At 40.6% G+C, this 139323-nt stretch overlaps 15 protein-coding genes, 1 long non-coding RNA gene and 1 other non-coding gene across 35 annotated transcripts; 9 read left to right on the top strand and 8 right to left on the bottom strand.

Annotated features, from left to right (window-relative positions):
• The first annotated feature begins 6002 nt into the window (after positions 1-6002).
• Positions 6003-11877, top strand: LOC115746378 (homeobox protein knotted-1-like 2). The gene is made up of 5 exons (XM_048274929.1): positions 6003-6857; positions 7056-7178; positions 7319-7457; positions 10976-11229; positions 11354-11877. Exons 1-5 carry the CDS (start codon positions 6417-6419, stop codon positions 11555-11557), a joined length of 1161 nt encoding a protein of 386 aa, XP_048130886.1. The 5' UTR covers positions 6003-6416; the 3' UTR covers positions 11558-11877.
• Positions 11878-19708: 7831 nt separating this feature from the next.
• LOC115746254 (endo-1,4-beta-xylanase 1-like) lies at positions 19709-31263 on the bottom strand. 11 transcript variants are annotated; one of them, XM_048273798.1, is made up of 9 exons: positions 24408-25084; positions 24230-24351; positions 24029-24085; positions 23196-23533; positions 22953-23112; positions 22451-22803; positions 22006-22183; positions 21326-21862; positions 19709-21017 (listed from the first exon to the last, which is right to left on the bottom strand). In XM_048273798.1, exons 2-9 carry the CDS (start codon positions 24296-24298, stop codon positions 19902-19904), a joined length of 2808 nt encoding a protein of 935 aa, XP_048129755.1. In that variant the 5' UTR covers positions 24299-24351; positions 24408-25084; the 3' UTR covers positions 19709-19901. The 11 variants fall into 11 exon arrangements, with proteins under 11 accessions (XP_048129755.1, XP_048129754.1, XP_030537815.1 ...); XM_048273797.1 differs by having other exon boundaries at positions 24230-24353; positions 24413-25084; XM_030681955.2 differs by having other exon boundaries at positions 24230-24350; positions 24478-25084.
• A 2398-nt stretch (positions 31264-33661) lies between these two features.
• Positions 33662-34657, top strand: LOC115746255 (EPIDERMAL PATTERNING FACTOR-like protein 2). 2 transcript variants are annotated; one of them, XM_030681960.2, is made up of 2 exons: positions 33662-34266; positions 34354-34657. In XM_030681960.2, exons 1-2 carry the CDS (start codon positions 34132-34134, stop codon positions 34651-34653), a joined length of 435 nt encoding a protein of 144 aa, XP_030537820.1. In that variant the 5' UTR covers positions 33662-34131; the 3' UTR covers positions 34654-34657. The 2 variants fall into 2 exon arrangements, with proteins under 2 accessions (XP_030537820.1, XP_030537821.1); XM_030681961.2 differs by having other exon boundaries at positions 33664-34266; positions 34357-34657.
• A 10316-nt stretch (positions 34658-44973) lies between these two features.
• Positions 44974-61172, top strand: LOC115746338 (50S ribosomal protein 6, chloroplastic). Of its 4 annotated transcripts, none has more exons than XM_030682059.2 (2): positions 44974-45439; positions 46805-47274. In XM_030682059.2, the coding sequence occupies exons 1-2, from the start codon at positions 45127-45129 to the stop codon at positions 46849-46851; spliced, it is 360 nt and encodes a 119-aa protein (XP_030537919.1). In that variant the 5' UTR covers positions 44974-45126; the 3' UTR covers positions 46852-47274. The 4 variants fall into 4 exon arrangements, with proteins under 4 accessions (XP_030537919.1, XP_048129676.1, XP_048129675.1 ...); XM_048273719.1 differs by lacking the exon at positions 46805-47274 and adding an exon at positions 46049-46341; XM_048273718.1 differs by lacking the exon at positions 46805-47274 and adding an exon at positions 61092-61172 and having other exon boundaries at positions 44976-45439.
• On the bottom strand, positions 49204-56402 carry LOC115746337 (ATP-dependent RNA helicase DEAH13-like). The gene is made up of 9 exons (XM_030682058.2): positions 56337-56402; positions 56202-56251; positions 56046-56106; positions 55571-55960; positions 54294-54530; positions 53967-54197; positions 53187-53300; positions 51866-53095; positions 49204-50802 (listed from the first exon to the last, which is right to left on the bottom strand). Exons 1-9 carry the CDS (start codon positions 56400-56402, stop codon positions 49342-49344), a joined length of 3840 nt encoding a protein of 1279 aa, XP_030537918.1. The 3' UTR covers positions 49204-49341.
• On the bottom strand, positions 60897-62503 carry LOC115746283 (transcription factor bHLH87-like). The gene is made up of 4 exons (XM_048273716.1): positions 61776-62503; positions 61415-61663; positions 61252-61317; positions 60897-61145 (listed from the first exon to the last, which is right to left on the bottom strand). The coding sequence occupies exons 1-4, from the start codon at positions 62418-62420 to the stop codon at positions 61023-61025; spliced, it is 1083 nt and encodes a 360-aa protein (XP_048129673.1). The 5' UTR covers positions 62421-62503; the 3' UTR covers positions 60897-61022.
• Positions 62504-72378: 9875 nt separating this feature from the next.
• LOC115746383 (zinc finger protein ZAT10-like) lies at positions 72379-73501 on the top strand. The gene has a single exon (XM_030682127.2). The coding sequence runs from the start codon at positions 72510-72512 to the stop codon at positions 73296-73298; it is 789 nt and encodes a 262-aa protein (XP_030537987.2). The 5' UTR covers positions 72379-72509; the 3' UTR covers positions 73299-73501.
• A 6736-nt stretch (positions 73502-80237) lies between these two features.
• On the top strand, positions 80238-81501 carry LOC115746348 (LOB domain-containing protein 37-like). Its single transcript, XM_030682068.2, has 2 exons — positions 80238-80553; positions 80756-81501. Exons 1-2 carry the CDS (start codon positions 80370-80372, stop codon positions 81235-81237), a joined length of 666 nt encoding a protein of 221 aa, XP_030537928.1. The 5' UTR covers positions 80238-80369; the 3' UTR covers positions 81238-81501.
• A 6773-nt stretch (positions 81502-88274) lies between these two features.
• Positions 88275-89681, bottom strand: LOC115746361. Its single transcript, XM_048274631.1, has 3 exons — positions 89491-89681; positions 88928-88989; positions 88275-88797 (listed from the first exon to the last, which is right to left on the bottom strand). The coding sequence occupies exons 1-3, from the start codon at positions 89564-89566 to the stop codon at positions 88606-88608; spliced, it is 330 nt and encodes a 109-aa protein (XP_048130588.1). The 5' UTR covers positions 89567-89681; the 3' UTR covers positions 88275-88605.
• Positions 89682-90110: 429 nt separating this feature from the next.
• Positions 90111-90183, top strand: TRNAA-CGC. Its single transcript has one exon. It is a non-coding gene; the product is annotated as a tRNA-Ala (tRNA).
• A 3164-nt stretch (positions 90184-93347) lies between these two features.
• On the bottom strand, positions 93348-95504 carry LOC115746330. The gene is made up of 3 exons (XM_048275248.1): positions 95449-95504; positions 95129-95324; positions 93348-93834 (listed from the first exon to the last, which is right to left on the bottom strand). Exons 2-3 carry the CDS (start codon positions 95214-95216, stop codon positions 93653-93655), a joined length of 270 nt encoding a protein of 89 aa, XP_048131205.1. The 5' UTR covers positions 95217-95324; positions 95449-95504; the 3' UTR covers positions 93348-93652.
• Positions 95505-99848: 4344 nt separating this feature from the next.
• LOC115746329 (casein kinase II subunit alpha-2) lies at positions 99849-106253 on the top strand. Of its 2 annotated transcripts, none has more exons than XM_030682053.2 (10): positions 99849-100068; positions 100978-101107; positions 101867-102061; positions 102477-102634; positions 103469-103559; positions 103639-103704; positions 104339-104421; positions 104891-104954; positions 105079-105147; positions 105918-106253. In XM_030682053.2, exons 1-10 carry the CDS (start codon positions 99983-99985, stop codon positions 105975-105977), a joined length of 1002 nt encoding a protein of 333 aa, XP_030537913.1. In that variant the 5' UTR covers positions 99849-99982; the 3' UTR covers positions 105978-106253. The 2 variants fall into 2 exon arrangements, with proteins under 2 accessions (XP_030537913.1, XP_048131204.1); XM_048275247.1 differs by having other exon boundaries at positions 100060-100166.
• A 111-nt stretch (positions 106254-106364) lies between these two features.
• Positions 106365-122501, top strand: LOC115746360 (acyl-CoA-binding domain-containing protein 3). 3 transcript variants are annotated; one of them, XM_048275245.1, is made up of 6 exons: positions 106365-106378; positions 119324-120199; positions 121110-121215; positions 121295-121386; positions 121491-121556; positions 122255-122501. In XM_048275245.1, the coding sequence occupies exons 2-5, from the start codon at positions 119376-119378 to the stop codon at positions 121549-121551; spliced, it is 1083 nt and encodes a 360-aa protein (XP_048131202.1). In that variant the 5' UTR covers positions 106365-106378; positions 119324-119375; the 3' UTR covers positions 121552-121556; positions 122255-122501. The 3 variants fall into 3 exon arrangements, with proteins under 3 accessions (XP_048131202.1, XP_030537946.1, XP_030537947.1); XM_030682086.2 differs by having other exon boundaries at positions 121491-121587; XM_030682087.2 differs by lacking the exon at positions 106365-106378 and having other exon boundaries at positions 119124-120199.
• On the bottom strand, positions 106817-109832 carry LOC115746362 (uncharacterized protein At2g23090-like). The gene is made up of 3 exons (XM_030682089.2): positions 109592-109832; positions 109160-109200; positions 106817-107059 (listed from the first exon to the last, which is right to left on the bottom strand). The coding sequence occupies exons 1-3, from the start codon at positions 109662-109664 to the stop codon at positions 106940-106942; spliced, it is 234 nt and encodes a 77-aa protein (XP_030537949.1). The 5' UTR covers positions 109665-109832; the 3' UTR covers positions 106817-106939.
• Positions 107620-109153, bottom strand: LOC115746363. Its single transcript, XR_004016026.1, has 2 exons — positions 107803-109153; positions 107620-107772 (listed from the first exon to the last, which is right to left on the bottom strand). It is a non-coding gene; the product is annotated as an uncharacterized LOC115746363 (long non-coding RNA).
• Positions 122502-132330: 9829 nt separating the features above from the next.
• On the top strand, positions 132331-136015 carry LOC115746397 (subtilisin-like protease SBT1.7). Of its 2 annotated transcripts, none has more exons than XR_007197506.1 (2): positions 132331-135116; positions 135157-136015. XR_007197506.1 is itself a non-coding variant. In XM_048274474.1 (2 exons), exon 2 carries the CDS (start codon positions 132574-132576, stop codon positions 134869-134871), a length of 2298 nt encoding a protein of 765 aa, XP_048130431.1. In that variant the 5' UTR covers positions 132331-132535; positions 132572-132573; the 3' UTR covers positions 134872-136015. The 2 variants fall into 2 exon arrangements, 1 of the variants encoding a protein (XP_048130431.1); XM_048274474.1 differs by having other exon boundaries at positions 132331-132535; positions 132572-136015.
• Positions 135976-139016, bottom strand: LOC115746398 (protein arginine N-methyltransferase 2). The gene is made up of 3 exons (XM_030682145.2): positions 138675-139016; positions 137045-137437; positions 135976-136781 (listed from the first exon to the last, which is right to left on the bottom strand). The coding sequence occupies exons 1-3, from the start codon at positions 138946-138948 to the stop codon at positions 136468-136470; spliced, it is 981 nt and encodes a 326-aa protein (XP_030538005.1). The 5' UTR covers positions 138949-139016; the 3' UTR covers positions 135976-136467.
• Between the last annotated feature and the right edge of the window lie 307 nt (positions 139017-139323).

Raw genomic sequence — 139323 nt, 5'->3', positions numbered from 1 at the left:
TTTCTTGTATTTGTGTCAATTAAATCCTAAATTTTTTGTTTTTGTGTCAATTGAGTCGATCCGATCAATTTTGGCCATAAATTATTGACATGGTGCTAGTGGCGTTGACATGAAAAAATTTTAATACTAATTTAATATTTTTACTTATTTTTTAAATTTTTTTTTCATTTTTTATTTTTGTCTTCTTTTTCTTTTCTTGCACTTTTTTTTATTGGGGGTTGGCAAGGGTTGCCGACCTTGGGCGAGAGAGTCGCGGCCCCTCATTGTGGCTGGCAACCTCGCATGGGTTGGCATGGGTCGATCGACGACCCTTGCCAACCCCTAAGAAAAAAAATGCAAGAAAAAAAAAAAACTATTTAAAAAAGATTAATAAAATATTAAAAAATGTCCACTTAAACTCTAGTTGTTTTATATAGGACAACATACGTTCATGTTAGCGATTTTCGATCAAAATTGGCCGGATTGACTCAATTGATATGGATGTAAAAGCTTTAGAACTGAATTGATAATAATAAAAGATTTAGGATTGAGTTAACATTAATATACTAGGTTCAGGACTTTTTTTTTTACACTTGTCCCGGCTATGATATGGACACAAACTACATATGCGTTATTCCTCCTGCAAGCAAAAACTAGAAGCGGGTCAGAGTCATGAGGGAACAGTAGACAGGTTTCAGAATTGGCCCTTTTCCTTTTCTTCTTGTCTTTTCACTGTTTAACGTTGAATCTTCGTACCGAACTCGAAAACACAACACACCCCTCCACAACTCAGCTACGGCACCCAACCATATGATGTCGTCTTCGTGGTTCAGTACTTGAGTAGACAGAAATTAGGGGCACCAGTTCAATGGTTCCTACGTTGAAAAAAGTGTGCTAATGTGATGTTTCTTTTTCATTTTTTTTGCCTCTATGGGCTCGGAGCTATCCATATTCAGAGAAGCTTGAAATGCGACAGTGTTTTTTTATATTCGAGGGGAGTAACACGCGAGAAATTCGAACTTGGGATAAAATTAAAAAACCTCATTAACGATACGCGTTACAGAATAAAAAGAGAAGTTCTTACGTGGATTAAAGCTATGTAGAACCGCATGATCATAGTCATCGTCGGATGAATGTCACTTTGGGGTTCACATATTCAATAGCTATAAGAAGAGCAATACCAGCAGAAGTTTAATAGCTGCGTAGTGGATCATACTAAACACGTGATGTTTGACTCGCTTACCGAGTCAGCTGCAGTAAAGTGGTAGATCTATAACACGCTAGGGTAGTACAAAATTGGGAGAAATTGGGAAGTGTTGCATAGGGCAATCTCCATTGTAGACATCGCCAATTAACTCCTTTCAATGTTTGCAAACAAGTTTGGATGAATAGATGATGTCTTTTTTATTGGGGGTCAAAGAATAGATGTTGTTGAAATGTCACATTGTCATTATTATCACTACTCAAAGAATAGCTGGACTTGCATCCTTCCACAATTTGACCTTAGACTACAGAACCGCAGCCCCTGTTTGCTACTCTTCTCCTGCCCATTGTTAAGGAAAAAGTGTCATAAAAAGTCATAAATCTATTGAATTGATGTCATTTAATCCTAAATCTTTTGATATTATTTTGGCTCGATATTGCTGACGTGGACAAAAGATGGCCTACATGGCACAGCTGGTGTTTTTTTCTTTGGTCGGAGCACAGCCAATGTTGACCTGGACATTTTTAACAATATTTTAATAATATTCAATTTTTTATTATTTTTTCCCTCTTTCCTTCGGTGGTTGGTGGTGGCGATAGTCGGCCTCGCCACGGGGATGACGGCGAGACCGACCCTCGCCAAACCCAAGTTAGCCTCGCTGTGTGTCCCTCCCGGTCGCTGACCATTGGGGGAAAGAGGGAAAAAAAGGAAAGAAAAAAATAAGAAAGGAAAAAAAAAAATAATAAAAATTCAAAATTATTAAAAAGTCCGTCGGCACCGGTTGTGCCGTGTAGGCCATCCAACATTTGTGTCAGCAATATCCAATTAAAATTAGTCGAAAGGATAGAATTGGCTCTAGATCAAAAGGTTTATGATTAAATTGTCATAATTAAAATATTTATGACAATTGACATCATTGTAATAATTTTAGGATAATTGACAACATTGTAATAAATTTAGAACTTTTCTGATACTTTCTCCTCATTGTTTACATGGCCCCTACCTCACAATCGCCACCGTTGCTCCCTATCACCGCCTCCGGTGAAGCAGTAGGCGGCCATTATGCGCAATGGCTACAATTTTTGCCACCTGTCTCTATCCTCCTCTGTAGTTCTCGCATTTATCAATCCAAAGTTGTGATCGCATATATGCGAAGCCAGATTCTAGCAACAGCAATGGTGCAATATTCGAGGAGTTTGTTAGAATATTCATTTTTTAAATCATACTTTGTCTAACAACTTAAATTTTTAAAATAAGCAATGGCTCCACTAAATTTCATGTGATATTAAAGTAGGAGATTCTAAATTCAAATATTTACATGCCCCTATGTGTCTCCCCAATGAAATTTTTACATGCTAAATAGTAAGAAAAAAGACAAAACTTATTACACATTCATCTAATAACTTAAATTTTTAGAATAATTGATTGTAGTCCCACAAAATCTCATGTGGTATCAGAGCTGGATATCCTAAATTCAAAATCTTTTCAAGCTCCTATTTGCCTAGGCTAAAGTTCAACCTTTCTTGAGGGAGTATGTTAGAATATTTAGATATAACCAACGTCTTCATACAATAGATTAAAATTTTAGAACAATTAACAATGATTTTGCTATATCTTGTAGGCTAAAGTATATTATAAGTGTCAAAACTTGTGTATAACGCTCACTTTAATGGCAAAACTTTCAAAATGATTACTTAAGTGCCAATTTTTTTTAAAAATGCTGGCTTCACTGCCAACTCCTATTTGAGCTGACATAGACTAGCCGGAGTTAGCACCGAAGTGAGCATTTTTAAAAAAAAATTGGCACTTAAGTGATCGTTTTGAAAATTTTGACATTGAATGGATCTTTTTTAAAAATTTTGACACTTAAGTAATCACTTTTCAAAAAATTTGGCATTTATGTGATCGTTTTAAAAATTTTGGCACTAAAATAAAGGCCATACACAAGTTTTGACACGTATAATGTACTTTAGCCAAATACATTAGCCATATATATATATATATATATGAAAATAAAATAGGTGATTATGACAATGGATTACGGTGGTGTGCTAGGCTAGCGATGGCGGCAGCATGGGGCAGCGTTCCGACGGGCCGCGGTGTGTGTGCTCTATGCAAGGGCGTAGGGGAGGGAGGGAGGGAGGGAGGGAGCGGATGTGGGAGGGCTAAAATTTTCAGGAGTGTAAACGTTTACTTTCTTGAATTGGTTTTGGCTACGCAGATTCGAGTCAGTCACTACAAAATAGTTCACCGTCTTGTCATGCCAGAATAAATGTTTTACGAATAAAAAACCGATGCTCTCGTTGATTGTACCAGCTTGGTTTGCCATTCTTTATTCTTTGTTGTCGACTTGTGTTAGCTAAGCTAGTGTGCCGAATTGAAATACTCACGGCCTTAAATAAATCATTAGGAGAGATAAGACTGACCATCAATCGATTGAACATCCTTAAATTGAGGTTGTATGGGTACGGAGAAATTGTCATTCACATTAACCAACGACTCAGGTGTTGGATTCGAAGAGAGGACGCAATGTCCATGTGCGAAAGTGCCTATATTATTTGTTAATCAGTGTCTTGTGAGTTTAAAATTATCTAGCAATGGTACCGGAGAAAGTTGTTGTAAATGATATTTTAATTGCACAAATTATCCGATATAGAATATTAATTAGGTCAATTTTCACAACAGGAGCCCAGCTTAATGCATAAAGTAAATGCTAAAGTTTATAAAGTAAGCATCAAGCTATAGAGTAGATTATGAATAACGATGATGGAGTAGAATTTCATCGTGGGGCGACACGTGTCATTCGAAGTCTCTACTTTCCCCACGCGACACTCACAAATCACAACAAACAATACAAGCAACATACAATTAAAGCTGTTACTGAAAATCTTGTATTTGGCAACAAAAAAAGAGAAAATACTGAAGATCTTGCATCTCCTTAAGTAGTTACCTGGAAAAATCTTCCACTTTCATGTGTGTTTATAAATAGCTTCACCTCTGAAATCCTCGTACCTTTGTCTTTGCCAAAAACCATCCATGTCCATCAAAATCAACAAGGGTGGCGCATAGCATGTGCAAAAGAACTGGCACAGTTAAAAAATCAGGTTCCTTTTTGTTTCTCCCTTGCATTTTCTTTTTTTTCTTTTCCTTTTTCATGTAATTATCTTGAAAACATACATCTAATGATTCGATAATTCTTCGCAAGACAAAATGCAGTGTGGTACCATACAACAAGATACCATATCATGACTTGATCTCGACATACCATTAGCGAATTTGAATGATGTGATAATTGTTTTTTTTATGAATAACTATGATTTCATGGAGTTATGTCTCTCACACAATAGATATGAATGTCGGTTTCCAATAAAGATGAACACGGTTCTAGGTAGAATTGGGAATTGGAGAACAAGACTGGTTTTAGATTTTAGAGTATGTAGTATAGATTTTGGGTTCCAAAAATTGGAGAATAAGTTCCGACGGGTAACTAAAATATGGAACTTGAAATAAGTCTTTGTGTTTTTGTTGTTTTATGTCTTCGTGTGATCGTGCGGTATTTCATAGCGTCCAATGATTAATGTGTAATCTGGAATTATTAGTTTGAGCTTCTACTTTTGACAATATCCACGATTGAGACTTTTACTTTGTTAATATTTCATATTTTTCGTGTGTCTAAATACGAGTTATGATCGATGGACTGTAACAACAAATTATGGTAATTAGATGTAATGATTTACTATAATTGTTCAATTAAGAATATATGTGAAAATTGGATAAACCCTAGAACCAACATGAAACCCGTGACACGGTAGATTCTAGATGGAATTTGGCTTGACCTTGGAATTGCTTGCTTCTAATTTCCAACACAAAATGGCACCATGATTTGAAATCTAATAATTTGCAGCGATATTGAACTGTGAATGAACTTTGTCCAACATCGAACGATTACATGGAGAAGCATAAATGGAAGGTCCTGAAAGTATGGTCCGATGTCGTTTCTGTAGAGGGTAAACACAGTGAGTGGAATCACATCGTCTTGGAATGTAAAGGCATGACGAAGGTGAACGAGTGCAATATGATAGTTGAAACTTCATGAGATTCGTTAGAATTGAATTCGAGAGTTGAAAAGCTACTCATCCTCGATTCATTTGAGCTTGGGATGACGTGTAATAATGGAAAGTGTGTTGCCCTCTTTAGGTTTCTATGCACCATCTTCCTCTCAATTCTCAATTCAATTCGTCTTAATATCTCCATTTTTGTGTTCATTTTCACATCCATCGCCACCACCAAAGAAGTACGCCTCACGATTCGGGACATGTAAATCACCACTCAGTATTGTTCCATGATTATCGCACTCGTTTTATTTTCTAAAAAGATTTGAAAAGCTAACAGTGTAACAATTAAATAATGCAATATCAACCACAAGTGTTATAAATGATAAAAAAAAATTTAGCAATCATGGCGGGATCTATATCCGATCGATCTTATGCTTAACATTTCACCGTTATACTATCATATTATCATGCTAGCGGGATGTTTTTCCAAAGCCTTCCCGAATTCGATATGGATATTAGTTAAATAATAGAGAGAGAGAGAGAGAGAGAAAAGGAAGAATGGCAAGAAAATCCAGAGTTCCCAGTCGCCTTATCTCTGTTTCTTGGTCATCTGATCTCGAGTCTTTGCCTTTATACAATAATCAAACATTTCTTTTCCCTTGGAAATTTTTCGTCGTCTCTTCCTCGATAGAGCACGTCTTGTCAAAGGCCAGCTAAAAGAAAGATAAAGAAAGACAGAGCCGATGCCCGTTCCGGTTAATTCAGCCTCTTCTCTCTCTTCCCACCTTTCACATTTACCTCTCAGCCCCACCTTGATCGCCTTCTCTCTCTCTCCCTCTCTTCCGTGCGATTTGCAGTGAGCCCTCCAGCTCTCGCTTCTTTAACATGACCACCACCTCCTGGTGCAACTTCACCTCAAGGCCTCCGTGACCTAATTGTATGGGTTTGCTTCTCTTCTCGTAATAATTCCAATCCTAACATGGGGGGATACGCGAGACAAAACCAGACCAGACCCTCCATGGCTTGTCTAGTCCCTTTCCTATCCGTTTTGTGACCCACCTGGGCATCTTCAATTTCTCTCTCTCTCTCTCTCTCTAGGGTTTCCGAAGATAACTGCTCTCCCTCGAAGCTCGCTAGGGTTTTCCATCATAGTCTCATCTTGGGTCGTCGTGTTGGGAATGGAGGAATATGGGCAGATGAACGACAACAGTAGCACTGGGTCGAGAGGGAACAACAGCAGCTTCTTGTACGCGTCGCCTGTTCTTGGGCCGAGCTCCTCTGGCAATAGCAATTACGGGAGGGGAAATAGCAGCAGCAGCCATTTCTATTCCCAGTCCGGTGGCGATCACTGCTTCCAATCCGAAGCGCCGCCGCACCCGGTGGTGAAGACCGAGGTAGCCGCCTCTCACCACGGCCATGCTCGTAAGTTTCATCACTATTCTCTGGTGAGAGACCATCATGACCCCTCAGCTTCTCACCACCACCAGCACCAACACCACCAGCATCAGCAGCTACAAACAGTGAGCGAGAGCTCGCGCGAGGTCGATGCCATGAAGGCCAAGATCATCGCTCACCCTCAGTACTCCAACCTCTTGGAAGCTTACATGGACTGCCAAAAGGTTAATTTCTCTTTCATCTAATTTAATCGAGCTTTTTTTTCTTTTATTGCCCTTATTTTCCGGTTACATGTTATACCTATATAACACAGCATAATGCGAACTGCGTGAAAACGCCTAATTTCTTCCTTTTCCAAAACCATTTCCGATGACCAGAATGTCCATCCTTGGCTTGATTTTCTATTTATTTTGCATTGCTAGGTCGGAGCGCCGCCTGAGGTGGTGGCGAAGCTGTCGGTGGCGCGACAGGAGTTCGAGTCGCGGCAGCGGTCGGCGGTGGCTTCGGCGGACGGGTCGAAGGACCCGGAGCTGGACCAATTCATGGTCACTCTTGTTATTATCTTTTTTCTCTCGTTTTCCAATTATAGCATGTCTGTCGTCATAGTAATTTTCGGCGATAATGAAAGAGGAAGCTATCAAAATTAAGGATAATAAGAATTATAGTGACATGAAACTTTGATCAGGAAGCGTATTACGACATGCTGGTGAAGTACCGGGACGAGCTGACGCGGCCGTTGCAGGAGGCCATGGACTTCATGCGCAGGATCGAAACTCAGCTCAACTCGCTCAGCAACAATGGCCCGGTTCGCGTCTTCAACTCTGGTATATTCTCTCTCTCTCTCTCTCTCTCTCTCGGGTCGTCGTCGTCTTCTTCTTCTTCTTCTCCTCCTCCTCCTCCTCCTCCGCCATCCATTTCCTTTTCTTGCTTTGTTTCTCCATAATTCAAAGGCTAAAAATCTAGGTCATTCCTTGCTCTTCTCCTCCTCCCTCCATTCCTTTTGTTGCTTTGTTTCTCCATAATTGAAAGGCTAAAATCTTAGTCATTTCTTGCTAGGTGTTTGGTAGAGAGAGAGAGAGAGAGAGAGAGAGAGAGAGCAAGGCACTACCTACGAGCCCTATCACGTGTCTATAGTAATCAAGATCCAATTTCCATTAATTTCCCACGAGAAAAGCTCCAAAGCTTTATTAATCCCAGGTTGGCGTGTTGGCACGTGAGCTTAATTTTGGGTTAATACGGTGTCGAGATCTTGGAATTATCCTTGTAAAGATTCAGGCATTACCACCTCGAGATGAATGTGCTGTCATCATTGTTTGTCTTCGCCATTTCCCGGAGCTGTGGGTTTAGCTCTCTGCGACTGGGAACAAAAGGGCAAAGAAAACATCGTTCTTTGTGTTCCAGTGGAACTTGGGAAATTTAAGAAAACTTTGGATGCTGTTCCACTTATTGCTGCACCAGCATCTGTACGGCATTCTGTCAGACTTCTTTAAAATATGTGTCTCTGTGTGTATAAATCGTAGAGCAATACCTTATTATTCTGCCTTCTTTATGTTTTAATTTTCTGGCAATTTATCTACGCATCCAAGGCTAGCTTTCTCTTCTGTATTCATCGCACAGCAATTTTTGTAGAACCATGATTGCCAGTTTGTTGCTCCACACGACGGAAAATTGTTTGCAAAAGACTCAGGGGCTAATGCTCAAGGGAATGACACGCGCATGCTCATTTCTTGATTTGCGAAAATAATGTAAATTGGTGCTTCGACTCCATCCTGTTCATAAGAAAACTGGGTAATCGAGAAAATGTAATCTTCCGCTCCCTTCTTGTCTTCTGCAAATCTCATCTTCTCTGGTAGTTCATGGTAATATTCATTTGAGTTTACCTGACATTTGAGAGGCTAGTTTTGTGATTGGTGCCTGAGTGGATCTGCTTCCACTAGACAAGATTGTTTGAATTGTTTCTGGTAATTTCTTTCTTGGCCTAGGAACTGGCTTCCGTGGCCTGTCTATTTGACATACAAGGACGATAGGCTCTACGGATGCGTTCCTTATTTTAATGTATCGGTGTCCGCACGCCTTGCAATTGGGATATCATATCTTTTTTTTTTTTTTCTTAGTCTAGGAACTGGCTTCCGTGGCCTATCCATTTGATATACAAGGATGACAGGCTCCACGGATGTGTTCCTTATCTTAACGTGTCGGTGTCCGCACGCCCCGCAATTGGGATCTCATATCTTTTTTTCCCCGATGGCGGGAAATACCCCCTATTTGCTTTATGTCCGAGGGATCTCGAGATCTGGACGAGATCTCAGATGAAGCAGTCTAGGAACTTATTATTTGTAGTAGTGAGTTCCAAAATAAGTGGGGCTGTTGCATCTTGTCGGGTGTGCAAAGTAACTCTAGAGAAACAAAATGGGTATTAAAACATTGGTAAAGTGAAGCCAATATGTGGTATACGACCACATTCACATAAACTTTTGTGCACCTGTCTTCGTAGAAACGTTGTGTCTTCATACATTACTCATTGTGCAAATACAAGGTTTAGGTAGATTGGCGATGGTCCCATATACTTTAGATTACCACGACGCACAAAGAGGGAGAGATGGTTGACTTCTTTATCCTTGAAGATGGTCACAAAGTAACTATATGCTGTCAAATCATACTGTCCAAGCCACATGCTCTTCTGAAATTGTATTCTCCGTGTCAATGAGTGTGAGGTGCTTTTAAAAAAATATATTTGGTCCTCTCTTTTTATTTGTATTCTGGAACCGCAGTTGCTAATTATTAGTCATGTTTAACCAGTATCAAATAGTCCCATGAGCTGTTATTGTCATTTGGTGAGCTAAACAGTCTACAATGTGCTTATGTTTATGTGCATTAGTGGAGATAGACAATGTTTGCGGATTGATTGCCATTGGCATAGTTCGTGAAGAGCTATTCTCCCTCGTGGACTAAGATATGTGCTGCCGTAGTTATCAAAATAGTTCTTGTACTAGTCTTCTTCGCTCTGTTGTCCGTGTCTTCTGATCTCTCCAGTAAGTTCGATGGAAATAATCTCCATCATCGTTGTATATAATTAGATTCACTTATAAAGAAATGAAAGGAACCACGTACTTACTTCAAAGGAACAGAATCTGATTATGTCTAGACATGACTTGGGCGATTCATAATATTTCCTAAGAAAGATATCGATGATTCTGAAAGGAACATGATCATCCACCTCACTGGTTTCTTTCTGTACTTCCCCATAGAAAAAATTTCTAATAATAGCGAGTGTAGTTTGTTTTGTGATTACTTCATTCATGGTGGTTTGAAAGCTCGTGTTGCTTTTAAGGTACTTTGATTCGCATTCTTTCTTTTCCTCTTGAGTATTGTTGTACTCTGAAATTGATGCATAGCTTGCTTCATTTAGAAAGAGGTGAAATACTTTGGTCATGAGGACACGTTCATCATGCTAGATATATGTTTTGCGGCCATTGCCACCATTAAAGCAAATTCGTTTGGCTGTGAGGATTATATCTTTTTTTTTTTTTTTTTTTTTTTTTTTTTTTTGGGTTAACAAAGGGTGTTTCTTCTGCTTTTGTTGAAGTCCCTATAATTCTGATTTTCCTCAACTTGATAAGTGTTTGTCGTTCTTTAATACAACTTTGTTTTTAGCATTCGTCTTTGTTTATATTTACAATCCGTATAAAGCAAAGCAAATGCCTTTTCATCTCATGAAAATGTCTCTATAAAGACCCTTGTCACCTCTGTGAGAATGTACGAGAGATAGATAATATGAATCTAACTCTTGGTCACAGCTAGAGTTCTTCACAAATGGTGCATCTTAACTCTTGGTTTAATACAACAATTGTTTATTTGGGTGTGAGCCCTTTCTGGGAAAACACTAGCACCTATAAATAGTTCAGGAATTAAATAGCAGCCATTGAGTGTTTTGGCTGATAGGTAAGTTGATAACATAAAAATGGCACATTGGGTAAGACAATTTTCAAGCTCGTTTTTTATGAGTCCGATTGCATTGTTTAATCACTATGCATATACATCTGCCAATCTTTTTATAGAAATGAAACATCTCTTAGTGCTATTTGTTTGCATTGGATAAGTAGCTAAATTTTTTGTTTCAGCTCAAACTGATCATGATGAAAATCCTGCGTGTATAATAAAATTGCCCATGTGCACCATCATATGGGCTTAAGTTAAGCTGGAGGATCCACTGTCTTTATTTAGGCCCCAAGAAACGGCTAATTATGTTAAGAGTAGCTTTTGATGTCCTTTTCTCATTCGGAAAAAATTCAATTGCTTTTGTTTGATTGTAATGGGTTCCACGCATAAAAATCAATGACAGATGATAAGTGTGAAGGGGTTGGTTCATCGGAAGAGGACCAGGATAACAGTGGCGGTGAAACAGAATTACCTGAGATCGATCCGCGTGCTGAGGATAGAGAACTGAAGAACCATCTGTTAAGGAAGTATAGCGGGTATTTAAGTAGCTTGAAGCAAGAACTCTCCAAGAAGAAGAAGAAAGGCAAACTACCTAAGGAAGCCCGGCAGAAGCTGCTTAGCTGGTGGGAGTTACACTACAAATGGCCATATCCATCGGTACATGCTCTTACTTGACATTTTTCCAAATGTCTCGGCAATTTGTGCCATACAAATTTGTTAGTGTCCAAACTTTTTCATGCATCCACCGTTCATGGTAAAGCTCCTATTCATAACAATACAGGAGACGGAGAAGGTGGCATTGGCTGAATCCACTGGTCTAGACCAGAAACAGATAAACAATTGGTTCATAAATCAAAGGAAACGCCATTGGAAACCTTCCGAAGATATGCAGTTCATGGTGATGGACGGTCTTCATCCGCAAGGCGCTGCACTATACATGGACGGTCACTACATTGGTGATGGTCCGTACCGTTTGGGCCCGTAGGCCGTCAATCCATGCACCATAATTGGATATATAGGTTTGCCAATCTTGCAGGGTCCTCTGGCGGTTGCTTCGCCTTTACGTTATGTGTCTGAGTATAGTGTATGAATTGTTAGTCATGCCACCTGATCCAATCCAGTTACCGAGTGTTGGGTAAAGTCCATGGCAACCCAATGCAAGAAATATTTTTGATGACTAAGGTCATTATTAGGTCATACCTATGTATCCTCTCTATATGTCTTGGTTGTCCTTTGGCACTCGAGCAGGTAGTTTGTGGTTCTGGTGTTTATGTTGATTCAGTATGCAGTATGCTTTTACATGAATGTGCTTTACCTATAGTTAGGATTTTAGCTTACTATGGCGTATGTAGTACTTCTATTGTTGAAGGGAAGCACTTGTGAATGTTTGTGCATTTGGATAAGTCACATAACTGAACCTCTGGTTGTCGTTTGATTAATTGACTTTTGTATGTCAATAAGTACAAGATCATTCAGATGATAAAGGACAGCCAATTCTAGAGACTTTGCCCCAAATTGAGGAATCCGGGTTAGGGTTTCAAAACACTTCTACTTTAGCCCCCATTTGTTAATTTGGAGTTAATAGATGGGTCAAATGAGGCGGTTTTGGCACTACTTTGCTAAATTGATTTTGCCGGAGCCATGTCGGATGATTCTAAAGTTTATACCACATCGGATTTTCCGGTTACACAAATGACCAATGCCAATCAAATGAATAAATTTTTTTCAAATTGGGGCACTCAAGTAATCGAGAAAAAAATATTATAGCATTTAAGTTAGCATCATATGAAAGTTACGATACTTGTTCAGTTTTATATCTCTTTTGTGGATATTGGTTATATTTATAGAGTGAGAAAAAGTTTTAATATTCAAGACATCGATTACTGGTTTCGCAATAGCACTCATACATTATTTGGTACAGGCGGAAGGGAAATTTAATTCCAGCTTTCCTTCCCATTCTTGCATTTGGTGACTTTCTAAAAATTGGGTAGGGCATTCGACGGAATTCCCGTTTCTACGCACAAAGTTAGCTAGCAATATAAGCGGCATATAGAAATTGCAAACGAGATCTAAATCAATAAAATATCATCTTGCTACAAGTGTCGAACCTGTCGAATCTCATTGTAGAGGAGGATATCATCAATGTAAATCTGAGAATTTGCAAGAATTGGTTGAAAGATCCTGCACATAGCTTTTTGGAAGAGGGGAGGAGCAGTTTTGAATCCAAAAGGAACAACTATTACTTTATTCTTTAGCTCTCCTTTTATAGATTAAGTAACTATTAGACACCCCATCTAGCTACAACTTTCTTCTACCACGCCACGTCAGTAGCGCCTAGAGGTGAGCATGAGTCGGGTAGGTAGGGTTCGGACCTAAATTCTGAAACCGACCCTATTATAATTGGTTCCCAATTTTTGGAATCGAGAACCGACCCTGTTTATCCTATAATCTGTTTTGGAATCGATCCTATTTTTCGATCATGTTCCAAGGTCTACCCGAGAACCTATTTTCCTTTTATTTCTTTTTCTGATTTCATTTTTTCCATCAAAGTAATATGAGTATCGATGAAATGATCCAAAGAAAAAGGTGGATAATAAAACTTATTATCCACCAAAAGCAACAATCTCCGATATGAGCAACAAAAATGACAATCCATCAAAAGCAACAATTCAAAATATAATAATAGAAGTTACAATTCACCAAAAGCAATAATAGTCCTACAAAACGCTGAATTAAACAGTGCAATTCTTCCTATCGCACTACCACCAAAATCCGCTAATAATCTCTCCTTTTTGTCTTACAAGTTAAAAGACTCGAAGTCCGCTTTGAAACTTGCAAGGTTGGCAAAAGAAGCGAGTGTTGACACCTAAATTTTGATTTTTCTTAAATTTTCATTTTTCATAAAAAAAAATGAGAATTAACTTTAGTTCTCGCCAAAAATAATTTTCATGCACAACATATTTAATTTTTCTCAAGCATTGCATTAACATTTATCTGGATCAACGGCAGAAAAATGGAGCTTAAATTGACAAGCGGTGGACCCGAGCTTCCATGTAATTTTTAGCAATAATTGGAGGAAATCCTTGAAATTTACAATGCCATTAGGGGGTTACTTTCATTGTCAGTATATAGCCACAAAAAAAATTGAGAGGACGGAAAGAAATATTGCACAGACATAGTTCACCCTATTATTTGAGCAGTATATCTTTTATGAAAGCATGGCACGTTCTTCTTGAGGGCATATGGACTTGCAATATACAAAGAAATAAAAAAAAAAAGAAAAGAGATATCTTCACGTGTCCATGGGCTTGAGCAGAAAGAAAAAAAAAGCCACAAAAGGAAACAAAATCTTCTTTCTTTCTCATTAACCTAGACTCTGTCGCTTATAAAAGAGACCTATGAGCGATTGAAAAGGGGGTCGGCAATATTCTTAAAAAAAAAAGGAGAGCAAACACGAGAGTTGGAGAGAGGCATCTCTTTGGTGGTTTTCATCCTCGCTCAAAAGGTTTCATCCACGGAGTTCGCGGCTACGCACTCAAAAGAGTGTTCCACGAGAGAGTCAAAGAATTCTCTGACATCAACACTTATCTACACAAGTTCCCAGGGGGGGTGGCATTAAGATTAGTCAAATTCATATATGTGAGTCCAAGTGCTGTTTGCTCCTGCTCATTCTCTCCAATTTGTCCACTTGTGCTCGCACATCCATATTCACGAGACTTTTGACGATCTCTCCAAGGAACAACCACGTCGCTCTCTTCATAGGCCTACGCCAACGACCAAGCAGATTTCAATTCATGCTAAAGCGATCGACGAATTCCGACCAACGTCACAATAATCGTTCATCATCCGCGCAAGAGCATTCCCGAGCCTAGCCGCGAAGTGTTGTCGTTCTAAGGAGTCCCAAACTTGTGGTTGTTCCGAGGATTCCCAAGCCGAGCGTGCCTCCTGGCCTAGGCGATCGGTCCAACCTTGGTCGTCAAGATTCGGTAGTTCGAATTAGGAGAGCGAATCTTGGCAAAACAATTTGTTTAAGGTAAATTTCCTACCTTGGACTTTTGAATATTTTATTGCTTATCTTGGAATATATTTGCATATTTTAAACATATTTTGCATATCTTACCCATATTGCATCAAAGTGGATATCTTTTCCAAAATGCGGGTAGATTAGGAAAATTTCCTTTCCTAATCCGCAACTTGTCACATGATCAAGAAAGTCCATCTTTAAGATTATTGATGGAATACTCGATTAGGCAAGGATTTGAGTTCAATCGTTAATCGTAGGGTTACGAATTAAAGATCGACTCAAATATTCGCGAAATATTTCAAAACTTGATTGATATATCCACTTTCTTGATTGACATTGATTGGCATATTCACTTTCCTCATTTGATTTGAATTGCTTGATTGTCATATTTTTTTTTAGAATATACCCGTCGCATGATGTAATCTCAAAAATTCTAAAAAAATTGCATTCATTCACTTTGCATATCTGAAAATTGCATCTTTTAAAAAATAACATCATGTAGATATTGCATATCTAATTTTTTATTTAGGTTAGATTGCATACTAGAATAGAAATTGCATGTTTAAATAGAATCTTATGTTTAAAATGATATATCTTCAATATATTAGGGTTTAGGTCAATGTAAACTCTAAAATATACAAGATAAAAATTGTTTTGACATAGTTCTATTTTAGGAAATTAATTCATCCGAAAATATAAAAAAATCATTCATCCTTGCCATGTCATCCCCGGCACGTTATCCTCGCCACGTCATATTAGGTTGCATTTTAGCTTATATTGCGTATTAGAATTGCATGTCTAGGTTTTAATTAATTTACATGTCACGTAGTTAATTTAATTAAACCACGGTCTCACTTGCATATTAATTTAATTTGCATGTCATCTTGTTTAGTCTTGCATTTAATTCATAACATTGCATTGTATATAGTATAGTTTTTCATGCATTCATAAAAAAAAATCAAAAATAAAAGAACTATCTTGTGTGGCGCATGCTCCCTTGATTATATTGATTTACGGATGTTCATTAATTGATTGCGCACCCACATGTTAACCTTTGTTAGTGACTTAGGTTAAAATCAATTAATGTTGCCTTCTTAAATGATTTTTCATGAAATAAAATGGTACCGAAAGGGCGTTAGAGTAATCTGACGTAATCAAGTCCCCGAACTCTTAATCTACAGTTCGTAGAAATAAAATAGTTCTCCCACTATTTTATTTAGGTTTCTAATCGACCTACCATAAATGATTAGTGGCGGCTCCAAAATTAAAATACATTGCACATTAATCAATTCAATCTCAAGTTGCGATTTGGTATGGACTTGGGAGAGTCCGAGTTAGGTTGGTTAAATAATTAACTCGATAATCCATTAGCCTGGAAATTTTTCTGAATTTTTAGGTCGTGACAGCGAGATAGTTTTTTTTTTTTAATTTAAATAGTAGCTAAAACCGGTTCGGGTGGGTCTTCACCTAGAATCGGAAACCGGATCGGTTTCAACCGGTTTCCAAAAATTGGAACCCGTTCCCTAATCAATTTAAGCGAGAACCGATCCCCGACTCTGTTTTTCGGGTGGTCCGATTCGGGTTCTAGGTAAACTCGGTCCGGTTGCACACCCCTAATAGCGCCAACCGGTCAAATGGACTGCATTAGCAAAATTGCAAAAGGTTTATGACTCAATTGACAAAAAATGAAAAATTTAGGATTGAATTGTCACAATTGCAATAGGTTTAGGATTTTTTTGATAATTTTCACAGCTTTTATCATGCCATCTCATCAATCTACTTCTAATTGTAGCAAATTATATTCTGAGTTTTGGTAGGTTTTGATCATGCCATCTCATCAATCTTTTGAGCGATTTAGTCTGCGATTTTGGCATAAGTCATCTTTGAATGGCATACCTAATTGCTACGAACTGGGTTTTCAATTGAGAAACCTCCAACGGTCATCGAATCTATATGCCAAAAAATGCCTGACCTGCAAGCCTGACTATTTTGCAGGATCAAGACTTTGGTTCCGCTCCCTCTCTTTCGTAGCTTTAACACCTAACGAAATTTGGCTCATATACTTAATTGAGTCGGATCCAAGCTTCTGCGTCATTTAGATACGAGCCTCTACGCACTTAATTGAACTCGTCAAATTCTTGGGTTTAATTTTGTTACCGTCAAAATCTTTTTGGTATATTTTCAACTTCTAAGAGCTGGAATGGAAGAAGGGAAGAGAGGAAGCTAGGTTGACAACTCTGGATTGCGTAGTTTGATAAAAAAAAAATTAACAGGTTTTGTGAAAGAATTTGAAATATAGTTATGAGTGAATATTTGTGCCGTGGGATTCTCCTATATGGCGGCATAGAAAGAATATAGAACATGGGGTACAAGCTCGACAAATGTCTCAACTGTTGGGCTGTGGTTCATACTTCCAATTGACAGGAAATCACGGGAGTCCCATTCTTGTGATTGAGGAATGTAATAAAAAGACGCGATGTGCTAGTTATAGTGGAATCATTTGCTGGACGTAGTGTTACTTTAAGGGTGAATCAAGATAAAATATTATATCTCAACTTCTCTTTCTTGCTTGTACGCCTTATTTCGTTGTGATTGTACGCCGAATCCTAATATCGGCAATGGTTCGAACAAGAGCAAGAACAAACTGAGGTACCACTAACTTTCCAATAGTTTTATCTTTGTTTTTTCATGTGCTTTTCCAATTCGCGCACTTTAAATTCCCGTGTAATTACGTTTCGTTGTACTTCTAATTCCAACCATTTCAATTTCAAGTAATTTTCGTTCCAATGCAGCTTAGTTTTCGTTGCACTTAAATTCATAGACTTCACGCTCAGTCTAGCCCGATCCGTGCGGTTTGTGCTCGAGTCAGTAGTTTTCCAAACGTCTGAAGAGAAGTTCGGACTGCCTTTGGGGCATGCCCATTTTAGCAACAATCTATTAGGGCATGCCGGTAGATCTATTTTCACAAACACAAGGAAAGTTTCAATGTTTAGGACACTCATCACCCACACACTATGTTTGTCATGCAGGAGCTGAATGGAAATTTCGATTCTCATTCCTGTGTCGACGTTTTAAATTGACCTACATTTGAAAAATGGAGGTACTTGATTAGAAAAAAAAGAAAAAGAAAAAGGTTTAGGTACATGATTGTAAAAGGGGTAAAAGTTCAGGTACTTCTGATGTTTTTACCATCATTTGATTCTAATGACCGCAAGCAAGGCTACGATGGTTTGGGCGAGGGCCTGGCGACTCTCGTTGGCCACAGTAAGGGGAAAAAAAGAAAGAAAAAAAAAGGAAAAATGAAGAAAAATGAAAAAATATAATTAAAAAATTGGCCGCGTCCATGATTTATGGGCAAAAATGGCCAAATGAACTCAATTGAAAAAAGGTGCAAAGATTTAGTGCTCAATTGACAAAATTAAAAAAATTTAGCACTGAATTGACAAAAGTGCAATAAGTTTAGGAGTTTTTGAACAGTTTCTCACTTTTGTGGACACATCCAATGAATACTTTCTTGATTATCGGCTCTAAGTGACTATAGTTTAGGCGTTCACATCAACAAAGGTTCGTTGGCTCTTGGCAATGAAATAAGCCCGTCAAGAAGAGATGAGAAGAAGCGGAAAGGAGGAGGCCACGTTCCACATCGTGATAGCAAAGCTAACGTGCTTGTCGCATGCATGTATTACATTCCTTTCGTCATTAAGTTATGTCAAAGGCTAATTTCGTAGTGTATGAGTTCTAAAACCTTAAATCACTTAGGCTTTGTTCGTTTCGCGAAAAACAACTTACTGAAAAATGGTTTTTGGATTTTCCGTTGTTCGGTTCACGAAAAATAAATAAAGTCAAGGAAAACATTTTCCACCCACGGAAAAACGCTGTCAAAAGTGGGGAAGATACTTTTCTTTTTTGGAGAAGAGGAAAACATTTTCCCTCATCTTTCCTCCCTTCACTCCTTCACATTCCTTTTCTTTTTAATTCTTTTTTGTTTTTTTCTTCCTCTGCGGGCCACGGCAATAGCCGGCGAGCTTGAGCCTCACCGGCCTTTCCAAATCCGGCGAGGCTCTCCTCGTCCTTGCCCGATGACCTCGCCCGCGACTAGCCGAAGAAGAAGGGAAAAGAAAAAAAAAGGAAAAAATATATATAAAAATAAAATTTTGATTTTTTAATAAAAAGTCTTCCACCAAAAAAATAAATAAATCAATCAATTTTTTACAAAATAAAAATAAAAGATAAACAAAATAAACTAACAAATAATTAAAAAGAGTGCACTGAGAAAAATCTGATTTTTCATACCTAATGGTGAAAGATATTTTCCAGTTCATTTTCATATTTATTGAACACCACGGAGCCTAATATTAAGGTATTCTTCTTTGTTATTTACATTCAATTTTTAAATATTAAATATATTAGGGTGTGGTTCATACTCTCCAGAGAATTTTATAATTTAAACTCATATCTTTTCATTAGTAGTTTGAACTTGGCCTCATGAATAGTTACTACTATATATACTATTTTTCGCTTGTAATTGAGTAATGTAACGAAAAATGTGATGTGTTAACTATAGTGAAATCCTCTGCTAGACGCAACTCTAGTTTAAACATGAATCATGATAAAATCTCGTGTCTCGATTTCTCGATTTTTCTTTCTTGTTTTACGTTTTACTTTATTGTGATTGTGATTGTACGACGAATCCTAACAATATAAAAGGGTCTTTTTATATTATGATTTGATTGTGACCTATTTGCAAAGGTCTATCAACAACATAAAATCATAGAATGAGAACAACAGTTCAATCCCATGTTCAAAAGATAAGTTGGGAAAAAACACAAGACAAAATTGTTTTTCATTAGATGGACGAAAAGAATAAACTAAAGAGGAAAACAGAAAATAAGTGAAAAGGAGATTGTGGAGAATCTTATGTTCTTTTGAGAAAAACGCAAGGAACAAATTTGCAAAATGAAAAATCGAAAATGACATTAAGTGGTACCGAATAGACAAACCACAAAATGACACGTGGCGAAATGCGGTATAGATATACCACTTCAATGTTTTCAAAGAATTTCAAGGTCCTTTTGATATGGCTACTGGGAATCAGGCCCTTATAAATTCAACTGATCCAAAGGTTCAATCAGATTCTTAGCAAGCAGCAACCATATTATTATCTCGGGCTTTAAGATTACAATATAGACATGAATCAATCCCTTTGCAAACCATGCTATGTACAGTCGTGTCCCCCCCTTACATCATGCAATTTGATCAGGAATTTACCAGATGACAATATTCAGTTGCAGCACTCTCATGTGACTCAAAGACTTATAGACACGACGAGCGGGGACTCGCCCTCATCAACGACAAAGCTCTTCGTAGTCCGTTTAGCAGTGGTAACGATCGTGACGTCGTATGTCCCGTGGAATCCTCTGAACGCAAACTCGCCTTGTTCGTCAACATGTCCATGAGCATGAGACGACCACTCCTTCCTGAGTGCGAGGTATCTCTTGCCGGCTTCATTGACATCCCCCTCCGCGTTGACCAGGTGCGCGTTGTCTCGGCTCATAAACAGCTCCCAGAAGCCCCACAGCATTATCCCATCGACTGCAGCATGTGCAAATGCTTCTCGGAGCATGACTTCCAGATCATCAGCTCGTACGTACTCATTAACAGAGGACACATCGAGCTCAGTGAACCATATCGGAAGGCCGAGAATGCCCAGCTTATCCAAAGCCGAACTAACAATTGGTCCCACTGGACTATCTATATGCCCTTGAATCCCGATTCCGCCAACCGGTGAGCCTTGTTCCTGTAGATCAAGAATCTGTTCTATGTAGCTCTCAGGGCATGACTTGGGATCGCACCCATCTTCCACATGGTAATCATTCACAAACAGTGAGGCAGAAGGATCTAGTCGGTGTGCTGTCTTAAACATATTTGCTCGGATATCTTTTCCCAATCTACCTTGAAAGAATGATCCGTGCAGCATCTCGTTGTTCACATCATAGTGATTGAACTTGCCCTTGTAGCGAGAAAGAAGCCCGTTTAAACGGTTTTGAACAGCGCTCATCAAGTCATTGTTGTTGAGGGATCGGACCCATGACTGAACCATGCTCTCCACTTCCCAAAAGATACAATGGCCTCTGGTTTCTATGCCGTGGTTCTTACACAAGTCAAGCATCTCATCGGCATCCCGGTAGTTAAAGTTTCCCTTTTGAGGCTCCGTCCAGTACCACTTCAATTCATTCCCAAAAACAGCCCAGTTGAAATTCTTTACGAAGAAATCAACAAAATCTTCGTTATCTATGTTTGTTCTGCTTATGCACGAGCCAAACGGAAAACTGTTTTGTGTCTGTTTGACAATCACGGTAGCATCAAGCAAGCTGCTTGAATCCGCACCAGAAAACTTCAAGACAACATCACGCTTACGGAGCTGCCATAGTGAATGAAAGGAAAACACAAAAATTAGAAACCAACGCAAATGACTTTGCGAATCTGTAAGAGCCATTCTATCTAGGGTGAAAAGGAAGAGTGGAAGCATATAACTCCAATCGACAAGTTAATGACACAATTTGGACAATGCAAGCTCGTGGTAAAAAGTAGACTGTCTCTTTGTCAAAAGAGAAATCTATGTCGGTTAAAGTTTGCATTGGGAAATGTCATCAATCCAGTTAAGCCATGACACCCATTGATTAATCATTATACCACAAATCTTGCACTAAAGTTATTCTGGGAAGTTACCTTATCAGTCAGATTTTTCAGATGCTTAAACCTCGCATGTCGATCAACAGGGAATATTTGAACCCCTGCAACCATCAAGTCAACACCTGAAGCAGGACCCTGGATGTAGACCATGACCTTTGATGGTTGCTTTTCGATTCTGAATGAACCACTAAGTTCATGCCATCTGTCATCATTAGCCTCGACTTGTCCACCATTCACCCATTGGTTGTCCACACCAAGTGCAACATTAATATTTTGAGGACCACTTGCACCAGAACCTATCCGTACCCAAGTGGAAACTTGATATGTCAAAAAGAGTTTGAGCTTATCAGTGATCATCTGAGCAGGGCCCATCCAAGTGTCTGTGCGATTTGTCACGAGGATGTAACGGCCACTCAAAGGTTCATGAGGCCCAAGCGAATCTCTTGCCACTGGGGGAAGAATGTGCGGCGAACCAGTTTGAATGTTCAAAGTGCAGCTACCAAGGGGGAACCATCCATTAGTCCCATTGTTTAGGTCACTGTTCTCAATTATATTTACTCCAAAAGCTGGATTCTGCAAAATGAAGAGTGGGGGATGGGTGCTCAAAAATACAGGTTTGATTTCTAGAAAAGCAATTTTTAGAATGTCTAAGGGAATCTTCAGACATTAATGACATGGAGAACATATATCAGTCGAAAAATTCGATAGCTACAAACCTCAATAATTGGTGGAGGAGAAGGAGCAGCTTTTGCTGCATGCCTCACTGTTAAGCTGTTCACAAGAATATCGGTACCCGCAGGTGGACCTTCAATGTAGATAATAACTTTTGACGGGGAACTATTCAAGAGAAACTTCCCCTGCATTTGTGTCCAGTCCTTGTCTGTTGCTTGCACCCTTCAGAGAAATAAAATAGTTGAAGCAATTAAGGGGCATGAAATAAAATCATTGATACAGGATACTAGCAGCTACGGAAAAGAGAATAAAAGATCTTTCTCATGGATGAAAAAAACGAAGGTTTCGCAAGAAATAATTGACCATTTCGGTCCTTTTGGACGCTCTAGGATGAGAGAAGCTTGGCCTACCATTCCATTTTCCTCTGTCCTTGGTATCACTGGCTATAACCATATGAAGAGTATTTGGGTGAGGGGAATTCAAACTTACTTGGCTATGCCTATGTACTGCTCACGGAGATCTGGCATTTGGGTCCACAGTGTGATCTGGACGCCAGTGCTGCTGACATTGTTACCAAATATACGAACCAGTGCAGTGACTTCATAAGCACGTTTTCTTTGCAGCCTTCCAGTAACTTCTTGCTGAATCCCATTCCAGGTCTGGGTCCGTTCTGCTGCAGATGCAAAGTACTTCCCGGACTGTGGAACTATCTTCCCATCAGCCATAGAGTCGTGTAAGAAAATCTTACAACCTCTCCCAGCCCAATTGTTCAATCCATCATCAAATATGGGATTAAGGATGATGTTCTCATCACCAGCAGCTATGCATTCCCTGTCCACTCTCTTTCGCCGCACATAAAGAGGAAACTGTTAACAATTTAAGTTCCATTTTTTATAATTCCGAAGCTATTAAAAGAGGAAAGTTTTTTTTTTTTGGTAAGGGTAAAAGAGGAAAGTTTTTGTTTTCATTTCTCCTTAGAATGCCTAATTACCTCTTTTCCGTTTGCACTTGGACACGTTATCACCACTGATTTTATAAGTAAGTCTATTCCAGGAGAAGGCCCTTCAAGGTAAAAGACAACTTGGTTTGGCATACTTGACAAAGAAAATGAGCCCTCCACCTTGTCCCACCTCTCTTTTGATACAGAAGTTCTGCAGCAGGTCAGTTTGGTTAAATTGTTCACAGCTTTGGTGATTTGAGAAGATGTAGCTACTTATGATGCAAGAAACCTTACATTCCAATGCGCTTATATGTAGTTGCACAATCTTGGTATTCTAGCCTCAGACTTGCCAATACATCAGCAGAGCCTTGAAGAGACCCCGACACTCCAACACAGGCAGAAACAGAATAAGTGGAACCTGGAGAAACCTTGCTTGTGATGTCTTGTTCCAATCCTTGCCAGCATTCTTTTCTATTTGTAACCACAGCATAGGAATCACCCGATTCTCCAGAGACCACCCAGCTTTCACAGCAATTGGGACGCCAAGAATGCATTCCAACAGCGAAATTATGATTCTGTATGATATTTGTCCCTTGACTACTGCTTGAGTTGGCCATGACCTGGTTCAGATACTGCTGGGAGTAATCGATTTCAGAATTTCATAATTCTTAAGCTTAAGCTGCACATTCAAAATATCAACATGCAATGCTGGTTCTCCAAAGTAGGACAAAAAGGGAATGCTCTAACAAATGACTGATCAAGTAACTGACAAAAACAGGAGATAGTATGGGTTATTCTGTTGTCCTACTAACAATGATACTCAATATCAGGGTCCAGGCCAATATGCAGTCTCTCAGCATATTAAAGACTGGCAGTAAGTTTGACTTTGGCAGTTGACGCACTCATAAAGTGATCTATGAGAGAGCACATTGTTTGTTTCTGAATAGATCTGGCCATCCTACCAAATCTACACGAAAGCCATTTGAATTGCATGTATTCCCGTAAAGCGAGATCAAGGAGAACCACCACCGCAAAGCCACAAACAGGCTAAACAAAAACAATAATTTCAGTATGAGATTGCAAGCTAAAATGCTGAGGCTGAACAAAAGGAGGAAGCGAGTACCTACCTCTGAGTTGTCGCTAGCACTTATAGTCTTTCGGTTATCAGCAGTCTCTTTGGATACCTTATAAGTCACAGGGATCAGGAAAAGGAAAAGAGAACGACAATGTCGTTAAACAAAGGCAAAAAAACAAAAACTGAAATAGGATCTCAGTCGACACCACTAACAATACCAGATCTTCAAGAGAAGGACAGGGAGAAGAGCTACCTGATGGCTCCGGTGCTTGGGATGGGTTTGGGCAAGACTTGTGAAGCAGCAGGGACAAACCCTTCTCATTTTATAGACTCTGCAACAAGATGATCAAGTGAAGCATAAGAAAAGAGCGGGACCACCCTATCCGCACAAAAAATTCATTTGGAAGCCCAGAAAAACCCTTCTTTTAATCTGGGCAATCAAGACAGAGAAAACCCATCAATGTCGATCGTGAGTACTGATTCCAGAAGCATTTTGTTTACCTTGTCAAAGATTACGTCGAAAAGCCGCATTCCTCTGCGGTGGGGCTAACGGAGCATCATCTAGAACAAACAGAATTGCTTCTGGGTAAGGGTGACGCTCCATCAATTCTCGGCTCGTTTTTGCTTTGTCTTGCAGATTTGAGTTGTAGCCCAACTTGCGCTTCGGATGCTTGTATTGGAAATGAAGGTTCTCATTCCTTCCGGGATTCAAGACTCCTTAATCTATCCTTGTTTCGAGGTCCCCCTGCTATTTTTTCGTAGTCATCGATTTGAAAGGAAACATAGCTGGTATCCCATCTTTGTGAATTGGGTGAAATCTAATTTTCTCGAGAAGTCGAACATCCAATCAATGTGGTTTAAGTACATTAACTTAGCATTTCTGGGTCGCGATAATTTGCAGGTCATAATTTGCTCGGTTGGAGTCGTGGCTAACGAAAGAGACAGCAGCACCAGCAGTTAGCACCAGAGACTTGCAAGACATCCTGCTCGACGGGCACTGTATTTCTGCAATAAATTTAACATCTCCATTGTCATCTCCAGCTAAAACCTTGCTATCAAATCTGGTAAAGAGCACCTTCAGCCGGCAATCCCAATAGAGAGACCAATTCAATTCATATTCTGCGGTCGGGTGATCAACAAAAGCTTTGCATTAAAACCCCCGAGCCAGCAAACTTGTGCAGTTGTGCAGACCCCCCACAACCCAATCAAGCAAAAGGGTCCACCAGAGGTGGATTGGTCCTGAAAGCCCAGGCCCATAGCCCATGTCGATAGCTCCGGACACGTGGATGGCGAAACCGTGCCGGGAAAAACGAGCTGCCTCCACCCCTGAGAGCGAACATACCTCTGATGGAGTCGGCTGGAGAATTTGGGGCTTCCCTCGCGGACCACCTAAGTTGGTCCGATGAGACGACGGCACTTTTCTGATCATGGAACTCAAAAGCGACGTGGTTGTGAGGAGTGCTGGCGGCCTCAAACCAGCCGGAAGCGGCAGGGGGGATGAAGACGGCGCCACCATTTGATACGTGAACCTGCAAGCTGGTCACTTGCAGTAACCAAGAGAAAAAACGAAACACCTATTAACTGCAACCTGGAGCTTCCCTGAGATGTCCCAAGCGAGACTAAGTTCCAGGTAGCAAAACTCGAAGTCTCTACTTAGAATGTCCCAACAAAGAGGGTGTTACAATTCAAAACAACTCTAGTCTCTCCCTAGGAAGTTCCAAACAAAAGAGCATAACATGACAACATGATATAACCAAAAGTCACACCACATAGAAAATAGGATGAAGTTTATCGAGGGTAGTTTCGTCATTTTATCATAAAACTAAAGTTGTTAGTTTTTGTTGTCCTACATTTTAATTTTTAGATTATAAATATATGAAGAAAATAAATGTATTAAAAAAAGCTAGAAAGAATTTTCACTATTTGGATTTGATTGTATAATATCGCAAAGGTCTATCAACAAAATAAAATCGTATTACAAGAATGGAGGTACAATTTTATCTTCAAAAATATAAAAAGCAAAAGCAAAGATTTAGAATATATTTTCCTAAAATTAATCGTCTATATCACTAATAAAAGTGAATCAACGAAAAATATTTGCATCATCAATGGAAATATTTAGACATAAATGCTATGGATAATAAAAGAAAATTCATTGACTAATTATTTCAAGCGATATAAGCGAGTAAAAAAATGTTTTTCAAAACCATTTATCTTGTGCAAAACAAGCGATAAATAAAAGAGGATATTGTGGAAAATCTTATTGTTTTGAGGAAACAAAACAGGAACAAAATATGAACAGAAACGCCAAATCACAACTCATTTGAACTTTGAAGGGTCAGTAAAGTTCTCAGAAAGCAGCAACCATATCTTATCTTATTGTATTAAAAGTACAATAAAGATGATGATATGAATCGATCCCTTTGCAAAGAATGCTATGTACAGTCAAGTACCCGCTTGCATCCTGCAATTTGGTCAAGAACACCAGAGATGAATGACAATATTCAGTTGCCAACACTCCCATGCTCACGCGAAAGACTTATAGACACGACGAGCGGGGACTCGCCCTTCTCGACGACAATGCTCTTTGTTGTCCGTTTAGAAGTGGCAATGATCTCGACATCGAATGTCCCGTGAAAGCCTCTGAACACGAACTCGCCCTGTTCGTCAACATGTCCGTGAGCATGAGAGGACCACTCTTTCCTGAGGGCGAGGTATCTCTTGCCGGCTTCATTGACATCCCCCTCGGCATTGACCAGGTGGGCATTGTCCCGGAACATCAGCAGCTCCCAGAATCCCCACAGCACTATCCCATCCACTGCAGCATGGGCAAATGCTTCCCGAAGCATGACTTCCAGATCATCAGCTCTTACGTGCTCATTAACAGAGGAAACACCGAGCTCAGTGAACCATATCGGAAGGCCAAGAATGCCCAGCTTATCCAAAGCTGAACTGACGATTGGTCCCACTGGACTATATATATGCCCTTGAATCCCGATTCCGCCAACAGGTGCGCCTCGCTCCTGTAGATCAAGAATCTGTTCTATGTAGCTCTCAGGGGATGATTTTGGATCGCACCCATTTTCCACATTGAAATCATTCACAAATAGTGTGGCAGATGGATCTAGTTGGTGTGCGGTCTTAAACATATTTGCTCGGATATCTTTTCCTAATCTTCCTTGAAAGAATGATCCGTGCAGCATCTCGTTGTTCACATCATAGTGATTGAACTTGCCCTTGTAGCGAGAAAGAAGCCCATTCAAACGGTTTTGAAGTGCGCTCATCAAGTCATTGTCGTTGAGGGATCGGAGCCATGCCTGAACCGCGCTCTCGACTTCCCAAAAGATACAGTGGCCTCTGGTTTCAATGCTGTGGCTCTTACACAAGTGGAGCATCTCATCAGCATCCCGGTAGTTAAAATTTCCCTGTTGTGGCTCTGTCGAGTTCCACTTCAATTCATTCTCGAAAACAGCCCAGTTGAAGTTCTTTATAAAGAAATCAACAAAATCTTCGTTATCTATGTTTGTTCTGCTTATGCAGGAGCCAAATGGAAAACTACTTTGTGTCTGTTTGACGATCACGGTAGCACCAAGCAAGCTGCTTGAATTCACACCAGAAAACTTCAGGACGACATCACGCTTACGGAGCTGCGAGGTAATGAAAGGGAACATGAAAAAATTAGAAACATGTTAATATAGTATTAACTCGGTCATATATCCAAGTAACTCAATCTAAGTAAATTATGAGCTTACTCTGCCATTTCAATAGCAGGGAGCTATTACTCAATGTGAACAGAAGTTATTCCGCGAATTGTATGTCCAATCCTCTCTTATATGTAGGTGATCAATGGCAAGATTTTAAATAACAAGTTCGAAGATATTCTAAGCAGCAAAATTCTAGGAGCCATCATCTTGCTAGGGCATAAAAGAGAGAGTGCAGGCATATCATCAATTTATAGACAACTCAGAAAATTCAGGTGCGTGGGAAAAAAAGAGACCATCTTTTTGTCGAAAGAGAAATCTATGTCGGTTAAAGTCAGCATTGTAAATGTGATCGACCACGACACCAATTCATTAACCATTATACCATCAATCTTGCACTAAAGTTATTCCTGGAACTTACCTTATCAGTCTGCTTTTTCAAATGCTTAAATCTCGCATATCGATCGACAGGGAAAATTTGAAACCCTGAAACCATCAAGTCGACACCCGAAGCAGGACCTTGGATGTAGACCATGACCTTCGAGGGTTGCTTTTCAATTCTGAATGAGCCGCTAAGTTCAAGCCATCTGTCATCATTAGCCTCGACTTGCCCGGCATTGACCCATTGGCTGTCCACAGTAAGTGCAACGCCAATATTTTGAGGACCATTTGCACCAGAATCTATCCGGACCCACGCGGAAACTTGATATGTCAGAAAGAGTTTGAGCTTATTAGTGATCATCTGAGCAGCGCCCATCCAAGTCTGAGTGCGATTTGTCACAAGGATGTAATGGCCACTCAAAGGTTCATGAGGCTCAAGCGATTCTCCTGCCAATGGGGGAAGAATGTGTGGTGAACCAGTTTGAACGCTCAAAGTGCAGTTACCAAGGGGAAGCCACCCATTAGTCCCATCATTTAGGTCACTGTTCTCCAGTATATTTACTCCAAAAGCTGGATTCTGCAATATGAAGAGCGGCAGTCAGGTGCTCAACATACTTGTCTCATTTCTAGAATAAGCAACTTCCAGAATGTCAAAGACAATCTTCAAACATTGATGATATGGAGAAGAAATATCAGCTGGAAACTTCGACGGCTACAAACCTTGATAATTGGTGGAGGAGAAGGAGCAGCTTTCGCCGCATGCTTTACTGTTAAGCTGTCCACAAGAATATCAGTACCCGCAGGTGGACCTTCAATGGAGATGATTACTTTCGACGGGCAACTATTCAAGAGAAACTTCCCCTGCATTTGTGACCAATCCTTATCTGTTGCTTGCACTCTTGAGAGAAATTAAAAAGCGATTTAGGGGCATATGTGAAAAATTATTAGATACAGGATACTAGCAACTATAGAAAAGAGAATAAAACCTCTTTCTAATGACCCAAAAATTGAAGGTGATTGCAAGAAATAATCAACCATGTCCTTCCATCTGGAAACTCTAGGAAGAGAGGAGCTTGGCTTACCATTCCATTTTCCCTTTGTCCTCGGTATCACTTGCTATAAGCACATGAAGTTTCTTTAGGTGAGGGGAATCTAAACTTACTTGCCTAAGCCTAAGTACTGCTCACGGAGATCTGGCATTTGGGTCCACAGTGTGAGCCACACGCCATTGTTGCTTACGTCAGTACCAACTATACGAACCAGTGCAGTGACCTCATAAGCAAGTTTTCTTTCCAGCCTTCCAGTAACTTCTTGCTGAATCCCATTCCAGGTCTGTGTACGCTCTTTTGCAGATGCAAAGTACTTCCCAGACTGTGGAACAATCTTCCCATCTGCCATAGAGTCCTCTAGGACGATCTTGCAACCTCTACCAGCCCAATTGTTCAATCCATCATCAAATACGGGATTGAGGATAATGTTCTCATGATTAGCAGCAATGCATCCCCTGTCCACTCTCTTTTGCAGAACACAAAAAGAAATTATTCAGACAACTGTCAACAGCTTAAAATGTCCCCATCTTCTTCAATTCTGAAGCTATTAATTAGAGGTAATTTTTTTTTCCTTGAAATGTGTCATTACCTCTTTTCCATTTGTGCTTGTACAAGTTATCACCACTGATTTTATAAGTAAGTCTATTCCAGGAGATGGCCCTTCAAGGTAAAAGACAACTCGGTTTGGCAGACTTGATAATGAAAATGTGCCCTCCACCTTGTCCCACCTCTCTTTTGATACAGAAGTTCTGCAGCAGATCAATTTGCTCAAATTGTTCACTGCTTTGGTGATTTGAGAAGACATAGGTACTTATAATGTAAGAAACCTTACATTCCAATGCGCTTATATGTGGTTTCACCATCTTGGTGTTCTAGCCTTAGAGTTGCCAAGACGTCAGCAGAGTCTTGAAGAGACCCCGACACTCCAACACAGGCAGAAACAGAATAAGTGGTACCTGGAGAAACCCTGCTTGTGATGTCTTGTTCCAATCCTTGCCAGCATTCTTTTCTATTAGTAACCACAGCATAGCAATCACCCGAGCCTGCAGAGACCACCCAGCTTTCACAGCAAATGGGGTGCCAAGAACGCATTCCACCAGAGAAATTATGATTCTGTATGATATTACTCCCTTGGCTACCGCTTGAATTGGCCATGACCCGGTTGAGATACTGCCGGGAGTAACCTGTTTGAGGACATCATTACTCTTAAGCTTCAACTACAAATTCAGAACGTTGACATGCAATGCTGGTTTTCCTAAATAGGAGAAAAGGGAACACTTTTAACAAATGTCTGATCAAGTAACCGATCCACGAAGCAATTAGCTGTTCCAGCCCTAGTCTAGGCCATTATTGATGGTCATGCTCATGCCACCTGACCTCATTGTCCACATTTTTCTTGATCTATTGCACAAAATTCGACAAAAATGCGAGACTGTGGATCATCCTATTGTCCTATTAACATTGATATTCAATATCAGTGTCCAGGTCCATAATGCAACAACAAATCTATGAGCTTCTCAGCATGCCATATAGACAGGCAATAAGTTGGAGTTCGACAGTGATAGATCACAGCGCACAGTGCTTACAGTACTCTTCAAGAGGAGAACATACCTGATGACCCCAGTGCTTGGGACGGGCTTCTGGAAAACGAACTTGTGAAGCAGCAGGGACGAACGCTTCTCGTTCTACAGACTCTGCAGCAAGATGCTCAAGTGAAGCATAAGAAAAGAGCGGGATCCACCTGTACACAAAAATTTTCCCTATGAAATCCCAAACATAAAACCCAAAAAAGACCAAAAGACAAGAACCCAGAAAAACCCTTTCTCTTATCTGGGCTTAACCAAGACACAGAAAATTCATCAGAACCGAAAATCCCCTGCACAGATCCTCCATACCTCGATTGTGCATAAATCTTTGTAAATTTGTGCAATCTCTGTTTGTAGTCATATTGATCTGAATGAAAATAAACTTGTCATTCCCCTGGCGAATTGGGTGAGAGGTCAATTTCGACAAGTCAAACACCCAATCAATGTGATTTAAGCATGCTAACCTAAGCCTTTCCGGGTGGCGATAATTAGCAGCTCATAATTCGCAACAGCAATTAGCACCAGAGACTTGGAAGACTGGCAGTGTTTTACTGCAATAAATTTAACCTCTCTATTAACATCACCAGTTAAAACCTTGCCAGCAATCTGGTGAAGAGCACCTTGGGTCAGCTTGTCTATTATCTAAGAAACTAATTTACAAGTGGTGGAATCCAAAAAATTCAAATTGGTTCATTCGTGCCACATTTACCCATTAATGATTTTTGTGTCACAAATAATATTCAGTATACATGTGTCACATTTAGCCTAAACTGGTGTATCTATAACGCATTGGCCCAAAATTAATTTTTGGATAAAAGAAATCTCCAACTAGTACAACCGGATCACATTTACCTCAAACGGACGCATTGCTACCACATTTACCCACAAAAATTTCAAATTTACCACAAATTCGGGTAAATGGGATGCAAGTGAACCCGTTTGGAATTTTGTTTTTTTTTTTTTTTTTGCACATAAATTAGGTTGAGGCCAATGCAACACGGGTGCACAGGTTTGACAGTTTTTGCGACATAAAAGTTAGTTTAGGATAAATATGATATGGATATATCGATTTGGAGTTTTTAGTGGTGTTAGGCTATTAGCCCACCAGAAAACAGGTCCAATGCCCACATACTTCTACGGAAATAAGGATTCAGAAATCTAAGGCAAAGCCTCCAAAGCTTCCACAATTCCCATGGGGTCATCTCCTACAGGACGTATGACGTGTGTAATGCGGGGGAGGAAACTCTCCATGGAAAATAGAATGTTACGTGGGTAACGAACAAGATGCCATTGATCTTGAAAGCCCAGGCCCGTGTACGAACCAAGCCCATGTGGATAGCTCTTCATGGGAATGTCTGCGGACCCCGTTTGACAGTGTCCCTAGAAATCTTGAGGTGCACGACGAGTTCTACACAGGCCACTGGCTGGCTTCTGCCTCGTCTCTACACGGTCAGGAACATTCACTCTCAGTCATTTGTACTCTTTCATTAGACCAGTTTCGTATTTTGGTATATACAGTAACAATTGACATGTGATGCGAAATCAAACTCGGTCGTGCAACACGTAGTTTGCAACCATCGTAATCTCAAAAGAAACCGATGAGACAAACAAAATGGGGAAGTGGAGAGAGAGAAAATCGACTACAAAGGCGAAATCTGTTCGATTCTTCTCATAGCATGGGGAACAGATAGTAGAAGATTAGAGTTCAAGGACCAAACTGAACAAAAATCAAAAGTGCGTGAACTTTTTTTGGTATTAGTCACAGTTACAAAGGTCCATTGCAATGGCATCCTGGCATGATTAAAGGGATCCAAGGGATACTTGTTCCACGAAAACTAACACAAACACGAGAACGAGGGAACAACATCGACTGGCAAAGAGTACGAAAAATTTCATTGTTTTCTTTTTCTTGGGCATTGTCGACAATCATCCTTTATTCTCCATTTCATGGTATATTTATCGATACGTTTAAGGAAGATGATGAAATAGTTGACATTTACGTGACGGGTTTTGTCTTGATTTATTCAGTGATGTAACAAAGACAATAAGATTTTAAAATATTTCAATAATGTAATTTAAATCAATCCAAAATTTAGGAACGTCATTGCATATTGAACAAAAGTTTATAAAATTAATTGAAAAACTCAATTTTTTTTCAAATGACATTGCATATTTGAAACCAAAAAAAAAAAGTTCATGGACTAGAAATGTTATCAACTTTGTTTCTATTCGCTTCACAAAACATATTTACTACCGCGACCGTAAACATGGTGTCTGGCTATGGGCAGGAGGACCATGGGCCATGCCCTGACAGATCTTTTCCATCCTCGTTCATCCCATCTCTCTCGAGAAAAGCAAGAACATGTCACATGAAACCTTGCATCTGATGCCCTTCTTATTACACGACAAAACACGCATTGCCTGATCCTGTTCGTCGCCAAAGCACGACAGCTGTGTTCATCCAGAAACCAAACCAGGGAGGAAAAGACGTTCCAATCCCTTCACCATACACATTCCCACCGAATGATCTAATCTAAAAATGGTAGGAACGACCAGATGAAGTGGGGGTCAGAACAGGAGGTCCAAATTATTATAACGATCATCTCCTTTGAAGAGGGGATAATAGGAGGGACATTAGGACTTCCGCTTGGATTTTAGCATGAATAGGCAGGGTAAAAGGCATAGAGCTCCATCATGTGCAGACTCAGAGAACTTGCAGTTTCCTGGTATTATTGCATTAACCTTCTCAAAGCCCCAAAAAAGAACTCACATAATAAGCCTATGGTCTGAGACACCTAGGCCTAACCCCTAGTACCTTCAACATTGCATCTTTTCTTGGCGTGTTAAAGTGGCAACTACAGCTCAAATTTCGATCCCTCTCCCCAAAAACGCAGGCCACACACATGAACAAATCTTGCAAGACAGCGAAAGCTCCCTTCCCCCCTCCCATCGATCTCTCTCGTGTCATTTGGAGTTCCTCTGTTCTTTTTCTTTTTGAATGTGGATGCTCTTGTCCTCTTTTCTTTTTCCGGCTCCCTTTCAGTTTGATTTGGGGAGATGGGCTCATGGAACGAGGCTTGAGGCTCGTTCCCTTTTCGGGTTGATGTCCTTCTGATGATCTTTGGTTTCTTCTGGGGGCTTTCACTGCTGTACTTCACCTTTTTTCGCTCGTTTCGCTTTCCACGTTCCGTCGCTGATTCAGAGCTGAGGGGCAGAGAGATTGATAAGTCTCTCTGCATGCATGAATTCAGGAGTTGGGCATTCAATCAGTCTTCCTCAAAAAAAGCCTGAGCCAGCTTCCGTAAGATCACCCGTCTTCTCATCCCTTTCCCACATTCTTTTCTATATAATCCAGCCGTTTGCTTAGCCACTCTGCTCCCTCTTTCTCTCTCTCTCTCTCTCTCTCTCTCTCGCTGACCATACTGAGTGTGTAAAACAATGGGGAGGATTCAAGAATGGCTATTTTGCCCCAGGAGTGGGCAAACAATGGCCTTTTTGCTCTTGCTCTTTCTGTGGGGCTCAAGCCAAGTCACCTATGTGGCTCCAGGTAGAGTCATCTCCTCCAAGCTTCCGGTACGTACATAGACGTAATACTTCTTTTCCCCCATGAAGTTCTTTCCCTTGTGATCAGCTCAAGAAAGTGTTCATTCATGACATTAGCAGAGAGGAGAGGACGAACAAGAGAAGGTGATGTTGACGAAGAGCATGAGGTCGCTGATAGGGTCGAGGCCGCCGTTGTGCGAGAGGAAGTGCAGCTCCTGCGGGCACTGCGAGGCCGTGCAAGTCCCTTTTGTTCCCCAGCAAGTTCACGGCCCGAGAAGAGTCAGGAGTGCTCGTAGCCATGTCGCTTCTGCATCCACAAGGGTCGCAGCTGCTTACTATGGGAGAGGCGATGACATCTCCAACTACAAGCCCATGACCTGGAAGTGCAAATGTGGAGACACGCTTTTCAACCCTTGATCTGAAAAAGAAAGAATTCCCCATCTTCATCACACATAGATCAGGATTATTATATTCAATTCTCCCTTTATGTACAACCTTCTTTCTTATTCTCGTTTTTGACTGTTTCCTTCAAATTATTTGTCTTATTATATGGCTTATGTAAAGCTTTTTATCCTTCTCGCGTACAGGTGTTAAAATCTTTTGTTATGAGAAAAGATTGTGAGACTAAGATCTCTCCTACATGTGTTTATGCAAATGCAGAAGTGGTTCCTTTTCTCTTTGGCCTCTTTTGTCGTCTGTGGATATCTACGTTCTTTATTCCTCAGTCATATGACACAAGAAAGAGATAGGTTTTTATCTGATGTAAGAAGGCTGCTCGAGGGGGATGATCTCATAATACTTACATTTAAGAATATTTTCCCGTGTTTAGGTAACTTTTAAATGGTTAAGATGAGTGACAATTCCAAGAGACGGGCGAATTATGAAGATACTGAGCTCTTCTTCTACATCGTGTGGGGGGCTCTTTTCTTGTCAGGCATACGAGTGGACCCTTTTCGTATACTACAAGATTTGTGCATCAGAAAAGCCTGTGGACCTGACTCAGGGCCACACACCTCGAGTGCATCAAAAATACAGATGAAAAGAAGCAAGTGAGAATTTGCACGAGCTGATTATTCCACAGATCATGTTCCTGATTACGAGCGTTAGATACACAATCATGGATGAGTGATGGAGAACGCTTGAATGCAACTCTTTGCATGGCCTTTTGCAGGTTAACAAGACTAAGGCATTAATGAGATTTCCCCTTCACCAGACGATTGGGACGCGAGAAATGGAACAAGAAGGAAAAAAGATGTGCAGGTCGTGCAATTATACTGTGCAGAGTGAAGGGGGAAAGAAGGCAATAAATGCATTGCCCAATAATGGCACTGAGAGGGGGGGGTCAGAGAAGAGAAGACCACCTCCATGGCCTCTCATCAGTCCTGATCGTCAAGGCTGCGAGAGACTGCGATCTGTTACGTCTGCCATTCACTTCGTTCTCTCTCTCTCTTCTCAAATCAAAGTGACTGGAGTTTTCATGGGCAATAACTACTCATGGGGTCACCTCCACCAGCTCGTTGCTACTTTTGGGGTCGCATGTTGGTGTCCATGAACATGAGTTCTTATTCGGCCAGTGAGTATGTTCTGTGTAGATTGTGCCCAGGGTGCAAAATCATCCAATCTCTCCGAATGTATCTTAGGCTGTGATTTCTAGAAATTTTTTGGTGGGTGTTGCAGCAAAATATTCACATTTTTCTGGTGGCCTCACGTCAAAGTTAGTAGACACATTAAGGAAACTGAGGTTCAGAGCAGTCGAGTCGCCGTCCAACGTGCATGGGTTAGCCCAACCTCCTTCTCGTCAAGTGTTTAACAGTACTATGATCTATGAGTAGATCCATCAAACTGGTGGATTGAATCGAATGTCGGTCGGTTTTGTAAATGATCCGATCCAAATGGACATATTAGATCTTTTTATGATCCATTTATTGCAATGCAAATATAGTGACCTATACTATGTTGGGAAAATCGCTTATGATGTTTTAAAGATGACATAATAATCAAAAGTTGCTAATGTGTTTATTGGTTAGTAGAACCAGGTGAAAGATGCACTAGTGTTATGCAAATTGTGTTGAAAAAGAATGTCTAAGGTTATGAGTTGTCTATTAATGGTGAAGATAGCAATAGGCTTAGAGGTGTCCACAAACAGGAGGTACCTAACTAGAAAGGTGAACAAGTCTAGAACGGGAAGATCGATAAAGTTTGGAGATATCTTGGATAGGTAAACATCAAGGTAGAGTCACGATTGCTAATATGCTTGGAAGAACTAGAAAATAGAAGGTTGTATTAGCTTGATATCAGTAGAAGCCAGTTATAATGGCGATATCATCAGCGCACTTCATGGATATCAGCAACGTAAGCTGGATATCAACAAAATACCGAAAGCTAAATACAAGCAAAAGCTTGGCGTAGTCTCAAATCATCACATAACTGAAGAGTTGAATATTATCAAAATTGCTGCATTTGAGCATAGCACTAAAACTACCAACAACAACAATATTTTATCTCATCCCTTGATAACTTATGATTGGGTATGGATACCAATTATGAAGGGATATCATTGATTATTAATCTCAAAATATATTTACGCGAAAGATTCTAGATACACATAACATCTTTGTGGATTGGCAATCATCATGAAGGCAAAATACTTTCCATAGATGAACTACTCTAATTCTAGTAATCAAGATTTGAATGTATGAGCAACCAAATCTTTAGAAACTCTTATTGATTCACTTCAACTGCTAATTGATCTTCTCAACAATTGTCCAAGGAATAGTTTGGAGATTGATCGCCTTGATGATTATCCAATGGGAAGATTGGATATTGAGGAGTATAAAAGAATATCAAGGCGCCGAAGAGGACGAGTGATCAAAAGCTCAAAAATCTAAATTTAGAGAGAGCTTTATACTTTTACGTCGTCTTTTGAGAGTATCAAATCATAAATCTTTCGAAGAGTGTTCGTAGTGTAAGTTTGTGCTTAGGTGTGAGAGAGTGAGATATATCGGATTGAGTATAAGCAGCTAGCTTCGGGGAGAAGTGCTTGGGTATAAATGGCATATTACTACTGTAACTTCAACAAGATTTATAGTGGAATCTAACCAGTAGGCTATTAGTGTAGGAGAGTGAATGTAGGCTTATACCAAGCCAAACCACTATAAAGCTATGTGTGCAAAGTCTTTTATCTCTCTACTCATACTCACTTATTACTTGATAGAGGTGTATGTACCGCTGAATATTATCAAAACATTGATCATATTCACACTCGAATTCCTATTCAACTTGACTTTTTTAATTTGTCATTTCTTTGTCAAGTTTTGTTTTAATCGCCTATTTACCCTCTCTAGATGATACTGCTAGCTAACATCATACTCGACCGATCCATACCCCACTCATGCCAACCTAATCAATATTCCTAAAGTACTTCCATAGTTAATTCAATTTAAGAAAACTCATACTCAAACTAAGATGAGAGTTCGGAGTGAGTGAGTGCGACATCAAGTGAAAGTGAGAGAATGAAGAGAGAGCTATAAAGGTGAGTCGAGCCTAACTAAGTTGTAAACTCGTTTATGACCCATTGATGGCTCATTTTATGCTCATATTATGTTTTAAATCATCCATGACCTATTTATTGATTATAACTAACCCATATATTAACTCGCCCTATCATATATGAGATAAGAAATGAGTTTATGATACTTTGATATGTCTATGTATCAAGGTTTCTTTGTGAAGCACGCTTATAAGGATATTAAAAGGTAATGTTATAAATTTTTAAAAAATATATATTGCTAAAATATTGTAGAAAATTTTTAAAAGAAATTATACTTTTTAACATTTTTATATATTTTTATTTATTCTTTCTTTCTTTATTTTCTTGTTTTTTCTTCTTCCATGTCTCGCAATGGTTGTCGGCAACCACCGGATGATGGCCGGTGATGATCGGGTAGATCTTGATGAGCTTGAGGCTTGCCCGAGCCCCTTGCAAGTTGCTTACATTTGCTATCAAATGAATTTTTGTTCAAAGAAATATAAATTTTATGTTGTTATCAAATGAATTTCTATTCTATGAATATGAATTTTGTGTCGTTATAAAATGCATTTCTTTGCTCATAAAATCTATTTATGACAAGAAATTATTCCCAGGAGCAGAATGGCTATCATTCACTCCTTAGTAACTCATACAATTGTCATTTCTAAGAATGCGCCTTGATTGAATTCACCTTAATCATCAACATTAAAAGTTATTTCCTATAATTCCATATTTCTTGAATTACATAATTGCCCCATTAATGTTTCTTCTTTTAAAGTCCTTAATTTCCGATATTCACTTAATCAAACCATATCAATTTAGTGCTCCTCGTTTGGGCCTGGGTGCCTCTCTACTTTTTGCCCGTTTTTTTCCCCCCCCCTGCACTAGCTTGTTGGCCATGTTTGGCCATCCCCTTGATGTTTTTGCGACCGGTACACGTTAATTTTTTTTTTTTTGGTTTTTTTTCCGGTATATTTTTTGTATCTAGCTTGAAAGACAAACAAAAAAAAAAAAAACCATATCAATTTAATTAAATACCTAAGGCCATTCATTTTTTTAATAAGATATATGAATATTCTATTCATACTATAGACATGCCACATATTTCATGAAATTATCGAAACGGCCTACTTTCAACTAATTATGTAGTTATATCCAAAATTTGACTAATAAGACAAATTGTCTACATTAGACCGTTAATTGCATAACTAACTAAGAACCAGCCAACATAACCATCGTTGATATGTAAACAACCCCCCAAAATTTTCAGTTTAGTTCATAAGACCTCTAACTTTTCGAGATATAGAATAGCCATGTTCTACAATACTTAGATTTGTAACCAAATTTCAATTCCTTTAATTAAATAATAATCACTAACTAATAAAACATTTTAATTAGCAAAATTTCATCTTTCACTAAGGGCTTTCTATGCTGTGAATTCACGATTTTGCACTCGTATTGAACTTACGGTTTTGCACTTGTATTACACAAAAAATACTATTTTGCCCTTTAACATGCACAGTTTCATCTCTAACATGATCCTCTAAGATCAATCAACCATGTCTTTGATTCATGAAATAGTCACGATTACCCGTACATATAGTCTTACCTCATGACGAATTCATATGGCATCAATAAACGTTTTTTCAAATTTCAATAGTATATCAACGAGCAATAACCACGGTGCAAAATCATCTAAAATCACTTATGTATGTATGTATGTATGTATGTATGAAATGGACGAAATGTCAATCAAGTTATTTTGTCCCTCCCATCCACGTCCTTTTGCTCAGAGGTTCCAACAATTATTTGTTGAAAAATGCATCCTTATCTCTCTCTACGAGCTGTAGTATAGACCCGTACAAGAAATGACATGTGGATTCTCTGTATTATAAACAAGTATATCTCTTCATCTCATTACGTGTTAATAAGTTCGAGACTTATAATTATTGATATTCAATCACATTCGAAAGTGGCTATTTTAAGCGTACTAGCTATCGACACGCATTTGAATCTTCAATTCCCCACCATTTATTTACCGATGACTTTATGGAGAAAGTACCAAAAAAGTATTGGGTATCAATTCAATTCTAAATTTTCAATTGAATCAATTTAGTCTTAAAAATTTTATATTGATACCAATTCAGTCAATCTAATCAATTTAGGCCGGAAATCGTTGACGTGAAGGTCGACTGTCTTACATGACGCGGCCAATATTGACGTAAACCCTTTTTAATAAATATTTTTTAAAATATATTTAATTATTATTTTTCAATCTTTTTAAGGCCGACGAGGGTTGCCCGGTGACTCTCGCGAGCCAAAGTGAAAGAAAGAAAAATTAAATAAAAATAATATAAAATAAAATAAAATTTAATTTTTTAAAAAAATTATTAAAAAATATCAACATCAACGATTTCCAACTAAAATTAGCCAGATGAGCTGAATCAGATATCACTACAACATGGTTTGGGACTAAATTATTTCAATTAAAAAGTTTAATATTGATTTGGTATTAATGCAATAAGTTTAAGATTTTTTTGGTACTTTTTCAAGGCCACAGAATGTGTCAAAGCAGGTTCACTACCAACCCTGAATTTCATTCCTGATCGCAAAGCAATCAAAGGCGCATAAGAACAAAATTAAGACAGAAGAATTCTCTAATCGAAACAAGTGGAAATTCAAGCGCCGGCAAGGCAATCGGGTGCTTCTAGGCCTACTCGTACCTAAATTAGGACGGGTCTCTCCCTATTCTTCGTTTGAGACTATCTGCAAAAGGATGTCGGCGCTGACAGCTACGTGTCGATCTTGAATGTTTGAAAACCTCGTCCGATCCCAACTAAACCCACTAATGTCTTCACTCCCTCCTTTCCTGTCTACTTCCCTAGACCAAAACAGCTCATGTAAGCCAAACTTATGCATCGATCATCAGTCATCGTGCTCGCGTATATAAAGCCAAAGAAATGGCTTCTCCATTCATCTAAAACTGTATCTGCATGCAAGCCTATGATTCCACCACGAGTATGTATCGTCATAATCTTTCTTCTCTTTTGCTCTCCTTGATCTGTTGGCATCATGGGGTGAATGATGTTTTCAAACCATAGCAAATGAAACTCCTGTGGATTTTTCAGGTCAGGTTTTCCATCTTGTTGCCTAGAACTTGTTCCAAGCGACGTCAACATTAGGAAAAAGTCAATGGCCGTGTTAAGACAGCTATCCGATAGAAACCTAAGGACCAGGACATTCGATCCGAGACATGTGACTCTTGTATGTCTCCTCCTCCTCCTTGTAATCTACTTTGAGTTGCTTTATGAAGTGCAGCCGTCTTCACTCAAGAACCGTCACCAGGAGATCTCGCCAATCGGGAGAAAGGAATTGCGTCTCCGCGATGCTGGCCAAGCTTCACGGACCGAGAAGATAGAAGAGAAGGAAGAGAGAGCGGGAGGAAAGAGAGGAGAAGTCGACAAGCTCCGAGAAAGCAAGGTCAACGAAGAAGATAGTGAGGCCGGAGATGATGAGAGGGACGTCGTGAGCGATGGGGAGATAGAGGAAGAGGAAGAGTTGGAAGCGATGGATGATTCGGTCCACGAAGAAGAAGAAGAATGGGAGGAGGAAGAGGAAGATAGAGAGCGAGAGAGGGACATGATGGGAAAGCAAATAGATCGTCCAAGTAGCGCCATGGAGGAACATGCTTCAAGTGAAGGAGAAAAGAGCTCTCTCTAAGTCAAGATGATTTGGTTCTCAAGTTTCCGGTTTCCAACTTCTGTTTTTTGATGTGTTTGTCTGACCGTAGTTTCACTTGTATATAGACTTAAAAGACGAGAAAAGGACGGCATCAGTTCGAAAAGTTGTATACGGAGATCACTTTGACGCCAAAAATTTCTAATAGATCACTTTGGTGTCAAATTTTTTGAAAAAGGATCACTTAAATACCAACTTCAAAATACTTCACCGGAAATCCAAAGCATCATTTTTTTAACGTATCAAGCTGACGTGCCTCACTAGAGGTTCAATCAACAATTTTAAAAAAATAATAAAATTAGAAAAAAAATAATTAAAAATCACATAATACAAACTTAATTAATTTTGTGGCAAAAAAATTAATTATTTTAAAAATATAAAAAGCTGAAAATTCAAATTTTTAATTTAAAATAATTTGAAAAATAAACTTACAAAATATAACAAAAAAAAAAAATAAAAAAAACTACAGAACCAGGTGGCAAGGGTGGGTCCTGGTTTGAGGCTAGCGAGAGTTGTGCATGCCCTCGCCGGCTGGATCTGCAGATTTTCATTTTTTTTTCAATTTTAAGGTAATTTTTAAATTTATTTTAAATAGATTTTGTATTTTAATTTTTTTGTTATTTTTTATTTTTAAAAATCTAATTTTATTTTTCAAAATATTTTTTAAATTTTAGAAGTCCTTGTGGACTTATTATTTTTTTTTAAAAAAAATACCACTTAATATTAAAACTTTAATTGAAAATGCCACGTATTACCTTTGGCCGAAATTTCTTGTCAACGGCACTAAAGTGATCTTTTGATCTTCAATTTGGTACTTAAGTGATCCGACAAAAATTTTGACACTAAAGTGATCTCTATTCACAAATTTTGGCACCGATATTGTCCTTTTTCCCTTAAAAGACCTTGTAACTTTCACACTCAAATCTCTTGAACGCAATCACTGAGAGATTAGATCCTAAAATCCTAATCATGATGTTTATGAAAAAAGTGTAAAAAAAGTGCTAAATCTATTGCGGTGGTACCAATTCAGTCCTAAACCTTTTATTGGTACCCATTCGGTCCTAAACATTTTGTACCGGTACCAATTTTGTTCTAAAACTTTTGCATTTATGTTAATTAAGTCAATCCTATCAATTTTGATCGAAAATTCTCTGATGTGGATATCGATTGTCCTATATAGCATGGCTATTGTTGACGTGAATTTTTTAATATTATTATAATTTTTAAATAATTTTTTAATAAATATTTTGGTTTTTTCTTCTTTTTCTTTTCTCTATCATTAAAAAATTATTAAAAGTATTAAAATTATATTATAAAATATTCATGGTAGCCGTGCTATATAGGACAACCGACGTCCACGTTAGCAAATTTTCGATCAAAATTGACCGGATTGACTCAATCAACACAAATGCAAAAAGTTTAGAATGAAATTGATACAAATGTAAAATGATTAAGATTGAATTGGTATCAGTAAAATATTTAGGATTGAGTTGGTATAAATATAATAAGTTTAAGATTTTTTTAATACTTTTTCCCGATGTCCATTGATCCATAATGGCGATTGCGGTTTGAAGATTTGATTTACCCTTTTGCTTAGGGTCTTGAAACCCACATCGTGGTAGCAATTTGAAATTGATATAATTGCATAGTTTTGGCGGTGATCAATATGGTTGTGCTACTCTTTGAGATTGCCAAGGAGTGTCGAGGCAATCGTGGCAGGTAATCCACAAAGGGAAAGATAGAAGTGGTGGCGTGACTATGGATGGAGTTGTGAAATGACATTTTGAACCAAAATATTGGTACATGTTCTACTTTCAACTTTTCAAAAAGGTAAGATCACTGTGTTCATACCACTAAGGAGGTTGGTCCAGTGATTTAGGGTCACTTGTCCGCTGCGAGATCACGAGTTCGATTTACATAGTGTGTATGATAGTATTATTTTGAATTAGCTAGCAACAACCATCTTGAGCTTCAAGTAAAAATACAGAAGGTATGACTTCCCCTTTTGCATTTTTAGGGTACTAAGTTCCATCGGGAATTGGGAGCCTTAGAAAGAATTTTTTAACATTTTGAAAAATGAGTTGAATTTAATCAAAAAAGTACCCAATCAATCCTAAACATATTATTACGGATGTTAATTCAGTTATAATTTTTTTTAATATTGTCAATTTCGCCTGAAATCTTTGCGTGAAATTTCAATGAAGTTCTTATAATCAAATTTTCATTAAAAATCACTAACGTGGTGATCTAGTATCATCGGCCGTCCTACGTGCCACATTGCCACGTTAGCATTTCTTGCTAAAATTGGCAAGAAAGATTATATTGAAATTTCGTGCAAAAATTTAACACTAAACTAGCAAGAGCGGAACATTTAAAATTGAATTGACATTTGTGCAATAAATTTAGGAGTGATTGGACCATTTATCAGTTTAATTAAGTTTGAATTGACAAAACAACTTTGGTCTGACTAGACTTAAACTTGAAAATTGTAACCCAATTAAGCTAAAGCTCGATTAGAAATGTCCGGTCCTGTGGAAGTCGCCGTCCCCCGAGCAATCAAATAAGATATTGAATTCGTCTTGCCAGATCCTTCTGTACAACGTTTTGGCCTTAAAAAAATGTCAATTTGAAAGTTAGCTCTCTTTTTTGGATTTTTCTTGGGTTTGACTCATTGAAAGTTCGCTTACTTTCCCGGATGTTGATTGGATTTGACTCTCACGATTCACACCTCACTTTATGGAAAAATGTACAAATTACAAGAATGGGGGCAAGCTTCGGTACCAAAAAAACCGACAGATCTGATTAAATTAACTCCCCTCACCGAGCAAAGGAAGGAAGGTTGCCTAGTTAATACATTCAAGATAATTAGGTATCTACAAAATACCATCTTAATTCATCCTATTGTCGGCTATAGCATCAGTCCATTCTCAATTTTCAAATATAAGAACATGTACGGTCCTCATTTGTACGTGTAGGTAATGAAATTGTATGATCACTATCAACTCACCTCAAAGGTGTTAAACTAATTGAGTAAAAGCTTGGTCCACTACATAAATACTCTAGGGCATAGCAATTGGCTTCTGATGTTACAAGTAAATGTGATGATACAAAAAATCGATCCCTACATCGATTTAAACACAAGTATCTCGTAGCATTCACGCCTACTTATGTCGGGCATCGAAGTTCGCATGGGGCCATAGGCATCTCGTGCCATCTCCTCCCCTCAAAACTCTCTCTACCACGGAAAACGATTTCCTACTCTTATCGCCACACCCTCAATCTGCGATCTTGCTACCGCCAGGAGAAAGGTGTCGACAATGCCGACCTGAGATGACTCGCCTCGACTGGTTCTAAACAGGGCGACACGGCGGATGGCGGATGTCATGGCAACGGGCCTGGTCTAGCGGTTGCAGCAGGGCATACACGTAACGGGGCGGGCCTAAGGTCCGGCGCAACATCGTTTTATTAAACCGCAGGCTGAACCAAACCGGCCGTCTTGACTCGGTCCAGAAAAAGTAAGAGTACCTGGATAACGTCCCCCAAATTCTATCCTACTCGCTCTCTTCAGTCCCCCTCGTTCCTGCAATTTTCCTTCCGCTGTCAACAAGAAGAAGAAGAGCGAAATGTCCATCTCCGCCATATTCGGGACTCGAGTCCCTGTTGCGCCCTCACCTCCCGCCGGCTCCGCCTCTTCCAAGGCGGCCCCAAGATTCGCCGGCGGTGAGAGCATCAGCGGTGCAGGGATGGTTTCGATTATAGAGTGCTCGTCGAGGCCGCAAAAGAAGGCGACCGCGCACCACATGAAGACGAGGCCCCGCAAGACTCAGGCTTGGGACATTCGGCGCAAGCCCACCGTCTACGCGCCTCTCCCTCCTCTCCCTCCTGACTGGACTCTCGCCTCTAGTGGCGGCAGCGATGACGCAGACGCCGCTTCTGGTACCGCTTCTTCTTCTTCTTCTTCTTCTTCTTCTCCTCCTCCTCCTGCTCAGGCTCCACCCACCAGCTAGTTCGAGCTTGTTATAAAGATGTCGCTTTTTGTTTGTATTCGATATTATGACAGTGGTGTTTAATGTGGTGTTTCGTTATTGGGTACTTCGCTGATATTGTTTTTGAGTCGATCTTTGAAATGCGTACATGCTTGATTGTTTGGTTAGGTGCTTGCGCTGATTAGTCACAACCTGTTTGATGATATTCTCGTTAGAGTGAATCGGGACAAGTGTTGGTTAATGTTTTAAAAATTTTAAGCATCCGTGAAGTTCCTGGCAAGTGATACCTCTTAGACCTGTAGATACGTTTGTTCCATAGGGAGCAGCTAGATAAATTAGCATCATGAGGTCATCATCATAATAGGTTGCAACTTGCCGGGCGGTTAATGATTGTGAAGAGTAACAAGATTTTATGGAATTTAGAGCATCTGAAGCTACCCAAATTGAACCTTGTGTTTTGTGAATAGAGCTTTTCCTTTGTTGCTCTTAATTCATCAGAAAAGATTCTTGTCAGATACTTGACTGACCTGCCATTTCATATGCTCTGCTTGAACACTAGCACCAGCTAATTTTATTCATCCATCCTCTGCGGATGTTGGAACTTGACATTGATCTGCTTCTCGTTCATTATCCAAGTGTGTCTATCTCAGAGGTGTCCTTCCTTAGAAGGCCCCATACAAGAAATCTTGTGAACTAAATTTTCACATTGTTAGGTTTACGCTCTAGGACGAACTTGATTGGGCATGGTTGTTGCTCATTATTTGATAAATGCACTCCTTAGGGAGTGAAACTTTAGGTGTGGGTATCCCATAAACCAAATAAAGGGGAGTATAATAGGTGCTCATGACTAAACTTGTCATTATGTCTTCGACCCAAAAAAACTAAAAAAAACTTAGTCATTACGGTATATAGGGATCTTGCATGAGGACATGCACAAAGAAACTGTCATGTTGTGTTCACATTCTCATGTAATGAAGTTATTTTGGTTTCCGAATGTATACGTATGGAAGCGTATCTAAAGCCCGTAAACCATCTGAAATTACTGTCAAGCAGTCAAATGTTCCTTTTGCATCCTGGAGTTTCTTTGAAATGGGAAAAGGAGAAGAGAAACTCAATCACTCCCAAGGTCATAGTTGAGGAAAAATAATATAGCTCAGATCAAGATCCCATTGTAAGTGAGAGGAGCGTACATCCACAGCTCATCTGAGCTCAAGAACTGAACCGAGACAACAAAAACACATTTAGTTCATGTTTTATGTATTTTCTGAACTATTTGTGTGCTCCAAATTTTGTTTATTCTCAGCTTAATCTGCAGCTGAAATAATTTCACGTAGTGAGCTGCCTCCTCAAGCATTGTGCTGATGTCAACCTGCCACAAAATCCCATAAGTATTGTGTGGTTTGCATAAATTCTTTCAACATCCTGAAAGTACACAGAAGCTACTGAACACTTCATCAGAGATGCTACCTACCTTGGTTCCATTGGGAGCAAGGTTTTGTAGAATTCTCAATCGTTTGTTAATCCTCGCTCTACGTTTCTATGAAATCGGAGGGCAAAGTTTAGAGAAGAATCATATGAATGCAATGAGAAAATGAGCATGGGAAACATTTTTCCAGGAAGACGAACTGATTACCCTTGCATAGAGGCTTTGAGGATCGGTCGCTGAACCCCTAGTAGCTTTAATCTTCCCTACGTTTCCATTTTCAGCAAGTGTTGTCAATGCCTTGAATGTTGGTGTTAGTTCTCCATTGAGCTCTTCAGAATCACTATCCTCTGAACTGCTAGTGCTAGATCCATTTGGTCTAACATTACTTCCATCTCTATCATTGTCATCAGACAGGAGCTTCTTTGGATTCCTCGAACCTTTAATGTTCTTTCTCAGCTGCATATAATAAGATTGTCCATGAGGAATAATAGTACACAGGATATAACCACTTTCATTCATGGAAATCGTCTGAGAAATCAGAATATTGAGACACAAAACTGAAACTTATGTCTGTCGAAGTGCGACGCCTCTTCTTCGTATTCTCTGACACATCGGTGCAAGTAGAATGTCCTGTGGCAGCATGTATGCTGTCGATTCCAAAAGACCTCCTTTTGAGTTGCAATTGCATAAGAGGCGTGCTAACATCTTCTGACTGATTATTACCCAAGCTTCCGCTTCTTTCGCTTTGCATCTTCGTCAAACACGCACCTTCTTCCATCAGAGTTTTACTCAACTCCAACATAAAGGAGTTGCTATTACTATCCGTGTTGAAGGCATCGGAGAATACATCAAAGTAGGGAGAGATTTCATCAGCTTCTGGCACGTGGTTATTGGTCAAATTAAAAAATCAGGGACCATATTGAATATTGGGTTACAGTACATAGATTATATTGATCAAATTAATAGTTTATGGATTACATTGAATATCGAGTCAAAGTTTAAAGATTATTTATGTCATTATCTAGAAATTAAATAAAAAAGAAAAAGAAGAGATTGAAGACGCAGGAAACTGGGAATCAGAAAATGAAAGGAAGATGAGATGGTCATGATCAGGTTGGGAAACTGACGCGCGTGGTAGAGCGCGTGGGGGCTTGCCAATTTTGGATTACAGGGGTTAAAATTGATTGACCATGGCAATGGGTTCGGTTCCGATTCCTGATTTCAAGATCGGAATTGTCTCGAATTGATTTCTAGCTTGTTTGCATCTCTTGCGATGTGAATCACATTCTTCGATAATGATTTACTAATCATGTGATCACGTAATCAAATATGAAAATCATTTGACCTTTATATTTAATTATAAAATTTTGAGTTTTCACCAAATACATAAGAAAGGGTTGGTTACCGGGTAGAGCTGGGAGCCGAAAGTTATAGAATCGACAAACTGGAAGATTGGGTTCCTGTTCCAATCTTTTGAAATCGAGGGCATATATTAGATTCTCCGTGTCAGGTCGGACACTAATCCATCTTATAATCAAGCACTCCTATCACATGTGGTTTTATTCATTTTTAAATGACATGAAGTGTTCATATCTTGTGCTCGAGTGATTTCAACCGCGAAAGATTAAAGCATATTGTTTGCGTGCATCGATTGCGGGATAGGGGATCAAAGTTGCTTTGGCAAAGACACGGGTTAGATTAATTTACCTATTTGACCATGGAAGACAAAAACAGGTCAGCCATCTTACTATAATTTTCATTGAATTTGAACATAATTTCACAGCAACATACATAAAGCTCACTTTCATATAATTTTCTCAAAAATTTCTTGATAATTATCGTGAAAAGTCAAGCCGCAATTAAAATAATGATCAAATTCCTAGAGGGATATATAAGTCATTGCCGCAACAATTATTTTATATCACCAAAATGCAGGCACACGTGTCAAATTATCAAAGTCATTGCGGCGTTTAGTTCCTCTTTGCACTTCACTATTCCCATCGAGAGTCTCCTCTCAGATCCATCCACGTCAGATTTTAACCACTGGAGCGCGGGCCCCGCTCTCCACGTGGGTGCACAACCTACGCTCCTTCTCGCAATCTTGTCCTTTTACCCGTATACACGTGTGCTTCCAACACCCGTCGGGCCCAAAAGCCAATTTTTTTTTTCGACAAAACCAAATGATTTAGATAATATTTTTTAAAAATTAATTTATTATATAGCTACAAAAAAAATTAAATAAAAAACCTATCATCGATAAAAAAAAAAATGCATTTTCACTGGTGAATTAATTCAAGCAATAATCTTAAGTACAATTTCCTATAATTTAAGAATCATCAGATCATATGTACAGGTTAAACCCTCTCAAGATCAATATCACTAGAACAAAATTGTACTCACCCAAGCTCTTCTTTAAGCAGTTTGCTTCATCTTCTCTCACGCTTTGCCCTCTTCGGACACCGTCCCCGATGTTCCGCAAGTACCTCAGACAGCATTTGGGACCAGAGTTCATCAAACTGATGCTGAAAATTTCCCTGAAACCAGTCCGAAACTTCTGAACGCAATTCCATGGGATTCTCCTTCCAGACCTCCCATAGCCTAGCACAACAATCGATCATCCTACTTTTCAAACTAAAAAGAAGATTACCGACCCTTTTTTGGCCCGACGCCTCTGGTCTCAGAATGGTAGCAGGTGGAGCAACCATATGTTTCCTCACAGATTTTAGGCATGGCAAAACTTGACCTTCGAGTAATGCATAGGCAAATACAGCAACACGATGCGTATCATCAAGAATGGGCACACCGTGCAAAGGAAGCTCCCAAAGGTGCGGGCCAAAGGTAGGGACCACCCAACAGAGAACTTGGTCGGCTTTGGGGTCATAATACGACCTAGGGTCTGTGAGAGGTGAGGAAAAACTACACAAAGACTTGGCGTACTTTACGAGCCAGTCTGACTTCACACTCGTTGCTCCATGCATGTATGGCCTCTTGGTATAAAGCAGTTCACTGTACACTAAAAACTCGGGCGCCGAGTTAGAAAGAAAGGACCTACGGTGGAGAAATACAGTTTCTTTAACCATGCTAGCCTGATACCGAACTGCACGAGCTCTTCCATCCCCTTCTGATGAACCTCCTCTAATACGTTTTGCAACTCTATCTGCCCAACCGGCGCAAATAGCTTGGCCCAAGACCTCTTCCTCATTCAATTGCAGAGGGTGCTTATTGGAGGGAACCCTCCAAGCATGTTCTACGTCGTCTAGCGTTCCAAGAGTCCATGAGAATTCAGGGACGAAGTCAATGCTTTGAGCAAAGACCAATTGAAGCAGTTGCTTTCTCAGCTTTGACATCTCCTCCATTGTTTTAAGGTGCAATGAGTTTTCATTGCAGAAAGCAACTCGACTTCTGGAAGATTCAAAACACTGTAGCGCATAAGCAATGGAGAGAGCATCGCTCCATGGATTATGAAACTTCGCACGCGATGCTCGAATAGCTTCTTTAAGTTCCTTTTTCCTTGGTTTTCCTTGATTGTCCATCCTATGGTCCCTGCTTAAAGAAGCAGATTGCTCGAGTTTGCCCAACCCTTCTCCATCCGATTTACTCCCTTCAAGCTGCATGATGAAAGGATTTGGCAAGCTTAAGGCCGCTGCGGCTGCAACTGCATATCCGAGAACTAAGCTTGCCCGAGCATAATTATCAACCGTCTTCATGATTTGTATAACAGTTAGGAGCATCCTAGAATGGTGGGGACTCATTGGATAACAAGCCATGGCTTTCCCTAAGGACGTCAATTTCCCACTACTGTCGAGTGCTTCAAGGGCCTTCAAGCAGCGCTCTGCTTCAAGCAAGGCTGTATGTTCGGGCTGTGTTGGAAATGGAAAATTTGCAACCTGAATAAGCAAAGAATAAAAGCAATTAATCTGAAGCCCGACACTAAATAATCAAAGACTCAGTGGTGAGGTTAAAAAAATAACCATCCAACCGTGTGGGGAATGAAAATTTGCAACCTGAATAAGCAAACAAGGGCGAGCGGTTCCAGACTCCATATAGGTTCCACCTGGAATCTTCCCGTCGGAACGGGTTCCTCAATTTCTCTAGAATCTGAAATCTACCCGTCGGAACGGGTTCCTCAATTTCTCTAGAACCTAGAACCTACCCCACATACTCCGGAACCTGAAACTTACCCTATCACAGGTTCCAGGATAGGTTCCAAGGTCTACTCGAGTTCCACACAGTCTTAATTGAACGATACGATGAATTAACCACCATTTGCTGCTACAATCTACTAATCGCGACTCAAATATAGAAACACGAATAAATCTGAAACATTAATAAAAGTAAAAGCCTCGATCATAAATATCGCCGGAAACAAAAGTTTCGACTAGTAATTTCAGATTACACACTCATCATCGGACGTCATGGAATACCACAGGATCGCACAAAGACATATACCAAGAGAAAATACAAAAACTTGTTTACAAGTTATAGGTTCCGGGTTCGAAACCTACCCGTCGAACAGGTTTCCTAATTTTTAAAACTAGAACCTATCTTGCATACCTTGGAACCCGAAATCAAATAGGTTCTCAACCGTCCGGTTTCAATTCCAAATTCTATCCGAAACCATGCTCACCCCTAATAGCAAAAACTAAAAGCAATCAATCTAAGGTCCGACGCTAAATAATCAAACACAGAGTGGTGAGGTTAAAAAAAAATGACCATCATGTGGATGTAGCAGCTCAAAGAAGCGTGGCCATGAATAGACTATGTACTTAATAAACACAAACATAAATAAAAAGGGCATGCAGCAACACCTTGCAAAGGCAGCTTTATGTAGTGATGTTGCACACGATTAAAGGTGATGCATGGACATTCACAATGCAGAAGCAAACATCATTGTATCTCATCGTGAAAATCAAATTATTATCTAGTAGAGCAGGATTGCATAGGACCTACCTTATCAATACCCATAGATTTCATGAGAAGGACAACCCCGTCAACAGGTATTTTAGATATTTCAGCTACGGAGAAGTCAGAGAATATGTTATTAAAGACTGCAGAAGAATAGAGACGGTAGCAATGACCAGGACCAGTTCTTCCTGCTCTTCCAGCACGCTGGGCAGCTGATGCTTTACTTATCCATTGTATCTGATACATCTCCATCCCATTGGAAGAGTTGTAGCTCTTCACCTTTTCTCTTCCAGTATCAACTACATACTTTATGCCAGGAATAGTTAAAGAAGTTTCAGCGACATTCGTTGCAATAACCACTAGTCGTGCGCCTTCCTTGACCTCCTCGAATACACGGAGCTGTTGTGCTGCAGGAAGCATTGCATAAAGTGGCAAGACATGCATCGGACAAGCATAAGAATCATCATCTGCCCCATTCTTCTCCATACTTGGATCCATCCCATCTGAGTGTCCTCCCACATTGGTTGAGTTTGCCGAGTCTGTCTTGCAGTATGAAGGAATTTTATTAGTCAGAGCTTCAAAAGCAGCTCTTAGTGAAGCAAGTGTTCCCTCCTCCTCGAGAACTTCAGAAAGGCCACCATCTGATGGATTTTTCTTGCCCAACGGATGCCCAGCATCATCATCAATAGTCTCCCAGTCACTATCTAAACCCGAATCCTGGGACACATCTGACTCTTCCTCACTCACATCAAACTGATCTTCCTCATAAGAACTAAACCTGTCAGTTTGCTGGTGCACATGGTTAGTATCAAGCTGGTATGCCTCATCAATTTCTTTTAAATTGACTCCCTCGGTATTGCCTAACTCAGAGACTGCATTGAGATCATTCACTCCAATTTCCTCGGAGGTTTTGTTCATTATCTGTCTTGAAGCTTTGCGAAGCTTCTGACATAAATGCTCAACTTCCCCCTGTCCAGTAACAAAAACAAGTATACCCCCAGGTGGCAGCCTCTTGTTTATTGAAATTACCTTCTTATACGCTTGACCAATATAGCCTAAAATTTCTGTTCTCTTTGAAAAATGTATAGTGACTGGGTATTGCCTAGTAGGAACCTCCAACACTGGAGGAGGATCACGGAATAACCTCTTTCCAGAAACAAAGTCTTCTACTCGCAAGGTGGCACTCATTAACACAAGTTTTAATGGAAAAATCATGCTTTCAGGACTCAGACATTGTCCTAATTGTAACATTTTCTGCTGTTTCTCAAACAGATCCTACAATCAACAAAAAGATTCATTAGCAATCTCTACCAAAGACACAGATATCCTATAGATCAAGAATGAATCATTACAAGACAATTGTCACCTGACGTAATTGTACAATGCGCGATAACATTCCAATAAGTATGTCTGTATTCAAGCTTCTCTCATGAGCCTCATCCAGAACAATGATGGAGTAACGCTTCAACAAAAAGTCATTCTGCACATGAAGTTTGATAAAGAAGTCGATAAAGCAGTATGTCTGTATTCAAGCTTCTCTCATGAGCCTCATCCAGAACAATGATGGAGTAACGCTTCAACAAAAAGTCATTCTGCACATGAAGTTTCATAAAGAAGTCGATAAAGCAGTTGTACAATGTTCTCCACCTAACAAAGCATGCTTGTAAAAGAAGTCATTCTGAGGGGAAACACCAAAAACCACCAGTAGTATGGAAGTATAAATTGGCTGATGCCAGGTTCATATCAACAAAATAATCAAACTTCGGAAGATCTCTGAGGAGTCTCGCAAATGACCAATAGGGCAAGAGACCCAAACCTACTTAATGGGGGGATTTTATTTTTCAGAGACATATCAGATTAAAAAAGAAAAGATTCACCCACTTATAGTCCGCCTTTCATTTCTCCGACTTAAATTCGCTAGGTAATCAATGGCAAAGATGAGCTTCAATTTTCACATCGGCACATGCTTGATCGAAAACAATACAAAGGAACAACTAATTAATACATATGCAGTAGATTATTCCGAAAACCCAGCAAAAAAGAGAGAGAGAGAATCATAAGCTGATACTCAGAAGCAAGTCAAAGATATGATCAATGTGCTACTTCATCATCTTGGATATAGTATGTAGAGTTGACGAAAGCGAACCTGAACTTCTCGCAATAAGATTCCATCAGTCATAAACTTGATGGCACAACCATCTCCAAGTCGTTTATCATACCTAACTTGAAAGCCCACCTCTTTACCCAATTGAAGACCAAGTTCATATGCCACACGCTTTGCAGTAGCAAGGACGGCAACCCGACGTGGTTGCGTTACACCAATTATTCCACTCCGCACAGTAGACTGGTTTGAACCAAATCCCACTTCAAATAAAAACTGAAAACATTGGAGAAGCAAGTGTTGTCAAAATCACTCAAGTCAGTTGCAAAGCACAACATCTTCGCTATAATACAAAGTCAAAGCTTACTTTACCTGTGGAACTTGTGTTGTTTTACCACAGCCTGTTTCTCCGCAGATAATAACAGTGGAATGGTAATTAATAGATTCCATTATCTCCTGCTCCATCATGACTATTGGAAGATCTTTTCTCTTGTCTTCAACTTCCTTTGGCCTCGATACATGCACTATAGTAGGGGTAGTCACTAGCCCACATAACTCTGAAAGGCTTGTCTTGTCAAACTCTGATTTCAAAGTATCCTCTGCCCTATCCTGCCATGCATTCAAATCCCAGAATCCTTATAACCAACGACTGCGAAAAAAGTTACAAGGAGGGAATTCTGCATATTTCATTACCATACATACTCCACAGTAATAAACACTGTAATCTGTGCAAGAGAGAATGCAAATCGAGATTCATCATGTAAAGTATTCATATCACAGGAAAACAAGTGATCTTGGAAAATATCCGGTCAAAACTAACACAAAACTTGTTAGGAAATTATTGAGTCAATGACGAGAGGAAGATTTCAGCGATTAAAACTTTTGCTCACAAAGAGCATGAAGCTGCCAATCTGTTTCTTCACATACTTACGTACCTAGAAGACACTGCATGGTTATTTAGAAAACTTTAAAGGACGAGAAGGACCTGCTCACGTGGCAAGATTACATTAGAGCAAGTGCATATAGCAAGTTAGTAACATGTTCCTGGGAACATTTATCTTAAAAAAGATGCATATGTACATCACTAATCTTGTTGGATTGCTTCTCCAGTAATTCAACGGGGCAAAAGCATATTATGATTGAGAAAGAAAGGACTCTGTAAAACTACTACAGTTCAGGATCCTCTAAGATACCTCTGAATACATTCAATACACAACAAAGCGGACGCGTGCATCCACATACACAAGCCCAAGCACAATTCTACCTACACAAACACCTAACTACACCCATGCACGGCCACCCACACCCACCCATAAACACAGGCCACCTACATGCGAATGCATACAGAAGCACATGCCTATAGGCACACTGGCATGTGCACAATATGCATGGACATGACTGTGTACAGGCAAATGCATGGACAGACGTGCACACTTAAATTCTTAATTTTAACCATATTGGCAATTAGAAATATTTCAAACTCGGTATCCATTCTAAACACCGACAAGTCAGGAAATTATTTTGAATCAGCAAAAGCAACCGGATGCTAGGGACATCTCAACTCAGAAAATTCTATTTCAAAATTAGCATATGCAACCTTAGCCCTCGAAACTCATATGCAGAATTAGCAAAACTAGATTCGAGCATACCAAGCAGCAAGCATTCTCTCTGTCATCATGATTGCAAGTTATGTGTGAGGAAATTTGCATATTTCCACCGCTGAATGCATCACTGTAGGCAGCTTTTCTAACCGGAAGTTGCTCAGTTGATTCCTTACCAGTGTCAAAACTTTTGCTACCAACCAATTCTTGAGAAGAGTCAAAAGGAGCACATCCACTATCTAAACATCTCTTTTGTGCTTTAGTTGGCTCCAAAATACCATTGTTGCCAACATCTTGCTCACAAAATGATTGACAACTGTCTGATGCATGCTCACTCTCACTGGGAGCATTGCCAACATCCCTGCTTCCAAGGGGAGCTCTAAGCCCGGCCTTGGAAAACTGCACAACCTTCAAACGTTTTTCACGCACAGTTTCGGCCTAAAGAGAAAACATGCATCTGGCTAAGCAGTGGCCGACAAATATTTTAGCTAGCAACAAGTGGGTAAAAAATACAACACAATACCCTTCCAATATTCTGCGATGACTGCAGCAGTGAGTATGCAGAATCTGGAATCTTGTGCTTCCTGAAGGAGGAAATTATGGCATAATCAATAAGTAGGCAAAGCCTTTAAGTGTAATCATCAGTCATCCACATTAAAAGCAAATGGCAATTACATACTCCAACGTCTCCATGCTTTTCAATAGAAGCACGGCCTTTTGCTTCTCCTCCTATAACAACATGAAACAAAGAACAAATTCAGTTAACATAATATGATACACGATAAGTAAGCAAAAGATAAGCATCAGAAGTCACCTCCAATTTCTTATTCTTTCTCTTTTGAGACATATTAGGACTGGGCACAGTCTTTGATTTTCCCATGCTGCTGCACAGAAGATTCAACTATTAGAACTCCTTCCATGACATTTCGACACACACAGGGAGGTTTGCCTTGCTGATGTTAGGATGTAATGACCTAACAGCAGATGTTGTGAAGTAATATAATGCTGAGGAAATGGAATGAAGAAAGGTTCTGTTTTGTGCTTGATGGAATTAACACAGAGTTCGAGTTAGCTGGGAAGGGTTTTTGTCCCTCGTGGGGTTGGCAGAGTATACTTATGGGCAGGGATGCTATACTACCATGTGTGAGATGGCAGTAGGAAATGGCAAGAAGATTAACATAAGGGAAGCAAACTTGCTACCTAGAGGAGTTATTGGAGGGCCTGCAAATAGGAAAGGACCAAAGAAAGTGGCTGAACTCATAAATTGAGATATCCCAGCTTGGAAAGAACAGCTCCTTATAAACCTCTTCGATGAGAATACCGCCACCAAAATTCTCACAATTCCACTGGGATCGCAAGAAAGAGAGGACAAAATAGTCTGGACTAAGACTAGAACTGGAGATTACTCTGTGAAGAGTGGCTATAACATAATTAGGGAGATTGGAGAACGGAGCAGTAACGTAACAGCCTCATCCTCTCATCAATATCCTCGCTCTCGCTGGACCAGGATCTGGAAGGCTAATACAAGTCCAAAGATCCAATTTTTATTATGGAGAATGTGTCAGAATGCTTTGCCGACTAAGGAAAATCTATTCAAGCGAGGTATAGTGAAGGAAAGCACCTGCGAGATATGCAAGCAGCAGCCAGAATCAGTAGAACATCTCTTTTCGCTCAGTCCATGGACCCATCAAATTTGGTCGGACCCTGCAACACAGATTCAAGTCTCACCCGTTGGCCTCCGCCAAATTGATGAATGGCTACTAAACTTTAGTCACACCTCAACGAGCTTCGACCTCCTAGCTACTGTACTCCGGCGAATCTGGAAAGGAAGAAACATGAAGCCAAACCCAAAGAATCTCGTTAGTTCAGCCGTGGCTGAAAATCTTCTCTTTATGAACCAGGACAAATCGAAAAAGGAGGAGCGAGCTGATAGGGGTTCCTCACCTCAGATCTGGAAGGGCTGGACCGATGATGCTCTTAAAATCAACATCGATGGGTCATTCTCTGCAGAGTCGTCGATCGGAGCTACTTGCTGCATTTGCCGTAATAAAGTTGGAGAATTGGTAGATGGCTTTGCGAAAGAGGCAAGGGCGAATTCAGCTGAGCAGACAGAGACAATCGCCTAGGTAGAAACCCTAAAAGTTCCTTGGCTCACTAACTGAACAGAAGCTGCTTTTGGTGTCCGTTTGCTTCTGCTTTAAGCTTTTAGCTAATAAGTCCAGCAGTTTTTTTGAAGCAGATCATCATATGTCTAAGATGCAGTGAAGCAACAAGAATGGACCATCTGATTTTCACATTTTTGAGAGCATAAAACTTTTGTCGCATGAGTTTCATTGGCCCACGTGTAAGGCAAATTAAGGGCAGTTGCAATGGCTGAAAAAATAGGCCCTGATACTTTGACATATAGGAATGCTTACCTAAAATCTTAAACTATTTCATTATCTAACTCGTCGGAACTCTTATGGCAGGGATTGCAATCGGAGGCCTGTGACCGGTACTGACCTAAACAGTTTTTAATAATATTCACACATTTATTCAAACTTTTTTTTTCATTTTCTTTTTTTTTTTTCCTTTTTTCCCTCAACCAACCACCGTCAAGCCTCATCCACCGACCTTGAGCAAGGGATGCCTGGACTTGGGATGGTGAGGGTCGTACTCACCGATCTAGCAAAAGGCCGCCCTTGCCTAAGGCTAGTGACCTCCACCAGTCATCGACCAGGTTTGACGATGGCTAGCGGAGGGAAAACGATAAATGAAAAAAATAAAAATAAAAAGTAAAGAAGGAAAATTGAAAAAAATTAAAAATAATCATTAAAAATTATCAACGTCAACTTCGGCTGTGCCACATAGAACGGCCAAAGTCTAAGTTAACAATTTTCGGGCCAAAATTAGCCGGATGAACTCAATTGGCAAAACGTAAAAATATTTAGGATTTAATTGGCAAAACATAAAAAGATTTAGAACTCAATTAGTAAAATTAAAAAGGTTTATGGCTAAATTGACAAGAGTACAATAGGCTTAGAATTGTGACAAAAACATAATAAATTTAGAACTTTATGGACAATTTTTCTTGTACGAACAAGTCTGGTTTTTGGTGATTATGATGTTCGACAAGGAGGGGTTCATGGACACGAAGACATATTCGCCGAGGAATTTTTTTTTTATAAAATTAATTGGGCATATGAAAAGTCCAAACACATAATTATTATGCGAAGCAAGTCAGAAGTGCGGGTGAAAACGGAAGGGAAAATTCATGTTTGCGTCAAAGTTTCCTTCACAAATTCACGTTCGCATTCCCTTTGCGTCAAAACTCAACAAATAAAATGAAAAAAGATGCCATTTCCTTGGCATTTCACACCCCCAATTCGGCTGGGACAGCTTGGCCCGGCAGGAGCCGCATCAAGCCATGCTAATTCGGCTTGGCTTGAGCCGCTTGGAATGAGCCTCCTCTGTCCAGTCGTCGCCGTATCAGCGAGTTCTGGCTAAAATTGCCCGAAAGGTCTACATTGAAATTTCACACAAAGGTTTAGGACTAAATCAGCTAAATCAGCATTAATTTAATTGATTAGACAATTTTCCCAATTTGATTGAGTTTTCTTTTTAAGAAGAAAATTTTCATTTCACTTAAAAAAGAGGTACATAGCTTCAAGAAAAATCAATTAAAAAGCATTCCAATCGAGTGCAAATCTGAAAAATAAATCTAATTTGGTATAACTTGCAATAACTCCCTCCTTCCACAAGGACGGATTATCATAGCATCGTAGTATAATTAGAGGCCAATCACCGAAATTTGCATTATCATTAGTGATGAGCATACACTGAAATATTTCTCCATGGTAATTACAATGCGATGCGTGCCCAGATTTGGCATTCCCAGTACCACCATCCATACATAGACAACAACAATACTAATTAATTGAAAACACACAAATAACGACTTGTAAATCCTAGATCTAAATCTAGATCGGGATAGAAGAGATTCAAAATGTAGATCTAAACTCTAAATCAGGAAAGAATAGCTGCAAAGCGGATACAACTAATCAAAATACTTTCAGATAAACTCACCGTTGAATGCAGTGAGAAAAGAGCTTTAGAGACTTGCAAAGCGCCCCAATGACGTCCACAAAATCACCAAAGAAGTCTGCAGGATTCTTGAAGATGAAGAGAAAGGGAGATAGATAGGGATATAGAGAGGAAGAGGGAAGGAACCTCTGAGGATAATTTCCAAAGAAGGAGGGTTGGAGGTTGGCGGCTGGAGAGAGGAAACCCTAAAAGGTGGGAGGGGTTGGATCGGATTTGTTAATTCAATTGAGTTTGAGTTGATAAAATATATTCTTCTTCTTTTTTCCGGACTCAGCTTAAACTTGTAAATTGTAGCTCAATTAATCCCAAACCCTGTATACACATTTTGGCCTTAAAAAATGTCAAACTGGAAGTTAGCACTCTTTTTCGGATTTTGCTTGGGTTTGACTCGTTGAAAGTCGGCTTGCATTCCGGGATGTGTCGTTCTATGTTATCCAAGTGTGTCTATCTCAGAAGTGTCCTTCCTTAGAAGGCCCCATACTAGAAATCTTAACTAAAAATTGATTGTTTTCAGGTTTCGCTAAAGGAGAAATTTGTTTGTGCATGGTGGTTGCTCATTATTTGAAGAATCTCCTTAGTGAACTAAAATAACAAAAACAACATACATTTCAAACCAACCAACCCCCCCCACCCAAACCCAATGAAAAACATGGCACTAACAGGATATAGTCAGGGATTTATTCATTATAAGTGATTATAGAATCATATTTTCTTCAGGAGTTTCCCATATCACATTGATTCATTCTATATAAACCATAAAAACTTCAATTTTCCATCTTTAATCCTACAACCACATGATCCACAAAAATCCATTATTTTCCAATCAAAAGATGGATATATATATAATATATATAATACAGGTCTATCAATAGATAGAGTATAAAAGGTGGAGACCCCATGTACTAAAGAGGGGTAAGTCGATCATCACTTTACATCTCTAATTCAAACCAACATAACATAAAAACCTTTTCATCAAAACAACTAATCTATGTCTGGGTAAAACGCGATCCAAACTATAATATTTATATCCACACAGAAGATGTCAAAACTGGGCCAAAAAAAAAAATTTCTCATTACCGTACATAGGGATCTTGAATCAGGACATAAAAAAAGAAACTGTCATATCGTGTTCACATTCTCATGTAATGAAGTTATTGTGGGTGTTCTTGACTGTATACATATGGAAGCGTATTTAAACCCCGTAAACCATCTGAAATTTCTGTCAAGCTGTCAAATATTCCTTTAGCTTCCTGGAGGTTCTTTGAAATGGGAAAAGAGAGAAGAAACTCCAAGGTCATAGTTGAGGACAAATAATATGGCTCAGATTGAGATCCATTCCGTTATAAGCGAGAGGAGCGTACATCCACAGATCATCTGAGCTCAAGAGCTGAACCAAGATAACAAAAACATATCAGGTTCATGTTACGTGTATTTTCTGAACTATTTGCGTGATCAAAGTTTTGTTTATTCTCACCTTAATCTGCAACTGCAAGAATTTCACATAGTGAACTGCCTCCTCAAGCATTGTGCTGATGTCAACCTGCCACAAAATGCCCATAAGTTTTGTGGTGTTTGTATAAATTCTTTCAACTATGTCCTGAAAGTGTACAGAAGCTACTGAACAATTCGTTAGAGATGCTACCTACCTTGGTTCCATTAGGAACAAGGTTTTGTAGAATTCTCAATCGTTCATTGATCCTCGCTCTACGTTTCTGTGAAACCGGAGGGCAAAGTTTAGAGAAAGAATCATATGCATTTAATCAGAGAATGAGGATGGGAAACATGTTTCCAGGAAGATAAACTGATTACCCTTGCATAGAGGCTTTGAGGGTCGGTTGCTGAACCCCTTGTAGCTTTGATCTTCCCTATGTTTCCATTTTCAGTAAGTGTTGTCGATGCCTTGAATGGTGGTATTAGTCCTCCATTGAGCTCTCCAGAATCGCGATCCTCCGAACTGCAAGTGCTAGATCCATTCGGTCTAACATTACTTCCATCTCTGTCATTGTCATCAGACGGGAGCTTCTTTGGGTTCCTCGGACCTTTAATGTTCTTTCTCAGCTGCATATAATAAGATTGTCCATGAGGAATAATAATACACAGGATAGAACCACTTTCATTCATGGCAATCGTCTGAGAAATCAGACTATTGAGACACAAAACTGAAACTTACATCTCTCGAAGTGCGACGCCTCTTCTTCATGTTCTCTGACACATCAGTGCAAATAGAATGTCCTGTGGCGGCATGTATGCTGTCGATTCCAAAAGACCGCCTTTTGAGTTGCAATTGCATAAGAGGCGTGCTAACATCTTCTGGCTGATTATTACCCAAGCTTCTGCTTCTTTCGCTTTGCATCTCCGTCAAACACGCACCTTCTTCCATCAGAGTGTTACTCAACTCCAACACAAAGGGGTTGCTATTACTACCCGTGTTGAAAGCATCGGAGAAGAGATCAAAGTAGGGAGAGATTTCATCAGCTTCTGGCATGTGGTTATTGGAACCGATTCCCTGGCATGTAGACACAACATAACCGATGCTCTCGCCATTAAGAGAGCTGCTCTCTTGAGAAACAGTTTGCAGGTTTGAGTCGGGAATGACTAGAGGATAACGCGAGCAGCCGCTCATTCCTGAAAAGTCGGTATTGAGTTCAGGATTTAGGCAAAAAGATGGGATTTGGAAGGGGTGTTCACTATCATGCTCATGCGAAAATGGGTACTGGCTCAGAACATATGGTGTGAAATCAATAAGCTCCTCAGTGGATGCAAATAAGCTCAAAGAATCCCATTCTTCATAAGCAGAAGCTCCTAGGGTGTCCATCTATACTACTGCTGATATGAGAGGTTTGTTGAAAGAAAGTGAAGGAGTGCTGAAACTCAGTCCCACTTGAACTCAGCCTACAAAACTTGAAGCTAATTTATACCCAAGATCAACTAGCCCAGAACAAATGGTACTAGGAGATTGACCTCACATGGATATTCATTTCCCCATTCCTGATAATTGATCTGGTGAAGGTTGGTCCTAATTAAAATGTTAGACCAACCACCTCAAAAGTCAAGCATGTGGCCAACTCAAAGCAAACTGCATCTCATATCAGGGACTAGTTCATCCAATAATACATGAAACAGCTCTGACTTCGAGACAACTTAGACTTTCTAAACATTCAATTAAAGTTGACAAAAAGGGTCTTAGGCCAATGATTAGGAGGTTATAAGGGTCTAAGCCCAATGATCAGGACGTTATGTTGAAAACGACTGATCAGTGTAATGAAAAGATGATGCTGAAGAGCCATAAGATAGAGCAAGAGCAAGAATGGAGAGAAGACTCCTGTGTTTCAACTTTGAAGCTGCGATAGAACGTGGCAGTCCAAAAGTGAAATATAATAAGGGAAAGGATAGCAGGGAATTCTGTTGGCAGACTTAAAGAATTGGTACCCATGGACGGCAACTTCGTGGGGAATGAGTCGACCTTCTTGAAGGAACTCGAAACCCGACAGGATAACCGAAGAATTCGGTTCTTGCTCTCTCCCAGGATGAGCTAATTTAAACTGCAGAAGATCTCATGGATCTGCCACCTCCATTCAGTTTAAATGCTGAACTATGGTCTGTCAACAGCTGTTGAGGCTGGCCAACAAATATGATATAACTACGTGGCTAAGTAAGTTCATCTGGATGCTTACATTTTCAAAGTTGGGCAGATATTAATTGGGACTCATGTTTCAAGAGGCTGAGTTCTTGTTAGGAATCTCATTCATAGTATTTATCTCCTCAGACCAATTTTGAGATACATTATCTGCTCTACGACTCTATAGTTACTGTTAAATTTGTGAAATGGGGACATCCATATACGAAAAATTGAGATAAGGCATCGAAAAACGTTGGTCACTTGAAAGCCATAACTTTCAAAAGCACGAGTGCTAGCGATGATGCTCAAGTGAACGATTTTTTAAAGTTATGACACTTAAGTGAACGTTTTGAAAGTTATAGCACTCAAGTGAATGTCGAAAAAGTTATGGCACTGATAGTATACTTATTCCCGAAAAAGTCGTTGGTGCTCAAATAGCTCAAGTACCCATGTGTGTAAACCTGTTTGTTTGCGATTTTCAAGAAAGCAAAAAACAACATTTTACTTTTTTGTCAAGGTTCAAGAATACTATCCAAATTTCTAAAAATTAGACTCACTTGTCACAAAAATGCAATCGAATCCTAAAATTGTCCAAAAATTCAATCAACAAAAGGACTTGATTTCACCAATTCGATAAGTTTTGGGACTTAATTGAACTTTTTTAAAGTTTTAGGACTTGATTTCATTTTCGTAATAAGTTTTAGGACTTCCAATGCACCTATCCTCTTCTAAAATACAATCAAAATTTTCAAAACATTATACTTGAGGTTTTCCATCAGTGTTCAAATACTGTGAAAGTTTCGGGAACTAAAACCTACGGAGAGTGAAAGTCTTATCTAGACACGCTTTGTCATTTTGAAATTTTCTAACCTTGATCTTTTAACATACGAATTGGTGCAAATTGGTGCAAATTCACGTTGCATCGACGGAAAAGGAACTTTTTAAGGCTCCACTAGATGATTCATGTTTTAAGTCTACTAAGCTTATTTACTCCAACCATCAATGTGGCTAATCGTGTTGGTCAAGATTTACTCCTTAATCCCAAGTTTGAAATCGCAAATTCTTGTTTATTTCTGATGTTGCCTCGACTTATATTAATCTGTCTGGCGTAAGGATAACTTTGACTTTACTCCAACTCAAATACGGTGGGGTGACATTGATAGACTTGCTCAAAATGCGCAATAATTGTAACACAAATCGAACAATCCGAAGAAAAATTTGAAACTTCTTACTCATTTGTCATGTTATTATCTCCAAATTGTCCCCTGCCCAAACCCAAACAAGGGATCATCTAGGCCAGACGGGCTCGTACAAGAAGCATATTTTTTTTTTTGCTTTTTTAAGCATATGATTAATTATTGTATCACCCCAAAGGTGTCGTGTCGTGAGCGAATTTCTAATCGTGCTCTCGTCATTTGCTACCTCATGTGGAGAGAAATCCTGACTTCTAGCACTCCGATGGGGCTGCCACGACTAGTTTGCACATTTACGGGCGAACTAAATAGTTATGATCCACATCGAACATTCCGTCGAAGGATCGTAAGACCTTTTTAATGATACAAAGATGATAACGGTATTAGTCGTATCTCCTCGCCCCGTTTACCAATTATGTGAAGGGGAAAAAAACAAACAAAGGCCGATCCAACGTGTCTTCCTCTGTCCGTTCTTGGAGAACAGCATGCACCGGCCATATTTGCCGACTTCATTTGATAACTAACAAGAACACCTTAGCACCAAGGAATAAAATCTTCAAGCCACGCTACCGTTGAAGATTCAGAGGAATTATAGCATCCCTCTCGGCAACGTCGTACCTTGTTGACCCTTGGATTAATTACATTTTTGTGCATGAACTCCGCGGAGTATTGATCATATTCAATTGTCTAAATATAACAAGTCAAACATTAGATTAAGTTATCTCCCGATGCATGCAATAATGTCTTTAGGTCAAATTGCATGAGTCATGTTGCTAATACCATGTGACAGTTGTTTCACCGTGTCTTCACAAGCTACTCCCTGGATTAAAAGATGGATTTTGCAAACATATCATTCTTTGAGCTATTGTGAGAGTAACAACATATTGTGAACTATAAATTCTTAAAGAAGTGAACTATTAACAATTTATTATCATTTTGTTATTTGTATTTTTGTGGCCCAAAACGGATTGTTATTCTCACAATAAATTGAGGATAGTCACTTGACCATTTATCTAAAACGATTGATTTTACTGCATACTTCAAAATTTATCTACTTGTTCATTTACTTCGGATGATAAGAGCGAGGGTGCGCAAGAGTCATGTACCCAAACCCTCGTGCAAGTGTGCAAGGACTACCCGACCTCGGTCGTGGTGGAGCGAGGGTTTGTACAACCTCGCAATGAATTGGTGCAGTATGCTCGATCCTAGGTTATATGTGGAAATAAGCCACTCAAAAATGCCCTCAAATGGGAGACAAGAGTGAAGAAAAGCATTTGCAAATAATAATATTAGAAAATCATTCATACAAATGTTTAGACATAAATTGTTGTTGATAAAAAAAAAATTGTCGATGACTAATTATTTCAAGGGATGGAAGCTATTATGTTTAGAAAAATATTTTTCAAATCATTTAATTTGCACAATACAAATGGAAATTAATAATATTAGGAAATCGATGAGGCTGGGGTTGAATAATTTGAGCGACTTTAACATGTGCCTGCTTCTAAAGAATGCAAAGTCAACGATCAGGAGATGACCATATAACGGCACGTGTAAGGAATGAGCATTTGAAAATGATATTTAAAAAAATAACGTAAAATAACCCAAATTTAATATCCGAATATATGTTTTTTTTTTGGGGGAGGGGAGAGGGGGTTGGTGTTGTTGTCGGTATCATGTAAGGTGGTCCGATGAAATACTTGAAATTATCATGAAATTAGTCAGCGTATGCCTTCTTAGTTATATATAAATCTTTGCCCTTGGATCGTTAGAAGAAAATATGTATGCTATTACGAGAGATAAAGGGAGAAATATAGGCTTAATTAGCTAAAGAATCTTATATATCAAGAATTTCATTCCAAAAAGAAGTACAATAATTTGGAATCTAAATGGTGGTCTTTATCGTTTTCAACTCTAACTTATTTTGTTTGTCCTATCTCATGCTCTCTTCTATCATCTTTTTTGCTTTGTCTCTTCGCAGAGCGTGAGAGTTGAATCGTGCATTTATGATATTAGCATCTTTACCCTTTAAGCTCTTTATCAATAGAGCCACATGTCTGTTGACAACTTCAACTCTAACTTCTTTTTTTTTTAGGTCGAACTTCATCTCTAATTTGATAGGCAGAAAGTTGGATATATTCGAGTCTATCAAACATTGCATAGCCCTTCCATTCTCATTTAGACACGTGCACGTGCACCAGTCAAACCACGTCCAACCACAGGCCATTGGGGCTGCCGATGCCTCAACCATTTCCATGGACTTCCCCATCGGCCGCCATTGCCTTCGCTCGACTCCGTCTTTTAATTCCCATCTTTTTTGCTCATTCCTCTTAAGAATATATTCATCTCTCTTCCTCGGAAATTGAGACAATTCAATCTTAAATTTATTGTAAATAAGCCAATTCGGTCATAAATAATTTTTTTGTGTCAATTCAATCTTAAACATTTTGAACTTATGTCAATTTAATCTATTTGGCTAGCCAACCCTAGCATGTAACTTTATTTTAATAATATCTTGAATTTGTTACTTGTTTTCATTTATTTTTACGTTTTTTTTTTTTTCCAAAACCCTTAGGGGCGAGACGCCCTCGCCCAATGTGACGTCCCGTAACGTCATGCACAGCACGTTCCTTTCTCATTTTATCTTTTAATTAGTAATCATGCATGCGGAAGCACAACAAAAATCTTCACAACATTTGATACAAGAAATTGCACGAGTTTAATTAATATACTTATGCATGATTTACTGGTATTAAACACAAGTACGCAAAGTTTTGGGCCCAAAATGCAAAAAGCTCCAAATTCTCCTTTCTCCCTTACACATTGATAAAAGCCCAGCCCAAACAGAACATCTTCTAAAGTCACTTTCCTCTGTGGTCAGCTCAGCCCAATAAGTGGCGGTCCCGCTTAGTACATCCTTGTATGTGCCGTATCTATTGGTTACACCAAAGAGGCGATCCAAGGCTTCTATTCAATGCTCATAGATCCTCTCCTACTTCGTCGGTCATTGCTACCCTTTGCAAAAAAACTGATCAGCCTCGATTTGTTGGAATTTATGGCTGAGGGGCTCGGTGAGAAGAGATTTTCAAATTTTAAAGACTCGATCGTACATACGAAGAATTAGAGGACCCAAGATAGAAAAGAAAGCTGTACGAGCTCAGGGAACGTGTTTTCTCTCCATTTTCATAGATCAAATTCTGCGGCCTGAGGAAATATTGAAGATTCTTGTGTTCCTTTCCCCAACTCGCGAGCATTGTTGTATGAGCAAGTCAAATTCTTCATCGATCAATTATTATTGGACAAAACCTTGGTGTCTTACAGTACACACGTACATAAATTTGGGGTACCAACTTGGATTTTGGCTTTGAGTTTGACCCGATTTTTAAAATGACCTACTTCAAGGACTTAGACCAAGTCTGATGAGAAAGACGAAGGAACTTTCTGATAGGAGGGCAGAGGCTCGCCAATGGAGATTAATGACATCGACACGAGATGCAGGTAAGGCCAATTGCTTTTTCTCTGAAACTGCCCATCTTTCGATTTGAATAGAAAAAGAAAGGGATAAACACGTTGAAAGTCCTAAAAATTACCACGAAAGTGCGATTGGATCATAAAACTTTCAAAAACTACAATTAAGTCTTAAAACTTGTTGGAAAATGCGTTTAAATCCTAAAAACTTTAAAAAAAAAAATACAATCTAAGTCATAAAAATTGTCTAATAAGTAAAATCAACTCATTTCTTTGATTATATTTTTTTAAAAGTTTTAAGAACTCGATTGTACTTTCATGATATGTTTTAGGACTCGATTGCATCGTTTGAAAATTTTAAGACTCTATTATACTTTCGTAATAAATTTTAGGATTTGATTGCATTACTTAAAAGCTTTAATATTTAATTGTACTTTCATTATAAATTTTAAAACTTTCGGCTACTTATTAGAAAAGAAAAAAAGGGAAAAACAAAGGAAAACCAAGCGGTTTGTCCTGTCGAAACGTGCATGGAACCTGGTTCCTGGCCACGTGGCGATAAGCACAAGCAACAGCGACGGTAAGCAATGACTTCACGAGCGTGCCCGTTCCGCTGCCGAGCAATTTTGTGGTTCTTTCCTCGTACCTTTCCTTGGCATCGATGCATCAGGGAAGTTCTCGACACGAGCGACACTGCATGCATCTTCGCAACTCAAATTACTAGGGGCTTTGCGTTAGAAATTCACCTTTGGTGAAGTACGTCCGCCGTACCATGTTTCGAAGAATTCGCTCCTTAATTCCTTGTCCGGTGAAGATCCCCGATCTCGACCCTGAGATCATGAACCCATCAATAAGTAAGGGGAATCCTTCCGGAATTCACATGACTACTTAAAATAAAAGTTGTGAGCTTTGTTGTATTAAAAGTGCGTTTCACCCTTGAGACCTCGGTAGTGCAAAGGGGAGGTGATGCTTGAAGAGAAGGCATGGTCGGGGGAAGAGTGAATTTCTCCTAATTTTATCATGTACTTTCAAATGATTCTCCTCTAAGGCGCGGTGATATTTGAAGGATGGAATCATGTATTTGAATTTTGAACCCATATGATGAGTTTGATTCATCAACTAACGCTCTTCATTTACTCGTTTAAAATGTTGTGGATCCGGAATTTTTGCCTTAAGTTGGAGATTGAAGCCGTGATCCAGCTTTTTTTTCTCTTTCTGGTCGAAATCACCGAGATTAATGCTTATCATCTTATGTGGCACGGCCGATATTGACGTTCATAATTTTTACAATTTTTCCTAAAAAAATTCTAGATTTTTGTATATGTTTTTTTTATTTTCATTGTGGCCACGCGACCCTCACCGGATTTGGGTTAGGTTTGCCTCGCCCGCGGCTATCTAGGCCCTAGCAACCCTCCCCGGCCACAGTAAAAAAAAAAAAAAAGGACTATGAAGATTTATTTAAAAAATCTAAATATTTAGGAAAAAATCAAAAATTCTCTACTTGAGTGATTTCCAATCAATCGCATCGATAAATTGTCTAAAGATTTAGGATTAAATTGATCAAATTAACTCATCATATAGGTTTAAATATATGATTGTGAGAGTAATAACATATTGTGAGTCATGTATTTTAATTATTTGTGATTTATTTTTCATATAATTCAAAATAAATTATTAATTTTGTAGTGAATTAAGGATAATCAGATAATCTGAGGTCGGGATTTCTTCAATGTCATTCACCTGGCGTGACTTTATACGCAACGGTGGCCACAGATCATCAAAAAATACTAGGGAGGCGGTGGTCCTAGTTGGTTAGCATTTAGCAAAGCTACAGCAAATGAACAAAGCGGTGACGTGTCCTTCGTAGGGACGGCGGCAGCAAAACAAGCATCTACCCCCACCGCCTCCACCACCGCCCCCCCCAACCTACAACAAACACACGTGTGTGGGTCCACTTTGGACGACCGACACGTGTGAGTCGGACGTGATCCTTCGCGTATGTTGTGCACCGATCGCGCGCTCTCCCGCACGCCACAGGAACCCCAAACCCTAACAGCACGAGAAAAACGCGCAAGACGTAACAGGGCAGAGTCCGACGGGACGACTCCGGAGGATCCTCGACACACCCGAGTTTCTTGCTCTTCTAGAAGACCAGAAACGAACGCAGTCGTCACATGCTGGTGCCAACATTGATGAGTCGTCCACGTGATCGGACGCGTCAAGCAAGTGGATTGGGACAAGCTTGAGTTGGATCGAAAATGATCTAACTCAAATAAATTATTTTAATTTATTTTGATTCATTTTTCATGCCAAGAGATAAGTGATTTTAAGATCCGTATAAATTCCATCCGAAAATTGAAACCTACCCGTCTATACATGAAACCTACCTTGTATATCTTGAAACCTAAAACTCATCCCGTCACATATTTCAAGACCGGTTTCATGTTCCATCCGGATTCCACATGTATTCTTAGTTAAACGATTATAGTAAATAATTACATTTAATGGCTATCACTTGCTGTTAAAATTCATTGATCATAACTCATATTTAGAAACATGAAAAATATAAAACATTAACAAGGTAAAAGTTTTAATAATAAAGTGATTCCAGGATTATACACTCATTATCGGACACTATGATGTAAAGACATATATCAAGAAAAAAAATATAAAAAACTTGCTTCGGGTTTCAATTTCAAGTTTCACTTATCTAGAACTTACTCCGTCGAAATAAGTTTCCTAATTTTTAGAATTTGGAACTTACCCTCCATATCTTAGAACTTGGAATCAACTGATTCTCACGAGTTTAATTCTCTAAATTTCAAATTCTATTATGAAATTGTGCCCACTCTTATTTCATGCAATATAAATTTAGGGATTCATATGCCTGGCTTGATCCCTATCCAGCGCTTGTCCGCGCGGTGAAACGTATGCTCGCGCGGACACGAACGACGTGGACCCGTTGTTCACTCTGTTGACTGCGACGAGCACGACCCCGTTTCAGCGTGTACCGTGTGCTGTTGGGTGCATGAATCGAGCCGACAAACGTCCCAAGAGGACGGGAAATAGCGTACTTGATAAAACGTGTTTTACATTTGAGGTCGAGGTTGAAGACTAGTCGATTGCGCAATTGCGATGCGTGTATGGCTGCCCCCTTCAGTCGCGTAGCTTTTACGCAGCAGATTCTCCCACCGCACTAACAGTGCACTCCGCGCATTACTCCGGGGGCCCATATGATATTAAGGGTGAGCATGATTGAACAGGAAAGTCGGACCGATTTTTTAGGGTATGCAATGTGTGTTTAAGATTTCAAAAAGAAAATATTAACAATATCTGACGGATTGGTGGAATGTAAAACAAATCTTTATGATTTTCTTGTTCTATGTCTCCACGTAATCTTGCGGTGATGGACATGTAAACTGGAGCTACTAGTCTGAACTTTCATTTTCGACGATATCTATAAATGAGACTTTTATTTTGTTAATTAATGTTTCATAATTTTCGTGTGTCTAAATGTAATTCACGGTCGAGTATTATAGTAGCAAAAATGGTAATCATTAAAAGTGGAGATTCACTACAATTGTTTAATTAAGATTACGGGAGGAATCTAGATAAACCTTTGAAATTGACCTAGAACCTATGACAAGGTAAATTTGGCGTTTCAAAAATTGGAAAACCGATTTGGAAGGGGGTAGATTTCAGGTTTCACTATATCTATCTAGAAACCGCTTATTCCTACTTATTCTGAGTTCTGAGTTCGATTGGAAATTTCGATGCTGTAACATGTTGAAATATTCAGCCATAAAACTATGACAAGCGCACACGCTCTTCGTCGGAGTCGATTAACTCTTCAACGTTAGAAAACAGGAAATGGTCAATTCTTTCTCGGGTATCTAATCTAAAGGGATCGCTTTGATGAAAGGGCGGTGGCTTTGAGTTCAGCAGAAGGCAGGACTCGTTCAGAGACATGGCAAATGTAAACACAGCACGTAACCATGGGAAAGGAACGATTTTGCTTAATGGACTGGACTACTTTTCTTCCGAGCCGACGGCTATTCCAAAGGGGGGCTGCCGCTCGAGCGACATGGTGGTGGGGGACATCGCTGAACCGCGTTTGGTTTGGGATATTATTACACGACGCGATGCTCGTTAGGTGGCGTTGACTTTGAAGGAGTCTCTGGTCTCCTCCACTGGAAAGCCCTCCCCTTCACTTCACCCACTCTGCCAGCAGCAGCCAAAGGGGATTGGCCGCCCCTATAGAGAGAACAGACAAACTGTTTGACCGACTTGGGTCGTTCTTGGCCACCAAGGAAACTCGTATTTAACCTCAGTCCACAACGTGCTCCACTCCCCCTTTAATTTCCACGTTATTTTAATGTCTTTGAGTGAAGGGAGAGGCCACTGCACTTGGTTTCCAACCACTTGTCCCGCAGCTTCCTCCGCCCACCCCCGATTCCCACCCTTTATAAAGAGCTCCCCCCACTGTCACTCAGTCTCCATCTCTTCACCCAATTCAATTCAACACCCTTCTCTGTCTCTCTCTCTTTCTCTCTCAGCTCCTTCTGAACTCCCAGAATTTCAATTCACACCCACAGTGACTAAGATTGCTTCAGAACCATCGTCCATGGCCATGGAAGCTGTCAACTCTCCCGCCACAGCCGCACCGCCTTTCCACTTCATGGAGGAGCCCCTCAACTCCCGCTTCATGGAGCCCTTGACCAAGCGCAAGCGCTCCAAGCGCCCCCACCACCCTCCCACCGAAGAGGAGTACCTCGCCCTCTGCCTCATCATGCTCGCTCGCGGCGGCGCCGCCTCCAACCCCAAAGCCCACGCTTCACCCACTACTCCTTCTCCTCCTCCGCCTCCCCCGCCTCCGCTGCAAGAAGCAGCAGCAACGGCGACGGCGACGGCGACCCCGGCCCCCGCCAATAACTTGAGCTACAAGTGCACCGTGTGCGGCAAGGGCTTCCCCTCCTACCAGGCCCTCGGTGGCCACAAGGCCAGCCACCGCAAGTCGGCCGCCGCCTCCGCAGGGGGCGACGAGCCCTCCACCTCCACCACGAACTCCGGCGCCGCCGCTACGAACTCGAGCGGGGGCGGGCGGTCGCACGAGTGCTCCATATGCCACAAGTCCTTCCCCACGGGCCAGGCCCTGGGCGGGCACAAGCGTTGCCACTACGAGGGCGGCGCCAGCGCCTCTGCCAACAGCGGGATCACCACATCCGAGGGCGTGGGGTCCGTGCCCTCGCTCGGATACAACAGCCACCGCAACTTCGACCTGAACGTGCCCGCGCTGCCGGAATTCCCGGCCGGGTTCCTGGTGTCGGGCGAGGACGAGGTGGAGAGCCCCCACCCTTCGAAGAAGCCGCGTTTCTTGATGCCCCTGAAGATGAAGCTTCCTCAAGAACAGTGAATCTTTGCTTGCGCTTTTAGAATTAGGAGTCTCAGTTATCTACTAGCTGGGTAGCTTTGTGGGATCTTTAATCTGGAATTCTTGGTGTACATATGCACGGCTCGATCCAGTGTGGATGTCAGTTTGCCTTAGTTTTTTCATTCTTTCGGAGTTGTTGTAATACACACATGAATTCATCAATATTCAATATTCTTTTTGCATTCGAAGTTTTGATTTCGTGGATGTCGATCTGATCGTGTTGGTTGTTTTTCGACTGTTCGAATAATTGCAAAACTTCATTGGAGTTTCCGATGATCGGAGGAAAGGGATAAGGATTTAGAGGTTATCTGGTGGGCTACGCACCTGAATGGCGGTCAAAATCCTGCGGTTGGGCCTCCGAGTTAGGTTTGGCGGCGAAGCGGTCGTTGAGTTAAATGTTCTAGCTAAGCAATTGAGCGCGTTCTGGCGGTTTATATTTGCGACTAAGTCAAAAGGGTTATTCGGACGGAGAGCTACTCAACCGGTCTACTTCTTTCTTGGTACAGAGCAATAGTTCCACGTATACATTCAGACATGGGATGATGTCGTCATGCATTATGTGAGACTCGAGATAGAGAAGAGCCGTGGGGGACGTCCACAACGTTCGGTGAGGATAAGAAAGAGTCGTGCTTTGTGGAAACGGATCGGGACGACAGGTGGCCCTTTTTACTTAAAAAGCTTTTTTATTCTTTCCCTTTGTTTAGGCGAGTCTCCTTTCCTTAGTTCCTCCTCTTTTCTTTTTGGCTTATTCCACGCCGTGTAAGGGAAAACAGACTTTTGTACACGTTCAAGGCTTTGAATGCGGATTGGCACGAACCGACCTTAGGTTGAGGTGAAGTTCCCAGTAGTTTCTGATATTTCATTTAACAATGTGGTGGTGGGTTTTCCCAGTTCTAGATGAAAAGCAAGCCCCTTTTTAGCGACATGGGATTTTTAGTTGTCAAGCGTTCGCCCGCTGCAATCCTCCCACAGATTGAACACCGCGTGCAAATTTTTTGTGGGGTCATCCTGGTGCGTGCGCATTCGGTTCCCTTTAATCGTTGGCTCACATGAAATCCATTCAATTTGATGACGGTGACGGATTGAGTGTATACACGCCAAGAGTTCATCTCATCTAAGGATGACTGTGATTAGAAGGATAAGAGAGGAACACCAGTCTTCACATTAACACAAGGAACCATGTAGAAACGGCTGCTGCGGCGAGAGGAGTCTGCAACTGGATTATTGCAAATTTCTCTTGAGGCCTCGTTGAATCTGTTGGCAAATTTGTCGGGAATAACATAAATAATAGAATCAGACTTTGAGGTGTGATAACACTCTCTTTAAGTATTTATTTGCCCCACATCGTTGCTAATGATTTCTAGCAAATATCTTTCAGGATATAACAAAGTCTCAATGAGAATAACAAATAGCAATTCCGATATTTCTTTACGATCTTTATAGGAAACAATTGGAAAGAGTGGCTGTACTTTTCTTGAAAGAAAAACAAAAAATGAAAGATGATGTTATGAATTGAACAGACACGTTTGGTAATATATAGAGAAAGTGTTTGAACAGACACGACCTTTCAAAGATTAAGAATTTATGTCCGAACGGACACGACAGGAACACACTTCTTCAAAGGTTGTAAGAGCCTTTTGTGAATAGTCGCATTCACTAGAAAATAATGATAATTATTGATTAGTGCTAAATCTAGTCCATGTGCGCTCACATCTTTTCGATGTGGGATAAGGCACCTCTTAGTTTGTTTTTACAAACAAACCACCAATAGTATCTTGGATTAAAAAATGGATCATCAAAGCCAGCAATAGTAAGATTTTAATGGGACCACTATTAACTGTTTTAAGAGTTTAAGCTATTAGATAAACGCGTTTTTAAATATTTAAATATTCTATCAGGAACGTCCACAACAATATAAAGCGATCTAGCTGGTGTTGCTCTCTGTTTCATCTTCCAAGTAATGATCAAAGTCCTCTCGCTCGATTTTGTGCAAAGACGAAACATTGAACCTGGGGTTGGGTGACATGTCAACTCCGATTCCACGAAAGGCGTTGACTTCGACTGCCAGTGTGGAAAGAACATGAGAACGCATTTAACGCTTTAAGGGCTGGATGGATTCGGGTGGCAACTGGCCAACAACCTCGCGCAGCAAAAGGAGGAATCCACGGCGCGCGACAGTGCGAAGAAACTAACCTAATGAAAAGCCAAATCGGTGTGAAAAGAACATCGACTTCGCTTCGTTTTTTCTGTCTAAATGCACGGAACATCACGCGTGTCCCCATTGCCCTGCTTTGGTTTGACACCATATCACTTTTAAGGTTCATGGACCTCCACCCAGATTCGAAAAAGGAGGGGAAAATTTTAAAAAATTTTAAATAAAAATTTGAAGTGCTTTCATTTTTTTTCAAATAAGGATCTCAAGTAGCTATATCAGTATCAAAGAAGAATCTGACCTTTAAGCATCTTTTTTTTTTTTTATCGAAACGACATTTAAGTTGGTTAAGGGCATTTTCGCGTTTTACTTTTTTGAAATTTTTTTTTTTTTTTTTTCTATTTTTTTTCCTTTCCTTTTTGCCGACGGTGCGTTTGGCCGGACACCGGCGATGCCTTGACGATCCGGTGAGGGCCGCCCTTGCTCGCGATCGACGATGGATGGCCTCGCCTGAGTAAGGGTTGCCCTTGCCGGCCGCATCAAAGAAAAAAAAAAGAAGAAAAGAAAAAAATAACATAGAGTTAAAATTATATTTAGAAGAAAATACTCTTAACCGGCCAGAATATTTAACCTACTAACCTCAAACCTTGGCCGCTTCAAGCTTACTTTTGAGACTGATATGGCCACTTCAAATCTTTATTTTAAAAAATTAGAGCATCTCATATCTTTATTTGGAATTTTCTCCTGAAGAAGAAAAGACAATCCTCGATTGACTCGATGAAAGGGGTGGCCTTGTCGTGAGTGAAAAGATGTCGTGGCTCAACAAGCGTTGAGGACCAGAGGTTTCGTGCGAAAGAGTGAACATGGGAATAGCGCGAAGCAAATTCACGGACGTATGCAGTTGGGGTTTCTTGGTTGTCTTCGTTTGCAATTGCAAGCAACTGGAGCAAAGCCATGCCATCGCAGTCTCCCAGTATTCCCGTTGTTCACTGCTTGAGAAGTCGTCAATCACATCTAACAAACGCGTGGGAATTGGAAGACCTCTTTGGCTTCTTTCCTGAGTCGACGAACGCGAAATGGGACTGCAAGAACGCTCTTCGTTTTAGGATGGATCCCAGACAGCAATGGTTAAGTGCTTCGACAAGATCTCTTTGTTGCGCGATGACCGATTCCGGGCTTGTGATTAAGATCGACGACCCCTTCTCGTGTTGCTATATTTGTGCGGTTACAAAATGCTCTGATGGGATTGTAATCGGCCTATTGAGGAAACGTTGATTAGAATAGTTCTACTCGTGATCATGACAGTCCCGACATTGATATGTTTTGGGGTTTCCAAAAGTAAAGTTGCGACGCGTTGAGTCTGCGTTCCCATTCAAAAGTGCAATGTATACTATGTAGGACCATGTAACATGAGATTTTATATACGCGGGTAAGGGTGATTGTCGAACGCACCACATCTTTACCGTTCTTTCCTATCACTTGATGTATCCGTCGCATTATATACTTTTTCACAGTTTAGACATTCTCTGTAAGCTTCTGTTTCGTATGAATGTCATACTCTTCCGATTGTCAATTGGGAAGAAAAGAAACAGCTGCTACATGATCTAGCAGCTAGTCTTTGAGGTTTATGTACTTAAAACAACACGAGGGTTATCATGAAACTGTGGTAACCTGTTTCTCAATGGGAGTGTCCTTGGTGAAAATTCAACTAACAGGAAAAAAATTTACGCTCCGCTTGTTGCATGAAAAATTTACTTTATTGGATCTGGGCCTCGGGGCAGACGTCCTGCCCTGCCGCTAGGAACCGAGGCACAACCATCGGGGTACGAGGCACGGCCACGCAAGGACCTAGACATGAGCGTAGGAGCCTTGGAACCGAGCCGGACTGCTGGGGACTCGTGCACGGCGCTAGGGTCTTGGGCTTAGTAGCCTTGAGGGACCCTGGCCCGGAAGCTTTGATCCCCGGGGACCCGAGTCCGACCCTAGAGGTCCCGGGCCGGGGCTCCTAAATCTGGGCTCCCGCACCAAAACTGGTGCAACGCAATCACCTGGGCTATCATTTGAAGAAGGCATGAAGATCTGGGCTCAAGAGAGACTAGACCACATGACGAGAAGTGTTTGAGCCAGTCAGAATCAAAGCCCATTGAGAAGCCCGACTCGGTCCAGTTCGAATTCCTCTTTATTTGCTGTGAAAATTGCTGTCATCCGTTGATAGTGGGAGAACGCTTTTTCGCTTGGGACTTGGGCGTGCCGACACGTGCAGTTAAAAAATCTTATCATTATCAAATGATCATTCCAAATTTACCAGAAGTTTAATTGCTCACGTGCCTATAATACTTGTACGCGAAACATTGACGATTTGCGCCGATAATTCTCTATACGATATTCAGGAATCCGATAATTACTCAGCAAAATCACGAGCTTAAAGGTACATTTCCTTGCGAATTCCTAGATTAGGCTGGACGGATAAGTCGGCCTATTGGATAATTTGGCCTCCACCCTCGCACTAGTGTCCATTTTGTGGCGCACCCGCGTGGGACTCCTTTGCTAGTGGAGCTCTTTGCCTTTTTAATTTTTTGCCTGGCTTCCAAAGTGGAACTACTTTATTGAAAAATCGATTGCAATTAGTGCACATTTCCAAGAATACAACATCCTGCGTCGAAAGCTCTTTTGACCCGGATCCATTTGGTGCCAAATTCGATTCTGGGGATTTTCTTGCCAATGCCGCGGTTGTTTTGGTAATTTATCGTGCTCTATTCAGATCCAGTAGGGACATATATCGGGCTTCATCTCTCTTCCCTCGAGGTGAAGCCACGTGGACTAACTGCTCCATCTGGCTGGCCTCTTCGCAAGCCACGTGGCACGGGACTCTTCTGCCACTAATTGTATGTATTGGGGAGTATAGACCAAGATAATAATATATTAAAAGGAGAAGTTTCACAGGAGGGTTTTGCAACTTCAGGGTCCGTTTGTTTTGCAAAGAATAAATTGTTTGGAAAACATCTTACCGGGAACGGCCTACTACTTTCAGGAAAATATCTACCAAATTGTTTGTTTTCTACGTAAACATGGGGATTTGGAAAACAATTTCTCAAAAAATAATTATGTTTATCGCTTTGAAATCATTGATAAAAGAAAATTATTTTCGTTATATATAACAATTTATATCCGAACATTTTCGTGAATGACGAGAATATATTGCATTCATTTATTCATTCATTCATTTTATGCGACACGTGTGATCTTTTTTAGGAAAATATTTTCAGAATCGGTTGTTTTTCGCGAAACAAAGCATCTGATGTGTTAAACGCTTTTCCTTTATGTACGCACGTCTCTGACAATAGTAATACATTTACGTGCCTTATTTAGTGCCCAATCTGATCTAATATTCGAGATTCCTAGTCTAGGACATGACGTGGTGTATGACTGTAATTGGGAGATAAAATCGAAATTGAAACACGAGAGAATCGTTCTATCCATGTCACGCTCCGTTGATAATTAAAAAAAAAAAAAAAAGAGGAGAAACATACTCCAGTCCACACTCCCCCGAGTTCGAAAATACAAGGGGATCATTGATAAAGATATAAAAGTACGAGGGACGTTTGTATAATTTTAAAATTAAAAAGGATTATCTTGAAATCTATGGCCAGTGTGAAGAATTCCTTTTAATACACGAGCACACGACTTTGCTTTCTGTTTTTCCTTCTTTGCAATTTTCATCTGTCTTCCATTTTTCTCTTGGAAAATTCTAAATAAGGCGTGAAGTGCGATCATTTTCTCAAATGAAGGCCGGAAGTGAATGTGATTTCAAATAAAGGGACTGAAGCACCCTATTTATTTTAAAAAATGGCCTAACCAATGGCATTTTCATCATTTTTTTCTTTTCTCTTTCTTTTTCCTTTTGTCTTTTTCCCTTTATTTTTGCCGGCAGCCAGTCTCATGGTTGCTACTAGTGAGGACTGGGTGGCCTTGCCTGTGGGCATCGAGGCAAGGTAGCCCTCTCCGGCCGCGAGGGATGAACTCGTTTGGACGAGGCAAGCCCTTGCTGACTACAAGTGAGGCCGGCCCTCATCAATTCTAGGTGAGGCTATCCCTCTCGACTATCAAGGGGGGACTCTCCTCAACGGCCACTAACGAGGTGATCCTCATCGATGGCTAGCCATGAGACCGATTACCGGCAAAAATGAAGGAAAAATATAAAGGCAAAAAAAAATTAAAAATTAAACAAATGACAAAAATGCCCATGGTCAATTTTTTTTCTTTGAAATAAATAGAATAATTCATGTCATTATTCGAGAAAATGATTGTACTTATTTAGAATTTTTTTTTCGTTTTTTTTTTGCCATTTTTTATTTTAAAAAAATTAGGAATTCTCTCTCCTGCTTTTCCTCTAGACGCCATCCACAACTGCACTTGGATGCGGGGCGGGCCATGGGGAAAGTACAGCTCGGTGGGACTGACGAGAGCATCGGACGGTCCACGTTCCACGAGGCGTCGCGCGAGAATTAGTGGCCATTAAAAAAAAGATAAAAGGTCAAAAAAGGCGAACAAGAGCTCTCGCGGAAACATGCAGCCGCTCGAGCTCAAACTTTGGAGTGTGTACATATTCGCCCCCTTGCCGGGCCCCACCAACACTAAAAACAAATCTGCACCGTACACAGAATCTCCACCGTCGAAACCACGCCCCCACATCGAGACCTCGAGTCCTTCTTAACTCAACCCTAGTTCGCTTCTTAACCCCACCTTCCTCCCCTTTTTATTCCCCCTCCCCCATCGCCGAGCTCTCATTCCTAAGCGCGCTCTCTCTCGTCTTCGGTGTTTTTGCGGCGCTGTGGGAATCCCAATTCAGGAAGGAAGCGAGACGATTTTTCTTTGTTGCTGGCGGTGATCGGACGGCGGAGATGAGCTGCAACGGTTGCCGAGTCCTGCGAAAGGGTTGCAGCGAGAGCTGCGTGCTGAGGTCGTGCCTGCGGTGGATCCCCTCCCCTGAAGCCCAGGGCAACGCCACCCTCTTCCTCGCCCGTTTCTTCGGCCGCAGCGACCTCCTCTCCCTAGTCACCGCCGTCCCCGATTCTCAGCGTCCCGGTACCACCCTCTTGTTAAATTGATTTTCAGAATATGTTTAATTTGGAAGTTGATTTTGTGAATCAAGACCCGCATTATGTGAAATGTGGGGCCTACTCGGTGGTGCTGATGTCACCTTGCGTGCGTAATTACGTCGGCTGGATGAGTTTTTGGGCTCACGGGACTCATATTTTTTTTTTTTGTGGGGTTGAATTTTTTCCAGCTCTGTTTCAAAGTCTACTATTCGAGGCGTGCGGGCGGACGGTGAACCCGGTCGGCGGGGCGGTGGGGCTGCTCTCGAGCGGCAACTGGCACGTGTGCGAGGCGGCGGTCGAGACGGTGCTCGACGGCGGCGTCGTCCAGCCCCTCGGCGGCGCCGGCCTGGGCTTTGGGCTCGACCAGTCGGCAGACTCGCCGTCCCCCCCGAGCACTTGCAGGGGGCGGAGCCTGCAGCAGCAGTCCCTGCAAGTGCCAGCGTCGATTCAGGTGGACGTCAACCTCCCCCTCTACGACCCGAACCTCAGCCTCAAGGCGAAATTGCCTGGGAAGAGACGCGGCAAGAGGAGCCACTTGATGGAGAATTGGCCGACCAGGACGACGGCGATGACCATCGTGAGCTCCGAGGCATCGGAGGTGATCGACCCCAGGAACGGTTACGATCAAGGCGTGGGTCAAGAGATGAAGCTCCTGAATCTGTTCGTATGAGAGCAGAGCAATAATTTTGGGGACGATTTTGGCATTTTGTTTTTCCTTTCATTTTTGGTTTTTTTTTTTTTTTCAGTTGGATGGTGGGGGATAAACCGGCTGTGTAAAAGTGTAGTAATGAATGAGGGACGAGCGACCGGCCGGAATTTTGCTCCGGCGGGGTTTTGGTTAATGGTATCAGAGTCTAGATAAAACAGAAATAACCTTAACCGAGAGAATCTTACATGTAATGTCTTTTTGATTTATTGTAAGATGATTTCGGTACTTACTGTGCTCTGTTTTCTCTGTTGTATTTGTAGTTGATGCTTCTTTTTTTTTTAATCCTAACTCGTAATTCAATGCGGCAAAGTCACCCGATCTCGTTAATCCAAATCTCAAAAATTGACGGTCACAACGGTGTAATCATTGGACCACGTACAAAAAATTTGAGGGTTTAGAAGAAGATTTCAAGTGGTTCGGAAACTTCATGTCAAAGATCGAAGTGGAAGAATCCCTTTTGAAAAGAAAAGGCAAAGAGCATGGAAGCAAACAGAGATTGGACACGACAGGTCTTCGGACAATGCTAAAGACATGTCACTCAAATTAAACATACATTTCTAGTTATCAAATGAGCAACCGATTCCAAACATTTCTACTTCGCATGGCTTCCTTATGTGATTTCAGGCGCAGAAAGTTATTATATTTGCCTACCCAGTAATTACCAACCGAAGTTGACCTAGGGTCTGCCTTTCCTAGTCGGATTCTCATAAATTCCTTACAATTATTTTTCTTCCTTGAAGAGGGGGAATACGGAGAGAACTTATGGGGAAATCCGTCCACCATACCAAGAAATTTTTTCTCCTATCTCCCCTTGAGCCTTTTAAGGACTTGCTCAAGTTTAAAGATTTTCAAACCTTTTCCTCAAAAGCTTAAATTACTAGGTAAATAAGTTAGTTTTTATCATAAATAGTAAATATTTTCAACTTCTGTACCTAGTAAATGGGTTCGTATCGGTATAGCTGGGCTCTCTCTTAGACCTCATCACCAAAAGTACGAAATTATGTACTTCGCTAGTTATTTGCTTAATGTCAAGTCGACGGATTGGCGCATCTAGTTTGAGGACGATGCTTCGAAGAGTATCAATTTGTATGTCTCAAAATAATGGTTCATATAATTAAACATGCCGAAGCGTGCTCTAAAGGGATTGAAAACGCTAATCCATACACACGTTTATCATCCGTGATGAAAGAATTGACCTACTTATGTTGCAGACAACACAACATGCTTAATTACATTCAGACGCATTTAAATACATTCATGCACGCTCAGCTCACATGTTGAATGTGTTTTGCATTGAGTAACCCATCGAATAGATACATCGAGTTTGGATCTCCAAGCGTAGATGCGATTACTAAATATGCCGCATTCGTGTTGGACTTGAATTCGACACGATACGATTATGAGATGGTAGAAAGCACACGAATTGCCAACGTAACTTTTGATATGAAAATTTTATTTCCTCACAATATTGGGGTATAGTTTATACTCTTTAACAACATGAAAGCACGGATCTCAGAAGGCTTTTATAGTTTGAATTCGTATTTTTTCATTAATAATTTGGGCTTGAGCCCATAAATAGTTATTGTTATATATTATATCTTATTATTGTAATTGATGAATGTAACAGAGAGTTGTGAAGTGTTAATTATAGTGAAATCATTTGCTAGTAAGAAAAAAAAAAATCTTTTGTCTCGATTTCTCTTTTTTACTTTTACATTTTACTTTGTTGTGATTGTGCGCTGAATTCTAACACACGGATAATTTTTCAAAACTTCAAGTAACTCTAATTTCTCTCGCATTGTTAGACATTTGTGTATTAAAAAAAAATCGAGTTGTTTTGTATTGAGCATGATTAACAAATTGCCTTCAAGGCAGATCCTTATAATAAGAATAAAAAAGAACAGAGAAACGATTTGTCGGCTCGTTCTACCGGGGTCGTGTCGGGTGGTCGTGCTATCGGAACTTATGTGTTGGCTTGTACGAGCAAAAGGGCATCCATCTGTAGCGACTCGAAATTGCATGCGGGGCGAAGGGGAGAGGGGTCGGTCCCTGTCTCATCTCGTATCTCGTCCGATTCGCCGCTTCTGGTCGGAAAGTGGGTCTTTCGCTTTCTCAGACTCGTTCGCAGATTGAAATCGAATCGCGGGTCGTCTCGTCGGCTTTTTTCAGCACCACAGAACCTGGTAAGATAAATTTTGAGTGCGCAAAATAGCAACACCGTCTCATTGGCCCGCGCCACGTAAGTGGGGTCGGAAGGAACTTCAGTTCTTTCGTAACACTTCCTCGTCGAGACCACCTTTGATCGACCCGAGAATTTTTTTTTTTGGTGTGTATTTTAAGGTGGTTGGGAAGAATCCCACCACGTCTGATGATGCAACGCGAGCAAGCGAAAAAATGAAATCGAAAAGAAGCTCATGCATCTTTTTTTATTCAAATTAAATTATACGTGCAATCTAGATCTACTCCAATAATTGCTGGATGAAATTGCGAGTCATAGTGGGAAATTAGGAAATGGGTCGTGACGTTGGCTTGAGTTAAAGTTCGTACTTGGCTGGGTTAAAGGCCCGAAGATGGAGACTCCTCAAACCAAGTATTGACAAATGTTGATGCGCCACAAAAGCAGCACAGCTCCAATCATGTCATTTTGAAAGCAAATTTTTAAAAAAAAAATGAGGAGATGGGATTATTACATCTTGACTTTTACAACAGGCTTGAAAGCAACCCTCTTTTGAATGGTTGGTTGGCCTAATGTAATTACCCAGAAATTGCAAAGGGTTGTTTCTCCGGCGAAACTGTGTCCAAACTCACTAAGAAGCATGACTTGAAATGGGAATGTTTATCCGGTACCGGTTTAAATTTGGAGATAGGGATAGTTACAATCACCGGATCAATAGCTTTTAAGTTGCCCATTTGGAGGTTTTAACACGATTATTGTTGGTAGCGTGCAACAACAAGACGATACCTTTACTAGAAGAGATAGATAAAAGAAAGGCTAAGTCCGAGCTTGTGGACATATTCGGTCGGACCCAACTTCATTGAAAATTTTAAGTCAAGGACTTATGAACCAATTAGGATATATCGATCGCTCCATATCGCCATAAACAGTCGCACGAAGAAGCTTCTACGTGCCCATCTAGTTCTCAACTGGCAAATGAATCTACTCCACACGTGAATGGGTTAAGGCTATTGGAAGAAAATGCCCCCTGTTTAGGGATGTCAAAACAATCCAAGCGGCTCAAATCAATTCGAAGAAAAATGATTTTGTATTCCTTTTTTAGGCCTAATTTTTTTGTTAAACTTTAGATTCACGTCTTAGGTGAGCCCATAACCTTTTCATGAGTTCGAGGTTTACCTATGTAACAATCGTTTTTCTTGTCACTTCCAAATGATAAAATTAAAAAAAAAAAAAAAGCCAGGGGAAAAGGTTCTTGATTCCCTATGTTATCGATTTGATTTATTATGCCATAAATGTACTCGTAGTCCATATATTTGATTGAAGTACAATATGAACATGTTCCTTATGGTTCCCCATGGCCAGCTTTATCCTCAGCGCCACATATTCCTTTTTCATCCATTTTCTTTCGCCCTCGCAAAAGGACCCAATTTTTTTTGAAACTTTATCTTATGCTCTGATTTCACATCAATACTCGTGCACCAATTCATATAGAAGCATTAACGCGGCAGCGAATAAATTCAAAACGCGAATAATTTGTTTTTTCTTTTAAATTATTTCTAGACGAATTTCAACCTCGGGTATTCTCACATTTTCATTTCATAGTCCGAGGGAGCACGATCGCAAAGATATGTAGACATACACGAGGCTCCTCCGGAGCAATTTGTGCGATGAGCGAGCGAACTTTGAGTTCTTAATCCATGACAGGATCCTCGCAACGTCCCGTTCAATTTGCGTTCGCCCAACCTCGAGAAAAAATCACGTGGATCGTAAGTTCGTGAGTTATTATTGTCATCGTGGTCACTCCGAAAATGGAAGATGGTCGGAACGATCCATGTAGAAATGGGTAGCCGAAAAGGAACGGCGGTGCGGTGCACGTAAGCCTACGCCAACCGCGAAGTCCTCCTCCACCGGAAGTGGGTTCCACGTCATCACACACACACACACAAAAAAAAGTTAAAAGAGGGAAAAAAGACAAATAACAAAAGGTAAAGAAAGAAGCACATCGCCCCAATTCATCATCGTCCAATTCGATGCCCACCACGAAAACGACAATCACCCCACACAAAAGAAAAGGCCTCGAAATTCGCCCCTCCCACATAGGACTGCGTCTCAGTTTCGCCGCGTCTCGCCAGCAATTATTATGTTTCAACCGCCGCCCACCCCCGCTCCCCCGGCGGGCCCCACGCTCAACTCTTCGCGATTCCGCAGCAGCACTTTCTTTTCTTTTTCATCGCATCTGGTCTGGTCTTCTCTTCTCGTCTCTTCTCTTCCTGCCATTATTCTAAGTTGTAGCTTCGCGAGGGTTACCTACGTAATCAACTTTAATTAACCGACCGACCATTGGCATTGGGGGCAGCAAGCTTACTTTCCAATGGCTAATGAATGATAAACGCAATTTTGGAATTTTGTATGAATTGGAGTGTGAGATTCCAATGACCCTTTCTCATGGGGCGGGCGTGCGGGCGTCCTCTCGGAATCAACTAGGGATATTCAAACCATAACCTTATTTTATCCGAATTGTCCCTCCGCTGTGTCAAAACGACACTTCTTCGCTCCCCCCAAAAAAAATGATAATGAACATATCGCGCGTGCTATACTCGAAGACGTCCATCTCAATCTATTTTATTGTGTCCAACTCGGAATGGGAAAGAAAAAGGGAGTTCTAAAACTCCTACTGCAGAATTCCATGATCGCCGTTATCTCACGTCGCTTGTGCATAAAAACTTCGGGAGGTCAAACATTCGAACATCGATATCGGCGTCGTCCGGGCTTGTTTCGCCTGTGCGGCCCTCAATCTGGCAAATTCCATACGTCTTTCCAAGTCCGGCCTGATTGTGAGAGGAGGGGGTGCTAAAGTATTCCCCCCTCACATCGACTCTCTATAGGGTTTACATGCCCTTAATATACATGTCTTATCTCTCCATCTATTCAGCTTATCACTTTTGGGTCGAACATTCCACCATGAAAATCAAACCCAAAGTTCCGTCCTGGCTTATTTTGCATGTGCGGTCCTCCATTTGTCAAATTCCGCATGTCTTTTCTGCTCCAACCCACACGTGAGAAAAGATGCTAAAGTTTGTTTATATGCTCCACTTATCGCCTTAAACTTTTGAGTTGGATATTCTATCAATCGCAGACAGAGTTTTCCGGTCACTTCCTTTCGCAAGCTTATTTATGGTTCGTGAACGAAATCTGGAGAACGGAACAAACGGCACACAAGAAATATTATTAAATTTGTGATCATAATTACCATCCACTCCACGGGAATCGTTAGTCAATGGGGCCATAGAAGAAGTCATTCCCCTTCCACTTTCAACGATCTTTTACGATAATATATTCTCACATTGACCCAAACTTCTCATATCTCCCTTTCGTTTCTGTGCCTCTGGAGCAATCATCATGTGAGGCCCGACCCGGATAAATCAGACTCGGTCGGTTTCTGCAAAATGGTATCGGAGCATTGCGTTATCTCGCCGACCAGCGCTTCGCCGCCAAAAATGTTTGCTTGCTTGGCTGCAAAACTAAGTGATGCACGTGCTTTAGATAGATGTAAAACTCAAGTGATGCAAGCGAGGGCGTACTACGGGTGCGTTTGTTTGATAAAAACTTCAAGATTTGAAAGATATTTTCCTGAAAAATTGTTTGGTTATATCGTTTAGGAAAATCAGCCAATTAAAAATGATTTTATTGTCGACAACAATTTATGCCTAACTGTTTTAGGCGGTTAAAATATTTTTCATTTATCCAATTAAGTACGCGATATAAGCAATCATCTGGAAAATCGCAAAAAAAAGTCCTACATTTATTGGAATTGTGCCAATTTAGTCATAAGTATTTTTTTTTGGCAATCGAATCCTAAAATTTTTACATTTGTGCAAATTCAATCCATTTGGTTGGACGACGCCGACGTGGATAATTTTAAATAATATTTTTACTTTTTTCATTATTTCTTTTATTTTATTTTTATTTTTTTCTCTGTTTTTTTTCCTTTCTAATGTGGCCGGCGAGGGTCGCCGGAGCTCGCTAGCCGCTGGATGAGGGTCGTAGCCCTTGCTTGCAGGAAAAAAAGAAAGAGAAAGAAAAGAAAAGAAAAAATATATAAAACTTGTGCACGTCTGCCGGCCAATTGGACCGTATTGGCACAAACGCAAAAGGTTTTAGGACTCAATTGGAAATTAAAAAAAAAAAGCGTAGACCCGAATTGGCACAATCACAATAAGTTATGACTTTTTTTATTAATTTTTCGAGCGATCATTTTCCAGAAATATTTTTCAAATCTTGAGTTTTTCGTGAAACAAATGCACCCTACATATAACTTTGCTCAGCAATGTGAATAGGATATTTAAATTCGAAAAGAGTAAATGGTAAAAAATTCATAGAAGACAGCAGTATTGACATATCTTGCTTGACTAATCTTATGCACAGGCGCATTAGAGAACCAGTTGGTCTGCTAATAGAAGCTTGTATATTTAATAATTGAATGAGGCTCTCTGCTGGTCGATCTGGGGACCAAACTATAAGATTTCTTTTTTCTTTTTTTTTCACTTTTTATTGTTTTATTGCTTGGTTCGATGAAAATCGTAGTCGGCAGAGAGAAGATCAGAGCCGTCCATCAATGGCATTTCTGGCCCAAAATAAGAGCTTCTACCTAAAGGCCTGGGAGAACAATTCCAGACCCAAAGTTCCAATAGGCCTAGGTCTGGGCCTGGCCCGTTTTATTTAGAATATGGCTGGACCGGACGCTTGGAGATGGAACATCTTCCCTAAAGAAAGAACGTAGGAACTCATCTCCCAATTAAGTCGGTTAATGAAGTAGTAACTAGGTTGATTGGCTGATGTTCTTCCAATTCAATCACATTGAGAAGGAACAAGGAAACCAGGCTGTGTCCATTGGTGAGCCGACGGTGATACCCTGTTATCTAGCCCGAGCTCGTCTCGGCTTATATAAATCAGGGACGCGGCGCCCCAGCTGTTATCGGCTATGGACAGATACTCGTCCCGACACAACGTTCATAATATCTAGACTGCCTAATTAAATATGCACATGACGATTTGTTCTAGATAACACATGCTAGATTCTCCCGCGTGTACCTACATATACACAAGCCCAGCTCAGAGCTACAGCTCTTTCTTTTGGCTGGTACGAGTACGACTCACCCGCCATGCTGGGGGGGACTAGGAGGTGAAGGCTTTGGCATGAATGGCATGAGAGGAGAGCCGTGGTCGATCGGTCCGGGCCTTATCGACGCCTTTGAGTTTGGGACCGGATTGTTTGGACCGTAATCCTCCAGATTTGCTTTCCCAGTGCTCTCCTTCTCGAAAGTGCCAGGACTATGCCCATCTTCCTGCAATTCGATGTAACAGCAGAACTTTGTGTAACTATCTTGCGCTAGTCAAGAATTCGATCGAGGCGTTCTAATGGGAAAAGGAGAGATTATTAAAGCTTTGGCTGCACAATTAACTCAGGCAATGCACCTTCAGCTTCCGGCATGTTGCTCTATTGGCCAAACTGCCCGTGCCAGCAAAATTAACTCCATCTGTAATTGAAAAAGTGTCGCCTGTCGATCAGTGACCCGAGCGCGCAAGAGATGTAAGTCTGTGCTGCAAAGTTTGCTAGATATAATTGGTTCTGGCGAGTGGCTCGATTCATCTACTTTAGAGAGATTCAGCATTCTGGCCTTAAACAGTTAGCCTAAAGAGATCATTCTTGACTAATTCCATGCTCTAGAGATACATTTGCTTCGGTAAAGGAAACAAAAGGGGTTCATCATAGCATTATCTGCATGTGACGAGCATGAGCATCTAAAGAATGATCTCTTTTTTGCCATTAAGAGGACGAGTTATCCTCAATTCCAGTCCCAGAGAAGTTAAGAGGGCAGGACATTAAGAGTAAACGTCCCCTGAAATTAGTAAGTCTGGAAACACGAAGAAACGGAGCAAGAACCCCAAGAAAGATATACTACAGTACGTGAGGAACAGATGCATCTAAAAGCACAAAACGCGGGTCTTTATGGTAAAAGGACTCGGATTTTGCTTACCGGTGGACGACAGGCCCAGGAAAGTCAAAGCTGCCCCGACCAGAAAGAAGGCAAACCAGAAGCTCGAAAGCCTCATTGCTGTTATTGTGGCTTTCAAGAAGTCAAACCAAGCAAAGCGTCCTCCTGGACACTGAAAACCCAGATCAGAAACTTCCCTCTTCCTCGGTAAAAGACCCAGGATTCCGGGGAGAGAGAACAACATTAAGTTCGGTGGTGACTTAACGAAAATGATGGTGTCTTTCCCCTGATGGTTTTATCGATCACACGCCTCACCGCCATGTTCTCGTGTGGGTGTCGTTATGCAATCAAAAGCAAGGCACACTGCCTGTGGCCCGTCCGAGCTCAGGTGACGGAGAGAGCGAAGAAGAACACAGAGATGTAAGGGGGTCGTGCATGTGGGCTTGCATTAAATATGGGTTGCTACTTGGCGACAGCAAGGCGCAGAGGTCGCAGAACCAGAGGAGGAGAGACTTGAATTCCACTGCAGACAGGCGCGGTGGAATGCGAGCCGTTCGGGCACGTCTCCGGACGCGAACAGCGAGCGCTCATCTTGAATTATTTAAGGCGGCAAACGCATAATTAACCGATAAATTAAATGAGTTAGATTATAATATCGCCGTGGGGGTGTAGCTCATATGGTAGAGCGCTCGCTTCGCATGCGAGAGGCACGGGGTTCGATTCCCCGCACCTCCAATATTTACTTTTCTTCCGCGGTATATTGTGCAATAAAATGTATTACCTTCTTCCGTATGCTTTTTACATTCTTCATTCACAGTAATTTTGAAAATCTTTATTTGTATTTTGCCTGAAGACAAAATTTGATCAGTTACAAAAGCGAAGCCGCAAGGGCGAACATGGATCCAGATTGATTTTAGAGATCATCTCCTGCGGTCCCTCCTCAAGTCCCTGCTTGGGTAAATAAGACCAGAAATTGTTTCCACTTCCAGCGCAGAGATCTCGGCGATCTTTGAGGGGACAGGGCAGCAGTAGCTCCGTTTGATGTCCATTTTTGTGAAGCTTGTCGTAACGATATAAAGCTGCCTCCTTTTTCGTCCACCCCTCCGGTATGTTCTAGAGACAGGGGAAACATTACGCCAATAGTCTTATTATAATCCCGGCAACATTGCGCGTCGGTTTTGTTTGTCCCAACAAGTGAACGAAATTAGCACTCGGGAGACAGCATTTCAAACGGAGAGCCATCGCCTAGACGTGTTCTTTCTAGCTACTGGTCTCGAGCAGAGTAGATGCACGGACTGCGTAGAGAGAGCCGGTCGAATTTGCAATCACTGTCTAAGGCGACGGGCGCCATCACTGCCTTAAGGCAAAGCTTCTCACGATATCTGATGACTGACACCATACCGAGAATTTCACGTGTCGAGCACTTTCCCTTTTGACATTGTATGTCAAGTAGCACATTGTGGTTACATGAGTCAAGAGCCCTTCCACACAGGAGCAAACCAACTGGCTGCTGCAAGGGCTGCTCATCCATCAAGACCTCAGAAGATTTTTATTCATCTCCCCCGAACCATCACCGACCGATACCGCAGCACGCAAGCACTGGTGCGACTTTTTGTTCAACTACTAAAGGAAATGCATAGGAAAACAACACCTGCACTAGAAATATGAATGCTCACAGGATTCACCCTTGTCAACTTATCCACAAAAAACCAACCATCATACACTCATGGCGCAAGCAAACTGTTACAAATATGAGAAAGTCTAGATAACTTTGCTCATTCAACAGGTATCAAAGACCCCAAAGACAAACCTCACTAACCAGATTAGAGAAGAGCTCATTGCATAAACAGATCCTAAAAAAACTGGGTTACAATCACGAAGGACCACCTCAACCCAAATAATCCAGACTCACTTTTTTTCACTGGCAATCTACAGTAATGCAGCCAAAATACTGACTATGGGGAATAATAACCAAGAAAGACTTTTTACATGGAAATTCCTGCTTAGAGGTGAAGTTATTATTGTCCTGATCGAGCTTTGTGTAGGTACATACAGCCCAGTAGGGCCGATATATGACCTGGCAAGATTATACAAAGTCAGCTCTTATGGAACAGAAACCGGGCCAGGAAGGCAAAGAATTACCTTGATGAAGCCGATTTCCTTTGTATTGCTGCGGAAGCACTGCCTGCAGCACATCAGCCCGTACTTCCTGACCAAACCATGAGGGTTCCCACATATTCGACTGCGGAAAACCACAGATGTCAAAGAGTTAGGGCAGTGCACATAACATACACATCCATTATCTCGAAAACCATAAAAGCATGTATATGGTAGAAATCGACACACAAAAATCCAAACTTTAGATTAGCTAACCGGATTAAGAAGCCCTTTCATATCAAGTTCACTGGGAGTTAGCATCTCGAGAAACCATTTTGAGCAAAAAAAGCAACAGAACAACACTGGTTTGGCTTGGTGAATGCATCACAAGACTCGATTCTATTCCTCTTTTAAGCTTTTCAAGAATCGACCGACCACGTTACGAGGGGAACATATACGCAATGGCAATCCTCGTACCGAAACAAATGCAATAAACCAATCAAACAGCTCGATATGGTTTCTTCCTTTTTTTTCCTTTCACTTTTTCTGGCACGTCGCCAAACATTGGCGGAGGGTCGGCTAGCCCTCGCCGGATCTAGGCGAGGGCCTTTGCAACTGCGGGCGAGGCGGCCCTTGCCATCGGCTGTCAAGGGTTTGATGGCCCTTGCCCGGTGGCCTGCGAGGGTGGCCGGTGATCCTCACCGGCCAAAGTAAATGAAAAAGATGAAAAAAGAAAGAAAAAAATAAAACAAAAATAAAAAAAATTGAAGTACGATTAAAACCTGTTAACGTCAATGATGGCCATGCCACGTAAGATGGCCGACATCTAAGTCAGAAATTTTCGATTTAAATTAGCTGGATGGATTAAATTGGTGCCAATATAAGAATGTTTATGATTAAATTGGTACCAATATAAGAATGTTTGTGATTAAATTGGTTCAATCGAAAGGTAAGGTTTAGAACTGAATTGGTATCAATAACACAGGTTTATGGCTTTTTTTTTTGTACTTTTTCCAATATTTGAGACGTCAAACATCTACCGAAAGTTGGTCATTGTCAACTGATATCATCATCTTCCAAGTAAGATGGCCGACGGCTACCGCGACAACTTCCAAATGTCGATTCCATACATCACGATGCGCGCCTTTTCGGTATCCTTAATAGAAGCATTTCACTGTAATTGGCTGCCCAAGTGACCCAATTAGCCCATCCTGCAATTATAGCCGACCGAGACGATTTTTATGGAGAGAATATGAAGTCAATCGATGAATTTGGGTGCCGCTCATCCCGGCCTTCCAACCATTCCTCTGGATAGACCAGACAAGTCAAAATGCATCCCGAAGGGCGGCGGTTCACCTACTAACTGATAACTGATAAAAGTAGCGCATCCCCAAATTCTAGCAGAACTTCCATAAAGAAATGATTGCTTTCGGCCGATAAATTGCACCAACCTCTTCGGTTGATAATGTCGCAATAGTTATATGGACGACTGACCACTTAAACAAAGCCGACAAACTCCTTCGGCTTTTCGAAGCATTGACGACACTCTTCTGGCATAATCTACTGTCTATGACTATTAGTATCGCCGGTACCTTTGATAAACACCCTTTTGACAAAAACATGTTTTGAGCACGGCTTTCACTTAAGCATCAAAACCTAAGGGAAACCCCAGTGAAAAATGCTAACGCTATTCCTTCACTTTGCGCGGTCTCTCGGCAACAGCGATTGGCGGTGTCCTTTTCAAGCATATGACTGAGGCAAGAACTCAAGTAGGAGAAGTGAAGAGAGGAAAAAAGAGCAGATGAGGCACCAGTACAGTAATATACACGTAAAATAGCAGATTATGTTCTTCAATTTAGTACAGGCAAGGAAGTATATACGGAGCTAACTTATTCCGTAGAAGCGCAAGCGTGGTGAGTAGGGAACAGAAGGAATGCACTACATCCATCTGGGAGGCACTTTTTAATATCTACAGATGGCTTACTTGAAGGGGAAAGGAAACTCCGGTAAATGGGAGTGAGATCGTCCCTTATTTCTGGTCGGCCGCTTCTCTGTTCGGATATACTACGCCAGTGTGCTTGCAAGCAAAGTGATTCCGGTGTGTCGGTCAAACACCGCTACAAAGGTTTGGAGCACACAGAGCCCATCCGAAGATACTCCAGAACGATCTTTTCTTGATCCGCCTGGACGACTGGGCAATCTCCTTCTCGTTTCTCTCTAACATCTCCCACATCACATGTACATCATCGTACTCGCACCTCTTCACATCATGTCGCAGCTCCAGCAGTCCTACATTTCCCAAAAGAAAAGGTGTGAAAACCTCACCTAAAAAAACACCATGCTTGAGAATAATTAAGCAAAGATGCAGAACGTGGCATCCCTGGCAAAAAGAAAACGGTAAGGGGAGATTTCATTTGCAAAACTTACTAAGATATGACGCGGTTAAAAGGAATCAATAGACAATCATCAAAGAACTAAAGGCAAGTGGAAGCACTTAAGATGACAAGGTCCTTCCATGAGTTCAAACTCAGCAAACTTAGTTCAAACAATGCTTTTGGTGGATCCACATTTTAGCCGCTCATTTGCATTGGTCTCCTCTTAAGCTTCTTAGCTTTTTCCAGGAAAATCGGAAAAACAAGATGGAAAGGAAAAGAAAATCCCTCTCGAGACAGAATGGAAACAAAATGAAAAGCATCACGCCGTGAACAAATCATCGCGGCCTTCAATACACAGCAAGTAGCGAAATGAAAGTGCAAGTGAGCAATGTCTTCTTTCTTATCCATAATAAAAATAACCATGCTTATTGCCACCATCATTTAATTTACTCAACACGAGAAAAATCACGAATTAACAACTGCAGTACTAGTCGTAGCTTGACCGAAGCTACATTATCAAGAGTTGGCACATCAACCAGCCACTCTTTGCTTATGCCTGGTGCTGATTAGCATACTTTGAGAAGTGAGAAGAGAACATCCAACTTCGAACAGGTTTAGCCAAAAGCAAATTGAAAGAGATAACATTCAACAGGGAGCCGCGCTCATATCGTCACCGGAAAAGAGAAAATAACAAAAAGAATGCAAAATATCGTCAAGGACGCTCTTTTCTAATCAGGACATTAGTCGACAGAAAATTTCTGATAGAAAAAGGGTTGACATATGAACACTAAATCACAAACCGCAAGGAAAACCAGAGATCAAAACACAAGTATCGTAAAGCAGAACGAGAATGGTTATCAGCAACAACAATCTCCAACTGGCAATAAGCCTAAAATGAATCTGCCAATACCTCGTTTAGCCATCAGCCAACAGCATCCCTTAATCGAACAATGCTCAACAAACCAGGGGAAATAATCATCCGATGCAGGAACAAGTAAAAAACAAATGATCTTCCTTGATCTACGATCCCTAAATACATATTCGATTTCGCCAATCGAATGACCAAAATTTCACAGAAAAAGAGAATGATCGAAAACAGCAGAGACGCTCAATGCTCATGCAACCATTTCCGGAAGAAGAACGGAATCAAGAAGAGATCGAATCAAGACGGAAGAACCCCGAAGACTATCTCAGGCCGGCGACATTACCGCTTTTGCGCATTCCGAGGCGCGTGGCGACGCCGATCCAGACATTCTTAAGAGGGTGCTTGAATGTGTCCCAACACTGCATTCTCATCCCCGGCGGCGCGAAGGGCGTTCGGAAAAGTCTCGCGCTTGTTTCGATTTTTCGCTCCGGCCGCGGAGGAGAGAAACAGGGAGGGGAAGGAGTGGAGACAATCTTTCCCTGCGAAGACAATTAACGAGAAAACACACGCCCTCACCAGCGAACAACGTCAGGGGACTGAAGGCGTCAACGATAATTCGCTCAAATTAGAAGATTGGAACAAAAAGTTGTTCGAGGAAGATACCTTCCTGCGGTTGCAGATCGACCGACGTCGAGCCCAACATCCTTCCCCTGTTCTGTCTCTCTCTCTCTCTCCCCCCTGGAGGAGTCTTTGGTGTAGAGAGAGAATGTGTCAGTCCACCACTCGACGAGGAGAGATCGTGGCTTGGTTGACAGCCACGTGTGGACCGTTGTGGTGGGCGCGAGGTCGAGTTGATCGCGACTTCTCTTTCGGCGGGACGTTGACGGTTGACTCGCTCGGCTCGCCCCACGCGTGCGTGCGGCAGCGGCCCCGGTTGGTACCGATGTCTCGGACAAAGACTTGCTAAGGGTGTGAGGCTCTGAACTATATTATTCGCCCATATATTCTTCAAGGTCACAATCATGAAGCAAATCAATTAGCACTTGCATGGACAAGTTTCAATGGCATCGCATCACATTCACGTGAATAATCATGTTATTTTATTGTTTTGTTACAACTGCACATATTCTTTTCTAGAATCTGGATTAGACGTACAAACACAACGAAATGGAGAGTAAATGTGAGAACGAGAAATCGAGACACGAGATTCATACTAGTTCATCCTTAGATTAGGGCTGCATTTAGGTGATAATTCCACTATAATCGGCACGTCTTATCTATTTATTACAACTCTCGACTACAAGAGAATGATATTATATATACACGGCACGAGAAAATCGTAAGAGGTCGAGAAATCTTTAACTTTATGTGGTTGTTCTCTATGCTCGAGTTATTCTCAATCAAGACATGCTCAAAATCCCTATTAGAGTTGTTCAAATAGTAAGGGCGCGCATGGTAACACTTCTGCTTGAGAAATCAACTTTTAGCTATAAGTTGATTTAGCTATAAGTAGAAAAATCTACTTCTCCTCACGAGTAGAAGTTGATTTTTTTACTTATACTCCATAAGTTATTTCTAATTAGATAAATTCATTTGGTAGCGGTTGAAAATTTTTACTTTTGAAACGTTATTAACACAAATATTCTATGAAAAATTATTATCGGCAAACGAAAAATTTATACTTCATTTTTGAACTTTTTTAAATTTCTTTAAAAATAATTTTTATTATTAAAATATTATTTAAATTTTAAAAATAAAAATATATTGTTTATTTTTTACTCCCACGATCGGAGATGGCAATTCGGCGGCGGCGGTTGGCGACAGCCGCGACCGACGAAGATCGGTGGTTGACGGCAATTGCGGCCGGCGAAGGTTGGTAGTGGGCGGTGGTTGGCGGTAGCAAGCGGAGGTCGGCGAATAGCGGCCGATGGAGGTCTGCGATGGGTGGGACCGGACGATGGTCCGTGATTGGCGATGGTCGTGGGCGGTGGCCGGTGGAGGTCGGCGGAGATTAGCGAAGGTGGGTATGATTGAAAAGATGGTGATGGCGTAATAAAAAGAGGATAAGGCAAGAAGTGCTTCTTGAGTTGGAGAAATTACTTTTTTTAACTTCTCAAATTGAAAGAAAAATAACTTTATAATTGGAAATTTCTTTCAGAAGTAAATTTTTATCAAACGAATTTCTGCTTCAGAAGTTACATTTCCAAACGGATTTCTACTCCAGAAATATTTATAAAGTAGAAATTCACTTTCAAAAATGTTATCATGCGCAATCTAAGTGTGTTCATCCTCCTGCCCGACATCTAAGTTCCAATCACGACGCTTGGGCATTCTCTTGTGATCACTGCGCTCGACACCCCTAGGGTATGTGGGACGATGGGCTGCCACACCTAATGTAGGGCTTACATGTGTTAAAAAAAGTCTTGAACACCTAACATTGTCAAACAGAAAAAAAAAACATTAAACATACTTGAGACAAACTCATAAAAATATCTTCTTTTTTATCATATCATGACACAATTATGCGTCTATTTTTTCTTGCACTTTTAAAGAGAAAATGATGAGATGCCCTTTCTTATTTCAGATTGTGTAATTTTAATTTCGTTTATCAAGGACAAATACGTACATTAACAAAAGGGGAAATTTGTTAAAAAAGTTATAAACCTATTGTATTTGTGCTAATTCAGTCCTAAATATTTTACATTTGTGCCAATTCGATCTATTCGACTAACTTTAATTAGCCGACATTGACGTGGACGCCGGTGCTAACGTTTACAATTTTTAGCAATATTTTAATATTATTTTTTTTTTATTTGTTCCTTTTCTTTCTCTTTCCTTTCCGTTTCCTTTTTCTTCCTATAGCTGCTCAACCTTGCCTAGGGCCGGTGAGGTCGACCTTGCTTGCCCTAGCCTCTTGCCGTCATTGGAAGCGACCGGCTAGAGAAAGAAGAAAGGAAAAGAAAAAGGAAAGAGAAAAAAAGGAAAAGAAAAATAATAATGCAAAAAAATAATAACATATTATTAAAAATTTATCCACACCATTGCCCGTATCCACGTTAGTTCCAGCTGGCCAAAGTTGGCCAAATGGACCGAATTGATACAAATGCAAAATATTTAGAATTAAATTAACAAAGCTTGCAATCCAATGAATGATGACAAAATAGAGCAAAGATCAAGAGACAAGTCTAGAACGAATCGAATTTGCGTCACGACACCCAAAGCTCGCCAGTGGTTTAGCTTGAGAAGATACACAAAAGCAGAATACAAAAATAAGGCATAATGGAAATGATCTGATTACTTAAGAATAAAAATTCGAGTAGATGTGAAAAATAGGAACATTTATATCGAGCGTGCAAGCATTATTCTTAAGGATAATCTTGCCCCTCGAAGTATGAAACTCAACGCGATAGGCTCTAGCGACTATCCTTCTTGTACACAACATGCCTTCCCCTTTACTCTACACTGAATAATAGAGGGACGCGAACAACAAAATTATATATAAAACCAAGCAAAGAAAGGAAGCAAAATAGAAGGAGAGAGAAGAATTTTCTCGTTTTGGTATATGTATATTTTTTAATTTTGCCTGGAATAACAACTTGTAGTTAAATGGAATAGAGAGTCGTTCTTCCTTTATCAATTCTTGCATAAAATTGAAAACCATCGCAAATGGATGACTTTGGATATTTCAAAATTGCTGAAACATTCATCAATTTACTTTCGTTTGGTTGAATTTTGAAACATGACATGTAACATCGGGGGAAAAAAAAAAGCAGTTTGGGGACTCAAGTATGACTACGGGGGCTTTGGGTCCGGTCACCTTAGGCTCAAAACGGGCTATTTGGTCGGGTCGAAGCCCCAAGTCCAATTCGAGCCCACTTGCGCAAGGGGACTGGTTACAGCTTCGTTCGACCATCTTGGACCATGTTCAGGCCCAAGGGATCTCGATCTGACCAGCAAGTTCCCAGTTCAGGGTGTCGGTCGCCAAGGAGTCTGGTCCGATCGTTAGGCTTTCGGTTCGTGGGATCAGGACTGTCGGTGACAGTTTAAATGAATTTTGTCGATGAAGTTCGGTGTTTAAAAGCATAAATTAATGGAGAGCTTTCTATTTTTTCTTCTCCTTCTTTTTTTTGCAAAACAAAGACGCGGCTATGTTTAGATGTCTGGGAACCGGTTTGATATGGTTTTGGGTTATAACTATGTCGTGGCTGTATTTAAAATCAACTTGAAACTAGAAGTTGTTATGGCTTTGGAGGTGGGGAAAATCATTAAAAAGTCCTCAATCTATTACGATCTGTTAATTCAGTCCTAAACCTTTTTTTTTCTTTACCAAGTGAATCATAAATCTTTTGTATTTGTGCCAGTTCATTCCATCTGGCCAATTTTGACTAGGCGATCTTGATGTGACAATTTTCGATAATATTTTAAGACTCTTCCGGATTTTTATTTATCTTTTTATTTATTGTTTTATTTTTTCTTTCTCCCGTCGGAGGAAGAAGGAGATAAAAAAAAAAGAAAGAAAAGAAGAAAGGATTAAAAATAAAAAAATAAAAAAAATTAAAGTATTATTGAAAATTGCCATACCAAGGTCTTACTACCAAAGTTAATCGGATGGACTGAATTGACATAAATATAAAAAGTTCAAGACCCAAATGGCAATATATATATAATTGAATTAGTATAATTATAATAGATTTAACACTTTTTTCATAATACCCTTTGGGAGATGCTATGGCTGTGAAGTGTTCGTCAAAGACCTTTCAAAAGAATCAAAACTGCAGCGTCTCTTTTCAAGGCCGAAGTTACCCTTACGTAAATGGAAATAAATTAACTCTTGGTTAATTTCTCCAGCACTGCAAAAGCCGGTGATTCCTACTCCAAGTAAGTAAATCTAAACTGTCAACAGATGCTGCTGACGTGGCATTATCTGAGAGACGGATAGATATATTCCGCATTTAGATATTTTCAGCTCCAAAAAGCCCCGAGGGGAAAATGGAAAATCTTTACAAAAAAAACACACGGATCGATAGATTCATCAAATTTTTAAATTTTGTTTTGTTTTTTGTTTTTTTTATCAAGAAAGCAAGTTTTCGGAATCTTTCGGCGTCGCTCGCGCAACTCGCTATAGGTTCGGGCAACAATCCGCGAGTCCTGATCTCTCGTCAACTGAGGATTTTTCCTTCCAAATTCTGAGGTTGCGATGTCGAGGGCCCGAGTCTACGCCGACGTTAATGTGCATCGCCCCAGGGATTACTGGGATTACGAGGCTCTCACCGTTCAATGGGGGTAAAATCCCCCGATCTGTGTTCCTTGCTATATCTTCTTTCGTTTGGTCGATGGCGCCTCGCCGAGACGCGTTTCGATTGTGATGCTTGTGGGTTTCAGCTCAAGCTCTTGGCTTTCGCGATGGGTTTCTCTTTTTTTTTCTTCTTCACTTTTTTGGGGGTTGCGTTAGGGTTGGGTGCTGTGTTTCGGTGTGTTTTGCTCCCGCTGCTTGGTCTGGGCTTTGCTGAATTTGTTCATGTGTGTGCGGCGAAGAGAATGTGCGGTCATTATGATCCTCTTCGGTTGTTAATATCGTCCCTTAGAGATGCGAATGGTTGGCAGCGAGGTTGTTGTCGTCTTGATGTCGACGCATGCCGTGAAATTTAGCTGGAGGATGCGTAATGAGGATTTGGTTGTGTAGCGTTTTAGCTTGACGAAGCTAGTCGCGCCGAGACAGAGCTTGAGCGGATCAATTTTGCACCTTAATGTTCGATGATCTGGTTCAGCTGAAGTTTTTTCTACTATGCGTGCTGAATGGTTTGATGATAGTCAAAAGGTGGATGTTGTAAGACTGATGAAGTTATAGCGAGGCGTGATGCGACAGTGATGTGTCTTTTGTTAATGCTTGCTCCGAAGTTTTTTTTTTTTCTTGGCTTAATTAAGTGTCCCTTCTATGTCATCGATTCAATGGAGTTCTCTTAGATTTAAGTATCTTTTACAAGGTGGATTATTCTGACTCTTAGGTGTCTTCAGCTATTCCTGGGTTACAATGGATGAGAAATCTGGCTTTTGTTGTGCTGTTCTCTTTACGAATATGTTGTCTTCTATAACTGGTGACGTTGAAGCGTGTTTTCAATGTTTTTGACTTTGTGGCAAAATTTGAACAGTCTATAATTAAGGTTTCTTGTTCTTCTTTGTCTCCATGGCCAGAGATCAAGATGACTATGAGGTAGTTAGAAAAATTGGGAGAGGAAAATATAGTGAGGTTTTCGAAGGTGTTAATGTCACCAATAATGAAAGATGCGTCATCAAGATCCTCAAGCCTGTTAAGAAAAAGAAGGTAACTCTTGCAATTACTCCTTCCACTTGGATTTCGTAGCAATAAGGATATTTATGTTGCCAGATGAATGCTTTGTTGGTCATTCTCTAAAACATGCTTTTCTGTATAGTTGATGTAATACTTTGAGCTTGCGTTTGAATTTGTGGAGTTTGAACCATGAATTTGGCAGGTGTCTCGTCATAAATAGGGTACCATTGATCGTGCTTCCACTGCACAGGATTGATGTATAAGATATGTTAGTAATCGCCTTTCCATACAGATGTTGACATCCTGTCTGCAGGTCCTATCTGCAGAGCGATTCAAATTCTACAAATAGATTTCTGAACGTACTTTGAAGCATTTATTCATTGATGTTCTCTTGATTGGTTGCATCATATCAGCCTTTAAAGTATTTTCCACGCCTGGCATTTAACGATGCTGCGAAATTTCGGATCCCTGTCTTGCTGCCTGTAAGACTACCTAGGCAGTAGTGACTTTATAATTTGATGTCAGCGTGGTCGTTGAGTTGTAAACATACGTGTGATTTATTAATTTCCCGTATCTGACTGCTATAAAAGACAATCGATTAACAATAGAGATATACTTCATTGATTTCTGAGTCCTTTCTCTTTCTTGTATTTAATTTTTACCTTTTGTATGATTCATGAGTCTACTTTCCTTGGTTTCTCATTGTTGAATTTGTTTACTTTAGGTAGCCATTTTAGCATTTGCTGCAATCATCTTGTGCTCTAATATGGCAGTATGTCTGTATATCTGCAGATCAAGAGAGAAATAAAAATACTGCAGAATCTCTGTGGTGGCCCTAATGTTGTGAAGCTGCTTGATATCGTCAGAGATCAGCACTCGAAAACCCCTAGCTTGATTTTTGAATATGTGAACAGTACAGATTTTAAAGTTTTGTACCCCACTCTAACAGATTATGACATACGATACTACATATATGAGCTTCTTAAGGTACAGTACTTATTCAGTGATGCATCAACATCTTGGCTTTGTGTCTCTTTTACTAGGAATACATCTCGTATGAAAATATCGTGTATTTGAATAGATCTTTACTATTTACTTTTCGAGGAATCCAAATCTTGCGACATACGCAACTTAACTTTATTTAATCCCAAGCAGTTGAACATCCACGATATATATATATATATATATATATATATATATATATATATATATATTGACACATAGATTCACATATATTGTGTTCATATTTTTTTGAAACTTTGTTAACATTCTAAATTTTGGCGGAAAAGCAAAAAAAGTACATTTTGCTTAGACTTAATTCTAAACAAACATGCCGTAGTATTCATAGATTAAAGTACTTTGTCTGTGTGCATTAAATACTCAGGCATCTTTGTAACTTCAGGCATTAGATTACTGCCATTCACAAGGCATAATGCATCGAGACGTCAAGCCGCACAATGTTATGATTGACCATGAATTAAGGAAGCTCCGTTTGATTGATTGGGGACTTGCTGAATTCTACCATCCTGGTAAAGAATACAACGTCCGTGTAGCTTCAAGGTAAGGTTTATGGATTCCATAAACTCATGCACATTTGATTTTGTTGGACCTTATATAACTTCTTCCGAAGAATGTAAAGTAAAGATTGACTGATCGTGTTACGTTCCACTGTCCATAGTAACATCAGCAATTACAATTTTATTGCTATGATAAGATGAACTGAAACTTTCGTTTATTTTAGTTTTTAGAGGCACAAGCTGGTGCGTTTCCCTTGAGAAATGATCCTCTTGTCAAGGAGTTAATGGTGATCAATTGATTGCCTACTGATTTCCTGCCCTCCCTCCCATTACCCTCTTGAAGAATATAATTATTCCGTATAAGTTGGAGCCATGTGTATTTGTTTGGTGTTCTGTGAGTCACTTCCTTAACGACCGGTATGCTGTTCATCTCTAGCAATCTTGGCGACTTTATGGGTTGTAACTGGCTCCATGAAGGCAATTTAAGGATTTTAAGGGAGCTTGCTTTTTGTTCAACTTGAAAGCGCTCTTTCTGAGGGTTAATAATCAACCTTATCAATTATCAGAAGACTGTTGATTAGTCAATTATCTGGCTCATGCATTTTGTTTGTACTTTTTCTTGTTTTTTGTGTTTTGGATAATCCAGTTAGTGTACCAAGACTTTTACGGAAGATATTAACTATTGAACCTGAATTCTGCTCAACAATGTCAGATATGTGGTGATAGTTTAGAGTATATGAATATGCCCCTATTGGTGTCTCGGATGAACCTGGTTCAGAGGCTCTACTTGATATATCATTGTACTTACTGTTGTATTATGAGAATTCCTTTGCTATGGTGTTCTCTCTGCACAAAATTAAGTAATATGGTCTTTCAGATATTTTAAGGGTCCGGAGTTGCTTGTTGACCTCCAGGACTATGATTATTCCTTGGACATGTGGAGCCTTGGGTGTATGTTTGCAGGAATGGTACGATATTACTGACAATTTTAATTGAATTTAAAGTATTTCTTTTAACAAATGTTGACGTGTTCAAACATCCTTGCAGATATTTCGGAAGGAGCCGTTCTTTTATGGCCATGACAACCATGACCAGCTTGTCAAAATTGCCAAGGTAATGTGGAATCTATGTCGCCAATATTATTTAAATTGGAATGTGTTTGGTGGGGTAGTTACACTTGGGGAGTTGGCTACTGAGAAGCTTTTGGAATTAGGAAAAAAAAACATGTTGCCATATTGGTAAAAGCGGTAATCTTTGTTGTCCTAACTTCTGACGTGATTTTGTGGTCATGCTTCCAGGCATGGACCCTGATGTATAGTTCAACTTTTCTTTGTTCTTTGGGTTAGATTAGTAGGATATGGCCTTAATGATTATAGCTCCTGATTACATCATTGAGCATATTAAAACCACTTCTTGTGCAATCTTCAACAAATTCGCAGATTCAAATTTTGACCCCTTTTCAATGGGCAAAATGGAATTTTCTTGTCATCTGAAATGCTTGCTGTTGCTGCTGATATGGAAGAATGTTAAAGTGCAATTCCATCTGAATTTTAGTTGTACAAGCACAGTTGCATCAAGATATTTTATCTATATCAGCTGATAGAATGACATAATGTATTGCAGTGGACTGTGGTTTGAGTGATGATCATACCATCTATAATCTCAGTGTGGCAGTGTATTTGCCTTCTAAAACTAGTATTCAAGATTTCCTTCTAACTGTCTGTGTCGCATATGCACTGCACCGCAGGTTCTTGGAACAGATGAATTAAATGCATATCTGAGCAAATACCATTTGGAGCTCGATCCACAGCTAGAAGCTCTTGTTGGAAGGTTCCTGTGTTCTGTTCTTTTACTCCTTAAAATGCTAGCTAATCATCCTATCTCGCATATGTTTAGTCAGCTACGGCCTTTTGGTGGGTAGAGTTGGGGCAAGTTGTTCAGAGTGATTGCCACTTGCAGATAGGTCTAACTAGATCCTCCCTCTTTGAGGACAGGGCTATAAAAAACTCAGTGCTTAACTCAGTTTTTGGATGATGGTGCTTCCTGAATAAATGGAGGCTGCAACCATCTGAAAAGTGTCGGTTACATTGGTGGGAAGGATGTCAGAGATACGGTTATATCCTCTGATAATTTGCATGTACTCAAATTAGGCTCTCTAGAAAACCGAAGTCTGAACTGAAACTTCAGCGCATTTCAAGAAGTTGTTAATGGCACTGTGCTTTCCAATTCCAGCAGAACAGTATGTTTAAGAACTTTATTCTACTTGTGGCACCTTTACCCATTAAATTGGTGATTGCAGGCACAGCCGGAAACCGTGGTCCAGATTCATTAATGCTGATAATCAGCATCTTGTATCTCCAGAGGTTAATTTTCTGTCATCATATTGTTTTTTGGAAAACCTGCAAAAGGATTTTTTATTAGCTTCCTTGGTATTCCTTGTTCTATGCCTCTATTAATTATTCAATCTTGATCCCATGATATGTTCAGGCAATTGATTTTCTTGACAAGCTCCTCCGGTACGACCATCAGGACAGGGTTACGGCAAGAGAAGCCATGGTATGTTTATGGGTGAAACTGCCCCTTGTGCTATCGCTTATCATTTCGTCTGTTCCTAATATATTGCCATTAACAAATTCAGTCCCTCTTGGACCATGGACCTAATAGGAAGCCTCTGTGTATCTTTCATTGCTTTGTGATAATCACGTGAAGACTTCATTATTAGGATCATATAGAGTAGTGTATCTTGAGTCCCTTCTAATGTTGTGATATAGGTACTGTTCCTCTAACTCTATAGTCAACTATGGCTTCCTCAGTCAAAGTAACTCTTTATTGTCTATGGGTAAACTCAGAGAAAATGGTTATGCCAGTATTTAGAAGTGTATAGAAGAAGAGTTTCATGCTCTGCTGTCCCCCAGAATGTTGCTGTGTTTTCGTGGATAAGATTCTCAAATTTGTATGAGTCACTACTAGTTCTTTTCAATTCTTGGCATTTCAAGAATACGAGATAGTGAAACAAGGAAAAATAAAACTGGAGGATAAGAATAGTTCCCCTGTTTATCTCGTTGCCCCTTTCTTATGCTCTCAAATCATTGGATGTGAGATATATGCTAGCTCAAATTGTCTTGTTTCGAGCTATATCTTTTTGTCTAATATGCGACTTTGCCACGAACAGTTTAAATGAACAAGGTGTGAGCAGGTTAACTTCCAATACTGTTTATATGCGACATTGCGTATGTTGGCCGTCACTTTGCGATGTCGGTCATGAAGTCCTATGCATTCTTATTGTTTGGAAGAGTAGCTTATGTCAACACGTTCATCTTTTTCAGGCTCATCCGTACTTCGCCCAAGTAAGATCTGCAGAGAACAGCAGGATGAGGACGCAATAACCGCTCCGGGAGTGTCATCAACTGTGGTACTCTATTCTAGTTCAGGCTGCTTCCTTGGGTCTTCCTCGAATCTTTATGACCAGGAATAGCTTCAAATTTTGCCCCATAAATTGATTTTAGTATTTCCAGTTCTTGAACTGGGGCCACAGAATGTGCCTTGAATTTTACGACCGTGGTAATTTAGTTTGGACATGACTGAATGTACGGCTAACGCTGATTTTTGGGTTATCCTGATTTGTGTGCTATAAAACACTGCTTGGACGATTTTTCTCCTGATTTTGCCATTGACTTGGCGTCTATATGCAGTCCCGATTGTTTGCCATGAGACTCTGGTCAGCCTTAGTTGTGGAACTTGGTTATACACGGATCATCGGTGCTTTGGTATCCATCCCTTCTTTTTTTTTCCAAGCATCACGATTCAGATTGAAACCGCGAGACGAGGTGCTTAATTGAAGTGGATGTGGACATCGGCGAGATTAAGCAGAAACCTGCTGGTCTATCTTCTATCGTATCCTATTCCAGATGGTAGGAGATGGATGCTTCTTCCATAGGTTACAACGAACAAACAAATCTCCTCCTAAATCCTCTTATTCCGCTTCACAAGAGGAAATCGGTATTGCTTGGGAGGCTGATAACCTAACTTGATTTCAAAATTCTGCTAGAGGTGAAGCGATGAGCTTCATATTAGGGAGTCAAGGAATGGAAGGAAGATAAGCATACTACCCCTGCAGGAGGCTAAACTTTTGCCTAACTAGATTTAGAACAAGCAGGTCATCAGCTGGAATAAGTTTCCTTTGTGGCTACTGTAATACAAACTTTAACTTAGACACAATTGAATGTAACAAAGGCGGCGGATTTTTTATTGGCATATACTTTGTAACACACAAGCTCCAAACTTGAACATAATCACGACAAGAACATGGCAAGTTCGTAGAACCATTGTCCGCTGTCATCGGTTGATGTCATTTCTTCAGATGAGGAAAACATGCATACAAATCCGACTTAGGATGTTTTGCCTCTGCGTGTTCTCTGCATTTCACCTCTGTTGTAGTGCAAATGAAAGTCTGCATGCAAACCTTGCACTGCGATGACAAGAACATTTGCATTAAAAGCGAGAGGAAGGACCTCGAGCTTGTATTTTCATGGCTAAATCATGATCATGATGGATACCGAACTTAACTCACGATACACGCAATTAAACCACAAATGAAGAGAATGAAGTTTACGGTATGATTTGGGATGAAAAAAAAAAACTGGCCGTCCACTAACTATTGGGAAAAGAGGTATCTACATGACCGTCCACTAACTATTGGGAAAAGAGGTATCTACATGAAAATGCGACGCCAAATGAAAGAGTAAAAAACAGGATGAAACAGAACAGAAAGATGATCTTAAAGAACACAGACTACCATGAACGATTAATATGTTGACTACTAAAGGGCTTCGCAAAGCCCTGACGCTGAGTGTGACAAAAATATACAGGTCAAGCACCATAATGTTCTTCACCTACATATCACTTGTAGATCGTGATCCATAATGCATCAACCAAAAGCTATACATGAGCGTTCAAATATCAGAGAGATTTACTTTAGACTTGGAAAACACTTGAAAACACACATAACCAATACATTCTTCCCACGTATCAGCATCATATTTCATATAAGTGATACCACATTGCAATCTCCCTCCCTCCCTCCCTGTGAAATATTGTAAGCAATATGTTTGATGATACATTTTAAAGCTGCATCACTTCGAAGCTGGTTTGAGGCAGCTTCTTGTAAACTGTTGTAAGTTACTATAGCTTTTTCAGGTGTTCGCCAAACACCTTTAAAAGCTGCAAGCACCTCAAAATCTGCAGCATCCTTTTTACAGCTGAAACTGTTGCAGAAAGTTGTACGGAACAACCTCTCAATATAGCAAACCCCCATTCTAATCTAACTTATGCCGTTCTACTCAATAGAAAAGCATGATCCACCACTAGAGCAACAAAAATCCAACAATATGGTTGTAGAGATGCTCGAAAACGATTCATGACACTGTCACCCTTACACCACCTAATGTGACAGAAAAAAGGAACAGAACAAGGAACTACAACCATGGCAAGTTAAAGGGCAGATTCTGCTAATCGGTATTCCTGGGAGAAAAAAATTCTGCTAACTGCTGAGGAAAGTGTAGCAACTTTTGAATTTTTGACCTCCACTGTAACAAGTGCGTTGCCTAATAATCTCAATTGTGGGACACAAGAAAAGGTACAGTTCTGCTCACTCCGACATTGGTATTAGAGTGCATGTTGATTGTTTCCCGTGAGCATCTTTAGTGTACACCTTCGTATACTCTTTAGCTAACATAAATAGCTTGATTCAACTTAATGAACTCGTTTGCTTTAAGGTTCACACGAAATATCTACTAATACCCTGACTTCGTTAATTTTCTTTGACTCCAACGCTTATTCTATCATTTTTTTTCCTTGCTCCTACTTATCAAATTGAGACAACTTCTACCAATGGTCTCATAAACCACAATTTTAATCCTAAAACTATAGAATTACTCATATGCAAATTAGTATTTGGTGAAACTCTTTCACCCGATAACAATGCTCCCACTAGTCTGAACTCTCAAGGATCTTACAAGATCTCTTCATATTCCATTTAGAGCATAATCACCAATTTGCATAACGTGAAATTCCAATAAATAATCTATTTGTTCCGGAATAAAAAAAAAGTAATTACCCAGACGTGGCATTTCCTATTTCTTTTTCATGCTTCTATTTGTATATTCCACCTTTCTTGTCCCAGTTACTCGTTCCCTCCAAACAGGACTTCAGAAGTAATGAGTTGGGTTTTTGGCGGGATATCCAACAAGAGCAAAAGAATTCTGAGCTACCTACACAGTACACACAACCACCCCAATCTTGAAGAGACGACAGTGCATCAGGACTAAAAAGTAAAAACCATTCCCATTGAGCTAAGCTATAACCCAAATCCTACTCACTTGCCTCAGCCAAGCACCCGGGAACAGAAAAAAAAATCAACTTAACAGCAAAGGAGTTCCCATACAAACTTAAATGCATAAAAAGCAGCAATGGCTGCATCAAATCCATGCTCTCGCACGGGCCAGAAGAAGTATACGACTCGTGCAAACTCAAAATCAACTTAATAACTAGGATAAACAAACAGTGGTACCTGGATATTCATGGCTTTCTTGTTTGACTCAAGCTGACTTCCTGTAATTATATATACACACACAACAAAAATAACAAAATGAGGGGCCAAAAAAAGAGAACTTGAATTACAGGCATTTTAGGGCTATTTCCTTTCAAATTACATTACATTATCAGTGTCCGAACTAAAATCAGGAAAAAAAATAGAGCAGAGTTTATCAATAAAGCAACGAAAAAGGACATCAAAATTGCAACTTTTCTTAGCCTCCCATCTTCAATAAGGAGCTAAAGACTGACCCAACAAGCAAAGGTTCACCTCGCAGCCAGTAAGCTGGGATGTCATCTTCTCGAATAGTTTCCGATTACATAAGCTTAAAGGAGAAACTAAAGATCGATCCGAGATCTATAATCTCTCAAAAAAAAATTCCAGAGGGGAGAGAGAGAGAGAGAGAACCTCGAGCGCCCTTTTGCTTCTCCATGTTCCTCTCGCGAGCCATCTTAGCTTTCTGGCCGTTGCCTCCGCCCATTCTCGCCGCTCCCTTCTTGCTTCGATCGAAACAGCGAAACGATCAAGACACGGAGACGTGATCACAACGCAGATCACGCCTTGTCAATACGAAAACCGGAAGAGAAGGCACAGTCACTACAGGACAAAAGAGACACGGCTCGCTCGCCCCAGTGGCCGAGGAAATTTCCAAGAGTGGGGGCTTTATACTCGCGTTTGTTTGCTTCGACACGGTCTTGTGCTGCAACACATTTCCCTTTTTGCCCTTTTCTGATAACCTCAAAATTACATTTAGCTTCACACGTTACATCTCTTTAATCAAAATAGATTTTAACAAAGCATCCGCTAACAAGACTGTCGGTCTTAAAATTTCTCTTACCCAACGTATGGCATGTGACATGTGGCAAGCCATCATTGGCCCGTATCTTTGATTATCTCCCTAAGAATTGCCATATGACATTTCATCCGCTCATCGTCTTAATCCTCTCTTACAAGTACTTCATCAATTCATTCGCCGGGGGCTTCCTGCGGACTTCTGGATGTCTAGACTTCGACATCATGACCGAGATGAAATTGATTTTTTCATTAGTACTGTCATATTTGTATAAAGACATCAAGTGAATAGATTCTTTATTACTCATCTTAGCACGGCTTGCTCAACATATACACGTAAATTAAGTCTTTGGTAGCATCACTACCTTGGTTACTATCTTTATCTTGTGTCGTATATTTTTCATTTGTGTTTTCTCGATTCTTTTCCCAAGAATCGATTCTTTTGATTTTATGATATTCTTTAAGACAATCATAGCAATACACTATCGAAATGGGCTAATTCTTTTTTATTTACGTGTTGACTCGCAACATCTAATATTTTTCACAAAACCATGCATTAATGCTCTTGATTGCACCACTGAACCGGCCGGTCATCTTTAGAGAGATAGTGATAAGAACTGAGCAGCCCACCGGATATGCTCTCGGAGCGGGAGAACAGGAACCACTGAAAGTGCCGAGAAACAACTCACAGGTGGACCTCACCCATTGAAATGGATGGTAGCTGGTAGCTGGTGGCTGGTGGCTGGCGGTAGCATGCCCCCAAGTGTGGGGCCCATAGGGCTTGGTATAATACAAAGGTGGGGCCCCATTGAAGGAAGGGAGGAGAAGGTGGTCAGACATTGCGGCTTCTCAGACAGTAACCCGTGGAACATTTTCTCTTTCGTCTTTTATGTTTTTTTGGGGAGCACAGGACAGACAAACCCTTGCCATTTGAAAATAAGAAGAAGCTCTCAAAGAGATGTTCAGTTTCAACAAGCTTCATTTGAGCCCTAAACGGGTCCCAGCTGCGAAGGCCGCCTCCACCGAAATTGTGTTAAATGAACTCCCACGTTGATTTCCACTTGGGAGTCAGGAACATTCAAGATTGTTGCTACTTTGCTGACTTACTCGTGAGGCCATTTGACACAATGATTGCTGCATCTTTTGACATAGCTGTCCCAATAAATTCATGATTCCCACCAACATCGAAGACTTCGACGTGACATAGACATGAATCTTTTGGGTCGATGGCTTGTTTCGAACTTTGGGCTCTGAACAGGCTCGGAAACTTCTAAAAGGGCGAACCGGCCCAATCTCTCACTCCTCCTAAACTCCTTCGTGTGCGTGGTTCAAGTTCAGCTCTACGGCCCCCAAGCAAGCCACGGAGGCAACTTTAACAACACGGGCCGGTCCACGTGATCCCTCGATCGAGCGAATCTCGTGTGGAGTTTCACTTCATCAAAGTGATGGGATGGGTCGCGCGTGTGCACTCGGCTTCTGTTATGATGACTCGACGCGGATGAGGAGCGACGGAGGGCGGGGACATGTATCGCCCGGCGGCGAGCTCACTATCTGGGTCTTCCTTATGCCCTTTTATGTGTACAAAACTGAACTTCTACAATCACGTGGTCACGCTAGCTGGTTAACCAACATGGCAAATGCGCACGACTCCCGATTGATGACCTTTACCCACGACAAGCACATGGCTGGTCCGAGGTAATGGCGTTTAACAACGGGGTAGCTTTCGCACGTTGTCCCAATCTTTGTTGCGTCGTCGCTTTTGGCAATTTCTCGACATCTTCCATGTCCCCCACTCCTCCTCAGCACTAGCACGAGGAAATCATGGCGCATTACGTGTCAGGTCCATCTCTTTCCAATACGAGGCGTTGAGTCGTCATCGTCATTAATTTATTATAGTGCAGTTCTCCCGTTTTGTCCATTATCACTTCGCATTCTTAACGCAGCTCTCTCTCTCTCTCTCTCTCAACAATTAGCAAAATAACAGATTTCACCATCTATTAGTGGCAACGTTCAATTTGATGCATCTCGAATCTTGTTAATCCCTTTTAAAAAGGAGACAAAACTTGTGTATAGATACAAAACGTCGATGGTTGCCGATGGTCATGCGAGGCTCGTCGATGCTCGCCTAGTTAACGTTCACACGGGGCTTGTTGATGGCCATAGTTGCCTCACCCGAGGTTTATTGGGCGATCTTAGGCTTCTCTCATCCTAAAAGTTAACTTAAGTTTTCTCTCACACTTATAAATCGACCCACTAGCCTCTTCCACCATCGATTTGGGACAATCCCAACACTTCCTTTTCTTACATCGAAGTTGTTTTGCGAAAATACACCAAAAACCAAACAATCAAACAGTTAGATGCCTCCAAGCCGGCAGGAAGGTCGAATCGGAGTTTCTTTAGGTAGCCACCCACCTACAGTATCCTTAAACTTCCGTGCTTGGTGGAGAAAAAGCAAACAAACATTTGTTTTGATCAAATATTTATGGGGAAGCTCTCCTCAACATCTCTACCTTCGTGCAACAAACATACTCGTCTTCTTGCGCATACGTATCCGCATGCCTCCTTCGCTAGTATACATCGCCAAACCAATTCGCGACTTAGTTTGTATTAGGTGTTGTGCGCTTACCGGTGCTTATTTGCATCCAAGAAATAGAGTCATCATGCGTGATATCTTGACATGGTTTTGACTGCTCTCCCACTTACTTGATCACCGATATTTTTCGCTACTCAAATCATACTTCGTTGGTGAAAGGACTTAGTGCCCTATGTCGATAACTTTAATGACTTGATTGTACCATAAAAGTTAGTTGCCCGAAGCATATCAGTTACGAAATTTCTGATGTACTCATTTTGTTTATTTTTTGGGCTAGATTTATAGTGCCTGCCTGGTTAGTTGTTCCTCGTCAGCCGGGATTGACCCCTTTGCGAGTCATCAAGGATCACGATCCTCACGAACGGGATAAGCACGAAAACTGTCCGCAAGTCAACAAAAAGGTGCCAAGGAAACTCGAGCCGGCAAATGTGAATTCCTCTTGTAATCAAACGTGCGATTATCTTATCGGACAAAAAAAAAACGTGCGATTATCTTAATGCCACGAGGAAAGGGCGAAAAAAAAAAAAAAGGCATGATGTCTCCAACTTCTTTATTGTATTGAGAAAAATTACTAAAAAGACCAAAATTTATTACAATCGTGTTAATTCAGTCCTAAATATTTTACATTTATATCAATTCTGTCAATCCGACCAATTTTTATTATAGGTCTATCACCTTATATTGACCACATTATCTTCATGGGTCTTGCTATTAAGTTAAGATTATTTCCTACTTTTTCTTCTTCTTCTTTTTGTTTGGTTTCAATTTTACTAAAAGACAAAACTACCATTAACCGTTCTCATTACCTTGAGTCCCGCTTTAGCATGTTTTTGAAACTTAAAAAATTTCGATTACAGTTTTACCAACACACAATGAAGGCTAAAGTCAAATGGGGTTCACTCTTGATTTAAGATTATTTCCTGCATTTCTAATCTTCTTTTTTGTTTGGTTTCTTCTTCTTCTTCTTCTTCTTTTTACATTTGGGACGAAACTGATGTCCCACTTTTAATAATAATAAAAAATCACATTTCAGATATCCAACCAGTTATTGTGTTAATTAGTTGTATATTTCTTTTTATTATTATTTTGTAATAGGAAAAAAGTATTCTAACCTTAGCCTAAGCCCTAAGTAAGAGTAAAAAGAATCATCTAATAAGTTTAACGAATACAATTGGTTTAATTGTAACTTTAATTTGTGTCATCACATTACATTATTCTTTTTTGGGTCTAATCATTGCATTATATTATAGTACGTGTTTATTAGCTGCTAAGTTTTCATTTTATTTGGTAAATCTAATATCATAATGAAAGATATTAAATTGTGTGTAGTGCATACACCTACCGTAATATGTACTCTTTGCATAATTTTTTTTATTACAAATTTGCACTATAAATTGAAGTAAAAATTCATGATCATGAGGAGAATCTAGGGGAAATAAAGGAAACAATGTGTAAATAAAATTAACATTTCTAAAATCCGATGTATGATTAGTGCTTGCTCAGATTATTACAGATGGTTAAATTCTCATGTAAGTGGATAATGGAGAATAAGTTCAAAAGAAGACAAGCATGAAGGAAGCATTGAAATATAATGGATGTACAAGAAGCGGCTAGGATGAAAAATTGTTTTTGGAGATATACAAGAATTTTGTATTTTACTAAAATTAAAACCAAAAAAGAAGAAGATAAAATCATAAAAAAAAAAATTAAATCAATAGAGGGACCGACAAGAGAGAACGAAATCATTTTAAAGCGGTAGGAGATGCTTGCATAAAAAAAAATGGGGTAAAAAAGCGTGAGCCTTAGAAAATCGACGAGCTATGTTTTGGTATGCATTCCTTTCTTTGTGGAAGCTTGAGTGACTAGTCTAAGGAAGGAATTTTCGTAGGAAGCAAGGATTTGATTTGCGATCATATTAATCGTATTGTTTGTGATTTCGTCAGACTTTCTAGTCGGGAAGATGTTGTCAAGTTTGTCCAAACATATTCAATTGGTTGGCCTTATGAGGAAGCAAGATCCATATCATTTAGTAATAGATTCCAACGGACCTGAGATGTACCTCAATCGATCAATCTTTACACAAACCTCTATCTAAAAAAAAAAAGGAAAGGAAAAAAGAAAGACCCGAATCGGTTCTTTGCTTCAAGTACATCTAGGGTCATGTTTCGGGTCGGTGACAACATCGACCCGTCTTGTTCGGTTTGGTTTGGATTTTTGAGAGAGTCCGATGGGTTATGGTGGACTTTCAAAATATGTGGGCATCATCAGATTCCCTTGAAAAAGTCACCAAACATGAGGTGGCGCGTCCGCACGTACCAACGATAGTAGGAAATGGACCGTGCAATGCCTCAGCATTGTCGTATTGAATTTGCCTATGTGAAGGAAAAAGGGAGATCCATGTGGCCTATGGAAAAGAGTTCTCTTAACTAATCGGAGGAAAAATTATCCAAATTTTTTAATTTATCAAATCTTTATCTATTCAATTCTAAATTTTTTTCATATTTTAGCAATTAAGCCCATTTGATCAATTGTGCTCGAAAATCACTCGTGTGATGTGGATAATTTTTTAAGGGATATATTCACTACAAGTCCTAAAACTTGACACCAAATTATAATTGAGTCCTAAAACATTCGAAAAGTACAATTAAGTCCTAAAATTTGTCAAATTAGTACAATCGAGTCCTTCCATTATTCCGTCCAATTTGGCTAATGAAAAATGTTGACGTGTTATTTTTTTTATTACCTTCTCTCTCTTACGTGGCACCGACGTGACTAAAACAAGAAATATAAATCCAAACAACATCGTTTTGGTTAAAATATATTTTTTATATAAATATTACTTAAATTAAATTTTAAAAAAAACTAAATAAAAAAGAGGCAAAAGCAACGAAGGTCGATTGGGGTCACGAACCCCGGCCCCGACCAAGCCGAGGGCCACCATTGGCTAGGTTGGGTTAACGAGGCGACCCCCCAGCATTGGCCCTCGACTCCATCCGGGCAAGGCCTGGCACCGGTGGGGGGCGGCGTTGAGAGGGCCAATAGGGGCACTCGCTAGTTTTGCTTCTTTGTTTTTTTTAAGATTTAATTTAATTAATATTTATCTTTCTGTTTTAGCCACATTAGCAACATGTAGGAGATAGAAAATACTAAAAAATACCACGTTAGCATTTTCAGTTAGCCGAATCTGTCGAAGTTAATGGAAGGACTCAATTGCATCAATTTGACAAATTTTAGGACTTGATTACACTTTATGAAAGTTTTAGAACTCAATTGCACTTTGGTGACAAGTTTTAGAACTTCTAATAAACATAATTTATTTTTTATTTTTTTTATTCTCTATTTCCTTTAGTCGTGGAACTTGCTCGGGTGGGAAAGTTAGGGTATGCATAGTAACATTTCTAGAAGTGAATTTTTGCTCTAAAAGTACTTTTGGAACAGAAATCGGTTTGGTAATATAACTTATGAAGCAAAACTTCGTTTGGTAAAATTTTTTACTACTGAAGTGAATTTTCAATTTCGAAGTTATTTTTCTCCTAATATGAGAAGTTAAAAAAAATTGCTTCGCAACTCAAGAAGTGCTTCTCGCCTAACCCTCTTTTCGACCATGCCCGTCGCCGACCTCTACCGTTGCCAACCACCGTTGACCTCCGCACCCCTAGCCCACCGTCACCCACTGCCTATCGCCGTCCATGACTATTTGCCAACCGCCGACCATTGCCTGCCGCCACCCACAGTAGACATTTGCCGACCGCCACCCACCGTAGCCCCGATCGTCGCCACCCGCCGCCAACCTCCACCGGCAGCCTGCGACCATCGCCACCTACCGCCGATCTCCGACCATCACCCCTCCAACCGGCTGCCCCCACCGTTGCCCCCTCATGCCTGCCACCGCCGACCGTTGACCACCGTCGCACCACGTCGACTACCACTATCGACTACCCCGCCCATTGCAGCGGTTTACCGTTGACCTTTGCCATCCATTGATAGCCGATGCCACCACCGCGATTTCGCGAAGTCACCATCTCGGATTGTCGGAGTAAAAAATAAATATTTTTTACCAATAAAAATTATTCTTGAAAGAAATTTAAATTTTTTTTAAAATGAAGTATAAATTTTTGACTGTCGATAATAATTTTTCATAAAATATTTTGTATTAATAATTTTCAGAAGTATAAATTTTCAAATGTTATCAAATGAATTTTTATAATCAAAAAAGAATTTTTACTTATTTTGAAGCACAGGGCCTTTACTCAAATGCCACGCGGCCGCCGGATCACTTGGGAATTGGGATGGGTTTGTCCGCTTTTCGTACGCCCTTCCCTTGGCTTTTTACTTTGGCCGCCGTTGCCAGCTGTTACCGGGTCCCACTCTAACCCTCCTCCAATTTTTCTATACGAAAAAAAGGAATTGATTGGAAATTTCCAAAGAATTGAAAATTGCTAAGGATTTGGTTAAAAGCTCTTGGAAAAGGAGGGAAGAAAAAACAGGGGACTCAAAATTTAGGTCAAAAGTAATTAATTAATGATTCGACAATTGGGTGGGATATGAGAGACGCGAAATTCAAGATGATAGCATTTCTACCATAGGTGAGAAAAAAGTTGCCCAAATAGAAAACCGTCCGGCCTATCGATTATGAGTAAATTTTCTCGAGAGTAACAATCCGATTTTAAATTCTATTTTTATTTGTAATTAGTAATTTTTGGTTCGGTTTTAGGTTTCACGAGTGGAATTACCCACTCGGACTACTTGGACCGGATTGAATTCTGTTGTTTTTTTGCCCTGAATGGGAAAATTCTTTCATTTTCTTCCAAGACCTGCGGCTTGACTGGCTGGCTATACACTTGTTATGGAGCTGCTTTCCATTTTGTTTTGGGTGGGGTGGGGGGTCATAATTAAGTTGCTTTCTTTGAAATGTAGCATCTCGACCATCAAATTAGATTAAATGCTGACGAATTCGTTCTGCTAAGTGCTAGGCTAAGCTTGCTTAGCTATGCGCAGCACGTGACGTGTGGTCCAGCAATTTTCAGGAAATTCGTGGTTGGTCTGCAGAAGAAGCCCACAAAGAATGTCACCGGAGAAAGGAAAGAAAGAAGTAGATACAGAACACATTGAACGGAAAAAGAAAGAGGAAAGAGAGAATACAACAAATCACAATAAAATAAAAAGCAAAACAAAACAAAAAAAAGAACATATGAACGGTTATATTGGCCTACCTGAGAATCGGACCAGATCGGTCGATCTGGTTTCAGGACCAGGTGGGCCGATTTCCGATTTCAAAAATAGGGAATCATCCCTTTGGTCTGTTTCTCAATTCCGAAGTGGAAATCGGACCTCCGAGAATTGATCATGCCTAATCTCCTCTCTCTCACGCCTTCCAAGCGCAATCGAGAAAAGTGTGGCGATTTTTAGCGACGTGTGAAAAAAGAACGAGGGTTTATCTGTAATATTATAATTTTATACATATGGCATTCATTTCATATTAAAGATGTCATGATAATGATACCAAACAACATGCATACTCGACGCTACTATACAAACAAAAAAAAAACACGAAGTGCCAACCAAATTTCTTTATCGACGCTTGAAAAGTAACCAATTTACCTTATAAAAAGATTGCAATTTATGGTCGTCAATATTCTGACTTTTTTTTCATTATGCTCTAATATTAGCACCATGGGAAATCAAATTCTTTTCCTAAGACGATACTCAGTGCCCTAATGCACTTATTAACAAAAAAAATAGTGATGCTACCTACACTGAAATTAGGATATATTAGTCATACCCTCCTCTCCTGATGTAATAGACCACGAGTAAATTACATATAACATTCAAGTCAGTTCAACCTCCATACGGTATTCATGAAGAGTAACGGGAGCAACAGGCCGGTTCAAAGTAAGTCCCAAGTGAAAAATTTGGGAACCGGCCTTGATCGGTTTAGTTCCGAGTTCTTGGCCTTGAATTGATTTCAAGGCTGGCTCTCGGGCAGAATCGATTTTGAACAGGTCCAAAACAAAATACTACGGTCTTTTATCAAGAACTTTCGCAAAAAAAAAAAAAAAAAAGGAGGTTGGGCACTGCGACTAAGCAAGTCATTAAATTATGGTGTCTTATGCAAAAAAAATAGTGCCTATGATAAAGTCATTAAATAAAAAATGAAAAAAAAGTAGACTGATTCCTAGGTGGACCCTAAACCGACCGATTCGATTTCAGGTCGGTTTCAAGATCGATTGGTTTGTTTTTCCGATTCACGAATCGATCACCTTAATTAAAGATAATGTAAACGAGCATTTTGGACAATAAAAAAAACAGAAAATCGATACTTCGTATGTCAGTAAAACATTGCGCTGGAAATGATTGGAAGGGAACGTTGGGTTGGAAATGATATTATTTTATCGTCGGAATGTCTGACTATCGAAACTTGTGAATAGTCATTTTAAAAATGCAAATTGGAATGAAAAAACAAACCGACCAGGCTTGTTCCTCAAAGCAGAAGAGAAGTTAGCATTATTCTAGGAGAGAGAAACTCCTGTCCCAGGTGGGTTGCGAAAGCCGGGGAAGAAAATTGCAAAAGAATATACCTTTCCTCTGCTCTGCAAATATCCCTCTTCTTCCTCCTTTGCCTCTCTCTCTCTCTCTCTCTCTCTCTCTCTCTCTTCAGCTTTTTCGCAGTCGTTTCCTTTTCTTCTCTCCGCCTAACCCACGCAGTCCCGTGACCAGCAGCTTTTCAGTCCTTATCGCTTCGTCTTTGCCTTCCCTTTTTCTTACATCGTCTCCGTCTCTTCCTTCTCTCCGTGTGTGTTCGCGATCATGGAGTGGGTCCACGAGCTGTTCGCGACGGCAGTTCTCGCCGTCCTTTTCTCCTTCGTCGTCGCCAAGCTCGTCTCGGTGGCCATGGCTGGCGACGACGTTCGCGATTCCGAGAGCGAGCCCGGGAAGGGCGTCGATCGCGTTTCCGTGGCGGAAGATGTGAAGTTCGAAGAAGCGAGGTTGAGTTCTCGGGGCTCCGAGAGCGAGAAGGGAGTCGAGTTCGTGCAGGAAACTGCGGGTAAGGTCGATCGGTTTGAAGAGGGGGCTGTTTCCGCGGAGGAAGCTGTTGAGCCAGTGCGACGCGGCGGAGAAATTGGAGCAGAGCGTGACGAAGCGGTGGCGGAATCATCCGTGGCCGTTGAATTGCCGGCTGTGTCAAAGGAGGAGGAGGAGGAGAGTGTCGGTGCATCGGAGTTGATTGTAGAGAAAGAAGGCGAATGTCGTTCCGGCGGGGCCAAAGAAGACGATCACCTTCCCTTGCTTGAAGGTAAAGACGAGGAGTCGCAACCTCATGAGCCTAAATGTTCGGAGACGGCGCGAGCAGAGCAGTCAGAGCATGAACAAGAGCAAATTGATAAAGAAACAGAGGTTTTCGGGGTGGACAGTGACGACGACGACGGCTGGGAGGGGATCGAGAGGAGTGAGTTGGAGAAGAAATTTGCAGTGGCGGCGAAATATGTTGACCCTGCAAATATGGATGATCGGGTGGGGAGCGTCGGCGGCGATGTGAAAATGCAGCTCTATGGGCTTCACAAAGTGGCCACCGAAGGGCCTTGCCACGAACCGCAGCCTATGGCTCTCATGGTCTCTGCCCGTGCTAAGTGGTACCATAGCTCCTGCACTCTCTCCTTTCTTTCGTGCGTGGTGATCTATTTGTTTTTGTTAGCGGCTTTCGTAATTGAACGATCGAGTTCTCCTTTGTTTTACACTTTAGGCGCAATTACAACTAAAGAAAGGATTTGACTGTTGAACTCTGAAGCAGAGATTGAGTTGAAAGCATCTAATCAGAATATTGAAACTTCCGATAATGTTAAGGAAAGAAGGACGCAAGGGGTTGTCAATTAGCCTTTGAAATAACGGAAGGGAGAAGTAATTAATGATTTAGATAATTTCCTCATCGAGTGGATGATGCAATTCTTGTGCTTGTTTTTCTGAAAAGCTACATAAATTCAAGAAACTGTTTTAGTAGAAGCTTTGTTGACCAAGGGTACAGGATTATGATTTGCAATGCAGGTGATAAAATGATTGTTTACTCCTGTCTAGTTTCTTGTTGTTGATCCAAACATTTGTTTTCTGGTGTCCGAATCAAAATCGATGTACTTCTACCTGCCATTTTGGACTGGTGAAAATCCACCAGACGACAATGAGGGCATTTCCAGTTTTCTGGCTCTCAGCCACATCGTGCAGTTGTCTGGTTTGAGCCACTTACTTAAGTTCGGAGCTGGTCGTCGTTGAATAAGAAGATAATTGTTGATGACTTAGATGGTAAACATACTAAGTAAAAATTGATTGGCTAGAAAGTTTAAGTCCCTCAAAAGCACCTGCATTATGAGGAACTGTGTTACTCAACGTTCCATAGGAAACCTTTCAAACTGAAACCAAGAAAGCAAACATGCACAAAACTTAGGGCTTGCGCTGTGCCGAGTTACACGGTATAGTTTGATTGCTAGGTATATAACAGGGTTGACAGCTGCTATGTGTGAGTGATGGAGGGAAGTGCTTACGTTGTGCAAGGAATGCTTGGCAAAGGCTAGGGAACATGAGCCCGGATGTGGCAATGGAGCGATACATTTCTCTTCTAGCTGAAAATATTCCAGATTGGGAAGTAGCAAGAACTACTGTAAGTTTCTTTTGTGAGGGTAAACTTCATTGCTACTCTTTGTCAAATATCAACTATGTACTTGTGCTGGCCTTAGCAGGATGAGAACAAATTAGATGTTGCCATGCCTGGAGCTCAGGATTGTAACTTAAGCACTATTTCATGCGATCAGCTTAAGTGCACTAATCTAAGGTAGTATATGACTATACTGGTCAAGTTGATCATCTACTATGTTCATGTCTGGTCCATTCTACTATGTTCACGAGTTGTCTCCCATATGATCATCTTTCTTGCAGGGAACCATCAATGGCATCTGTTACTGGTCAAATTGATCCCAGTAAGGATGAAAATCAGTGAACAGGGTATGGTTGCTGATGCATGCACTTTGTAATGGCAAATTTTTCCTCTGATCATACAAATTCTTTTCACAAAACTTAATGGTCTGAGCTGAGATGTATAGTTAGTATCTTTGTCGATGTTTCTTTTCTGAGAAGACTGGAGAAGAGTCCATTCAGATGGACTAAAAGTTTACCAACATTCAAAACTTTCCATTCTTTGCAAGTCTGTTCAGTTATGTTATTGCCTTATAATGTCAAGCTCATGATGTTTATAGGGATCTTTCGTTGTCTGTCGTGCTTTAGTGAGAGCTTGATTGATATGTTGAGCTGCAACAGCAATGACAACAACCATGAATTTACAAATAGACAGCTAAAAGCATCTAATGGAAAGGCTTAGTGGTCTAGGAAATCTGTGTTCTGTCTGTTCATCCTCTAGTTTAGGATTTGCCTGCAGTATCAGGGAAGCACCATTTGGTCTTCCCATGACGAATCTTTTTAGTGAAAACTCTTGAACAACCTGCCATGAGAGATCGACCTCATTTTATTAGTTTTGAAGGCAAAAAAATTGCAAATGCTGGTATGTTCACTCCGTTGGTGCATATAATCAATCTCTACCAATCCTTTGGTGGTCTTGTTTTTGTCAAAACAGTCTCGTCATGCTGAAGAATTTACAGCATTGGCATAAGCTTTTCTTTTTCAATTTGTTGTTTGAATTTCCTCAGGTTAAAGAGTGATTGGGATTACATTGTTCGTGTCCTTTGACTGCAGGGAAACTGGATTTGCTGGGAGTTATATAGATCGGCAGCCACAGTTTGAGGTTCTCCTTCTGTTAATATTATCAATTGTTTGTCTAGATTGACGTCCACGATTGTGTTTAAGAAGCTGCGCATGTGGCACATAAGCATGTATATGGGTATGTACATAGATATGGAGTCTCGTTAAAACGGTCCTTAAAAAGGGTTTCTATGCTGGGGAAACTGTATGCATCTACTTTCTGCTTACAGCTTTTCCGTGTTCTGAATTCTCCAAATGATGAAGAGAATATGATTTCACGTTACCTGAAAAATGAAAAGGTTCGTCCTTCTGGATTCTTTTCGAATGACCTATTGTTTTGTTTGTGCAATTGGTCATACGAAATACTTCTGCGGCATCATGTTGGCCTAGGTCCAAAAATAGAAAGATGCTAGTTGTAAGTTGGATTTTTATCCCTAAGCAACCCAAAGTACCGAACATTTTGCTTGTGCCACCTATGAACCGTGTCTCATTTCTCCTTATCTGCAGGAACGCATTCTACATTTCCTTTAACTACACTTCACGATTTTTCTGCCTTATTAGGTGGTGTCTTCTGCCACATTTGTCCTGTTTTGCTTGCTTTTGCATCTTTTTGAACTTTGACTTTGGAACTACGTGCATGCCTGGAGTTACGTGAAAGAATACCCATCGGCGTTGTGCCAGTTAACATTCCTTTTGGTGAAATTGAATCGCATCTTGAATTTGCTTCCATGAGTTTGTGAGTGCCTGTCACACTTCTTTTTCCCTTGTTCCTGAAGCTGTGTTCGAGATCTTGGAGGATTTTAAGAGACATATTCTCACGTTTTTTTGGGGTTTCCCCTGCTTCTCTGTGGCCTTATAACGTAGCTCTATAGGTTGCCTTAGACTCTGGAAAAGTTCAACTTTGTGACGTAGCTAAAAAATTGTTCAATCATTGACTCACCGCGAATACTTTTGCTTCTCTTTTTGGTTGGAGAGCAATAAGTTGGATAGCAGGCGTTAGGCACATGATATTTAAATTTGCACGAGGCACTAGCTGCATTCTGTGAACCTTGAGTGACCGCTCTCCTGTAGTAACCCGTCATATCGAAGTTCATTTTCTAGCCATGTTCCTTATTAAAGTACCGTGTCACTCTCATGACTCGCACATTTGATTTCTTTCAACTGTTTTAAGTTTTTTTTCTCGATTGGCTATTTGACTTGCCATATACGGCTGAAATGATGTGATCTGCTTTTTCTGTGGTCTGTTGACTGAAGCTCTGTTTTATTAGTAATTCCCCCCCTTTGCTCATCTTTTGATGTTAGTGACCCCCCTCCTAATTTCGTGACAACGCCAACTAAACTATAGATAGACCCATCGTAACTTCTATGCGAAATCTGGTCGTGTGAGATTTTGACTTTCTCTTCTGTTGGGTTTGGGGGCAATCCCTTCTTAGCTGCTGTTTGTATCTCGTTTGTCGTACCATAATATCCGCAGTAAAGTCCGTCCCTCCCCCCCCAAATCTTGTTTTTGGCCAATTGGAAGAGACCACATCGGCTGTCGTGTATTCATGGATAAACCGCGACAAAAGAATCCTGGCTGGCGCTCGCACGGAGACATCATCCAGAAACATTCCACGATCTTGTCTTTTATTATATTCATGTTTGGTATCCGCTTCGATCGATCGAGCGATCGATTAAACTATTCGAGGTCGACTTATTAAAACTAGACTTGAACATTCAATTGCTTAAAGTGTTGGAGCAAGTGAGGTGTGCGATCAATTTGAGATCGATGCGTGGTTCGTTGGAGAATCATCGCCAAGTTAAATCTTTTGGATGGTCCCACCGTATGCGTCCTCTCCAACATGGGAAGAAAATATGGAGAAATTGTGTATAGAAAAATATTTCATTTTCCCGATTCACCTTTACCTTTTCAAAATTCCCAAGCTACCCCTCTACGTCTGTCTTTATTCCAACATACTAGTAAGAGTAAGAAGCACAAACATGTCTTTACCCCCCTAGGTTTTTTTTTTTTTTTTGGGTCATTGAGATTTCTTTTTGTTTTCAGATTACAGAGTCAAAGTCTTTCACTTTACGTCCATTTTTATACCCTTTCCAAACTTCTAAGAAAGTCTTTTTAGTCACCTTTTCTTCCTTTACATTTATTTTACTAACCCATCCCAGAATCCTTCCAAACATAGGGTTAGGAGTTTAATTAAAACATTCATCTGAACGTAAGGAGAACTATTTTGTTTAATGTGTAATCTTCTTCATGAAATCTAACAGCCTAGGAAGAACACTCTATCATGGATGATACGCTACGTCACTTCAACTGGGAAAATATAAAAAAAAGGTCATAAACATATTACATATTTATGCCGTCATTCATTGATTTTTTTTTAAGTTTCGGGCGGGTTTGGGCCTCTTTAAGCTTCAGCATCTGAAGCCCTATAGCCGGCACCGGCCTGAACTAGCCCAAACTTTTAAAAAGTTTTGGCCCAATCGCTCAGCCCGGCGCTATCTTAGCTCGGAAAAGGTGCTCCGGGCTGGAGTAAGTTCGCAGGCTAGCGGGCTATCTTGTACACCCCTTAACAGCGGAGAAAGCGTTTCATATGTATCGTTATCATTAGGTTATCCGACTCAAAAGGTTTTTAAGTCTAACATGTGAAAGTGACTCGATGTGAATAAGATCAGTTCACTTAGGTAAGATCCTTCTGAGAGACATTCACCTTTTGAATGTTTTGAAGGGTTTCAATCGCGAATACGTTATCACCATTAAAAATGTTCTTTCCCAATTATTTTAGAGCTTAAAGATTTCAATATGTTGTGAAAGGTGAAAGGCAATAGAATGCAAAGATAACATCAAGCGACTGTTGCCAATTACAGATTTTAAAGTTTTTGCTAATGAAAGCGTCAAGTAGAGCAGGAGTTTTATTACTTTCCTGGCGTACGAGTCTATCCATATTGGGCCTAAGGTGGTTTTAAAAGTATGAAGTAGCCTTTCCCGGAGGAAAGGCCCTTTAAGGAATGAATACTCATTCCCTAACCCCCGAAATTTTTTTTTTTTTTTTTGGTCGACACCACCAATTTTTACCTAGTGCTAGAGCATGTGCTCTTGGTCGGGTGGAGATTCGAACCTGTGCCATGTGCCGTATATTCGTTAACTACTAGGCCAACCTCATGGAGTTCAATGAGGTTTTTCCTTTCCGACGACATGGTTGTCCAAGCCTTTCGGCCTGACTCCAAGGATCCAGGAACAGGTCCCTCGCTTCAGAACCTAGTGAGCTCATGTTCGATCCCGGTATGATCGAATGAGATTTGGACCGTAACCTCGTAACCCCTACTTCACTTCTCTTCTCTCTTTTTGAGCAGGGGGTTTCGCCGAATCATGGATTGGTTTTGGTACATCATACACTTCATGTTCAGAACAAAAGTGGCGTTCACGCGACGGCCAAAACATTAACGACGACAATAATATTCATAGTCATCCAGAAGAACGGCTAACGATGAAATTAAGCTTTCACGCACAACGATATTTTTTTTTTTTGGGGGTTGGGGGGGCGAAACGCACAGAGGTTTTACACACCATAGCTGAAGCCTGAAGGACTGAAATTCAGACGAGATTTTCACCAAATAAGCCAAGAAGTACGACCCCCATTTATCGCTACACAAGTGTCTCACTTTTAGCGGTTTGAAAATTTCACCATCAATCAACTCACGACGTGATTTGTGGCCATCACTCAGTAGATGACGTTGATAATGCAAAATCTGCGTGGACTGATGTCGAAATCCTCGTAGGAATCGATAATGATAATTAGAGTATAATTCATATTCCCATCAATAAAAAAAAAAAAAAAGTATGAAATCTTACTTTTTAGCGAGCAAGTAGAGGTCCGGGAGGAGAGGATAGTGCCTCTTGCTCTTTGGACCTCATAAGATTTTTATAATTTGAGCCTGTACTTTATTAATAATCTGAGTTTGAGCTCATAAATAATTATTTTTATATATAATCTCTTCTTTTGTAATTGAAAAATTATAACAGAGAAGTGCATATGTTAATTATAATGGAATGATATGTTACATATAGCCTTAGTTTAAGGATGAATTATGATAAAAATTATGTCTCAATTTCCTTTTCTCACTCTTATTCTTTGTTTCGTTATATTTCTGCGTTTAATCCTGACAATGACAGCATCACCATGCCTCGAAACCCTTTAACAGATTTCACCGTCCAAGGTTCCTCAATTATTGCAGAAAGATCAATTGAAGCTGTGGTCGTGTCTAGTCGAACTTGGTGCTTGTCGGTACGTCGTGACAATGTGGGAGATGAGGAAGGATCAGAGATAATATATTATACGACGAGGGTATGTCCTAAAATTCAACGCCTATGGGACTTAGGATCGTGGCTTCTCGCCATTAAAATGTGTGCATTTGATGGGTCCGTGGATTCCACCAGTGATCTTATCACTGATTGATGATCGATTTGTGCCTATCTTCGTTCAATTATTAGCCAACAATACTGTCCGAGTCCAATCGCGGACTGTAGACACGTTAAGTGAGCAACGGCCACTGGTACTTCGTAGATTTTGGGAAAGTAATGTTCGATTTACCAATCCGAAAGTTCTCAAGCCAATTTGTGAAAGAGATTACTTGCAAAAAGGACCGGTCAAACTGTGTGGACAAGATGATAGGTGAGAGCTTCACCTTCGAGAGCGTTTCCGAAAATTCAACCGTGCAAGGGCAAAGACAAGGCTATAGAGATATTTCAATATGTTGTCAAACTCGTATCGAGGCAGTTCGATATGGTTTTTAGACTTGTCGTGTTCGGGTTAACTATAGTCGTATTACGCACTTATTTCGACATGACATGAAACCAATTATTATGACTCAGATAGGGCAACCGACGTTTGGCAACCAAGGCTATATGATGGTTGTGTTACCTTGTGCGTGTGACCACCATTGTGGTTGTGTGGTCTCAAATGTACTGAAAATTTTGTGTGTCCTAAACTTATTATAATTGTGCTAATTCGACCATAAATCTTTTAGTGTGGCCAATTTAATCGTAAACCTTTTGATAATTTATCAATTCAAGTTCATCCGATCAATTTTAACTGGAAATTACTGACATGGATAATTTGTGTAATTTTTCAAAAATTTATGGATTTTTTTATTATCATCATTATTATTCTCTCTTTTTTCCTTTTTATTTTATGTTTTTTCATTGTGGCCGGAAAGGTTGGCCTCGCTAAGGGTAGGCTAGCGAGGCTCAACCTTGTCGTTGTTGGGTCGCCGGCGGCTGGGACTCGCGATGGTCAAGCCTTGCCAAATCCGACAAGGTCATGCCTTGCCCAGCCACTAGCGAGGGTCTAATCCTCGCCGGAGGTCGCGAGGTCGAAGGCCACGAAGTTCGATCTTGCCGGCCACAATGAAAAAAGAGGAAGAGAAAATTCATAACAACTTTAAAATAACTACAAAAATTGTCCACATCCACGTCAACACCAACGCATCGACAGAGTTAACGTCAATGATTTCTTATCAAAATTTATCGGATGAACTGAATCGATAAATTGCCAAAAGATTTATGGTTAAATTAGTCAACTTAAAATATTTAATGCCGAATTAACATAATTATAATAAATTTATGTTTTTTTTTTGGGGTAATTTTCCTCCCTCAAGCAACCGAGCGGATCTCCAAGGACGCCCCTTGTCAGCAGTCATTACCCGTAACATCATCTTCGTTTGCCCATGTGAGAAGGAAACGTCTCGCTTCCCACCCCACCCGAAATGGTCCAATCCCGACGTTGCTTTCGCCCATTAACTGTTTGACACGACCTCCGAATTATCTACCCATTCGAACCAGAACTCTTCATTACGAAGGTTCGTCGTATGAATCCAAACATCATCAGGAAGGCCGTCTTTGCGCGCATTTGCTTCATGCATGGCTGTTCACTTTACTGTTGTCAACAACTTGGGGAATAATTATGGTCGAAAGCAGCCTCGATCTCAACTGTTTGTGCACAGAATTTATGAGTGGTAGGGTCCAATTCCAGCTGACAACCCGCAATAATCCCACGTAAAGTTGGAGGAACAATCTCGTGGTTATCGCTTCTTTGTCATGCTTTATTGGTCATTAAGATTCTAAGTGCGATGTCTCGTCGTTAGCGACCCCGTCCTTTCTCTTTAGTGCTCTAAATGATTGTCTTTGATTGTAACCCTAGACGGCCCTGACACATCCAAATTCACCTTGCTCCGATAGCATGATTGTCTTGATACAAACCCTAGACGTCTTGGTACATCCAAATTCACCTTGTTCCAACAGTATGGCTCAACAAAGACATAAGAATTCGCATGTTCAATCACATTCGACGCAGCTTTTTCCCCCTTTTTTTCTCTCTCCGCTAGGGTTTCTCCCCTTCTTCCTTTCTTCGAGAAAGAGCCGCCCCTCAAGTTTGGTCTTTGAGGGAGAGAGAGGGACCTTCCTCTCTCTCTATTCCTCCTCTCTTTCCTTTGTTGTCTTTCTACTCTCTCTCTCTCTCTCTCAAACTTTCATTTTGCTTGCGTAAATAAATTTCCGCAATTGATCTTGAGTGAATGTAAATATCAGTTCGGCGATTTGTCCAGTCGATAATCGTTGATGAGGATATTCGAGACGTGGCTCCACAATCTCTTCGAGATTAAGCCGCTTTTGTTTCCCGATTTAAATTTAAGTCAAGATTTGAAGATTTCACTCTCCCAAACTAGCTATGAATATAGATTTGAGAGTTCGTATTAGATTTGTGTTCTATTGGTATCTTTGCACGACCATGGTGATGAAGACGTCGAATTTAGATGTGCACCACAAGCTCTTGTAAATGGAGTGAGAAATCTCGACGTGTGCTTATCATTAGTGATCGACCACCGAAGTTTTTTGTTGGAATATATAAATATTAAACCATGCCTTCTTCTATCGGCTTAAACCTTTAGAGCAATTGGCTATGATACCATGAAATATTGATTGTATCACATCTTTGTATATATTTTATTACGGGAATAGATCGATTAGTGGAGAAAATCTCTCCATCAATTAGGAGATCAATTAGCTTTAGTGGAGTGATTAGATGTATCAGTGGAGAAAATCTCTCCATCAATTAGAAGAAAATCTCTATAGCTCTTGCATATATATACCCATTTTGAAGTTTAATAATAATCATCCGATTACACTTCTTCACATGGTATCAGAGCGGGAGGTCTTGAGTTCAAATCTTTTCAGGCCTTTATTTGCCTCCCCAATGAATATTTCCACGCTTAGTACAAGGCAAAAAGTGCTTCTATATAAATATATAAATAGTTGAGGGGGAGTGTTGGAATATATAAATATTAAATTATGCTTTCTTCTATCGCTTAAGTTTTTAGAAGCAGTTGGATGTGGTCCTATAAAATCTTTCAACTTTACAGTAACATATTTGTTTTGAAAGGATGAGTGTGCTTCTAAATGCAAATTGTGTGGGCCCTAAACATCCAAAACCTTTCTATTGATTGATTGATGGGGCGGTTGGGTGCTCCACTTTTCGACTTGGGCTCGAAAGCAACAGCATTAGACAACGGGTGATGACCTGTAAAGAATGCTATCAATTGGCCCATTTGATTACAATCATGTCCGCACGCTAGGGTGCGCAACACATCCCACCGGCACAGATTCTTGATGAAATAATTGGACCATCGGCCTACCCGAACGTCGTTAATTTTTGGTTGGCCAACTCCTCGAAGGCAACAGCATTTCCCGAAGATTATTCAGCGGCTTATATCCTGCAAGAATATGGTGTTGATCTCAATAATGGTACTATTGTATAAGACTGCCAAATAGTTCATTAGCGACCGAAAAGTGGATCGTTTAAAGATGAACCGAAGTCGCGAGGAAAGATCGGCGTTAAAGGCGCCCATGACCAGGATGGAGGGTTCACAAAACATCTTACAAGCCTCACAAAAAGGTTGAGTTGAGATGTTTGGCCTTTGTAAGTGCCCTAACATAGAACTGTATGCAGTTGGTTGAATTTAATCGGTTCCTGAGTCGATGCCTTCGAGACCTCAACCAGTTGCGTCAACTCAAGAGGGTTTACGAGTAGATATCTGCAACACGCTAATACATACAAACAATCACTCTGTTCATCTTCACTAGAGAAGTTGAGGAAATCATAAGGGTTCCGGCTTGCCCCTTACGTACCCACTTATTCAATGCGAAAATAGAATACGCATAGCCGAGAGAAAATATCTATACGAACTAACATGTTTCAATCATAACTTGCCTTGTTAATAGATGTTATGAATTCATAAACAGCAAACCTCTTTTGCACGCATAGGTTAAATGTCTTTCTCCCATCTTAAAGTTCATAATCTCACAAGATTAAGAGGTCGCACGAGGGTATGATTATATTAATGGAGAGAATCATTTCATCTTTTGATTCTTGATATCTCTCACTCAATTACACCCCACAATAATGGCCTACTAACTTTGTCATCCCTTTCCTGATATTCTGCAAACTCATGGCTCTAAACCATTGGGGAAGACAAAGGAAAATGCTTCGAGCATATCTTTCTAATGTCCAATCACATGATGCTCCCCGATGATTCCGATATACTGTATGATGGATACTTACATCTCTCTCTCTCGTGTGGCATCAAGAAACCTCTCATGAGTAGTCCTTGTAGATAATAGTGAGCACGATTTCAAAATAAAATCGAGAGTCGGTGACAATATGGTAGGTTCTTAATTCCAAAAATTGAGGAATCGGTTCCGGTGGGTAACTTCCGGGTTTCAGAAGGTTGAACTCGGCGATATTAAATGACGTTCAATGACGAGTTTGTAATCTAAAAATTATTTTGAGCTTCTATTTTCATTGATATCAATAATCGAGACTTTTATTTTATTAATGATTCATATTATTCGTATATTAAATATGAGTCATGATTAGTGAATTATAGCAACAAATTAAGATCATTAGAATTGATAATTTATTGCAATCATTCAATGATGAAATCTATGTAGACCCAAGAACCCGTGGCATGATAGGTTCTAAGTGCCAAAAGATAGGAAATCGGTTCCGCCGAGTAGATTCCAAGATCCAGTTGGAATATGAACCTACCCACCCCTATTCATAGATAGGATTGCGTGATGCCTCAAACTTTCTACTGTGAGTAGTGAGATACTAGGTCGTTAGCCTCCTCGGTGACATAGTGTGCCCACACCAACCTAAAAAAAAAAGGCGCCTTTAGAATGCCTAGGGCGCTTTAGATATTGGGAATTTCTCTGTGTATGCTTTACAAAGGTATTGAACTAGTGAAAGAAAAGAAACCCCAATTTCAAACGAAAACGAACCAATCTGCGAAAGAAAATGTAGGCCACGACAAGATTCTCTCCCTAATTGCGGGCGTAATTAGATAACTGGAGAAAGAACTGGGGACAAATACGTTGGCCGTGAGCGATGGTGGGGGTACAGAAATGAGTGTGAAGACAAACTTCCATAGGTCAAGCACTTTCCTTGGTTTAGCATGGTCCTCTCAATTCCTAACTGCTAAATTCTTAAATCCTTACCTCACTTTCTTCGATCAACAGACCTCTCGAATCAGTAATCACCCACCTTTGTCTTATACGGAAAGAGAAGGCCGAAAAGTTTGTGAAGAGATTATAAGGTATTTTGCCTAAGTAGAGATCATCAATGTCTTACTGCTCAAAGGTGAATTTGTTTTCAAATCCCAGGCAGATACTCCACGGTCATGGCTTCAAATTCTCATATAATTCTAACACGAAGTGAGTATTTGTCTCTTGATTGCTTTCCTAAACAATACAAGATCAAAACTCAAGAGATTTACCAAGAATCTATATTCTCTGATCCCTCCTTTGTTTTATCTTCGGCGTCATTTCTTAAGCCCATGAATCGGAAACAATGGGGTCAACCTTGTATACTGTACTACCACTAGTCATGCCCCACGGGAGATTCATCAGCAAGCACCAAAGCTGAGACAGCCACTAATAAAAAGGCTAGCCTCCTCCTGCTTCGTTTCATCACTTCATTCCTCTCTGCTTTTCCCTCAAGCAAACGCTTCACAAAAAGAGAGAGCTTCGCTTGAATCTCCCAGATTCAGCGAAGAAGATGAAGCTTTAGGCTTCTGCATATAGTGGCTCAAGCACTTCTAGTCTCTCCCACCAATAAAAAGGCTAGCCATTTCATCACTTCATTCCTCTCTTCTTTTCCCTTCAGTAAAAGCGTCACAAAAAAGACAACCTCGCTTGAACCTTACAGATTCATTGAAGAAGATGAAGCTTAGGCTTCTGCATAAAGTGGCTGTAGCACTACTAGTTCTCTCCCTCTATGAGGTAGCAGAAGGTACCAAGAAACCAGCTAAAACCACCTATATCATCCACATGGACAAGTCCAACATGCCCACAACATTTGCTGATCATTTAGAATGGTATGATTCTTCACTGAAATCGGTATCGGACAGAGCAGACATGCTGTACACCTACAACAATGCGCTCCACGGCTTCTCCGCGAGGCTCACAGCCAAGGAAGCGGAGTTACTCGGGAAGCAACCCGGAATTCTATCGGTCATGCCAGAAGAGAGATATGAACTTCACACCACTCGGACGCCGGAGTTTCTAGGACTGGAAAAGAGCGAAGCTCTCTACCCCGAGTCCAACCTGGCGAGTGACGTGATTGTCGGAGTGCTTGACACTGGCGTGTGGCCTGAGCTGAAAAGCTACGATGACACTGGACTCGGTCCGGTGCCCAGTACCTGGAAAGGTTCCTGCGAGGTGGGGAAGAACTTCAATTCATCTAGCTGCAATAAGAAACTCATTGGCGCGAGGTTCTTTTCAAAAGGGTATGAAGCAGCATTTGGACCGATAGATGAATCCACAGAATCGAAATCACCCCGAGATGATGATGGGCATGGGACCCACACCTCTACTACTGTGGCCGGTTCGGCCGTACCTGAGGCCAGCCTCTTTGGTTTTGCTTCTGGAATTGCACGGGGCATGGCCACACGAGCCCGTGTAGCCGCCTATAAAGTGTGTTGGCTAGGTGGATGCTTTGGATCAGACATAATGGCAGCCATGGACAAGGCCGTCGAAGACGGCGTAAACGTCATGTCCATGTCCATTGGGGGTGGCACATCCGACTACTACAGAGATACCATCTCCATTGGAGCTTTCAACGCAATGGCACAGGGAATCCTTGTGTCGTGCTCTGCCGGGAATGGTGGACCTAGCTCCAAGAGTGTGGGGAACGTAGCTCCTTGGATAACCACAGTAGGAGCCGGTACTTTGGACCGTGATTTTCCGGCCTATGTCACTCTTGGCAATGGCAAGAACTACCGAGGCGCGTCACTTTACAGTGGGAAGTCATTATCTGGTCCAATTCCACTCGTGTTCGCAGGTAACGCAAGCAACTCCTCTAGTGGTGAATTATGCTTTAGTGGTAGCTTGGTTGCAAACAAAGTTGCAGGGAAAATAGTGGTCTGCGACAGAGGAGGGAACTCGAGGGCACAAAAGGGTGTGGTAGTGAAGAATGCGGGCGGGGTGGGAATGATTCTTACCAACACGGAGTACTATGGTGAAGAGCTAGTTGCTGATGCACATCTCTTGCCCTCGGCAGCTGTAGGACAAAAAGCAGGGATTGAGATAAAAAAGTACATCTTCTCAGATCCAAGTCCAACAGCAACCATTGCTTCCGGAGGCACAGAAGTTGATGTCCAACCTTCACCAGTGGTAGCATCATTCAGTTCCCGTGGTCCTAACCCGCTCAATCCTCAGATTCTCAAACCAGACCTCATAGCACCTGGTGTGAACATCCTCGCAGGGTGGACGGGTGCTTTGGGCCCAACTGGCCTGGACAGTGATAAGAGGCACGTGAATTTCAACATAATCTCCGGCACGTCAATGTCTTGCCCGCATGTAAGTGGGTTGGCAGCCCGCCTGAAGGCTGCTCACTGGGAATGGAGCCCCGCGGCCATCAGATCAGCACTCATGACAACAGCCTACACAAAGTACAAAAATGGTGAAACAATTGAAGATGTTGCCACTGGGAGTTCATCAACCCCTTTCGATTATGGGGCCGGACATGTTGATCCAATGGCAGCCCTTGACCCTGGGTTGGTCTATGATACAACCGTAGATGACTATCTCCGCTTCCTCTGTGCCCTAAACTACACCTCAGACCTGATCAAGCGCTCCACAAACAGAGAGTTCACCTGCGACTCAAGCAAGAAGTATAATGTGGAAGATCTTAACTACCCATCATTCGCAGTTCCCATGGAAACGGCTTCTAGCAAAACAGGTGGGGTTGGTGCTTCAAGCACAGTAAAATACACAAGGACTCTAACAAATGTTGGTAGTCCCGGCACCTACAAGGTGTCAGTTTCTTCACAGATCCCATCAGTCAAGATCTTGGTTGAACCCGAATCGCTGACTTTCAACACCATGGGTGAGAAAGAAAGTTACACAGTCACCTTCATTGCTGGCTCCATGCCATCTGGTACAACCAGCTTTGCTAGTCTTAAATGGTCAGATGGAAAACACAGTGTTGGAAGTCCAATAGCTATCAGCTGGACATAACCATTGTTTGAAGACATGTTGCTATGACTGTAATCAAGCTCTGAGAAGGGGCGCGTGGACGTGCTTTCTCTGTCGAAAGAATGCATAGAAGCTGGTATCATGTAAGAGAGGCTGGATAGACTAGATTGCTACCCTTCTCTTGAGATCAAAATGTAGGCCAAGCGAAGACTGTAATTGCACAGAAAAGCATCGCTCCAATATCTAGCGTATTTAAGATACCTTTCAAACTTTGAAACCTGGACCTGGTTCTCCTATAAGTACATTAATCGAAATTGGCGCATTTAGTTGTCATCCATTGTATCTACAGCACTGGCAGCATCAACAATGTGAAATACCATGTTGCAATCAAAATTATATTCCCAAATTCTTTCCCCCTCAATTCAAAGTCATCAGCAGACCCCCACTTCCACCTCAGAACTTGTAGAAATAACATAAAAGAGACCCCCTTGATCAGAAGAAAATGGATGAAGAAACACTAAGACATCCTCTCCTGAATCAAAATCTTGACCAGAATCTATTTTAAGTGCTAATTTATGATGCAGTTACAACAAAATAACGGATCAAGAAAACATTTACTTCCTGTATAGCTTAATGAGTAAAGCAAAGTAACATTAGTAGACAACTCAAGTAGAAAAAAGGAAAGAGCAGGATTTGTATGGATTATGAGGAATGAAAAGGAATCTATCGATGTCCATTCCAGAGAACATTCAGTAACAAGATACAATATTTCCTGAATCACCACCCTTGAGCACTTTTGATCTTGGGGTTTCATTCTGCAATTTGGGTAGCTGAGCAGGTGCAAACTACTAACTTGAAAATGTGATCGGATGTTAATAAACGATAGCACACCACAGCTTAAAACTAACCTCTCAAATGTTCATAAAAAGTGTTCAATTTTAACGAACGAAAGGACTCTGCACTAAAGGCAAGCTCTCAAAATGTTGACCAAATTCTCTCACATTGAGATTTCAGATAAGCTTTTAAGAGCCAAGAGGAGAATATGGTTTTTACAAGAAATGATGGTCTCTTGCAAATCTTCTCCAAATTTCACATCATTACGTGCCTGCATGTTCATGACACTTGAAAGAGCTACTAGATCTCAAGAAGAAGAGAAAGTTCTCATTGGACTCAGCATCCCACAGAAGAACGATAATTAATAATAATCCAAGGAAGATCTAAAATTCCACCCTAAAGCATTTCAATGCCAAGATTGAAATTGAATTGCAACAAGTATCAAAATTGTCCACTAGTCTAGCTTCAGTGAACTACAAGAATAGAACAGCTGCTTAACGTACCAAATGCATCTCTTCAGGAGTAGGACATGGCTTCACTATCAATATTCTATGTTTTTCTTCCGAGTCTAACATATGACATTCTGCTGCATGTCTCTACTGAAGAAGATGAAGCCTGAAGAACACTACTGGTTGAATAGCAAACCTCAAAAGATACTTCATAGATGGTAGAACATACCCATCCTTTCCACCAATTGCTTATAAAGTAGCAAACCCATCCGGATAGTGAAAGCCAGCTCAAAAAGCCATTTTAAGCGCCTTCAAGACAGTGCTTTCAGAGCTTAAGTCAAGAGCAAACCAAACATCATTCCTCATCTTGCTTAGTTTGACAGACTGGGAGGTAATATGTATCAAGCTGCCAATATTTCTGTTTCACACCTTCCCAAACTTCTTCTCCCAGACAAGCCTTCACAGGCAGGGGAATTAATTGCGTGGAGTAGCCCAGATTCTCCAATTCCAGAGAAACTAAATGACAATAAACAATATGGAAGAAGGCATTATCTCCACAAAGCCCATTGAAAAATGAGTAGATTCCCCCAGGTTTCAATAAAACAGGAAGATGCTGGTGGAACTCCCTCATATCTTCATAATATTCTCCATATGTGTCGAAGAATATACCTGAAAACACCGATTAAATTACAAAAGCAGGACAGCAGAGGCATAACGATTTCATCTGAGTAGAAATGAACAACTGGAAGTGATCCAATTATATCCAAAAACTCCTAGTAGTATCTACTGGACTTTAACCATTCTCTCATGCGCACACTCTCCTGAAATCAGGTTGGGATACTAAGGTGTAGTTTCTCCAATGAGAAACGTTATGCAACACTCAGCTATGGATGCGAATATTCTAGTTAGATGGGGAATGATGTTTCTCTTACCATCATACGATCCAAGTTGAGAAAGAACATCTTGCCAACGACCAAATATTATCCTTACATTGTCCTTATCACCCCAACCAGTGCCAAGCATTCGTTTAAAAACATCAGGGTGAGCCTCTACTATAGTGTGGGTAGCAGGAGCATATTGCTGAATGGCTGTATCGACAAGACCCATTCCAAATCCGATGTTCAGTATGTGACCACCCTGTGAACAAACGGCTTTGCCATGAGCCTCCATCAATGGCTTTTCCCAAGCCATCATGACAGCTTTGCTACTTGAGTCCATCAGCTTATCCTCACTAAAATTGACCCTGTCATCCAAGTAATCCCCATGAGAGTCACCAGCTTTACTTTTCCTTGCAATTGTCCCCAGAATCAGCTCTGCTTGAATTCCTGTTGCATAGAATATCGTTGGTCAAGAACAATAAAGGTTCCTTAACTGGACTGAAACTATGCACATACCTAACCTGCAAATCATTTCTATGATCCTTGAAGCATGCAAATAAGTAATGTCAAATATCTAGAATTCGGTTGGTCATGTGGAAGTATTTGAGCCAACGAGTTCCAGGATAAGCAAATTTCGCTTTTCCATAAAAATTTACTAAGAATCTTCATAATCGATAGTCTTGGCCAAAGCAAAGGGAAGCATCTCATCATGTACAAAAGTGCAAATTAAAAGAATGTTCGTACTAGTTTATGCAAGTCATCAAACGACAGACAAAATGGCAAGGTGAATCTATTGTTGATCTTCCATCACATATTCCTTGTGTGTGGCCACGGTTGAGGTGCTTCTTATTGAAGCTACAGAGTGCTGTACTCACTTATGAAGCTGTAAAGATACATTGAAGCAAATCACACGGACTCAAAGGGAATCAGAGGCAGCAATGTGTTGTTGGTTCTTGTCCTATACTTAGCAGAAAGGTCGACTCTTGCCTGTCCTGAATAAAAGGTGTCAATTATCGGAATCAGAGGCAGCAATAGTTGTTCATTCTTGTTCTGTACTTAGCAGGAAGGTGCGCTCTTGCCTGTCCTGACTAAAAGGTGTCTAAGAGGTCGCCTGCATGGAAACCAGACAAACAGAACTTTTGGCATCTCGATCGAGGCTTCAACTGGCTTTTCAGGTGGAAGCATAGCATCCCTTTGTCCAATTCTACTTTGAATAGTCATTCTGATAATCCTATTAGAAGGTTCATTGGTTTGATCCTTGTTTTAGTGTCATTTTGCAACGTCAGCTTGAATCTTTGAAAAAACTGAAAGTGCATCAATTCCTTGAGTTAGCGAGGTATTAGAACCTAATATACGACCCCCCCTTTAATAACTTTCCATTTTCCTTGTTGGCCAAGATAGACGCACCGTTATGAGTATGAGATGTTTAATCATGCTGTTAAGCAATAATGCAAGAGCATTATCTTCCATCAAACCCAACTTGTCATGTGCCCAAGGTGAATCCTAAAAAACCTCTCTCTCCCAAACAATTCTTCCTTTTCGTCATAAAAGAACTAGAGTCAAACATCGGAACGGCAAGTTATGTGTAGAATCAAGCAAGCATCACTAGCACATTCGAAGCTCATCACTAACCATCACCAAGGACAAACGACGAACTGAAGCAGAACTACAGATGCGCACATACCGGCGTTGAGGAGAAGCTCGAAGGCTTCCTGATGGCCGGACTCCATGGCGAAATCGCCGGCGGAGAGATTGGAAGGCGAGAGAGCGTTCCAGGGCGCACCGGCTTCAAGGAGCGCCTTCACCGCGTCGGCGCGGCCAGACTTAGCCGCGTGCATCAGCGGAGTCAGGCCGTCGGCGTCGAAGTGAGAGACGTCGGCGCCGGCGCTGATTAGGCAATTGAGCCTTCCGACGTCACCGCTCTTCGCCGCCTCGCACAGCTGCTCCGCGCCTTCCATCGCCGCGTCGCCGCCGAGCAGAATACTGCCCTTTCGCTTCTGCGAGTGACTGCCGATTTCCAAGTCATTTTACCCTCTTGTCACAACAAAGAAAAATACATTTTTTAATTTCATTTTCCCCTTCACTTTCCTCGATCCGCCCTAACATAACGTCAAACAAAGAGGAATTAATCCATCCATGGAACGAAAATGAGGACCGACACTCCTCGGGTGTGGCCGCATCGAGCAATTATCGAATAATGTGCTCTCGGAGTAATTTCAAAACAATGCATACATATAATGATTCAAAACCGATTTTGAACGGGCCGGTATATCATTCGAAAAAACCTTCCAACTATTCAAATTCTTTCTTTGATTTGGGATAACGAGGTTAAA

This window comes from Rhodamnia argentea, chromosome 2 (assembly GCF_020921035.1).
Source record: "Rhodamnia argentea isolate NSW1041297 chromosome 2, ASM2092103v1, whole genome shotgun sequence".
Taxonomy (NCBI): Eukaryota; Viridiplantae; Streptophyta; class Magnoliopsida; order Myrtales; family Myrtaceae; genus Rhodamnia; species Rhodamnia argentea.
This window is presented reverse-complemented; position numbering and strand designations above follow the sequence as displayed.

Excerpts from the sequence above, each read along its gene's own strand:
- LOC115746397 (XM_048274474.1), top strand. The coding sequence starts at position 132,574 with ATGAAGCTTAGGCTTCTGCATAAAGTGGCTGTAGCACTACTAGTTCTC.
- LOC115746283 (XM_048273716.1), bottom strand. The coding sequence starts at position 62,420 with ATGGACACCCTAGGAGCTTCTGCTTATGAAGAATGGGATTCTTTGAGC. Across the intron at positions 61,664-61,775 it reads GGCGTCGCACTTCGAGAGAT|CTGAGAAAGAACATTAAAGG; the intron begins GTAAGTTTCAGT and ends TATTATATGCAG. Across the intron at positions 61,146-61,251 it reads TTGTTCCTAATGGAACCAAG|GTTGACATCAGCACAATGCT; the intron begins GTAGGTAGCATC and ends ATTTTGTGGCAG.
- LOC115746383 (XM_030682127.2), top strand. The coding sequence starts at position 72,510 with ATGGCCATGGAAGCTGTCAACTCTCCCGCCACAGCCGCACCGCCTTTC.
- LOC115746330 (XM_048275248.1), bottom strand. The coding sequence starts at position 95,216 with ATGAGAATGCAGTGTTGGGACACATTCAAGCACCCTCTTAAGAATGTC. Across the intron at positions 93,835-95,128 it reads CCTCGGAATGCGCAAAAGCG|GACTGCTGGAGCTGCGACAT; the intron begins GTAATGTCGCCG and ends TGGGAAATGTAG.
- LOC115746362 (XM_030682089.2), bottom strand. The coding sequence starts at position 109,664 with ATGGGCGGAGGCAACGGCCAGAAAGCTAAGATGGCTCGCGAGAGGAAC. Across the intron at positions 109,201-109,591 it reads GAAGCAAAAGGGCGCTCGAG|GAAGTCAGCTTGAGTCAAAC; the intron begins GTTCTCTCTCTC and ends ATATAATTACAG. Across the intron at positions 107,060-109,159 it reads AGAAAGCCATGAATATCCAG|TGCAAGGTTTGCATGCAGAC; the intron begins GTACCACTGTTT and ends TTGTCATCGCAG.
- LOC115746254 (XM_048273798.1), bottom strand. The coding sequence starts at position 24,298 with ATGAGAAGGGTTTGTCCCTGCTGCTTCACAAGTCTTGCCCAAACCCAT. Across the intron at positions 22,804-22,952 it reads CAAGTGCAAACGGAAAAGAG|AGAGTGGACAGGGAATGCAT; the intron begins GTAATTAGGCAT and ends GTGCGGCGAAAG. Across the intron at positions 21,863-22,005 it reads CTCCTCCACCAATTATTGAG|AATCCAGCTTTTGGAGTAAA; the intron begins GTTTGTAGCTAT and ends TTCATTTTGCAG.
- LOC115746348 (XM_030682068.2), top strand. The coding sequence starts at position 80,370 with ATGAGCTGCAACGGTTGCCGAGTCCTGCGAAAGGGTTGCAGCGAGAGC. Across the intron at positions 80,554-80,755 it reads CCCCGATTCTCAGCGTCCCG|CTCTGTTTCAAAGTCTACTA; the intron begins GTACCACCCTCT and ends AATTTTTTCCAG.
- LOC115746255 (XM_030681960.2), top strand. The coding sequence starts at position 34,132 with ATGGGGAGGATTCAAGAATGGCTATTTTGCCCCAGGAGTGGGCAAACA. Across the intron at positions 34,267-34,353 it reads TCATCTCCTCCAAGCTTCCG|CAGAGAGGAGAGGACGAACA; the intron begins GTACGTACATAG and ends TCATGACATTAG.
- LOC115746378 (XM_048274929.1), top strand. The coding sequence starts at position 6,417 with ATGGAGGAATATGGGCAGATGAACGACAACAGTAGCACTGGGTCGAGA. Across the intron at positions 6,858-7,055 it reads CTTACATGGACTGCCAAAAG|GTCGGAGCGCCGCCTGAGGT; the intron begins GTTAATTTCTCT and ends TTGCATTGCTAG. Across the intron at positions 11,230-11,353 it reads ACAAATGGCCATATCCATCG|GAGACGGAGAAGGTGGCATT; the intron begins GTACATGCTCTT and ends ATAACAATACAG.
- LOC115746337 (XM_030682058.2), bottom strand. The coding sequence starts at position 56,402 with ATGGGAAAATCAAAGACTGTGCCCAGTCCTAATATGTCTCAAAAGAGA. Across the intron at positions 56,252-56,336 it reads GAAAGAATAAGAAATTGGAG|GAGGAGAAGCAAAAGGCCGT; the intron begins GTGACTTCTGAT and ends ATGTTGTTATAG. Across the intron at positions 54,198-54,293 it reads AAACAACACAAGTTCCACAG|TTTTTATTTGAAGTGGGATT; the intron begins GTAAAGTAAGCT and ends CAATGTTTTCAG.
- LOC115746398 (XM_030682145.2), bottom strand. The coding sequence starts at position 138,948 with ATGGAAGGCGCGGAGCAGCTGTGCGAGGCGGCGAAGAGCGGTGACGTC. Across the intron at positions 137,438-138,674 it reads CGAGCTTCTCCTCAACGCCG|GAATTCAAGCAGAGCTGATT; the intron begins GTATGTGCGCAT and ends TCTATGCAACAG. Across the intron at positions 136,782-137,044 it reads TCAACTTGGATCGTATGATG|GTATATTCTTCGACACATAT; the intron begins GTAAGAGAAACA and ends CGGTGTTTTCAG.
- LOC115746361 (XM_048274631.1), bottom strand. The coding sequence starts at position 89,566 with ATGAGGCTTTCGAGCTTCTGGTTTGCCTTCTTTCTGGTCGGGGCAGCT. Across the intron at positions 88,990-89,490 it reads CCTGGGCCTGTCGTCCACCG|ATGGAGTTAATTTTGCTGGC; the intron begins GTAAGCAAAATC and ends TTTCAATTACAG. Across the intron at positions 88,798-88,927 it reads CAACATGCCGGAAGCTGAAG|GAAGATGGGCATAGTCCTGG; the intron begins GTGCATTGCCTG and ends ATCGAATTGCAG.
- LOC115746360 (XM_048275245.1), top strand. The coding sequence starts at position 119,376 with ATGGAGTGGGTCCACGAGCTGTTCGCGACGGCAGTTCTCGCCGTCCTT. Across the intron at positions 120,200-121,109 it reads GTCTCTGCCCGTGCTAAGTG|GAATGCTTGGCAAAGGCTAG; the intron begins GTACCATAGCTC and ends ACGTTGTGCAAG. Across the intron at positions 121,216-121,294 it reads GGGAAGTAGCAAGAACTACT|GATGAGAACAAATTAGATGT; the intron begins GTAAGTTTCTTT and ends TGGCCTTAGCAG.
- LOC115746329 (XM_048275247.1), top strand. The coding sequence starts at position 100,063 with ATGGGGGTAAAATCCCCCGATCTGTGTTCCTTGCTATATCTTCTTTCG. Across the intron at positions 101,108-101,866 it reads AGCCTGTTAAGAAAAAGAAG|ATCAAGAGAGAAATAAAAAT; the intron begins GTAACTCTTGCA and ends GTATATCTGCAG. Across the intron at positions 104,422-104,890 it reads CTAGAAGCTCTTGTTGGAAG|GCACAGCCGGAAACCGTGGT; the intron begins GTTCCTGTGTTC and ends TGGTGATTGCAG.
- LOC115746338 (XM_048273717.1), top strand. The coding sequence starts at position 45,127 with ATGTCCATCTCCGCCATATTCGGGACTCGAGTCCCTGTTGCGCCCTCA.